This window comes from Malus domestica, chromosome 08 (genome assembly GCF_042453785.1).
Source record: "Malus domestica chromosome 08, GDT2T_hap1".
Taxonomy (NCBI): domain Eukaryota; kingdom Viridiplantae; phylum Streptophyta; class Magnoliopsida; order Rosales; family Rosaceae; genus Malus; species Malus domestica.
The window spans coordinates 30,279,608-30,419,177 of record NC_091668.1 but is presented as its reverse complement, the minus strand read 5'-3'; the positions used below and the strand labels follow the sequence as shown (position 1 = coordinate 30,419,177).

The window sequence follows — 139,570 nt, the reverse complement described above, 5'->3', positions numbered from 1 at the left end:
TTTTTGAATGATAAAGTTACTAAAGCGGTGGTCACTGTGCCTGCTTACTTCAATGATTCTCAAAGAACTGCTACAAAAGATGCTGGCCGCATTGCTGGGTTGGAAGTTCTTAGGATTATAAATGAACCTACTGCTGCTTCTTTAGCATACGGTTTTGACAGGAAGAACAGTGAAACTATCTTGGTATTTGACCTTGGAGGTGGTACTTTTGATGTCTCAGGTACATTGTATGTTATTGGGATATGTTCTCTAGCTATTACTTCCATACTCCATACAGATGTTGGTTTGTGTGTTTTGTTTGATCTATTTTATAAACTTTTTCTAACTTGCCCTCCTTCTATTACAGTACTTGAGGTTGGTGATGGTGTGTTTGAAGTGCTATCTACATCAGGAGATACACATTTGGGTGGTGATGATTTCGATAAGGTTAGGATTTTCTATTTCTTTTAATTTTTATTATGTCATGGCCATTCACTTGAATCCTTTTATATTAAAAAACTGTGTTTCGTTTGGGCTAAGTTTAGAGGCCTAAATAATGAGACGGTTATGATAATGTTGCTATTTTGCAGAGGATTGTTGACTGGCTTGCTGCAGACTTCAAAAGTAATGAAGGAATAGACCTGTTGAAGGATAAACAGGCTCTTCAGCGGCTGACAGAGACAGCCGAGAAAGCCAAGATGGAGTTGTCATCTTTGACTCAAGCTAACATTAGGTATGTATGTTGCCAATATCTGAGAACCTTCATTAGTCCGAAGCATTTTTCAGCCATTGACTATTCTCCATGATCATCTATCTGGGCTGTTTTTTAACAATGCTCTCTTGCTGATGATTGTTTTGTTCCAGTCTGCCTTTCATTACTGCGACTGCTGATGGGCCGAAGCACATTGAGACAACCCTTACAAGAGCAAAGTTTGAGGAGTTGTGCTCAGATCTGCTTGACAGGTGTGAATTTTTGTTTCAACTTGTTATGAGATTGTGGATATATGCATATTTGATTCTAGCTCTTTGTCTTACAATCATCTTGCAAATTTCAAGATATCGTCTTTGATGTCTAGGGTTGTAGAATGTTTTCTTGTTTCTATATTTAGCGGTATAATTTTTGGTTCTATGAAACCAGGGAATATTTGATTCTAAATTAATGTTATCATTTGGTTGATATTTTAGGCTTAGAACACCGGTCGAAAACTCCTTGAGGGATGCAAAGCTTGCCTGGAAAGATATAGATGAGGTGATACTTGTTGGTGGTTCAACACGTATACCAGCTGTACAGGAACTTGTAAGGAAGGTGACAGGGAAGGAACCAAATGTTACAGTTAATCCTGATGAAGTTGTTGCCCTAGGAGCTGCAGTTCAGGTGGGTCTCTATGATTTCTTTCAACAGTGTGCTATGTCCATTGTTACGACATTTTTTGTGAAGTTATTGGTTATTTTTTATGTTTATTATTTTATATGGGACAGTTTCAGTTATTGTTGTACTGACCTTTGATACCTTTTTTTTCCTTGATCCTAGGCTGGTGTATTAGCTGGAGATGTCAGTGACATTGTGCTTTTGGATGTGACACCACTGTCACTGGGTTTGGAGACCCTTGGTGGTGTCATGACTAAGATCATCCCAAGAAACACAACTCTACCTACCTCCAAGTCGGAGGTGTTTTCAACAGCTGCAGATGGGCAGACAAGTGTCGAGATTAATGTCCTTCAAGGGGAAAGAGAATTTGTTAGAGATAACAAGTCTCTTGGGAGCTTCCGGTTGGATGGCATACCTCCTGCTCCACGAGGGGTTCCTCAAATTGAAGTCAAGTTCGACATTGATGCCAGTGGTATTCTATCTGTCGCTGCTGTGGACAAAGGCACAGGAAAGAAGCAAGACATCACCATTACTGGTGCCAGTACCTTACCTAGTGACGAGGTTAGCTGACCAGCAAATTGTAAATTTGTCAGATTTGTGATATTAGATTTGGAACTACTTGTTTGTATTTTGAAGTCTTGAATTATATTGAGGGAAATGTCTGCAAATGTACAGGTGGAAAGGATGGTTAGTGAAGCCGAGAGGTTTGCACAGGAGGACAAGGAGAAGAGAGACGCCATCGACACAAAGAACCAGGCTGATTCTGTTGTCTACCAGACAGAGAAGCAACTGAAAGAGCTGGGAGACAAGGTTCCAGCTGAAGTTAAAGCAAAGGTCGAGGCAAAACTTGGAGAGCTCAAGGAGACAGTCTCAGGGGGTTCAACTCAAGCCATAAAAGATGCCATCGCTGCCCTTAACCAGGAAGTGATGCAGCTTGGCCAGTCACTTTACAACCAGCCCGGCACTCCTGGCGCTGGTGCAGGGCCAGCTCCACCCGGTGCTGAAGCTGGTGGGCCTTCAGAATCATCATCCGGCAAGGGACCTGACGGAGATGTTATTGATGCAGATTTCACCGACAGCAAGTGAGCAGGACTGTTGGACAGAAGTTAAGTGCCATTCTTGCTTATTTTGTTCAGATTGAATGTGCATGTAAGAATGATTTTGCTGGGATGGGATCGTGGTGTCGGGGGTTGCTGTGTCATTTTTGTTTTACGGAGAATGAGAAACAATGTCCTTTAGATGGCAAAGGACTAGTTAGTTGAAATTAATTAGGGGACTTGAGAAGAACGATAACAAAACAATAGGGCGATTAGATCCCTCGCAAATTGTTTAAGCATCGATTGATTTAAATGCAGATGAGCAGTAAACTTCACTGAACCTATCCTATATGTGTCTGTACTTGTTCCAGTATTGATACTTGTTGATAGATGTTTTCTCTTATCTTTGCAATATTTCTTTCATTCGCACGAAAAAAGAACAGGCACCGTATATGCATTCAGCAGTAAAAACCAACACCAATAGTAACAAACCAACAGAGACTATCTGGGACTTAGAGGGAGGCTCTCGTCCCTGCTGATGTTCGTGTTACAAGCATTCAGGGCGGACAATTGTCACAATGTCCACATTTGCTGCTTTATCCTCCTCCGCAGCCGCCACCACTTAGTCTTAGTGATGATCTAGGACTATTGTTTTTGCTGCCAGTAGGGTAGTTGTAAGGAATCGAATTTTGGGCATGCCCAGTAGAAACAGTAGGGCCCATCAACGAGCCCCGTGCGCTCCCGGCCTCAGACCTGACTGGCGACGAAGGAGGTGGTGTCCTAATCCCTAGGTGGTGTGTTCTTGCACCAAGCGAAGACTGGTACGCATGGTGGTGGTGGTTCTGGTGGTAATTAGGGTGATGGTGACGCCCTTGAGCATGGCCTTGATATGCACTGCAAATACTCGGCGAGCTGTGCACTTTATGCATTGGAGGCGTAAGCAAGAACCGGTGACCTCCCATGGTTATGTCACCCACAAGCGCGTGCTGTTCTGGGGATACTGATGTGGGCGATGAACACGCCGAAGATATGCTGAGGCTGCCCATGGGGCTACTTGCGATGATCATCGGGGCAGTCGGAGCATTCTGCTGCTGTTGGGGCTGCATTTTCGGTGGTGATCGAATGATTCCATTGACGGCGTCAATGTAACGCTGCTCCAGCATTTGGTGTTCCGACGACGGGGTTGGACTCTCGATCACCACTGGCTTGGACGGGAACAAGAATGTTCGCAGCTTCGGGCTCCCTTCGCTCTCTTGTCGATCATATTCGTCGAGCATGTGCTTTAGATCCTCGTCGCTTTTGACGGAGACCAAGGCGTCGAGATCTTCCGTGACTAGCTGGTATTTCAGCACCATCTCCCCATCGGACAATGTACTCACCTTTTTCATCAACTCTGTCACGTAGATAATGTAATGTTCTTAAAAAATTCGTAAATTTGTTAAAGCAGAGGAGGTTCCGAATTCAAATCTCATGAAAGTTCGATACACCCTGAAATTCAAGAGGAATAGACTAACAAAATGTGCACCTGCGAACGTAATGCTGCGAGACAATGCGACGACGCGAGTCTCCCCTCCGACGTACTTGAGGTGGCTGTCGGCGGGCCTGGGTAGGATTCTACCACCATGGCTGCACAAGAACTTGACCCTGTTTCTGGGGGAGGACGGCGCGTCACTATCACCACCGCAACTACCGCCACCATTACCGCCAATTTCACCCGCCATTTTTCATGTCAAATTATGTCATGTACGTATTGTTGTATTAACTGATCATATAAATTAGTTATAATGTAATAATCAACTCAGCGTTTCTGCAACTGCAACCCCCTCCCCTCGACCTTGAATCGCCGTCACGAAAAGCCCCCGGAATCTGCAACGACGGCAATCAATCAAAACATCAAAATCCGATTTCGAAAAAAAATACAATTATATTTGTTTGTTTGTTTTTTTTTATTAATTTAGAAATTTATATCATTTTTATTTTAAAAAAAGGTTTCTATATGCTTAATTGGAGCTTACTCTGTACGGAAGAGGGGAGGCCCAGTTGAAAGACAAAAGAGGGAAGAACAAGATTGAATTGGGGAGTGATATTTTTTGAACAATGAAAAGAAGAATCCAAAAATAGCGGGAGAGAGAGAGAAGCATGTTGTTGGGTTTCTCTTGAATGAGAGTTTCTACGGATTTCCCTAAATTTCTCTCTTTTGTACGAGAATAAAAATGACTTACATAGAACGAAAGCATTAATACTTTTAGTTTCATACACACATTTGTTTTCACTCACCGACCCACAAACATTTTGTATGTGGTCCGTTTTATTAGGGATTGGTTGTTCTTCTCGAAAATTATGACTTTTTGAATGTTACTATGCTAGGCCATCCATCCGTCTTATTTTCTCACTCATCTATCTTATTTGTTTATCTATTAGAGCAAGTCCAGCCCTCTCTTTTAGGTTGGCCCAACGCCTACAAAAATAGGCTGGCACCCAAAAAAACCCCTCCACCCCTAAAAATAGGTTAGCTCAAAGTCCAAGTCATTTTGTAGGCCCGTCCAAAATGAGCTGAGGTAGGAACCGGCCTATCTGGCGTCATGTTGACGCCAGCATGACGTCAGTGGACAACACAAATTTTTTTGCGTTAGGCGCGTGGGAAACATGCACCCGAGGCGCACTAAAGGGGCACAGGACATGGGCCATGTGGTTAAGCCTCGGTTGTTGGATTTCCAACAATAAAAAAATTTTGAAAGTCAAACCCAACGGTTAGTGACGTGGCACAATCTGGACCGTTCGATTTTCAAATCAACGGTCTAGATTTTTCGGTCAAAAAACTTCTAAAAATAAATAAATAAAATGTCAGAAATTAATTATATTTTTTATAAATAAAAATGTCAGAAATTAAAAATAAAATTATTATTTTTTAATTATTTTATAATAATATTTTAATAAAATAGACTAGGTTATTTAGGTTTAGGGGTGGAGATGCACTTGGCCAATTACTATTCATTGTAGTCAATTACTATTTAAATGGACTTTGGACCAGCTCATTTTTTAGGGATGGAATTGCTCTTAGATTTTATTGCTAGTTACTTTTTGTGTTTAGGGGCCAACAAAGGACCGTCTACTTGAAGAAAAAGTTAGTCGGACTCTTATGACGATATATTTTGATTAAATTAAATAAAATATATATTAAATGGTTATGCCAATAGACTTGAGCTTAATCAAGTTGGCTAATATATACTCGGGCATTGCGCTCATCTCTCTACACCTAAGTTCGAAACTCCGTCCCAACAATACGGCTGAAGCTTAGCGTAGAACCAACCAAAATAAAATAAAAAAATCACCAAGGGGATGTATGCGTGTCAACTAAATGGCATAAACCCACGAAACAATACGGCATCGTTCCATTTTTTTTTATTGGTCAACATACGGCGTCGTTCTGGTACAAAGAAAAGAAATAGTTTCACATCGTCTTCTTCCTCGCGAAGACCTCTGCACCTCAACCAAGCGCTGCCGCCTTCTGCAATTGCGCACTGCACACGGCGCCAATTGAGGCTATAATCCGACCAAAACTACACCGTTTTGATTATATTTATTTCCTCCTCCTCTTCTTCTTTCATTCTCTCTGGAGCAGAACTCAGTCTCTCAGTTTCCACTGAACCAAAACGACACCGCTGGAGGGAGAGAGAGAATTGTGCCAAGGAAGAAAAGAAGAATGGATATGGAAGCACAGAGGTTTGTATGGGACGGAGCAATTCCTCTGCAGATTCATCTCCATGAATCCGACGTCGCCACTCTTCCTGCTCCCCCACCTGCCCTGGTACTAAACCTTTATGTACACACACGTCGCCAATCTTCCAAATTTCCGATTATGCCCCTGATTCCCCTCCTATTTTACTCTGATTGTTGCTCTTTCTGTAACAGATCTTAGCTCCTCGGATTGGATACCTGCCATTGTTGGCCTCACTTCTAAAACCTTACTTCAGCTCTGCACTCCCTCCTCGCTTAGACACCATTTGGTTCGAGTACAAAGGCTTGCCTTTGAAATGGTATGCACCGATTTCCTCTTTTTCTATACCCGAAAATTCGGTTTTGCTACAATGCTTAATTTGCTGGTTTTTGTATATGGAATAAAGTGATGATCTTGATATGCCATTTGATTTTTTATGTTAGTGACTGTCAGTATAATTTGCACTAAATTTTTGGTTTTTCTCTAATTGTTGATGCCCTTTTGGTTCTTTATATGATCTCACATGCCCGTCTAATGTTCGCAGCGTGCAAGAAGTTTGTGTTTTGAAGTGACTGAGGGAGGAAAGAGTGAATTAATAGCGCTGGATGCTTTCATAAGTTGTTAGATTCGTGTTAGTTTTATTTGTTTTCGTAACGTTGCAAGAGCTTCTTGCAGGTATATACCAACAGGAGTTCTGTTTGATCTTCTATGTGCGGAACCAGAAAGACCTTGGAATCTCACGGTAAATATTTTTTCTTATTGATTTATCTTTTTTCATCGCTATGTTTAAAATTGATGAGCATGTCATTAGTTTCTGGGGAAATGTAGATAGAAACTTAGGAGGCAACTAGTCACAAAACAAAAATGGAGAATTATGAACAAAAATCCTACCCATGCTTGGTTCTCATATATGTAAAAAGGAGATGGCTGGCTATCAGAAATCACATTTGTGCACCAAGTTTATTTTAGAAATTATTCTTGGTAAATGATTTTGGACATGATGGAGCCATTGGTACCGAAATAGAATATATTAAGGCTGAACATTTTGGAGTCATTTATGTATTTTTTTTAACTCAATTCAAAATCGATAGATAAGAATTATCAATTATTCTCTTGTTTTGGTGGCTGTTGGGAAATCTAAAAAATTGGCTAGATGTGTTTTGCGGGACCAGTTTTAAAATTTCATAATGTAGTGGGAATGTGTTTGAACGAATTTGGGACCAAACCAATTGTAAAGCAAACCTGGAAAATTTTCGTTTCCATCACCTTCTTCTGCCAACATCAACACCATCAATGGTGCTACACTGCTACATGTTGCCACCATCATTGCGACTGTACCACTTTAATTTTCCCATTGCCGCCATCTCCATTGCTACACTGTTTCTGCCACTGGTATTTATCGTCACCACCACTAAGCACTGGCACTATTACTGTCATGCAACACCTTGTTGTTGCTGAAATCAGCAAGACTACGACCATGACACAACACTTATCCACCATGTTCTCAAAATTAATTAAACTAGACTCACAAGATGTTATTTATGTGATATGTAATCCTCTGACTTTTTTGTCTCAGTATTGTTCTAAGGGTTATAACTTAGCTTAAAAAAACTAGTATAGCAAACAGCCTATCAGGTTAAATGGTCTAAACTAGATTATAGGATTCACATACTTTCCAACTATTATTTATTTGTTAAGGATAAGTTTGGTTGGACCATGTAAAATGTTTTACTTTTACGACAATATAATGGTGGGTGTCAATGGAACACGTATTTTTAGCATTCATTTTTTGACGTCTAAGTACACAACAACTTGAATAATGTTACGAATATTTTTGGATGATCTACCAATAAGGGTTTAGTCGAGTGGTCATTCCTGTGGTTTGCTCCCATGTGGGTCTACATTGATTTCTCTAGCCATTTGCATCCAAGTCTGTACAGTGGCTGTAGTGAATTTCTGGGTATCGACAAACAATATTTTCTGATGATCTTTTTATTAGTGTCTTGCTCCATCTCCTTTTCATATTATGTTTCACATTTGCAGATTAGAAGTGAATTCTGGATATTTGTGCAGGTGCATTTTAGAGGATATCCGGGGAACATATTGATTCCTTGTGATGATGACGATACTGTAAAGTGGAGCTTTATTAATTCTTTGAAAGAGGTCAGGGACTGTTTTGTTAGTTTCATATTGTCTTTTTATAAAACTGTTTATTTCCCTGCCATATTATTATATTTGACTCAATTTGTTTTTACTGTTTAGTTTGGGATCTAGTGACAAAGTGACAATTTTTCATTGGAAAGTCTTGTATGACAATGTAGATGTCCTTAAAACATTTCTAATGATATTTGTTACATCTGCAGGCTGCATATATAATCAATGGAAACTGTAAGAATGTGATGAACATGTCTCAACCAGATCAGGTGGAGCTCTGGCGTTCAGTCTTAAATGGTATACCTGCTAATTGCTGATGATTAGGATTTAGGAGTTATCTGCGACATTTTTTTGGGTTCCTTCTCCTAAAAAGTACTCCATAGCCAGTGTCAAATTTACCCATATTTTAGTTAAGTTGAACAAGTATAGGTGATTACCCATCTATTAAAATCTTATAAGATCTACATATACTTGTGATAGTATAAGAAAATTTCTATAAAATTTTGTAAAAAATGTTATCTATAATCAAACACTTTATATAGGGATACTCTTTATCACTATCATTTTGTTGAGAATATCCCACATTGGAGATGGAAGTTTTGCAGTAAGTGCCTAATAGATCTGCCACCTCTCCACCCATTGGTTTTGGGATCGATGCTTGCATTCAGACTTTTATATATGCACATAGTTCTTAAGGTCATATTCTGCTAATACGTCTTCTCTCCCTTTTCTTCAACTGATTTGGGTCTTAATTGTCTGATTTCTAATTTTTTGCTGTGGCTGTGCCTTTTATGAATGAGCCTTCTTAGCTTAATGACTTCCTCCAAACATTTTTTGTAGGTAATTTGGAAGCCTACTTCCGGGTATCTTCTAAACTTAAGCTTGGAACAGTTGGGGAAGAATGGGCAGCAAAGAATTTATGCACTCCAAAATCCAGACCAAATATGGGTGAAACTGATGTTTCTGGACAAGTGAAGGCAGGTTAGCGAAGATTTAATGTTCTAGCTTGTCTTCATGATTAGTGTGCTCACATTTTCCAGGGCAATGAGACCCAGGGGAAACTCTATAATCTGGAATTTCTAAACAAACTGCATACAGAGCCTGTTAAGAGAGTATTTGTACTATACTACAACCTAGCATGCTAGCCCTTAATTAATTAAATTACTATTTAATCTTAGCTCTCCAAGATACTAAAAAACTCACATAACTGCCACCTGGACTGTTTAAAAAGACTAAGAGCATAACTATCATCTACTAAACTGAATAAAATATAAATTTCAAACTAGATAGATAAATACAAGGAAATAACCATGACAAAAAAGTAACAAGAACCAAAGCCATGTTGGCTTGCAGGCCCACTTGGCCCTGAAGGCCTCCTAGTTGCTTCTGCATCACTGACCAAGTTTAGTAGATTATCTGGGACTGAGAGCAGTACTGAAACATTGTTCTGGGTTTTGGAGCAATTCTGGCTCCTAGTTGTTGCCTAGAAGGGGTTGCAAATTTGCAGTACATATTAAGAACTGCGAAAAGGGTGTACGTCTTAGTGTTATTCAAGTATAGACCTAAAGTAGATATAGAGGTTGTAACCCTTTACCCTGAATTTATCTGACAGTCCTTGTTAAAATTGAAAGAAAAATCCTTGAAAGAGCTTCCTACATTTGAAATTGAATTGAAATTATATAGGTACACATTTATTGTTGTAATTAATTTTCAAATGATTGAATTCTTAGGTCGAGTTCCAGTTCGCTTACATGTTTGGAGTGTCAGTGAGGATTTTGATGATTTAGAAGATGCACCTCAGATTGATAGCTGGGACAAAGTCTCTTACATTAACCGGCCTGTTGAAATACCAGGAGGAGAAGGAGGTGAGGCGGCTCTTATTTCTCATAAACCTTCCTCAGGAATATGTGCATGTAGTAAATTCAAGTTTCTTTATTTCCCTTTTCATTTTACAGTAAATTTATGGAAAGTATTTTTAGAATCAAGACAAAGTAGACTTGGCTGCCTGTTAATATGGTCAGTGTAGATACAAAGAACGTCTTTCATTTACTTTCTTGTCGAATGCATTAAAATTTGTACTGAAGTTACATGGACCGTAGTTCCTTCCACCATACACCATGACTGTTTCTGGTTTGGAATTGCTTTCCACATCTTATATTCTTAGTTTTCCTGTCTGTACTTTTGGGTAAGCTGGTAGGGTTTATCCGACGTTTGATTGCTATACCTGTCATGATCTGTCATTTAAGCCTTTTACCTCCACCATTATTAAAACAAAAAGAAAGCCTTACCCCACTAAGGCCCCGTTTGGGATTGAGGTGATTTTAAAAAAAGCCACTGTGAAAAAAAGCTGAAGGTCATTTTTGTGTTTGGTAAACTGAAAAAAAAGGCTTATTTTGGAAGCTGCTGTGAGAATAAGCTGAAAATCAAAGGAAAAGCTGAAGCTGCTATTTGCTGCTTTGAAAAAAAGCCAGTTTTTTCAAAGCACACGGAGCTACAGTGCTCCTTTAATGAAAAGACACACTATCATCCTGCTTTTTTTTCCAAAAGCACTTTCACAAAAAAGTTTACCAAACACTCTACTGGCTTTATTTCACAGCCGCTTATTCTCACAGCACAGTCGCTTATTCTCACAGCAGCTTTTTTTCAAAGCACAGCAATACCAAACCAGCCCTAAGTGGGGGCCGATTGTACGAATCTTAGGACGCCATTGCTTTCGGTTTTGCGCCAAGTCTTCCATTAGCTCCAAGTACTCCATGTCTTTTCTTAAAGTCTCTTTCCAAGTCTTCCTAGGTCTTCGTCTACCCATTCAGCCCTAAGCCTCTGTCTCATAATTGTATTTAAAAATAATATCGGAATAACTGATAAAGAAAGGATTTCTCGGCGGTTTTGTAATACTGCTTTTTTTTATTTGAAGGACTTTATATGTGTTTTATGCTTTTTTTTTTTTTTTGGTATAAGATTATATTTTCTAGTTAAGAAACTCCAGGGAGGAAATATATATATTTTTTTTCTGGCACAATCTTCCTGGCTACTGCAGCTGCATAGTTCCTATTTTCGGTTGCTTGCTTAGTTCTTCAATTGAATTAGTTATTTATTTTTGGTTGCTTGCTTAGTTCTTCAATTGAATTAGTTGTTTATTCGAACGAGTGAATGTCGGTCATGTGGCTTATTATTTTGGTGAAATTGATGTTGTCTGTTAGATTTAGGAGTATGAGATCTGAGGACAGTGAAATGCATGTGCGCATGTTAAACAGACAGACAAACATCAGATCTCGTTTTCTATTTTTGTTTTATGCTTGACCCAAAGCTGGTTCTTGAATCCCAACCAGGCCTCTGGAAGTCGGCAGACTTAATGACCAGGATGTCCGAACAGGAACCGTTGTCGTGTCTCACATAAGTGAATGCATTATTATATCAGTTCAAGGTGTAAATGTATTGGCGGCCTTGTCAAGTTATCGATTAAATTAGCACCGCTGAGCATGTCGGATAGATCATGTTAGGGTTTATAATCTCTTAAGTTTTGACTGAGTTCATCGATCTTGCACTACAGGTAGATGCTTCACTCTAAATGATGCAATCAAGAGCCTTTTGCCAGAGTATTTTCCTGACAAATCCTTGATCAATGAAGAATCACCGACGGTAGCTGAAGAGGATGAACAAAAGGTTTCCGCTGAAGATGCGAGGGCCGAAGAGGAAGTAGAAAAGTCAGGTGAACAAACAGAGTCTTGCAACCAGTTTGTTGATGCCGAAATCAAGCTAGTCCGTATCCAAGGTATTGAGCCGAAATTGGAGATACCGTTCTCTTGGGTCGCAAACAACCTGCTGAACCCCGAGCACTTTCTTCATATCTGTGTGTATTTGAAAGTACCACAAGTTAGTACCATGTGATAGGCAGGTTGCGTTTGGAATCATAAAACACAAGGGGAAGGGAGGGATCTTCCATTGGCGACTTTGAAAGGCATTTAACTGTATAGAAGTGTACAGAAGATTAATTGTCAATATATCTTCATCATCCACTTGATTTTTCTACGATTTTATTTTCCATAATAGAAGAAATTAAAAAGCTAGGGGTTTTTTGATCGATGGCGCGTACCATTGAGTGGTTTGGAAAATTAATAGCTAGATCTTGCATATAAGGATCTAATGAATTTTTACGATGGATGGATTTTGCATCTGGTTATTTATTTTATTTAGATTTTAGCTCGTGTTTTTTCCTTCATATTCTCTTGATCTGCGATGCTATCGTTTAGCTAACGGGACTAGTGTGGGGTCGGACGTGACCAACGTACCTGAGTCTCAATCGTTGTGAGAATATCGTGGATGGCGCGATTCAAGTACCCCACCTGGTCCAATAACATCATTACACATTCCTAATATATTTTGACCGAAGGTATTCAATCATCGATTTTTTCTTTTGCATTCATTAACCCAACAATTAAACCTTCATTAAAATATTAAAAAAAATTAGACACGTAATAACATCAATGATTGAAAGGATGAGAAGGTCCAAACAAGGCAAGATGCAAATATTATTATTTCCAATTTCCACGTTGGAAATACATGAATGTCACTTTAACTCAAGGTAGAGTGCTCTACTGCAATTTGCCACCTAACAAAATTTTGAATCACCTTTTCACCTTGACCAAAAAATATAAAAAATTATAATGTGCCAGCTTCATCCTTTTCTTTTTCATCAAAGAATTGTATGTGCTTAATACGTCATTCTTTGAAATGAATATTTATATCAGAAGAAATTAGAGCAATGGTTCTTGAATTTTAAGACAATTGAAGTTTTGGTCTCTGAATTAAGAATTCGTGAGTACATGTCCTTAAACTTGTTATAGTGTGGAGCAATGATCATTTTCGCTAACTACGTTTGAACTTACATCCAACATAAAGGGTTCAAATGGGACAAAAATGGATCGAAGTTTAAACAGAGTTAGCCAAAATAATTGTTGCTCCATACGATTACAAGTTAAAAAATCAACAATCACAAATTTTTAATTCAGTGACTAAACCTCTAATTGAGCAAAAATTCAAGGACCATTGCTCCAGCTATCTCTTGTGTCTCCGACTTTAAAATACTCTTTTTGTTTAAGGAAAAGTAATGCTACACTTGCCACATTTTTCATATTACATTTGTATCATCTCTCAAATAGAGGTAAGAGCTATCAATACATATGAGTATCATCTCTATTAAAAATACGGTACAAATATGATATAAAAAATATGATAAAAGTATCATTTTTGTTTAAATAATCACGTACAACTTTATGAACAAATTTTTAAACGAGGAAATAGACAAAGTCAAGTTGTTAATTGCACAGTTGCAACAAAATATTATATGAATTCACAAATTGACACAATTTATTTTTAAGCTGGCAAATTGCAACATCACTTAAAGTTGACATTGATCTAATGTTTTCCAAACACATAAAGGTGAAAAGGCTGTTGAGTAATGTGATCCCTACCTCATGCTCATGCAATGAATGCATCAGACTATCGGTATTATTTTATTTAATGTGAATGTGAGAGTTTTAGAATCTCATAAACGTCAATACAACAAGATATTATTCATGTTTTTATGTCTTTTACTTTTTGTTTGCATGTTTTCATTCTATCGAAGAAAACATTCAATTTAATGACATGATTATTATCTTCGTATCTCTTGTAGTGAAGAAGTTTAAGGGAGGATATGCTACACCATTTCAAGATCAGGGTATATACCGCAAAGTCTTTTTGAAAACTTATAAAGAGGGTCTTAGCTCTTTCTTTGGTTTTTACAAATTGCTCACTATGAGAGATTTGTCAGCAAGACTCAAACTTAAATCTTAGTCTAGTAAAGATGACAATTCTTACCAACTCAACTAACCCTCGTTGTAAATCTTAAGTTGTAAATCTTTTGAGTGGTCGTTTGCTTTCTCTGTCCTCGCTATACATCTCTCATTATTTTGGGTTTGAGTCAAAAGCCTCAAAGGCCACCTCACTCGTTATGTAATAAGGGAGGGCAATGATTTTCACATATCTATTTTGTCACTTCTTCTATTGCACACCTCTACTCATTTTTAATCGCTTAGTCTCTTTTGATTCTTCAATTCAATAAAAAATAAAAATTAAACGGAGATGTGCAGGAAATAAAAAAGATAAGTGAAAATGACTTTCAAATATGAGATTGTAAATAATTGGAAGCATCATCTCAGATGTTGCTCGAAACAACATTGTGTAGTTCTTTTTCGATGGAAACATTTTGTACATTGGATCTTCTTATATATGGTACAATGAAAGTAAATGGATGAAGTTCATGAGAGTTAAGATAACAAGGTTTGTTTGAAAGTACTTTTAAAATTATTGAAAGTGCTTTTAGAAAAAATATTTTTGGATTTCAAAGTGCTTCCTGGAATAAGCACTAGTTATATACTTCTTCTATGAAGCAATTGTTTTTTATTTCATAATTCACGTTTTTTTCTAAAAATTAATTTCAAATATTTTCACAAAAAATCGTGTTCAATCGTTATAAAAGAACTTCCAAATAAACCATAACATAGATGATAATTTGTGAATATATCTCAATTCTCATTGGTCAACCAAAATTAAGATACAGAATTCAGTGCATAAGTGGGAGTGTATCTGTCTGCTACTACAGGTAGTAAAAAACTGCATATTATATGAAATTTCACTCTTTGACCAAAAAACAAATAAATTTTACACATGGAACAATAAAATCTCCGAGCTAGCTAGCTACATTCCAAAAAAGCGCTTACATACTTTAAGGATCTTGCCTCCCTTGTGCTTTTTCTTGATAGATCTTGTTGCTTGATGATCTTCATCTTCATCTTCCTCATCACCATCAATGGAAGATGTCATGAAAGTTGTAGTTGCAGACTGGTCATGGATCCTGCAATACCTCTCTGACACAGAAGAAGATCTTTTCATGGATGAGAATGCTCCTTTCACTGCTGATTGAAACCCTAACCCTAAACCACCAGATGAAGCAGCAGCAGAAGAAGAAGAGACTGAGCTATTCCTCTTCAGCACCACGTGAGTGCCAAACCTCTCTCCACCATTGCCTTTGATCTGACCATCTTCCTCAGAAGAATCATGGGTTGTGTTGTTTTTCTTCTCCTGCTGCAGATCGAGATTGGTTTTTTCTTGAACTTTTGAGGAGGTGGGGTTTTCTGGGGTAGATATCTGCGTTTCGGCAAATGATTGGAGATCTGAAAAGTCTATGGATCTTGAGTTTTGGGAGCGACGACTACTACTAGTACCCATGGTTTTGATCTTGGAATATCCACCCATTTTTGTGTGTTTGAAAGTGGAGCTAGTGAGGAGTGGAGGAAGATGGTAATTTGCAGCAGGTATATATAAAGACAAAGGAGCGGAAGCATGGAAGGTACAAAGGATGGGGTGTAGAAGGTGAGAAGAAAGTGGTGGAGGGAGACAAGTTGTGGATGAGAGACCATGTAAGTTGAAAATTTAGACTGGTCGGTAGATTTTTAACCAGTTGGAATTTTGGAGTGCAGTGCAGAATGCAGATAAAAAAGTGAAACGTACATTTCAGATTTGGAAACATATGCAGGTAGGGTATGAGTCATGACTGTAGAAAAATGGTTCGATTTTATATTTTTCTTTTTTGAGAAGTTGGTGAGATGATCAGATCTCACCCTTTCTTTTTAAAACTTGTTTTCTTTATTGTTTTAAGCTCATTGACCTTTTGCTTGGCGGATTTGCCAGGCAACACACAAACCATTAAACCAATACAAGTTATGTTAAATTTAGCTCCTGATGTTAACTACTACTACTACTAATAATAATAATAATAATATAATTATATGCACACTATTATTTATGAAAACTACTACGAGCTGATTTGATATTGTTGTACTTTGAAAAAAAACTATTTCTGCTGTGCGGTGAGAATAAGCTCATTTTTGCTGTTTCACGTTTTCAGCTTTTTTTCACCCAAAATTGTGAAGCTGTTTTAAGTGTTTATCAAACACCTTTTTTAGCTCAGTTTTTTTTTATACCCATTTTTTATAAAAACACATCAATACCAAACCAATACTACGTAGCTTATATCATTTGTCACATTATTTATTGTGCACATTTTTAAGGGACTTGATAACCAAGGAATTGGATTCCCTCCGGATTCATATATATTGAGTCTGCTGAGTAGGCGATCTAGGTCATTGAAATTTGATCCAATGGCTACAATTATTATAACTTTTAGAGGGTCCCTGTTTGTAGTCGTTGGATCAATTTTCAAAGGAGGAGGATTCTCTACCCTCTTAATCTCTCTACCCTTCCATGCCCTTCTATTTGAACGGTCACGGTTAAATCACGTCAACATCTTATATTGATTTTTTATAGAGATAATAAGACAAAAAGTAATGTGTGAGCGGAAGGGATGGAAGAGGATGAGGATAGGAGGGTAGAGAATCATCCTCCAATTTCAATAGCCCGGATCGCCTGCTCAATAGACTCAGTTTTATTGGATCCAGGGAAGATCTAGTTCGATAACCAGGGCCGGCCTTGGGGAGCGCGGTGCACCCACTCAGGGCCTATTTTCGAAGGGCCGTGATCTTTCAACAGGTATTGCATAGTAAATGTATGTATATATAATTTTGTACAAGAAACCGATATATTTTGTGGTTCGGCAATGGCATCTTTCTTAGCAACTTTCCCATGTCGTGTTGGATTCGAACCCGCCATGGCTCCCAAAATCTCAGACCGCCCTGTTGATAAACTAAGGCGTCGCTCATGCCATAGGTGAAGAAATTTCTTATGCTAATCTTGAGAACAAGCAATTATACTGTAGCATGTCTACTATAAGAATTTATATGGACGTCACCCTCTATATCTTCTTTAACAATCACTTTGCTGGGTTGGTAGTCTATTTGAACTGGTGGTGCTTTTATTATTACATACTCATTTTTAATCTTGATCGTTATTTTTGTTTGATTTATTAATCCGACGACCAAAAATAAAGAAAAATTTGTGAAAAACTACAAACGATAGTGTAAAAATTATCTCTGTTATTATAAGACATCACTTGGGCAACCCAATCTATGTATTAGTGCAAGAAAGTCGAACAATTACCAATTTTATGGCAGGAGCAGTTGCTTTAAGAGACGCGCCCTAAGGTGGCTTAACATACTATTGAACTCGTATACCCTTCATACTCTGGATGATTTTTAAAAAGTAAAACTAATAAAAAGAGCTTGAAAACTTTGAGTTTTAACAATAAGGACAAAATAAAGGGTAAAGTGAATAGTACTATAATTGACTTTTTAATATAAAAATGTGGTTTTTCGTTAAAATGAACAGTATAAGAAGTTTTTCGTTAAAGTTTCCTTTTTAAAATAGACTATGGAGTTTCACATAAGTATTAAACTAAACATGGTAAATACCAAAAATATATATGACAATATTTGGGAATTTCTTATATATTCATTAATCTCCAAAGTGGAGTATATACAGGAGTTACAATTGGTATTACATATGTATTTCGCCAATGTGGGACAATAAACTACTATTTACACTTTAACTAATATATAACTTGCAATACTCCCCCTCAAGTTGGTGCAAAGATGTCACGCATGCCTAACTTGTCAAATGAGTTGGAAAACATATTATTAGACACAACCTTAGTAAGAGCATCAGCAAGTTGATCTTCAGATCCCACAAACGGAAACATAATAATTCCAGCATCCAATTTTTCCTTAATGAAATGTCGATCAATCTCCACATGTTTTATTCGATCATGTTGCACTGGATTATGAGCAATCTCAATAGCAGCCTTGTTATCACAATGAAGTTTCACAGCACATTTGGGTTTAAACCCAAGATCTCTCAACAATTTTTTCAACCACAACAACTCACATACACCATGAGACATACCACGAAACTCAGCTTCTGCACTTGACCTAGCCACCACTTTTTGTTTCTTGCTTCTCCAAGTAACTAAATTGCCACTCACAAACGTAAAGTATCCAGATGTAGATCGCCGATCAGTGATACAACTTGCCCAATCTGCATCTGTATACCCTTCGACATTCAAATGACCATTCTTAGAGAAAACCAGGCCTCTGCCATGAGCCATCTTTAAGTATCTCAAAATACGGGTTACTGCATCCATATGAGCTTCACTAGGTGAGTGCATAAACTGACTTACCACACTAACAGCATAAGCAATGTCAGGGCGAGTGTGAGACAAATAAATTAATCTTCCCACAAGCATTTGATACCGTTCCTTATGAGTAGGAACTTGATTTGGAAATAAGCCCAGACGATGATTCTGCTCAATTGGAGTATCAACAGGTTTGCAATCTAACATACCTGTTTCAACTAACAAATCAAGAACATACTTCCGTTGAGATAGAAAAATATCATGCTTGGATCGTGCAACCTCAATTCCAAGAAAATACTTCAATTCACCCAATTTTTTTCATCTCAAACTCAGTAGCTAGGTACTTTTGAAGGCATTGTATCTCCTTCTGATCATCACCAGTCACTATCATGTCATCAACATAAATAATCAATGTAGTTAGCTTACCATTTTGTCGCTTTAGAAACAAAGTATGATCTGAATGACTATGGATATACTCAAACTTCTTCATTGAACTTATAAACCTCTCAAACCACGCTCTAGAAGATTGTTTCAAACCATACAAGACATTTCGTAACCTGCATACAACACCTTTTCTAGGAGATGTTCCAATACCAGGTGGGAGATCCATAGACACTTCCTCCTTAAGATCACCATGAAGGAAATCATTCTTAACATCAAACTGCAACAGAGGCCAATCCTGGTTTGCTGCTAAGGACAGAAGAACACGTACAGTATTAAGTTTAGCAACATGAGCAAAGGTCTCCTGATAGTCCACCCCATAGGTTTGAGTATAACCTTTAGCAACTAATCTGGCTTTATACCGGTCAATAGAACCATCTGCTTTGTGCTTAATAGTAAACACCCATCTACATCCAACGGCTTTCTTCCCGTTTGGTAAATGAACCAAATCCCAAGTAGAATTCTTTTCCAAAGCTTCCATCTCAACTTTCATGGCATTAGCCCACTTAGGGTCAGACAAAGTATCTTGCAATTTTGTTGGAATTAATACACTAGATAGCTGACATATGTAAGATGCATATGGTTTGGACAAACGATGAGTAGACACATAATTGTTGATAGGATATTTGGCTTTAGCATGCATATCAGGCTCATATTGTACTTTAGGTTTTCCATGATTAGCTCGTGGAGGCAACTGATAAGTAGAAGAATCATCAGAATTTACCTTATGGATGCCACCATCTTGTACCAAACTGTTACAAGAATCATCATCAGGCAACTCGTTAGACATATAAGCAGTAAGCAACCGATCATCAGAAGGTAATTCATCAAACATACTAACATGCAATTCCCTAGGCACATCTTATCTGTCGTCAGTAGAAATAGTTCCGGGAATGACAGGTGACCGATCACTATCTGTAGCCGACTACGCAACATAATAGGTTCTGTTTCCAACTTTGCTTGTAACACATCATCCATACCATCTCTTCGAATCTGCACTTCACTCCCCCTCTCCCCCTGAAGTGAAGAGTTGAAAGAGGGCTTACAAAATACGAAACTTCCTCATGGAAGGTGACATCCATAGTAATATAAGTTTTTTGAGTCGAAGGATGATAACACTTATAGCCTTTTTGATTGTTAGTATACCCAATAAAGACACTTCGGAGAGCACATGCATCAAGTTTACTCCGCTGATGAGAGTAGACATACACATATGCAATACACCTAAATACTTTCGGAGGAAGCTTTGATACATAAACAAGATAAACATGTTTTTATAGCACATCAAATGGTGTATGAAAATCAAGAACCGTACTTGGAACATGATTGATCAAATACACAGCAGCCAAAACAGCATAACCCCACAAATGATTAGGAACACATTTATCCAACATCAAGGAGCGAGCAACCTCCATTATTTGACAACTATTCCGTTCGGACACACCATTTTGTTGGGGTTTAAACGGAGTAGTCGTCTGGTGAATAATATCATGATCACAAAAAAAACATGCCAAAGTGTGATTCACATATTCTCCTCCGTTATCAGACCTTAAGACCTTAACTTTGGTCTGAAACTGAGTAAACACCATTGTACAAAATTCTTGAAGAAGTAACGGAACATCACTCTTATTCTTCATCAAGAACACTCAAGTTAATCGAGTACAATCATCAATAAAAGTAACAAACCAACAAAATCCATTAGAAGTAACTTTCGTCGGACCCCACACATCAGAATGTATCAAATCAAATGGCAAAGTAGCTTTAGAATCACTTACGGGAAAGGAAGCACAATGACTCTTAGCCATGACACATGTTTCACACTTGAACTCTGAATCACTACAAGTGCGAAACAAAGAAGAAAATAGATGCTTCATATAACTGAATGATGGATGTCCCAATCGTCGATGCCACAACCAAATTTGATGTCTGTCATCCACTTTAGCACTTAAAACTTGATGATTATTTGAACTGGAAACAACAGTATCCTCCATAGTTAAGATGTACAAACCCCCTATTCTTTTACCATGAGCGAACTGCTCTGGTGCCATATTAAAGCACACAGGTCACCAAGAGCGAATTGCTCTGGTGCCATATTAAAGCACACAGGTCACCAAAAGCGAACTGCTCTGGTGCCATATTAAACTAAACATAGTAAATACCAATATTAAACTAAACATGGTAAATACCAAAAATATATATGACAATATTTATGAATTTCTTATATATTCATTAATCTCCAAAGTTGAGTATATATAGGAGTTACAATAGGTATTATATATGTACTTCACCAATGTGGGACAATAAACTACTATTTACACTTTAATTAATATATAACTCAACAATAAGCACCCTAAATGTATGGCAATTGTATGAATTTGTGCATTTTGGTCTAATTGATACTTGATAACTCAATTGGTATTGGCCAAAAAAAATAAAATTCATCAATTGGATGACTAGACATTCAAAAAAATAAAATTTTAAATTGATATAATTTTAAAATTTTAGGAAACAATATATAAAAGCTAAACTTCATAACTCACAAGTGATCATTTATCACAGTGATGGAAATATATTGAGATCTTACATAATGACGTGTGTTCAAATTTCGTCAGTAACTAATCTAACAAAATCTAATATCTGACAAAGAAAAAAAAAAAAAATTGGGAGCTTGATCCTTCCCCGTACTTTCTTTCTCTCTCGTTCTCACTTGTCTTTGACGACGACCGACCGACCGAGACTACGAGTCCATAAATCTTTCAAATTCGGTCAAACCCCAGAACTCTCACTTTTACTCTCTCTCTCTCTCTCTCTCTCTCTCTCTCTCTCTCCCGTGCTTTTCACTCATTCAGTTGACACTTGTCTCACTCTGTGACTAGGGTTTCTCTCTTTCGAAAACCCAGTCAGTCCACTCCCCGACCCAAGTTTTTGTACAATCGAAGCCGAATCTCGCACTGGCATTGCGCAATTCGCAAGAATTCCGACTGCAACGACGGCTTTTCAGCTCGATTCCCTCTCTGTTTCTGCTCAAAAGATGTATTGAATCCTCGTCGATCTGGTTTATCTGTAAAAAATTTCCATTTTTTCTTTATTTTCAGCTGAACTTATGGTCTCTGCAGATAGATCATTTCTAAATTAGAATTTTTGTTTACGTATAGACTCGAATTTTGTATGTAATGCAGACATTTGATCTTGATTTGGTGAATGAGAGCGATGCGCTGAGCAATGGCGCTTAAGGCTCCGGCTACGGAAGCTGCTGAAATTGCAGTTGCATCGATTGGGCGTGGATACGATATATCCATTGATTTACGGCTCAAGTACTGTAAAGGGGAGTCTCACACTGCTCGATTGATTGAAATCGATGACGACGATGGAGGTCGCGAGGTTGTTCTTCCGGGTGGGATTACCATCCCAAATGTTCCCAAATCGATTAAATGCGATAAAGGAGAGCGCACACGATTCAGGTCCGATGTTATCTCTTTCCAACAGGTATCTTCAGTTTTTCTTAATTGCAATTCTCGCATGTTTTTCTTATTGATTGAATTTTTGGTATGCATGTCGTTTCTTGAAGTTTTGTAATCTAAACTCTAATGTTCAAATGCGAGGCTATCACGGCTTGGCTTGTTTTAAAACATTCGTGGAGTTGGATGCAATCTAGAGTAGTAATGGAGGACATTTAAGAGTCACATTGGGATCGGAAGACATAAAGCTAAAAATGTTATTCGTATAAAATGTTTTAGGATTACCTGATCGTTATAGTAATATAAATAGTTCGAAAATGAACACTACAATGATATAGCTCAATGTGTGTTTACCACTCCTCCCACCCCCGAGAAAATAAAAGATGAAAACGAAAATGTCGTAGTGCAAAATCAAGGCTTCATATTGTTCGGTTATGAGGATTGGGTGGAGGGGAGGCCGGATTTTCAGTAAAATATATGTTCTTTTGGTATAATCTTATTTTGTAACTGTGATTTTACTTTAAGCATTTGGAGTGGTAGTAGAGAGAAATTAAATTTTCTATCATTTTTTTCTCTCGCAGATGTCAGAGCAGTTCAACCAGGAAATATCTTTGACTGGAAAAATACCCTCGGGTCTCTTCAATTCTATGTTTGAATTCTCAGGTTGTTGGCAGAAAGATGCAGCCAACACTAAGACCCTTGCTTTTGATGGGGTGTCCATCACTCTCTATTCTGTTGCACTAGAAAAATCTCAGATGGTACTGCGCGAGAATGTTAAAAAAGCAGTCCCATCATTGTGGGACCCTGCTGCATTAGCAAGGTGAGAGGTTTTTGGAGTTTTTAGTCAAATTATAACATTAGCGTTGATCTACATGCTAAGCTCGGTCTTTGAAGTTTCATATAAAGTCTAATAACTTCTGATAGGAAGCTTGTTTTTGTAATGTACTTCATATGCTAGTTGTTTGCCTATGCCATGCACCTATGTTTCTTGTATTGTGGAAATTTCAAAAAGGGGGAAAAAGAAGAAAAGAAATAAGTAAGAACCATGGTTCACAAAGCTTGTCCAAAATATTTATTTACCTTTTTAAATCTGTAGCAAGTGAGTTTTCTATATTTTTGTGAAATTTTCTTGATCTGTCCCTTGGATGCATTCCCCACCCCCCTCGCGGGCATTGTTCCACCTTTTCAGGACACATTCTTCTCGTTCCGTCAACTAATCTTAGTCTTGAATCCCGTTGAAGAAGGGAATTGATTGTTGCATACTTCTTTCAAACGCTGTTTCCATAATTAATTGCCTTAAATTCTGTGGACCTTAAGTATGTTTCATGCTTATGTATCTGCAATACTTGGATGTCATGGTTCTCTAGCGAAATAACTAATTTTCATGTTGATGCTTTTATTGGTTTAATCTGTATGGCATTAGTAAAATGCTGTAATAGATGGGATTGAGTCTTCTGCAAGGCATGTTATGATAAATATATGTATATGTATGTATCCCTTTATGCAAAGGGATCCCCACTTTTTCCAAAAAATGGGGACTAAGTGTGGGGCTCACTCCACATCGAACTTCAACGATCTAAACCGTCTAGTTTGTAAGTCTCGATTCATAGATCATCCTTGCAAAAATTCAATTCAATCCAAAATCATTTGCCTATTTAATTATCAAGATAAAATTTCATTGTTTCTTAAATAACAAAGTATTCGTTAATTTTTTTGAACCCAATTAGATGTCTTAAATATTTCCGATTTGGCTAATATTTTGCAAGGATGATCATGAGGTGGAACTTGAAAAATAGACGGTTTGGATCGTTAAAATTCGATATCGTGTGGACACCACAACTAATCCCCATTTTTATAAAAAAAATGGGGATCCCTTCCCTTAAAGGCTTCCTGTATATATATATATATATATATATATATCCATGTCTACTGTATTAAAATTTTGAAAACTGGAACGTGTTCTCATGTTCATTCTAGGTTTATAGAGACATTTGGAACGCATATTGTTGTTGGTGTGAAGATGGGAGGGAAAGATGTTATATATGTGAAGCAGCAGCATTCTTCAACTCTTCAACCGGCTGATATACAGAAAAAACTAAAGGATATGGCAGATAAAAGGTTTTTAGACGCCAATGGTCAGTCTGGTATGCCTTCGGAACAAGGTTACAAGAATGGCAAGGTTCGTAACATGTCTATGGTATGTCATTTAATAGTTTTAGTTCTTAATTCTTAAAAATGACCTGTTTCTAAAAAAAATGGATTACAAGGTCTTTGAATGTCAAAAGTTAACATCCTTTCCTCAGGGTAATTTTGAATCTTGCTATAGTTTCTAGTAAGTATATGGTGGCTGGATACCAAGGATGTATCCTTTCCTAGATTAGCTAAAATTCATGAGTTGATCATAATGAATGATATGAAAAGAAAAGCTTCAGATGAATCCATAATAGATTATGACGTGCAAACTTTTTTATTTTCTTAAAGTTTTCATTTGGTGTGAAGGATGATAATCATGGAAGTTTCATCGTTGTAAGGGAGTATGACCAACCAATGATTGAATGTTGTTATAGGGAACCATTAGTATGACCAGCATAGGTGGCGAACTAGTTTGGCAGGAATTTGTGAGATTGGACTTTGAATTGCTTATATAATTCTTTTATTCAACAAAGGATTGGCTTTATACATAGTCCATTCCTTGTAATTTAACCCTGGACAATTTCTTATTAGTACTGATAATACAAGAGTTAAGTTAAAAAGTTGTTCTTTTGAATTTATTCTAAGTCTGCTTTTTTTTTTTTTTTTTTCTACTGTATTATAATTTCTACATGCATAATAAGTTACTTATCCTTTTTTCCCGTTGAATAAAAAGTTCCTTATCTAATCACTTGTTTTTCAGTTTGAAATCAGGGAGCAGCGGTTGCAGTTTGCAGATACTAGTCCATCAAGTACTTATTCACACAAGGAGGTGTGTATAATTACTAAACCTTGTTGATTGTCTTACTGAATTCGTTGGTTATCAGATATATAAATCAAAAAATAAATCGCTACTTTTTCAATTCTCTTTTTTGTTTCTAAGTTACTTTAATTGCAGGACATTGTAAGCATTTGCAAGAGGAGAGGTGGAAGTGATACGAGAAATCTATCACATAATGAATGGTTACAAACTGTTCAGTTGGAGCCTGATGTGATCACAATGTCATTTATACCAATTACCACTCTGTTGAATGGAGTCCCTGGGAGTGGATTCTTGAGCCATGCCATAAACCTTTATTTACGATGTAAGTAAAAGATTTTCCTGTTTGCATCACTTTTGCATTTTATTTTCTATTTGCTGCTTTTAAATTCTTGATTCTCCTAAGTGCACTTCATATCTTTAGATATTACTATTAGGCTCCTATGTTGAACAATAGTAAGTGCCTTAATGAAATTTCAACCAAATAGTTTGGTTTGTTAGGTTGCCAAATTGTCAGTCTGGATCATTGATCAAGTGGAATCTTGTTTGGATGCACGGTCTAATTTCACAGTTTGGCAGCGTGTGTTTGTGAGCACATGCCTTTGAAAGCTGCTTATTTGTATTTACTCTAGTTACTTCGGGAGCTGCTTATTCTTCACCATATTTTCTTCTCTTATGGGAGAAGAAAATATCAACTTAGACAACATGATTTTTTCATAAACATTATATATATATTAACATGGCAGGAGTTAACATGCGGAAATTTTAATTCTGCTCCTATTCTTACAGATAAACCACCAATTGAAGAACTCCATCAGTTTTTGGAGTTTCAGCTGCCGAGGCAATGGGCACCAGTTTTTAGCGACCTTCCCCTTGGTCCACAGCGGAAGCAACAAAGCAATGTATCTCTACAGTTTAGTTTAATGGGGCCCAAACTTTACGTGAACACCAGTCTGGTAAGGTGTCTCCTTTGCCTTTTATTTAGCAGAAGTAAAATTTGTTGCATGAGTGTTTTAATTGTAAATGTTCTATGTTTATGACTTTTTTTTTCGTTTTTTATCATGTGGAACTTTGAACCAAATGAGACATTCATCCATTAACATGGGAAAAATTAACATGCTGTATGGACGGCATCTGTTCGAATGGTCATTTACTGCTTTCCTATTCATTCTCTTATGATGCGCCAATAATTCCATTGCATTAACTAAACCGCTTGATTATTGAGCAGAAAAAAGAGAGGAGGAATTCCATGAGTACTTGTCGTGCTTAAAAATAGTTTCCTTACCGGCAGAAATCTTATTTGTTATATGTTGATATCAGGTTGATGTGGGAAAGAGGCCAGTGACTGGCCTGCGACTGTATCTAGAGGGCAAAAGAAGCAACCGTTTGGCCATTCACTTACAACACCTCTCCTCTCTTCCAAAAATCTTCCAACTCGAAGATGATCCAAATGGAAACTTTCGTCGCGATCCCTATGATCGTAAATACTATGAGAAAGTCCAGTGGAAGAACTTCTCCCATGTCTGCACTGCCCCTGTGGAGTCCGATGAGGATCATTCAATAGTAACTGGAGCCCAGTTACAGGTTGAGAATTATGGAATAAAGAATATTCTCTTCTTGAGACTCCGCTTCTCTACTGTTTTCAGCGCAGCAATTGTAAAGCGTCCTGAGTGGGATGGATCACCAGGTTTGGCACATAAGTCCGGACTCATATCAACACTAATCAGCCATCATTTTACAACAGTTCAGAAGCCACCTCCACGGCCAGCAGATGTGAACATAAACTCTGCCGTTTACCCTGGAGGTCCTCCGGTTCCTATCCAAGCCTCAAAGCTTCGGAAATTCGTTGACACAACAGAGATGGTAAGAGGGCCACAGGAGACTCCAGGTTATTGGGTTGTCTCTGGGGCAAGGCTAGTGGTTGAGAAGGGCAGGATATCACTCCGTGTGAAATATTCTTTATTGACTGTAATTTTACCTGACGAAGAAGAGTTGGAGGGACAGTAGCGGATTCCGCTGCTTGTCAAAGAAAATTGGTAAAAAAAAAGTAGAGATGGTATAGATGTTTGGTGCTGGGAGGATGAACGGAGGAGATGCGAGGATACAGACGGGGGCATCCGGTTCTGGAGAGTTGCCGTGGCTGTTGTATATTTCATTTCTCACCTCTCATGTCATTTGTTTTTGCAATGTGGTTTTTTTTTACCTTGACAAGTTTACAACAGGGCAGGGTTCTGCCATTTGGTAATTGTATGGTGTAAAATTTTGGACTGGGTGAGCTAAGCGTTGGCTTTCGGTAGTGACCAGGCTTGCCGGGCATGGCGGCCGGATTTGGATGAATTTACCGGAACAGAAAAACGAGGCGGTATCGTCGTCTTCCTTGTAAACAAATAGGGAAGGGAATCCATTTTTCGCATTGCATTCCTTGAAAATAATTTGATTTCACAAATTAAGCTTCAAGACCGATCGATTTTACAAATTGCAGATCATAATTTGTCATAAGTTTATTCCTAAACTGAAGGATGAAAAATCTGAAGTAAAAAAAAAAGGCACCCAAAAGCATGTAAAGAGTTGGAATGAATCCACTTCGATTCTGTGTTTGGAGCACGTGGATTAAGAGATTCAGACCGTTCAAGAGAGAGAGAGATCTGAGCCATTCAAGTTTTTGGGTTTTTGTGAAGTAGACCAGTAAAATCGGTAAATAAGGAGCGTATGATTGAAATTGAGTGGTTTGAAACTCTTAGTCCCCGTGCTCCATACACATATCCATAGTGGATCTTGGTCCCCAAGAGGGACCAACTTTCAAATAGAGGACTTATATGACACGGGGTACACTACGATGGTGATGTCTTGTGTCAATGCAATAAAGACGTGTCAGTTTTGTCCATTGTCATTATTTCATAAGTAAATTGTAGCAATGAACCCTTAACTTTAATCAAATTGGAGCAACCTCAACTAAAATCCATTATCATTGGCCCCTCAACTCATAAAAATGTGTAGCTATGGTCCTTTTTGTCAATTCCGTCAGAATTTTATCAAAATAAGTTATGTTGGAAGGACCATTGCTACAATTGGGGTCCCTTGACTAATCAAAACGTGTAGTTATGATTATTTTCGTCAACTTCATCAAAATTTTGTCAAAATGAGTTATGTTGGAAGGACCATTGCTGCAATTGGGTTAAAGTTTGAGGGACCATTGCTTCAATTGAGTTAAAGTTGAGGGATCATTTCTCCAGTTGAATTAAAGTTGAGGGACCAATAGTAATAGATTTTTAGTTAATGGACCATTACTCTAATTGAGTTAAAGTTAAGAGACCATTGCTATAATTTACTCTTATTTCATTGACACGAGACATCACATGACAATGTACTACATATATAATTTGTTCGCTTTTAGATAAGGAAAACAAAACACAGCATGAAATATTTGATTTTTGACAATTTTAAACCCCAAGTAGTCAATTGTTGATTATTATATGGTGAAGAAACATCATGATTTGGTAAAACTAATATACAAACACCCTCTCTCAGTACCATAATTCAATGCCTCGGTGAAAGTATCATCCTCTACAATCATCCTAAGGAGGAAGTACAAATTTATTATGTTCATGGGAAGGCCAATGCACCCCTTCCCTGGAGCACGTCGGGAGAGGAGCCCGTTGCGCAATGTAGGTCGGACACTGCTCTCCCGGCATCACTACTGAGAAATCCGGCGCACACAATGTCGAAACCTGCAACATCGACGAACAAACTATGATCAGCGAACTCAAACTAGTACATGTAATCGCTTTCTTTCGAGAGCAAATGCATACGAAGTAGAAACAAATTACTTACAGTTTGTCGATTAATTCTTCCATGCTTGTCGAAATGTGCAGACTCTAGAGAAGCACGAGGGAGAGATTGAGGTGTGGAGAAGGGATTAGGACTTGGCCTAAACAAATGTTCAAAGATGGCCATGATAAGAAACATGGAAACCAAGATAGCCGTGGCTACAAAACCATAAGAAATCGCGCTCATGGATGATGTTCCGTAGCTTTGCCATTGCACTTGTCGATCGATCCCTCCTGCTTGAGACGGGCTAGGGTCTGTACTTGTAGTATATCCGTTCCATGGCTTCGGCCTTTCCGAACCAGTCTTGTTCATAGTCTCCGGTCACTAGGTTTTCGCTTTCCTCTCCCCTCTACAAAGCTGATTTCGGGAATTTGGTATGGATACGCTACGAACTAATTAACGAGAGTAATCAAAACATATGATTGTTGCTGCTAATTCAGACGCAGCTAATATTTCTTCTTGTGTAAGTTTGTCTTTGCACATACATTTTGAATGCTTGAAACCTCAAGCTGAAAAGGAAGACATGAAAGTAACTTTTAACATTCTGGTGTTGGTTGTAAGGATGTTTCAAAACCAACACTCTGCTGAAATCAACAAGAACAAACGAAAACCCGAAAAATGGGGTGTGACTAAAATAGTAGAAGCCTTACTCTCTAAACCCACACAAGGCGGAAAGAAAAAACCAAGATCCCAGAATTAGCCATCAACTACAAGTAGCTACTTCCTTCCCGCTCAGACGATTAGAAAGGGCTAACTCTCCAATAGAACGCCCCCCTCTTCCCCTATCTCTAAATTTTACACAGGAAGAAGGATTTCCTCTGTCGAAATTCCAAAATCAATTTGTGCAAGTGTTTGGCAAGAATCAGACTCGGTCCAAAAACTTCCTTGTTTTCTAATTCGAGCGATAGTCTACACTAAATTTATCTGAACTTATGAGTGGGGAATTCGAACTTGAATGCATAGGGGGTAAATTGCTCAAGCCAACTTAGTTACGCTCAAGTCTGCGGCTGGAAACCTAATCCAAAACTATAAGAAAAAACAAAATAGAAAAACAGATTTTTGTGCCTGAAACCAAAAGAAACAGCCTACTCCATTAAAATTGGGGCCGCACCTCCTTGCGCCTCTGTAGCTTCGCCACTGACCAAAAGAGCAAGATTTTCCGGACGCTATCAGGAACATAATTAGCACTGTAATGACATAAAAGCTTGATGTTTAACGACTAACCTGGTCTTAAAAGCAGTAATTCCATGAATTCTGCTCCATAGCTATAGCAGCAACCGTAAATCTTCGTCTCCGATTCGACAGCTTAACTAGCTGCCACAGAAGAACAAGTTACCCACACACGCGCGCGCGCACACACACACACACTTGTGATTGCATTATTTAGAAGAAAGCAGCTCTCACCCCACAGAAAATGTAAAGACAAAGTTATATGACAATCCGATTGACAATGGCATTGGTAGCACAGCAAAGTCTTCTGTTCATGTTTTTTTCATGATCTTTTGATGCCTAGCTTGATGGATACTATACCTTGTCCGAAGAAGCAAGCTTAAAGAAATCAAAAGAGTGGGGCTCCTTGTCTGTCCGTCTTGCCAAAAAAACCAAGACTGCCCTATTTGCATTTGGTGCTTTTTAAAAGTTATCTTTATTTAAGGGATACGCTTCATTTTCGTATTAGCAGATTCGAGCGTAGTCAAATTAGCTACATCACCACTGCATTAAGTTTAATTTCGTTTTCTTTTAATTTAGATTAGACTAGAATATTGCTCGAATAAAAAAAAAAAGACAATATTTATCTCCTTATAGGTAAAAAATCGTTCATCTTTCAATAACAACACAACATCATTCTGCCGTATAAATGTTATGGTGAGAATTATTTATTCTCTTTATCATCATTTAAAGATTTTATACTAAAAAAAAAAAAATCATTCCTTTTGAAGTCTGTTTAGCTATCCATATGTGTCGATGAGAAAGTGAGGACAAAGTCCCACAGCGGTCAAGGACCAACCCATGCAATCGCTTATAAGGAGTTGGGCAACTCCCCCATATTTCCAATTGTTTTTATGGAAGAACTCCAACTTTCTTCACGTGTGAAGCCCATCGGCTAAAAGTGCTCAACGTTGGTTTTAAGGTGGAACCCAAACTTACTTAAGTGTCGAACGGATCAACGGTTATGATAAACAAGGAACATTCTCATGACCAACCATCAATTTGTTTTATTCATATAGATGACTAAAGAGTCTCTAAATCAAACGAATTTTCTAGAAATAAATTTAAAACCAAGACGAAGGAAATATTAAATAGTTCTGATTATGACGTTAATGTAAGGAATCAATCATTGTTAAAAAAATAAAAATAAACTTCATTTAAGTCCCAATTTGTAATTCTAAACCTACTTATTAACCCACATGACTCCATCTGCCTCTGGTGGAAATTAACTACATTTCTCCAATAATTACCCACTAAAATAAAGAAGGACAAAAAACTAGAGACAAAAAAGAAAAAGCTGCTAAAGATTATAAAAACTAATTAAAGGCTGCTGCCGGTGCAAAATGTGTATTATATTTGTTTTAAAGCCCAAATAAATGGAAGAGAATACTCTCCTGAGCTCATGATGGGAATCCTTCTGATCAGTTTATCTTGACCGTTCAAATTTAATACAACGGTTGCAATTATTATAACTTTTAAAGGGTTTCTTATTTGAAGTTTTTGAATTAAATTTGAACGGTCCAGATAGGCTGGTCAGGAGAGTCCCCATCCTGAGCTCAGGAGAGGATCCTCTTCCCAAATAAATAACAGCCAGAGGTTATGAAAATACCAAAAAAATAAAAATTTACATAAGGTGGGAAATCTAGAGAGAGAGAGAGAGAGAGAGAGTCGATCATAGCTGTGTTGTACCAGCAGACGAGGAATGTGGATTGTCTGCCCTCCCATTTCCATACTATTTTTCATCCCTTTTTGTTTGTGTGATCACGATTAAGCCACGTCAATATTTTATATTGATTTTTTTTATAAAAATAATAAAATAAAAAGTAATAAGAATATAAATGTTAACATGGTTTAACTGTGACCACACAAAACAAGAGAGGATAAAAAGAATATGGAAATGGAAAGGCAAACAACCCACCTCCGCATATGAGGAATGAATGATTCAAGAGATGAAAGGAAAGGGGCCACATCTTATTGAATAGGATAATGTGTTTTTACATATGCATTCGAAATTCGAAACTCTTTATTTTTTTAAATTGTTCAAATAGTTTTGAACCTCTTTCTTCTTTTAATAATAATAAATTTAAAAAAATGAAGAAAAAAAGGAAATCGGACAATAGGGGTAGCATAGCATTGCAAGTAACATGCATAAAGAAACAGAGCTAAAAAAAGGAGGAGGTGACATATAGATATATAGACCACATTAATTTGTTCCTCATAAAGATTTTTTTTTTTATAAATATAACCTTTTGAGGTTTTTGTAAGAACACTGGAGCCAATACCTGAATTCTTTACAAAGAAAAACCCGCCAAAACTCAAAACAAAGTTTTTGAAGTAAGGACTGAGATCTTCTTCGGATCTCGCATTTAGGAATTTACAAATTGGGCAAGAAGCGTTCAAGAGAGAGAGAATGTGCGTGTGATGAGCTAATGAAATGAGTTAATGAAAACTGCATTATTTAAGTTAAACAGTTCAGATTGCTCGGTCTGCAAACTCCGGAGTGTGAAATTCGAATCTCAATCATTAAAACTCAAAATGATAGTAAATGATTATATTGGCTCACTCATGTAATTAGTCGTGAGCCAATGTCGAACCTAGTATTGTGGTCTTATAAGTAAAAAAAAAAAAAAGTAATTTTCGCATGCAATTTTCTCATTTTTACACACTTCCTTTATGAGCAAGCCAAGCCAATTGAACAAAAAAAAAAGGGAAAAATTTAGACAAAGAATCACGCAAGAATTATATTAAAATAAAATGGTGAGAAAAATAGGAAGAGTGGGGTTGCCTTGGCATTGAGTGCAACCCTTTTGTCAACAAGGCCATCACCATGTCTGAGACTGATGTGAAAGCCTATCTCGACTAATTGGAAAAGTATCCTTGCCGGATCATTTTTCTAGAGTTCTCGGAAATTTCGTGATCATGATCGTTCATCGTACATCGTGAGGTCAGTTTTAATTAGGTACTATTTATATTCAATTTTAAATTTTAAATTTCAAATAATTTATGACCGCACAATGTACGATGAACGATCACAGGATTCCCAAAAAAATGATCCGGCGAGGATCCTTTTCTGGACTAATATACTCTCTCATTTTCTTAACATCTTTACACTTTTTAATTTTAAAACAAGCATATGTTACAACACACCAACATAAATTATGCCAATAACTTAACTATGGTTGTCAAACAAAGAATTAATTTGACATCCTATCTTTCTTGCCACTTTAAACACAGAGCATTCTTACTTGACCTTTCGGCCACAAATATTTTTGCTTTATTTGAGGCATGCCTTCACTTGAGAAACAAAGAATTTGGACCGTAATTTGACATCCTATATCGCTTGATCTTTCGGCCACAAATATTTTCGCTTTATATGAGGCATGCCTTCACTTGAGAACAGCACGTAGTAAACCATATGTGTAACTAATTCTACATCCGTTATTAAGTGCGCAAACAAGATACGATAAGATCAATACTCAGTTCAGGTTAGCGACCTCTTAACAACATCAATATTATCTTCTAGTTTACATCATACTAGTTGCACAACACTGATCACATAAGCAGTCCTTGATAATATTAAAAGTGTAACTATTTATTTTATTTATTTTTTTACTTTCTAATGTGAGATTCTTGTATTCATTAACATCCTTAACCTCTTAAACAAAAAGAATCGCATATCCAAATCAATAGTAAGATAAAGTAAGATAAAATTATGAATCAAATAAATAAGCCAATGTGCCATGTCAAATCAGAAAAACAAAAAAGAAATGATTCCCCTTTCCTTTTAATCTTCAATATGAATAAAAATATACTTTTATGGGAAAAATATCTGATGAGAAATACAAAGCTGCCCATTTCATTATTTCCATTGGGCTTTTCACATAAAAGTCAGTAATATATATTAAAAACACAAAGTACAAATATAAGCGCTTTTAAAATAATTAAAATAATTTTTGATGAAATTGATTATGAATTTCAAAATCACTTCAAGTGTTTTTTTTAGGATCCATTTGAATTTGTATTAAGGAATGGTTTAAAAAATATGTTCATAAAAAACGCTTTCGGTCATTTTAAAAACACTTCTAAATGAGTTTTACATTAGAAATTAAGAAAAAAAACACCAGCTTTCTTTATAATTGGTAAGTAAATTAAAAAAAAATCACAATTAATAATCAATTATACAAAAATCGCCTCACAAAAAGACAATTACATTTCATTGTCCATGTAAGACATTTTCAACAAAGGTTATCCATATCTATTGGAGATTTGGCAAGCAACTTTTTTGATCAACTTTACTAATGTCTTTGTTCTCATACTATATTAAAGAGGAAAGGCAAGAACATAGAACATGCATGGGAAAAGAGTACTTGAACTTAATCATTTTACTTTTTCTCATTATTAGGGACCGTCTGATTACCATTTTTATAAAGTATTACATCACATCAAATATATGCTCAGTGTGGGACACCATACAATATGCATTCAATGGTAATAATACACACCATCCTTAGTAATGCTTACCACATTACGTATTATCATTGAATAAGTTTAGAGTTAAAAACTTGTATCTAACCACTATACAGATCTCGAAACTTAAACTCATCCAACTGTCTTAAATTCGATAACGAACATCACCATCACTTTAAGATACTTTAAGATGAAGGACAAGGATTGTCTAACCATACAAAACAGAAGGGCACCGGAAGTAGAACAGCAAACAATCCTTGTCCTAAGATGATAAGCATGGCACAGGTATACCCCACAAGACATCCCGTCCCAATACAGTATAAGGACATTTTTTTTCCACGTATCCTTGCATTATATGCACCGGATGCTGTTACAACATTATGCCCCTGCCATACAAATTAGAGGTGTGCTATCCACACACCCCTTTTTACTTCTCACACACCCTTGTTAATTTCTATCCGTTAGATCTTTTTCATTTCATCCGATCCGATGGCCGAAAATTAAAAGGGTGTGTGAGAAGTAAAAAGGGGTGTGTGGATATCACACCCCTACAAATTACTCTCCATATAGAATCAACTCCAACAAAAATGGAATGAAACATGTCTGTTGAGCGAAAGCAACAACAGCAGCAAATTTGTTTCTCATAGTTTAGAATCCCAAACATATATTCTGTCGCAAAACTGGAAGCAATCAAAACTTCGAATCCAAACCAGAAGCAAAAGATGTCTGAACTTATAAAGGCTCCATGAAAATTGGAATCGATCAATATTGTCAGATTAAGCCTTGAGCCGGCCGTAGTACCTAGCCTTCTCTTGGGTAGTCTGGAAGCGGCCATGGCCAAATTTTGACGATGTATCGATGAACTTGAGCTTAATGTCCTCCAACGCAACCCTAGATGTCTGCTTCAGAAGCGTCTGCCTCAGGGTAACAACGCGCTTTTTAGGACCCACGCAGCAGCCTTTCATTAGAAGGTAATCCTGTTTCACTTCACCATAGTGCGGGAAACCTCCCATTGGGGTAATATCCTTCTCAGTCCTGAACATAAAAACGTAAAAATATCATTAATAGAAGTTCAAAGTTGAACTCACACTAGCCTTACCGCGAAAAACCAAATACATCGTGCCAATTTCCAACACGTATGAGTAAACCAATACAAATTCAATCACAGTGGAATCAAACAAAGAAAAAATTACAAAGGAAGAGTCACAAACCTGTCGAACTCGGTCATTGCAGTGTGCGACTCTTGGTCAGCCTTCCCAAGCTTGTAAATCTTCTTGTTCATCTCAGTACGATGGTGGTAACCATTCTGCCCAGCCCTGGCAACAGTAAATGACACCCTAGCTGGATGCCAGGCACCAATACAGGCTACTTTACGTAGACCACGATGGGTCTTACGTGGAAGACGGGTGACACCCCATCGAGTCACCACACCCTCATAACCCTTCCCCTTGGTAACCCCAATAATGTCAATCATCTCATCTTTCTGGAAAACAGCATCAACAGGAACCTGCTTCTCAAACAAGCTATAAGCGTAGTCAACCTTCTTTGCAACTTCCCCACCATTCACTTGAATCTCCATCAGATGGGCTTTCTTCTGCTTCAACCCCTTCATTTTCCTAATCTGCAAAAGATAAGCCAAAAAAGATTATTCTAGGTAAAAGTAAATATTTTCAGCAATGGAACATCAGAATGGCAGCAAACTGGGTAACTGTTTTACTGGGCACGTTCAGTAATCACATATTTTATTTTGTTCATCAAACAATTCAATATAATTTACCTGAGTGTGGGCTAAAACACGAATAACAGAGCAGTATTTCTTCATTTTCTCCAACTGAGCCTGGATGTCCTTTTTCCCATCTTCGCTCTCATACCTTTTTGAGTACTTGGTGAATGCTTTCTTTTTTGACTTGCACCAGTTCTTGTAGAATCTCCTCTTCACCTCCTCACTCAAATGCTGGGCCCAAACTGTGTCCAAAGAACGGAGACCACGGGGTGTCTTCACATAACCAACAACACCAACCACCACCATTGGTGGTGTTTCAATAACTGTAACTGCTTCACATGTTTCTTTCTTGTGTAGCTCTGCAGGGAAATATTGGTTTCAGGACACAATATGGAGTACAGATGATATATCATTGGACCAAGCACAAAGAACAAGCCACAAAGCAAAAGCAATACTACTATGCTTCAGTAACCCAAAGAACTAGTTAAAAGTTCCAAATCAAGAACTAGTTAAAAGTTCCAAATCTCTTTTAAGCCTAGTGAATAACTCAATATCATGATACTACAATTCAATATACAATGGAACTGAGGTAAAATAATAGAAAATAGATCGCTCGTATTTTACTTCCGATTTCAAAAACTTCAGAACACTGATCAATAAAAACAGCTAAAACCTTAATTCAAGAAAACATATAGAAATTCACGAAAAACATTATTCTGGTACATGCGAAACATCATATTATTCTTTAGAATTTACAATGCAAATGCAGAAAAATTACTTGTGAAAATGTTAGTAATATATTTCTACTAATTTTTATCTTATATTTCCATTAATACTTTTATCACAAAGTTTTCCTCAAAGTAACAGTTTTTAAGTTCTCATTCAACTAAAGAACAAGCGTAAAACAATAGACCAACTCACTTGACCCGGGTTTTTCAACATCTCTCACAATATGGGTCATTCCAGCTTTGTATCCCAGGAAAGCAGTCAATCTGGGAGTTTTCATTGGATCGTCTTTGGGGAAGGCCTTCACTGCATACACAAAACCAAGTAAGCCAAATTTTCCAAGGAGAGAACAACCAAAAAGTTTAACAGTTCGGTAAAGAACAGTAACAGAAATAAGATGCAATCACAAACAACAATAGAGTCTTCAGATATAAATACGAAATGGTAAGTGGATAAAATATATTATATATAGCATTCCAATGTGTGGATATACACTGAGAAACTAATAACTTGTATGAGAAATATTAGATATGATATAAAGTGAGATGCAACAAGCACATTGATACCAACTATGCATTATCATCCCTATATAACTGAACCAATGATACAAGTCCTCAAGTTAGGTGTAACTTATAAAGCTGCTTAACCATATACCAAAAGCACGGAAAAAAACCTATGCACAATATGAAAGTTATAACTTCAACAAAAAAATATGAAAAAGATCCAGTGCATTTCACTCAAGAAAACCCAGAGCCAGTTCAAACAAACATGAGTCATCATTTCATTGCAACTTTTCAAGGAAACACAAACTATTGAATATCACGTTGAAACTGAAAAGAAGAATAAACCTTTTCCTCTATGGCGGGCTGCTCTTTTCCTTGGAAGAAATCCCAAAGAGCCATGTCTTGGGTGTTCAAACTTACGATGAGACATGCTTCCTTCTCAAACTAGGTCTACAAAACTCCAAAACCTCAGATTTTCTTACAATTACACAAATAAATTCAGCCATGTATCTCAAACAATAATAACATCTTCAGGTAAAAAGAATTAATCAAATTACTTTGACACAATGATAAAGAAAATCACATAATTATAGTATCCACATAAAATTAACCTACAAAAATAATTTCATGTATGAAATTTTAAGTAACATGTGCAGCATCAAACGCAAAAAATCTAATCATTGTAGTACTATTAGAAACTCCAAAAACTGATGACAAAGGATCTTAGAAGTTAGAACTGTAAAAGAATTATAAATCCTTTAAGATAAAACCACTTGAAACAAATCCAAATCCCCAAATGTGTGAAAATTCCAAAATTTCCTGACAAGAAACCATTGCACTGTTATTATATCAAACTCCAAAAATTGGTTACAAAGACCTTAAAAATGTAATATTTTAAATTCTTTACAAGATAAAACCTTTAAATAAATTTGCAATCTACTCAAAACATACAAAAGCAATCGAAAAATCCAAGGACACGCCCTTGAGCCAAAAAAAAGGTAGAATACAACCACCTTCTCCAATAGGTGACACGAAATGCTCCCAAAAACCAAAGGCCTATGGCACCAAAATATAGTGCCAATTCTCGGGCTCCTCGGTATTTCTTTCCAAAACCCCAATCAGGGTTTTGGCAAAAATAGAGCCCTTTTGAGACTCCAGCCTTGATTACTCACAATGTTCTTATGGGAAGCAATTCGGTATCGCCAACGGAGAAAGTTTGTAGTATCTAACATGTCCACAGTGATCGGGGCAACAAGTACAAATACATACGAAAACTCCTTGAAACCCCCCCCCCCCAAATTCTAACAATTTTCTACTAAAAAATGGAAAATTCATAAAGCGATTTCATATAATTTATTCATAATTTAGGTTGCGATTCAAATTTCCATGAATTAGGGCATTGATAAAATTATAAATTTAAAAAAAAATCCATGAATTACATGAAAGTGAATAGGTTTAACCTAAAAATTTCAGAGAAATTGAACGATGTTACCTGTGAAACGAGACGAAGAGAGGGAAAAATGTAAGAAGCAAGCGGCGCAACCAGCAATAGATTGGTTTCGACGAGACTGACTGAGCAAACCCTAGCATGATTTAGGGTTGCGGATCTTACAGTGCTTTTAAAGCGGAACCTACGGCTACGATTAACTTGTCTAAATGATTACATGGATTGTTGTCCGTTAGATTTAGGGCACAATTGAGTTGGGGTTAAGTTGGGCTTTTGTACGAGGCCTGTAACTATTGGATTCGGTCCAACATGCATATTTCTGCATACATATATTTTGTCAATTTTCGATAATATATAATACTTTGATTCTCACCAGTGAGTCACTCGCCTTTTAGTTTTGTTCAACGATATTCAACACATATTTTGTAGTGTAAGAAAATAATGGACATATTATTTAATTTTTCTTGGATTTTAAAAATTAAGAAACACATGTAATTTTTTAATTCGGCCAAATCAGAAAGTAAAGATACAAAGTACTCAGTAATAAATACCTAAGTATTATCTTTAAATACTTACTCCTCTTTAGGGCCTTAAGTAATATTGGGTACTCATTGATAAGTACCCAAAGTACTGACTTGTGTATGTGACCCAATGGTTTTGAGACATCTATTAATTCCAACACTTTGCTATCTTTGTAACCAGACGCAAACCAACCCATTAAACCCGATACCAAACATAAGTCTTCTTCTTCAAGTCTACAAATCTCCCATGGCATGGCTAGCATGGATTCTTCTTCAGACACCTACCATTTTCTAACTGCTCTCTTCCATTGACTGGTAGTAACTAGTGATGATTGTGAGGAGCGAAGAGCATTGCGAAGTTATTTAGCGTGAGAATTTGTGATGAAGGAACTTGGTTTATTGAAGTATTGGGTATTGAAATGGCTCGTTCGAATGATGGTATCTTTATATCACAGAGCAATTATGCTCTTGATTTATTACATGAGATTGGAATGTTAGTGTATCAACCGATTGATATGTCATTGGAAGAATATTTAAAATTGTGGTCTAATTTGGATCAATCATCGTGTGATAAGAAGAGATATCAACAGCTGGTAGGAAGATTGATATATTTGGCTCATTAGCGGCTAGGCTTGGCTTATGCTTTAAGTGTGGTAAGCCAGTTTATGCATAATCCTACGAAGCAACATGGATGCATTGATGACAATTTTATGATAAGTCAAGTCAGCTCCAGGAGTGTTGTCCTCAAAGAATGGTTGTTTGGAGCTTGAACCATACATGTGCCAATTGAGCAAGTTCGATTTATTACAATTGATCAACATCAGGTAACTTCACATTTGTGGGAGATAATCTTGTTGCTTGGTGGACAAAGAGACATAATATTGTTGCTCACTCGAGTGCCGAAGCATAATATAGAGGAGTTGCTTTGGGAACTATTGAAATGCTTTGGGTACGAAATATCTTCAGGGGCTTGGGATATGGTCCGAAAAAGATCAAGAAGTTGTATTGTGACAGTAAAATTGAATATGAGATTGCAGTTAATCCAATTATCATGATCGAACAGAGCATGTGGAAGTAGATCGATTCTTTATCAAGGAGACGATAAACCGAAAAATTAGTGAGATAGCAAGAGTCAAGTCGAAGGATCAGCTTGCAAATGTCTTAACAACAACAGTATCAAATAGAATATTTGCAAACTTGGGGCAAGTTGGGCATGTTCGATATTTATGCACCAATTTGAAGGTGAGCGTTAGAAACTGAAATGTAATTACTATAATTGATTATACTGAGAATTTATTTCCTTAATATTTCTCCTTCATTAATTGTGATTAAGGATGTGTGTGTGTGTGTGTATGTATATATTTCTTCCGAGTGAGAAGAATGATATTCAACCATTCACGAATTCTATATGTATAATCTGAGTTGTACATATGTAATGTAGAATTCAATATTTTTGAAATGGCAGCGGTACAATGTCTGTGTGAGACTTTCTTATATAATTAAGAATCTGTGAGATGAACCTGGGTCGACCAGCCCATGAAGAAAAAGCTTATATTAGGTTTGGAGAATTTAGGAGGCAGGTTTAGTCCATGCGAACCTGGGTCGACCAGCCCATGAAGCATTTAGAACTGGGAAAAAAAATACGAGTATAATGTTATTTTAGACAATGGTAGAGTACAATGTAAATATATATACTTTAGACTATAGTATAATGATATTTTTCTTCATTTGTAAGTAAATAACTTAAGTTTAAATTTATAAAATATGACTTCGATACCAATCCCCTTAATATAGTTGTATTAAAACATTTAAGCATGTTCTAAATCATGAGCATATTTGTCATTGTGGTTCCAATATTTTCAATTTTCGCCAAATTGCTCTTTTGCATGAAAGCAAAATGACGAACATAACCTTTTTCTCCTTTAATCCTCTTTTGAAGATCACTCATACAAAAGATCATTCGATTAAGAGATCACAGTCGTTCATCTAAATGTATTAAATAAATAGACGGCTCATCATAAATATATCATTTGGTACCTATATCATCAATTAATTCTATGCATTTGTGACTAAAATGATCAAATCAAGGCAAACTCTGAATACTAGATATGACCTCAAAATAATAGAGGTCAAGGTCGGCCAGTGATTACCTAGACATCAATTTATTCTATGTATTTGAATGATTAAATTATCTCTGATTAAAATATTTTTTTTAAATGATCTTTAAATGGTAATAAGGAAAGTGAACAATTCTTGTACAATCAAAATACGTTAATCGTAAAAATAAAAAAAAATAAAAAAAAGCTCGTACTCTAAAGAAAGAATGCACGTAAACCAGATGACATTGACTAAATTAGGGTATCTATACTTTGTAGTAAACTTTAGGTACGATGCCCCTTGAGATGCATTAAGGACGTAATACTAAAGGTAAGTGTTGAAGATATGCTTTCAACGTAGAGCTGTGTAGGGATCGATAGATAACATATTGATAAATATACGACGTTGCATTAGAGAGCATGAGTGGCAATCATATATTTTAGACTACAAAGATGACAAGCCCATTTCAACGTGACTTGGAATTCCACCATGGTCAATTTGCTAGCAGGGTCAACACAATCCCTGTATCTCCAATGCTATGATGTCATATAATTATAAAATCACACGATCCACAGCGCAGACATTGGATGACGTGTTCCTATTATAACAATTATATTTCTTGAAAGATTAGGGTTTTTGCTGAGTCATAGATCAGACATTCGGAGTCTGAGATCTCCTTTTTTTTTTCTTTTTTTTTTTTTGATTTTTGTGTTCGGAGTTTAAAGATTTAAAATTTTGAATTGTTAAAGAGATTAAAAGAAATGTGAAATTTTAATTTATGTAAAATGAATCAGTAAAATGAGCTAATAAAAATCACAAGACTTAAAATGAATCTTACGAAACTTCTAATCCATTGGCTCATATGCAAAGAGTCGGAAAGGATCTCAGTTTAGATATTCATACGTCATACTTGCACCATGTATCTGTTCTTATTCTTTTAGGTCAAATCTTAATTATGTCACGAGACTCTTTTTCGTACCCTTAATTAGGTCAAATCTTAATTATTCACTGTACTCTTTTTCGTACCCTTAATTGGGTCAAATCTTAATTATGTCACTATACTCTTTTTCGTACCCTTAATTAGGTCAAATCTTAATTATGTCACTATACTCTTTTTCGTACCCTTAATTAGGTCAAATCTTAATTACGTCACTAGATTCTCTTTTGGTACCCTTAATTATTCCTGATAAGAGATATTCTACACATATGATTAACAATTGATATGACACGAATAGCACTTGTTGGAGCCACTAAAATGATAAAAATATCAATTAAAAAAATAAAGGAAAACTAATTAAAATGATTTGAAAACTTTGAGTTTTAATGATAAGGATAAAATAAAGGGTAAAGTGAATAATATCAAGTTTGACTTTTTAGTGTAAAAATGTAATTTTTCGTTAAAATGAACAGTACCGTAAATTTTTCGTTAAAACTTCCAAAAAATAATTAAATAGCCATCAAAATAGGAAGCTTCATGGCTCGTACGATATATACTATGGCAATTGGAATTATGCTGCTAATCCGTAAGTGGTCAACGTCACGGATACACTATATTGTGTTGGACAATTAGGTATAAAATCATTTCGGAAAGGTTAATTTTATTTGAACCCATATAACCTCTTTCTACACCCAACTTACTCTTTACACCCATATTATTTTTAATGAAATTGTTAATATCTCTATAAACCCAAATTTACTACCTAAACCACCCCCACAAGCTTAGTTCAACAGGTTTACATTTATCTTTACACCCATTCAAAAAAAAATTATAAATTAAAAACCACATAAATTCATTAAACTTTGAAACTTAGCAAGCTAACAATATGTAATTGCCGACAAAGATTCATCTGCCAAATAGATTAAAAGAACAAAACTAGAAAGTACATGAAATTTCTTGCCAAGAGTGAACAATTTCATTAAAATGAAAACAGAACTATTTCAAGAAAAAAAAAATTGATTATATCAGCCTATCCCCAAACTTTGACAAATGCTTTGTCCATCACTTTGGAATCGTCGATATGATTCTTGAGCACACATCAAGAACTTTCTACAATCACAAGATGCCACCACAGCTACCTTGAGGACTTTAAATCTTGCATCATGCATTGCGGCTCTCAGACTGAAAAAATGAGTGTTCTTGCAAAATGTATCACGAGTTTGTCCAACTCCCTTGTGAATATGAGCTTGGGAAGGGAGATTGAATAAGTCAATTCTTACTGCATTAAATTTGTTATCTTTCACCACAAAATATGTGTTATGGGATATAGTTCATAACAACTCGACTGTTGAGATCGAACTAAAGTTATCTGCATTTGCTGGTAACCAGCTTACGTCGAATGACATAAAAAAAAGTCTATGTTGCTACTTACCTTTCCCTTCAATTCTTCATCTATTCTTTTGGTACCTTTCCCTTCAGTTCTTCAGCTGTTCTTTTGGTCTTGATACAGGAATATAGGCAACCATTGCAATTCCAAGTTTGTTGGGTATGTTGGTGGAGAGGGGTGCGGACAATACCTTTATTTATGAGAGCGTCTTAGGGTTTAGCCGTCATGAATACCCTTAGCGTCTTAGAATTCTATACATCCATATTTTCTCAAGGCATTTCTTTAGACAAAGACCTCGTTTTTTCCTCTTTTCGGATAGTAAATATTTCTCAAAACATGGAGTGTGAATCAAACTCATGTGCCTAGGATAAGGATTGTGTGATGGGTGTGAGTTTATTGATAAATTTTAGATTTATTATTAATTTCATCTTGTACTTGGTAGTAATTATGCAATGGGGTAAAAAAGACAATTCATATTTAAAGTTTAAGTTGGGTGTAGAGAGAGGTTATATGGGTTCAAATAAAATTTCCCTTTCGGAAATTCATGAAATAAATCATGTAATAATGTATAGAAATAGTTGCTTAATCATACATCATACATAGATAAGGGTTAGAAAAACTTGACAATTTTAGTGGGGCAAGCATTTTACACTCTGATACTTATACACTGCCCTTAAAACGATATTACACCCCACATGGATTTTCATGATTTATCGGTTCTTGTTTCCTAAGATTCAATGACATTCCATTGTGAACCAAGAATATGTAGAAACCTAGATGAGAAGAAAATTTAAAATTTAATATAAAAAGTAGTAACAAATATAATGTAGAAAAATACCGTTAAATCGTAATATTAAGTGGCTAGTTACTATTATACAATTAAATTATGTTTGAAATTTAGACATTTGATACGTCACAAGCCTTAAGTCATGACATAATCTTAAATTCGTCTTGCCAAAAGACTTAGCTATGGGAGGTTTTTTTTTTTCCTTAAAAAGGGGACCAACTGGTTGCTTTGCAACGGCAGCCCACCCTTTCGGAAGGCAGGAACTCACAAAGGCATTTCAACTTCCCTAGCCACCATCGTGTAATTCGCGAACGTCAGAAATTGAGCCTATTATGTGTCGTGTGGAATACGAGCCTGAAATTCATTCGAAATCACTGGTTCACCTTGTGGTAATTGTAGCTATGGGAATTCAGAGCCTCATATGTGCCGTCGTTACAACTCTCATGCTTTGCCACCCTCTAGTCTCCATCACACCTCCTCATCCTCCATTGGTGTTGCACCTTGAAAGGAAGAAGCGATATCGATACTCTAGGGGAGGACGCCACTGATAACTGGATTTCCCACTGTTACCCAAGTATATATACGTAATCTATATCTCCATCAAATGGAACAGGGACTCGAATGGAGTGTGTGTTGCTGCTGTGAGTAGGAGATGCGAAGATGTGTTCACTCCTATTCAAATTGAGGCTTTAGCAGCTAGAGAAGGGTTTGTGTTGGCGGTTCATAGGGGTTTTCATGGTATTTCTCTGGAGAGTGATTCGCTTCAGATCGTGTGTAGCTTTACATGGGTCTTCTATGGATGTGTCCCCCATTGGACCTAGCATAGAGGATGCTAATTAAGTTTTTGCTGCATTCGATCGCTGAAGCTACTGCGTCCCACATCCGTCGCCAAACCAATTTCGTAGCCCAAAGGTTAGCCCGTTTTGCCCTCCATTCTGGAGGAGATAGTAGGGGTGGGTTCAAAAAATCGAAAACTGAAAAAAAAACCAAAAACCGCACCGAATCGAAGCCGAAAAAAATCAAACCGAACCGAACCGAATATGGCCAGTTCGGTTTCGGTTTTTGAGGTCCGAAAACCGAACCGGACCGAACCTAACCGAAAAAAAATCATATATAAATAATAAAAAAATATGTTGGCATCAGGGTTTGAACCCCTAACCTCAAGTTGGGTAGTCGTTTCAAGTCAACTTGACTGTCAGCTTTGTTTTGTTATAATTGTACCGGTAATTGATTTATAGGTTTCTAATAGTTAATGCTTTATAAAATTTCTTAACTTACAAACCCTAGCCGTCATTCACATTCCCATTTCAGTTTTTCACGTTTTCTCAAACTCTCTCTCTCCCTCCTTTGCTTCCTCCCTGAGTCTCTGCCTTTGCTTCCTCAATCTCTCTCTCTCTCTCCGCTTCATCTCTTCCTCCAAATCACTCTCTCCAGTATTCTCCTGTCCTCCTCGCGGATTCCTTCTTCCAAACCATGATTGTTGTTGCAAATTTCCTTTTAATTATTTTGTTGTTGTTGCAAATTTCCTTTTAATTATTTTGTTGTTGTTTCTGTGTGTTTTTAGGGTTTTTTCTTTTAATTATTTTGTTGGGGTTTTGCATGTTGGCAGCAGATGCATAAGTTTTTCTTTTAATCTTCCAATTTGGCAACAGATGCATAAGTGTTCCATGGCTGGCGAGAGCTTTGGGACTAAAAATAAACCCCCAAGGTATAAAACTCTCATGGTTGCTATTTAGTTCTATTGGGTTTATTTTCATGGAAAAATCAAAAGATTTAACACATGCATGCATTTTCTCTGCGAGAGCTCTCAGATCCACAATAAGAAATACGCATCGACACCCAATAATGTCAGATCCATGGCCGATCGTCCCAGTTCGTATTCATTTGATGCAGAAGTTTCTGCATCTCCATTGCTCAATCGTTGCAGATTTCTTCCAGATTAAAAAAAAAATCATGGAAAAAAACCGAAACCGAGCCGAAAAAAATCAAAACAAAAAAAAACCGAACTGAACCGAAAATTCGGTTCGGTTTCGGTTTTGGCAAAAAACCGAACCGTTTCAAACCGAACCCAACCCTAGGAGATAGTGTATGGGATGAAGAAACTCCCTCTTTGATTAGTGATTTAGTTGAGGAGGACAACTCCACCCCTTGTACTTCTTAGCCTATTCTTGGCTCTTTTGAAATTTATATATATCGATTTCCAAAAAAAAAAATATAAAAAAAAAATTGCCGGCTATTATCTTGTGTTCAATTGTTTGCTCTCTTTTTGTATTTCAGTTTGGTTTCGTTTTTATATATATATTTTTTCCTGTTAACTGAAGGGGACAAAATTGTAGTACCACCTTTCTTCAATAGTATCAGGAGGATCCAGATACTCCTGATGTTTCTATGCGGAGCCTGCGGACCATGCCATTGTGGCCAGTGGCGGATCTAGGAAATAATGTTTGGGGGGTCAACAAGGATAGCGCGCAGCGCAAAATTTTTTTTTAACAAAAACAGCATATCGTCATTTCATCAGGTCTTGATAGGATAGCGTGATCAGCCTCTCGCCGATAGTTACCATACTGAAAGGTGCCTTTACTTTCCCTGACAACCAAAAATAAACATAAAATTGGGTTGGATGGTTCATAATAAACATAAAATTCTGATGTCAATATGGTGGTTCATAATAATATTTTTTAGAGATTATATTAATTTATGTTGAATATAAAGAGAAATAAAGTTGTTAAATATGTGGATGTGGAAAGGGCACACACATCATTACCATTAATTTATGTCAAATATGTGGATGTGGACGCATGGAACTTTGCAATCTGCACCAAGACTTAATGGTGAACTGACAGCCTATGGCTTTTTACACAAAGCAAGCAATTTGATGCTAGCTGTACAAATCTGATTGGAGAGAAACTAAGAAAAAAAATTAAATAAGGAGTGTGTGGTCACGTGGTGTGAAAGGAAGAGAGAGAGTCTTCGTCTTCGTCTTCCTCTTCCGCCAAACCGAACGAAAACCAGAAGAAACCCAGAAAAATGCAGCAGCTCCAAGAGGTCGCATCCGCAGTTTTAAGGGGTCGCACCAGCAGCTCCAAGGGACCTCTAAGGTTATTTCCATGGCTTCCAAGGGGTCGTGCGACCCCATTGACCCCATTGTGGCTCCGCCTCTGATTGTGGCCGTTTGATTCAAAGTGGATGCAAGTCGGTTAAGATGAATTAAACTCGACGGGATTCGCATAGAAAGATCAGGAGATGGTCCTATTCTGTATCAGGACTAGCTAGTAGAAACCATGTGTACATATGTGTATAGGCCTAATTGGATAAATGGTCTCCGTGGTCATAAGGTATTCGGATGATAGCCCCTGTGATAAAAAAATTCGGATTTAAACCCCTATGGTCTAAGTCTGTTAGGATTTAAACCCCTGTGGTATAAGTCTGTTAGGATTTATGCCCTTCTGTTAAATAATGCTGATGTGGCTGCCACATATATGCTACGTGGCTGCCAAATGTCTGCCACGGGGCAAAAATAATAATTTTTGATTTTTTTTTTAAAACCTGAATTTTTACAAAAAAAAAAAAAAAAAAACCTAGATCTGCAAGAAGAAGAAGAAGGAAGAGGGAGAGGGAGAGGGAGAGGGAGGAGGGCGCGGGGAGAGGGATCCGGCGGGAAGAAGAAGAAGAAGAAGAAGAAGAATAAGAAGGAAGAGGGAGAGGGAGGAGTCGCGCGGGGAGACCGGCGGGAAGAAGAAGAAGAAGGAAGAAGGAGAGGGAGGAGGGTCGCGCGGCCGGGGGGGGGGGAGCTGGCCTCCGGTGGGAAGAAGAAGGAGAAGAAGTCCGCCGGGGGGGGGGGGGCGGGGACGGGCGGAGGGTGGGGGGAGTTTCTGGGGTTTTTTTTTTTTTTTGTAAAAATTCAGGTTTAAAAAAAAAAATTTAAAAATTATTATTTTTGCCACGTGGCAGACATTTGGCAGCCACGTCAGCATTATTTAACAGAAGGGCATAAATCCTAACAGACTTAGACCACAGGGGTTTAAATCCGAATTTTTTTACCACAGGGGCTATCATCCGAATACCTTATCACCACGGGGACCATTTATCCGATTAGGCCTATGTGTATATATATACACACACATACATACACAGCACAATCAAATAAGTTTATTTGAAAAATTCTTCAGAAAAGCATATATACATGTGTGTGTACTGTAATTACACATGGAGTCATACATGCTTTAGCTAGTCAAAGCGAAAAACCCTCCAAGTAATGTTGGTCCTGATGTACTGTTCTCGATAAAAACACAAACTAAAGGTTTTAAACACAAACTAAAGCAAAACCTTTGTAAAGAAAATAAAGAAATCAGATAAAGACAAGAATTTGAGATTTAAGGGGCTTTTGTGTGTTGCTTTGCATGCGTACGTATGTCATTCAAATAGGTTAAGAAGCTTTTTCATGGTATGGACAAAACAAAACCTGAACAAAGTCTTGCATAAAGAATCTTAGCTACACAATCTTAGTTGCTAACCATGGGTCAGGGCCTTGATATTGTTGTCTGACATTTGATTAATTAGTTAATAAATCATCAAACATCAAGGGCTAATCTAATTAAACAATTGCAAGAAAATATGTAGGACAAAGGTTTTGAAGAATTATGTGTATGTGAAATGCATATTGTTGCTTGCATGTGCTCGAGATGGTTATTCAAAATTTCGAAAGATCTAGCTTTCCCCACGTACATGAATTGTTTGATCTTGTTATATATGTTTATGTTGTGCTTCTTCTTTTGAGGTTACGTTGGATTATTCTATTATATGCACTGTTGGATATAATTTAAGGAAAAATTATATATACACGATATTCTTGTTGGATATAATCAAACACTTGGTGGACTTGTTATCACCATCCGAACTTTATTGCATTATGTCAAAGGATATTGACATATGTCGAAGCAATCTGAGTGCTATCGAGAGAATTTCTCGAGTGCTCTCAACACAACATGCCCGGTGCTGCCGATATATGCCTATGAAGTATTACATCAAACGCTTGATGGCACAAAAGAGACGCATACCAAACATTTGAAGGGTCATCGGAAGACCTTTACATGTGTATTTCTCGGAAAAATGGTTCTAGGACCACCTTGGTCCCAATGTACATCCGCAACTGGTTGAGAGTGACGGGAAGCATTCATATGCTTTCTTTTAGTGCTCCTAGCATCAATATGCTCAATTTGTTTGCCGGAATTTGTTGTTTGATTTTTGATTGGTTGTTCGTTGTCATCCGTTTGTTCGCCTTACGAAATCCATCTATTTGCTCGCTTTGTTGATTCGTCGTTGATTGTTGTATTGTCCGACTTCCTACAACTATCCATTTGTCTATTGTATGGAATTAGCTTCCTCTCTTGTGGGTTGATGTTAGGAGTGCGCACAGTGCGGTTTGGGATAGGGGTGTAATCGAAACCGAAACAAAATTTTGGTATCGGTATGGTATGGTATGGGGGTGGAACTGAAGGTGTGCCGAACTGTTCAATACTAGTTCGGTTTCGGTATAATATGAGAAAGTTTCGGTGGGCAATCTCGACACCTAACTCAAAACGCAAGAATCTGACCCATAAGCCAACACACCAAAAGGAAGACAAACACAGTACTATCCAAGCTCATCAGCACATCCAATCCGAACCCGTCTTTCAGATTAAAGATCCTCTCCAACAAATCCGGAAAAATCATCGGCCGACTTTGGATTGAGGATAAGGGAGAAAAGAAGGGGAGGAGGTTTATCTCCCCTCCTACTTAAACGGTTATATTTAAGTCTCGTCGACATCTTATATTGATTTTTTTTTGTAGAGATAATAAGACAAAAAACAATGGGTGAGAGGAGGGGAGAGAAGATGATGGAAATATGAGGGGAGAGAATCCTACTCCAAAAGAAAGAGGGGTGAGATGAGAGAGATTCACACTGGTGGTGGAGGAAAGAAGAATGTAAGACGCGGTTTAGGGGGTGGGGGGGGGGGGGGGGGGGGGGCTGTTGTGCTAGGTTTGAGAATTGAGAGTTTGAAAGTGAGAGAAAATAGGGGTGAGATGATCCACATGCATATGTCTATTGGCAAACTCATATGGTTATGAGTTGGACCTCGGATTTGGGGGGTTGTGCGTTGGAAAATTAGCTTTTTTAGTTTATATTATCTTTATGGTTTTTCTTGTTGGAAAATGATTAGTTTTCTTGTAGGTTAAGGATTTGCATTTGTTGCCTATTGGATTAAGGTTAGTTCTCTCTAAATAGAATGTTTTGTAATTATGTAGTCGTAAATCTATCAAGACGTAGTCTCTTCAGGTTATGTAGTTTTATTGACAAATTCTTTGTTTACAGTTAAGTTAATAAAGTAAAGTAGTTTCGTAATCTGTTTATCCATTTGTTCTGCCTACTCTAGTTTTCAACTCTTTCTACGTACAAATATGTATTATATTCATATTGCATTGATTTCCTTTCATGGTCAATGCGTTCAAAAATTATGAGCAACAATTCATATCCATACGATATGCGTTCATTCTCGTCATTCATGTGAAGCATAATGTTTTCATCCTTTAAAATGCTCATAATTAACGTTGACATAGAGGTATAGCACAATGTCTTTCTCTTTTCTCTTTATTCTCTTTATACTTTAAACGTTTGTTTCTTTTTGTTTTTCCTTCATTGAGGGATGCTTACATACAAGGACAAACCTTTTATTTGCCACCTTACTTACAAGGATGATTCTTTTGCCCTTTGAGACGGTCAAAACCCCTATCTTTAGAGGAATAAAGCTCTTTGGGGCGTCGCCAAAGGCATTCCTAATCCAACTAAAGGGCGTGAGATGTTGATGACTTTCATAAATTGGGTTCCGCCTATTCAAAGGGGCGATAATGTTCTTTCCGTCTCAGCATTGGTTTCATATGTGAGATATGTAATCATGTTGTCTATTTTATACAACCTTGTTTAATTAGTTCCATCTGGCACCAATTTGTATGGTTGTCCTCCTTTTGTTTCTCTCATTCATAAATCTGAAAATATTTTTACTCACCGTCCTAAAATAATGGTGATGTTCACCACTCTATTGATTGCCGTTGAATAAGTTTGATTTAATCTATCTACTATACTAATCTTGAAACTTAAAATAATCGAACGGTAATTAATAGGGTGAGCATACCACCACCTTAGGGTAGTAAGCAAACTACACTCTAAATCGGCACCATTAACCCATTTACTGTTCATATTTAATTTCGTTTTTAGATTGTTTGTTGATTTTTTTTGAAATATGAGTATAATTGGGTTTCAAAACAAGAAAATAAGATACATATATGTTGAAATAATAATGTGTTAAGTTATGAGTATTATATTTACAAATTACAGTGACATGATTTTTTACACATTTTTTTATACTTTCATAAAATGATGACATATATTAGAGACTGTACCAGCAATAATATGAAACATTATTATTGATCTTTTTAATCTCATTTTCTTTACTAATTAATTATTTCGAAGTAGATCACTTGGTTCTATAAATTGTTTATAATTATTTTAAGATTGTGAGATTGAGATTGCAGAAAGTACTTGCAACTAATGCTTGTTTGTGGCATATTTTAAATCTTCCCTTCCCATGAACATGGATACAAGTGACGATGTCAACTCTCTCTGTCTTAACCTATCTCTTGGATACAGTCAGATTTGGTTTTAGAGTCTTAGACACTTTGGCTATCTTGTTTGCTTATTTTTGAGTCTTTTTACAATATATTTTTTTTACACATTTTACAATATATTCGAAGGAATCGCTTTGCTTGAACTTTGATTTTGTAATCCAAAACTTAGGCCAAAAAAAAAAAAATTAGCAATTTATTTAATTTTTAAAGCCAGCACATTAAAGAGCATATGTACATCCTTTTAGCTCGAATCAGTATTGAGCTTTTTTTTTTTTTTTTTGCCTCAATTGGCAAAAGGAGAGGCGAATATGGTTCTCTCTTTTGGCCAATTTGGTAGTGCCATGTGAAGTCAATTATCAAAAACTTTGCAGTCCCACATTGTTTGTCAATTATCGTCATGTGTCGAGAGAGAAAATTATGATCGTATATAATTTGTCACACCTATTAGGAGAAATAAAAATGTATACATAATTGACCACACTTAAGAAATAAACACGTGATTATAGATAGTTATATTTTAGTATTTCTCATTTATATAGCTTTTGTCTCTTCTTTTTATACAAGTGACTTGTGGGAGAGGGGAACTGAACTTGAGACTTCAGGTGCAAGGGTGAGTTAATGTTCTTATCAACTAAGTTACAAACCTCTTTGACGGAAGTTGATGATCCACCCAAAAACCAATTAGTAACAGAGAAGTGACCCAACTCCTTATAGGTCCTTGTAAATTTTTTATGTGTGACATTTATTCACATCCTTACACACTCAGTCACGAGTGACGAATTTGTGAGGCTAACACACAAACAATTTTAACTGGGTAACTTTGAGCACATTTAGAAAAATGCCTGCATCTTTCTAGGCTATAATTTACTTGTATCATGCAAATTATTGTCACTTCGGTGCTTTCTAAGATTATCTGGCCATTGAATTCAACATGTAAGTAAACATGCTTTAATATTATAATTTAAGTTGAGATTCCAAAAAAGAAAACTAATTGAAAATACGGAAAATGACCTAATTCCTTGTAAGGCTTTATAAATTCCTGACGTCTCCAAAATAGTACCTCATACCATATATGACAAAATTAAATAAATGTGATGCACCCAATACGATACCTAATGGTCCCGTGGACTAGAACTTGATGCATACAAAGGCACGATTGATCACAAAATAGTATCTCAATATTTTGTAAATCTTTGATTTTCAATCCAATCCTTCTCTTGGCTGTTTGCATGATTCACACTGATCAGTGACCACATTAGGGTTTTCATAAACTTAAGGCCAACAAGGGCACAAAGACAGTGACCCTTCCAAAGGGCAGGCCTGCCCTTCAATAAGTTAGATTGAGACACCTCAAAAAGAGCACACTCTTCCACCCAATTACTCCTTCCTTGCCATGAGAGTATCATAGTGGAGCCAAGCCAGCCATGCGCTATAGTATTTGCATTTGCATGACAAAACCCTACCCTACCACTTGTACATATATTTGTGTGTGTGTGTGTGTGTGAGAGAGAGAGAGAGAGAGTTCATGTTTTGTTAGAAGAGCACTCTTTCCCATGTACGAGGGGCCATGGATTTTTCTTTGAGTGAGAGAGAGAGTGAGTGAGTCTTTTCAAGTTAATACAAGAGCACTCTTTTCCATGTGAAATTTGGAGGAGAAGGGTGGGCGGGCGAGTCATGGATTTTGTTGTTTAAGAAACCAAAAGAAAAAAAGAAAGTAAATTAGTCTTTTCTTTTCTTCTTTAATTAATTTGCTTTTCTTTTGAAGTGGAAGATCAAAAGCAGATGATGCATGTCTATATATCTGCTTTTACTTTTGAGCCCTCTCTTTAAGACTATTCCATCTTCTAAAAAAGCCCTTAAATATACCACCACCATCGATCTTACGATATTACATACTACATAGAGAGTTGGTCCCGGCTGGCCGGCTGTGTATGGCAAGGAAGGAGATCGAAGGGAATAAAGCTGCTGCTGCTGCATTGCACAAGAAAAGCTTCCACTGCACTGGTTCCTTATTCCATGCAACCTATTCAAACAACAAACATAATTATATATTGATCATTTAAACAAGCATGGTAATCATATATTAATAATCACCATCTTTTACTTCTTACAACCCATTGCACATGTTGCAGCAGACATGTTTCCAGCTCAAGAACGATCAATTAAAAGACTCGACTTATTACTCTACATGGGAAATTACCCCTCCTTTTTTTTTTTAGTTTAGTTTTTATTTTATTTTAATAAACTGACTTTCTAAGGCTCAACTTATAGTTGTGGTGTTTTTTCTAATTTATTTTGTTTATTTTGGATTATTATTATTAGAGAGAGAGTTTTAAAATTATTACAATAATTTAGAAAATAAGAAAGTTTCGAACCCAAAATGCATAGACAGTGGCGGATGCATTACCAGACCCGGGAGGTTTGGGGACTACTGGAAGGTACATAACCAGTGGCTATGAGGATCTTGGAGGACCACCCAAGTTTGGGCATATGGTGGAGAAGAAGAGTGCAGCGGCACACCAGCAGGTGGAGGTTCTACAAATGATTAACGAAGGAGAAAAAGATTATGAAATTACCATGACATGTTTTCAGAGTATAAAATCTCATTGTGGACAACTATATAGTCTTTGTAGCTTGTAATGTTTGTGTAAAGATTATGAATGAAATTTGGTTGTTTATCGTTCAACTTTTTAATGTTATTTTCATCTAATTTTTTTTAGAACTGTTATTAGCACTCAAAAAATCTCATTCTACACTTCTCACAAGTGTATTTTTCTTTCAAATTATAGAATGTTTTGAGTGCAAAATGAGATTTTTAGAGTGCCAATAACAATTCCTTTTTTTTCTTTCTGAAAATATAACTTTAGCCCTTAAAACTTAATTTTCTCTACATAAAACCCGACATAGGTTTTTTACATGAATAAAACTCATTGACTAGATTCCACATCAACAAATTCATTGCTGATGTTTGACTTTACACATTTAAAAATTCCGAATGCCTAAAGTACCCTTATTTGAATATTTTTTTTATATTGATAAACCCTATTTGGATGTTTGATGTACATAATTAATGTCATGCAGATTGTAAGGAAGAATTAATGATTTTACAAAAAAAAAAAACACTAACGTTATAAATTCATTGCCTAATATATAATAACATAAAACATGTCTAATATATGTTATTATACATGCTTAATTAAGTCAATAAAATTATATTTTACATATTAATGTAGATAAATTATTTCACATACACATATATACATACATACATATATATATATGTAAAATTCATGTAAAATAATTGACCTACAAAAAATAAAAACATTTGATTCAAATAGTGCACCTACTATTAAAATTTTAAAATGTTAGATTGCTTAAAAAAAAAAATTTACCCAAGAATACATGAAAAATAATTTACCTACATATAACAAACCCAATATATGCAAAATACAACCAAAATAATTTACCTACATGATCAAATGTGTCAAATATATATATGATATTGATACATACAAAATAAAATACCTACATAACAAAAGAATGCTATTTGATTCAAAATTAAATTACTTACAAAATAATGCAAGGTTATTTGATTCGAAAGTTAATTTACCTATTATTTGTACATATCTTATAATAATAAAATGTGTCAAATATATGTAATAATATATGAACAATAAGTTACCTACAAAAAAAAAAGAATGTTATTTGATTCATTAATTTACCTACAAAATATATATTATTTGCTAATCATAAATTTACATATATAGGTAAGATGTATAGTAGTACATATTGGTAAATTATATATATATTGAACTTATAGTAGTACTATATACTTTTGACGTATGTGTGTCCATATATATATATGTTAGGGGTAATAGTATGTGAAATAATTATTTGTTCATTATAATTAAGGTGAGTAATAACATTTATTAATTTGATTTGAATATTGTGACACAAGTTGTAAATATTTTGTAATAATAGGTCAATTACTTTTTTACTTGGTAATCTTTTACAAATTTGGGTTTTATTTGGATGTTTATAATTAGGTGGGTTTTTATCTAGGGAATAAGCGTTGCAATGGTCTATATCTAAATAACCCTTTTTTTTTAGCTTTTATATTTGGACCACCAAATATTAGAATCCTAGATTCATCACTGCGCATAAATAGAAATTCAACACCATATCCATTAGAATATTAAACCACATGCAATTATTAAAGAACATTATCCATATGCATACAGATTGATGAAGCATATGCACACTGCGATGCTTACAGATTGTCATAACATGATGAGGCAAGAATGCATGGCTGCTATCATGTATATATATATATATATGTTATTACTATTTGATGGGTCCTCCATGCATGATCGATCTAATAAGTGTTTATATGCTTTCTTTACAATTTCTGTAAACGTGAATTTTATGAAATGAATCATGAAGAACAATTAAAACATGCTAGCTAGCGGTACTCTAATATTGCTTCCTGGAAATCATTACCGAAGTTATTTATTATCCAAACATTCTTTCTAATTTTAGACTGACAATAATTTGAATATAAATCATGATAGTGTTCTTTCAGTTTCACTGTCGATTAAAAGTTTGCAATCGGTTTAATTTGTGCATATGTCTTGACTGCTATAACCTCGGATTTCAGTCATAGATTGCAGCGCTTTGAGGATACCAGCTGATGGTCATTTAACAAAAGCTTGAAGACAATGGAACCAATTTCAATGATTGAATTTGAAAGTGCAGCTCCATCACCACTGCCTCTCATTCAAAGCAATAAAGAGCTAGCACATCCATCCCCTTTGATTAAAGCTAAAGGACATTTTTGTCATGTGAATAAAGAAAGAGAGAGCATCATCTCATGAACTTTACCTCTCCTCCCCAAATCTTAACTTTAAATTTGTTATCCAACGGCTCTTATTTTTCAATTGTTCTCAACAAACCTTCTTCTCTCCTTTCCTGCTTTTTACATCTTAGCTTTGTCTAAAGAAGTTTCATAGCTTAGCAGAATTTAAATCTTCTTCCTCTCTTCTCTGAGAGAAGAGAAAAGATCAAAGAAAATGAAGAGAGAAAAAGGAGAAAAGCAAAGGCTTAGCTTCTTCCTTGTATTTGAAGACTCTTCGTGAAAGAAGATGTTTGATTCCTTAACCCCATGCTCACTTCATTTTTCTCAGATTCCTCCTACTTTCCCTTCCTTTCCCGGAAAATCTCAAATGCTTAAATCCCTCCATCTTCTCTTTGAATACTTCCAAAAATAATTTTCTTGAATATTTTCCAGGAAACAAAAACACACGTACATGATGGTCTTCCCTTTCATTGTCTTGACATTTTTCTCTTTTGTTGGCACATCTTGTTTTGCTTCTTCCTTGGTCAGTGATTTTCATGTTTTAGTCACTCTCAAGCAAGGCTTCCAATTCCCCGAACTGGCCTTAAGCACTTGGAATTCTTCGTCTCCACGGTCAGTTTGTTCGTGGGCCGGAATTCGGTGCTATAGAGGAAGAGTTGTTGCAGTGGACTTGACAGATTTCAGTCTATCCGGCTCTGTGTCTCCACTGAATTCAGGCCTCGACCGCCTCACCTACCTTTCTCTTGCAGGAAACAACTTCACAGGCAGCATTGCAATTGCCAATCTCACAAGCCTTCAGTTCCTCAACATATCCAACAACCAATTCAGTGGAGGACTGGATTGGGACTACTCGGGCATTGCCAATTTGGAAGTTTTTGATGCTTACAACAACAACTTCAGTGCTTCTCTTCCACTTGGTATTTTGAGCTTGAACAAGCTCAGGTTTTTGGAGCTTGGAGGCAATTATTTCAGTGGGAAAATCCCAAAATCTTATGGGAATTTAGTCAGCTTGGAGTACTTGTCACTTGCCGGCAATGATCTCAGTGGCGAAATTCCGGGTGAGTTGGGCAACCTCACTAACTTGAGAAAGCTTTACTTGGGATATTACAATGTTTTTGAAGGTGGGATTCCAAAGGAGTTTGGAAAATTGGTCAATGTGGTTCACATGGATCTCTCGAGCTGCGAATTGGATGGGCCAATTCCCCGCGAGCTGGGGAATTTGAAGGAGCTCAACACACTTTACTTGCACATCAATCTTCTCTCAGGCACAATTCCAAGGCAGCTAGGCAACTTAACAAACTTGGTCAATCTTGATCTCTCCAACAATGCACTTACTGGGGAAATCCCATTTGAGTTTTCCAATCTCAAACAGCTCAAGCTTTTCAACCTCTTCATGAACAGATTGCATGGCTCGATTCCAGACTACGTCGCGGACTTGCCTAATTTGGAAACACTGGGGCTGTGGATGAACAACTTCACCGGGATCATCCCGCAGAAACTTGGCCAGAATGGGAAGCTTCAGTTGCTCGATTTGTCCTCGAACAAGCTCACTGGTAAAATCCCACCAAACTTGTGTTCATCCAATCAGCTGAGAATACTAATTCTCTTGAAAAACTTTCTTTTCGGTCCAATCCCTCAAGGCTTGGGGACATGTTTTAGTCTCACTAGAGTGAGGCTGGGGCAGAATTACCTGAATGGTAGCATACCAAATGGCCTAATTTATTTGCCTCTGCTGAGTTTAGCAGAGTTGCAAAACAATTACCTATCTGGCATGCTGTTGGAGAATGCTAATAGCTCGTCGCAGCCAGTGAAATTAGGCCAGCTTAATCTGTCGAACAATCTCCTATCCGGTCCTTTACCTTCCTCGCTTTCAAATTTCTCTTCCCTCCAAATCCTCCTACTCAGTGGAAATCAATTCTCCGGTCCAATCCCACCTTCAATAGGCCAACTCCATCAAGCACTAAAGCTTGATCTTAGCAGAAATTCACTCTCTGGCGAAATCCCACCGGAAATCGGAAACTGTTTTCATCTCACTTACCTTGACATGAGCCAGAACAACCTCTCCGGCTCCATCCCACCCGAAATTTCCAAGGTTCACATACTGAATTACTTGAACATATCGAGAAACCACTTGAACCAAAATATTCCCAAATCAATAGGAACCATGAAGAGCCTCACAATTGCTGATTTTTCCTTCAATGATTTCTCCGGAAAACTACCCGAATCAGGGCAATTTTCCTTCTTTAATGCCTCTGCTTTCGCGGGCAATCCCCATCTCTGTGGCTCCCTCCTGAACAACCCTTGCAACTTCACCACAATCACAAGCACACCGCGAAAACCTCCGGGGGATTTCAAGCTAATCTTCGCATTAGGCCTGCTAATATGTTCGTTGGTGTTTGCTGCGGCTGCTATCCTCAAGGCCAAATCATTCAAAAGGAACGGTACCGATTCATGGAAAATGACTGCATTCCAGAGGCTGGAATTCACAATTGCTGACATCCTTGAATGCGTCAAAGACGGTAACGTGATTGGAAGAGGGGGAGCAGGGATTGTTTACCACGGAAAAATGCCGAATGGGGTTGAAATTGCTGTGAAAAAGCTACTTGGTTTTGGACCGAACAGCCACGATCATGGCTTCAGAGCCGAAATCCAGACGTTAGGCAACATTCGACATAGAAACATTGTGAGACTGCTGGCATTTTGTTCAAACAAGGAGACCAATCTGCTTGTTTACGAGTACATGAGAAACGGAAGCTTGGGAGAAGCACTGCATGGGAAGAAGGGAGGTTTCTTGGGGTGGAATTTGAGGTACAAAATTGCCATCGAAGCTGCCAAAGGCTTGTGCTACCTTCACCATGATTGTTCTCCATGGATTCTTCACCGGGACGTGAAATCCAACAACATTTTGCTCAATTCGAGCTTCGAAGCGCACGTTGCAGATTTCGGGCTCGCCAAGTTCTTGATGGATGGGGGAACTTCTGAATGCATGTCTGCAATTGCAGGCTCATACGGCTACATTGCACCAGGTATGTTAATTGTTTCTTCTTCCCTATCAATTTGACAATAGTTTTGAATTTATTCCAAGCTTTGTGTAGTTTGTGTATAACGAACGCCTTTCAAAATCCAGCTATGCAAATTCAGTGTATCGGTGTATTTCATATATTGATGCGTTGATCAAAGTTGGTACTTGGCAGTTAAGTTAGTCAATATGTGAATTTCTGCTACTGTCAAAATTGTGGGTCACATCATTAGACAATCATTGCCCTCAGTTTTCAACGCTAATGGATCGATCTGAGGAAAAAAATGTAAGAAATTTCTAGAATTATGCTTGATTTTGCGTCAAAAATATAATTTTTTTTTTAATTTATAAAATCATTTTGTTAAATTTAACACTTCCTTTAATTGAACATGATTTGTTAGGCGACAAACTTTTCTTTTCCTTTATGCTTTGGACTTCATCATGAGCATAAGGAATATACATACCTGTGTAATCATGTAAGCCATTAGGTTTGTGTTCTTGGTTGAGAATTTAAGGTATGAATTAGTTTTTGGGTCCATTAAATTAAAGTGTTAGGAATGTTTTTATAAATTTGCAATTTCCACAACATGAAGCAAAATATATTCTGTTTGTTTTCCAAAAAAATATATTCTGTTCTTGAAGAAGACCATAAAGTCTTAAGCTTACCTTTTTTAATTAATTAAAGAGGGAGGAGAGTTGCATCGTAAGACCTCTTCTAACGTCAGAAAGAAAATTTAGTTCGTTTACTGTATTTATATGCATATGATTTTTACACATTCCCTTGAGTTTCATACACACCATTTCTTTACTTCTAGTAATCAAGTTGAATAAACTAATTAAAAATAACGATTATGATTAAACAATAGTATGTAGAAGAAAAAAATGAGTAATGTTTATTATTTTCTTATTGCTCTTTTATATATTGATATTTTGAGTTGTGTGATTCGTTTTCCCATACCTTTACTTGGTAATTGAGTTCCTAATGCCTTTCTTGAAGTCCCTCCCATAAGCCATGCACCAAGATCTACTATGCATGCAGTATCAGTTCACACGAAACCCTAGAAAATACCATGACACACACATCTCCTTGCACTTGACCACAAAAGAAAAAGAAGAGAACTTGCTAAAAATTGACATGTCTGAAGACCACCGTGATCTGTGTCCACTGTCTACAGTTAGAGAGAGAGAAGAAACAAACAATATCATTATACTTGGAATTTTCTTGGTAACCACAAAACACACAAACTGCCTCTCTCCTCTCCTCTCCCAAATTCTGTGCCAGACCACTCAGATTATTGTGGGGGTCCATTTCTTATATAATTATTTTAGTGAATCAAAACGCTACGGGATAGTAAATTAATTACTATCTTCTCTCTCGATTTGATTTCAGAATCGGTATTCTGTGAGGTCAATTTGACAGTGACACAACACAGGAGAGAAGTCTGACAGTGATGCCTAACACAACAGGCCTTGACTGTCGTGAAAGCCAACCCGACATGCACGTCCATTTTAATTATATACACACACACTTATGGATACATGTTTTTTTATACATATAGGCCACCATCCCCGCCACCACCCCCGCCACTTGTTTTGTTTTGTTTTAGAGCACCAAAAGTGGGTTTCTTCTGACGTGGAAAGTCTTGGCTGCTTTGCTTTCTTCTCGGTTCTTCCTCTTGCAACTTGCATCAATCCATTCACTTTTTTTTTTCTTTTTTTCTTTTTTTTGTCTTTAAACTAATTTTTGCTTTGCTTTCGATTTATTGGGCTTCTTTAGAACAAAAGAAAACATATTGAGCTTCAAATCGAAAACCCAAAAACCAATTAAAATTGGGCCTTGCCCTTCTTTTGTAGGGTTATTTCTTTCTGAGTTTTGGTACTGATGTTTTTGTATATATGAATGCATGTGTTGCAGAGTATGCATACACGCTGAGGGTGGACGAGAAAAGCGATGTATATAGCTTCGGGGTGGTTCTGTTAGAGCTTCTGACGGGGCGGCGGCCGGTAGGCGAGTTTGGAGAAGGCGTAGACATAGTGCAATGGTCGAAGAAAGCAACGAATTGTCGGAAAGAGGATGTTGCAAATATTGTTGATCATAGGCTTACTATATCTGTGCCCAAAGATGAAGCAATGCACATGTTCTTCATTGCAATGCTTTGCATCCAAGAAAACAGTGTTGAGAGGCCGACGATGAGAGAAGTCGTTCAAATGCTATCGGAGTTTCCTCGTCACTCTCCAGAATCCTTTCGGTCCTCTTCGTCTTTAGCCAATTCCCAGAAATCGAAGAACGTCGAAAAAGACGGAAAATGTCCCAAGTTCAAACAGGATATTTTGGTTTAATAAACAACCATGATTTTTTTCCTTCATTTTTTGGAGCTTAATTAGTATATGGTCTTAATGTGGCTTGATTTTGTTGTAGCTAGCCGTGCTATATATGAAAAGTAAAATCTTCTTTTGATTATTCAATAGATTTATGAAGGGCATATATAAATAGATCAAGAGTGCTACTACATTCACCTCATTGTCCTATTTCTACACCCCACATTATAATCTCACCCATCATAAAAAATTAAAAAACTAAAATCCTACTAATCCACCCCAATTATTCTTAAAATTATCTAAATCCATTTTTTTTTCATCCGAACTGCATCATCAGTCGAACGGCCTCGATTTGAAGCTAATTAACGTTGGGATGTGCAGTCGCCATTGGACATGAGAGGCTCTCTCCTCGAAATTCCATCTACATCTACAACATTCAAATCAAAAGATGATAGGTTTATCGAACCCCTAATACCAACTTTATGACAAATCTGAACGAAACAATAAACAACCATGGAACGATCTTGAGACTAGGCCACTGCGTGAGAGACTCAACCTGGAATAACTAGACCATCAGCCGTCGTCGTCAACATTGTGGAGGAAGACGGTGGGTCCGAGAACTCGATTTTCTTGGAGCAGTTTGAGATTGACGAAGGGACCCGACGAGGTGTTGGGGTTGTTGGTGACCGAGAGCGTATGGGTTTGACGGTGGTGGTTTGTGATCTCTCTCTCTTTCCCTCTTTGGGGTAGGACATTCGGGCGATGTCACCCTGGGATCAGATGTCAGCGGGGACGCTCTTGAGAGCCATGACGGCGTAGGCCTCCTCGGCGATGCGAGCATGGATAGGGATAGGGATGGGCAAATACCCATTGGTTATGGGTAACCGCGGTTACCCGCCCATTTAAATTAAACGGTTACGGTTATGGGTAACCGTTTAGATAAATAAACGGTTATGGGTATAACCGTTTACCCGCTAAATTTAAATGGGCGGTTATGGGTATTAACCACGGTTATAAACGGATAACCGTTTACCTATTTATTTTATATATGTAAAACTAACACAAACCATATTCTCGATCCAATAAATTAGCAAGGAATTCATCGGTCATTCTCTCAATAACACTACTACATGAATGATGATTCTCATCATCAAGGAATTGGCCAAATTAATTTAAATTCCTTACGGGTAACCGTGAAATTGACATAAATGCTTTGACAGAAATGTCTTCTAAACAATTTTTGTAACCCAATAATACTTAGCAAATATTATATTTACCTTCATTGGTAACAATTAAAAATATCATCCGTAAACTATTATTTCAATTATTGGAATGGTATAAGGACTTAAAAACTTAAAATATGGAAATATATGATGAATGTAACTATAACGGTGTTTAATTGCCAAAAAAATAAATTATGACAATTTTTTTTTAATTTTCAAGTTGTTAAAAAACATGTAGACGGGTGAAAAAAAGGTAATGGTAAAAAAACAGAAGATAAACGGGTTAAAAAGGATAAATGGGTAAACGGGTATTAAACGGTTATGGTTAAATGGGTATGGTTAACCGTTTATAAATGGTTATGGGTATGGGTATAACCGTTTAGGCAATTACCCAACGAGTAAACGGTTATGCGGGTATGAGCATAAACGGTTATGGGTAAATTAACCGCAGTTACCCGCCTGCATAACCATTGCCCATCCCTAGGTAGGGAGATATTTCTAGGTCTTTTGATGTAATTTTACAAAAGGGTAAAAATGGTAGTAAAATTTTTATAAACTAGTGGGGTCGGAAGATAAGACAACGAGGTGGGTTTATCAGCACTCTAGATGAAATGAGAGAAAATCTTTACTAGAGATCGAAGTGGAAAAGGAGTGATGAATCTCTCCATTTATTTTCTATCCTAATATCAACCGAATAAAAAGTTAGGAAAGGAGGGATAATAACACTAAGAAAGTTGTGATATTCCTTAATTTTGCTTTTCTTCTTATACTGATACGAGGGCTGGTTTAAAGATTTTTGAGGCCCGAGGCGACGCTAAAAAATGTGCTCTCATTTTATATAAGAAAATTATTTGTTTTCACATATAAGACATCGATAAAATTATACTTAGAAAAACACTTCAAACTTAATAATTTAGAAACATAGAAAAACTAATTTATTTTGTATCGTGATGTTGACCCTAAAAACTACCAAGCCTACATGACGCGCAGGTCGAGTAACTAATAAGCTAACTACGTTCTTCGGTTGTATGCAGGGGGTGCCAACTCGTCGGCTGAGGAGTAAAATATGTTGATGTTGCGTTGAGCGCGTGGCTGACTTCTCGATCTTGCGACTGCGGCTGAGGAAGGAACACTCTCGGCCTTCGGGTTCTAGAGCCTGAAGACAAGGCTACTAGTTCTGCGAAGTTCACAAATCGTCGATGCCGGACTCGGTCACAGTGATTATATTCGTTAAAGTATAAACACACCGAATCGACACCAGACTATATGGGCACAAGTACTCAAAACAAATGTACGTCTTGATTGTGAAGTGGTTCGGCCGTCAAAATGCTGAACTCTAAAACCTCTTTGTGAATAACCAATCATAAACAACTCTGCGTTCAATGTGCCAAGCCTAGTAATTCGTGACACCTCACTTCGCCGAGAAGGCTTATGAGATGACCTCTGCCAATAAGGATTCGAAAATCCTTCTCGACCGAGACTTGGATAGATAACCAGTCGGCCTCGACTCAATGCTGTTTATCCAAACTGAAGGTGTTCCACGGTTGCCTAATTCTACAGCTCCAGTGCTATTTATCCAAACTGAAGATGTCACCAGTTGCCTTCACAGTGCTGTTTATCCAAACTGAAGATGTGTTAGTGGAAAAGGAAAATAAAAATCTCAAGGTTGTTGAGAGGTTTCGCGAAAGCGAGGGTTTGCGCATGGCAGTTTGTGTGTTGAATTGAAAGGAGTTTTAATGATGTCTTCATCCCTCTATTTATAGTAGTCAACCTGCTTCCAACCGAATCACAACATACTCGAATTAGAACTCATTCCCCCGATCTAACCTTATCTCGGCCACTCCTACTTCTACTAGGACTTTGAACTCAACCCCCTTATCAAGCTGTATTCAATCCCAAACTTCTACATCCTTATCTTGTCGAAACTTCTTCTCGTATCAGGATTCAACCACCTATGGATTCCTAATAGGACACGGCCGGCCTTGGCTATATGGCCCATAAACTGGATGACCCCCATTAACTCCTAAACACGACCTCTGGGCCGAGAACAATTCTAAACTCGGCTCAATCCAATATTTTGGGCCTAAACACGTGAGAAGGAAACCAAAAAAAAAAAACTCTGGGTTTACAAATAGATAGATATGAGTTTTTTGTTTTCCATATGAGCTTTTAAATTGTTTTTGTATAAATCGTGAGGTGTTTTTTCCTTTTTACTAACCTTGTCAATATGGGACTAAAAAAATAGTGATGTTTTTTTAGTCTTTAATTGATATGTATAAGTAATAAATTGGTACTAACTTAAACTTTTTTATATTTGGTCTAAAATTTGGTCAACACATTACTCTTTGTTGAAGATTAAATATGACAACCCGTCCTTAATTTTACATTTTTATTAATTTTAAAAGCGTGAATTTATGAAAATGCCCCTAGAGGGGAGAATTTTGACTTTCGTTGACCATCGGTTTGAGAGATGTAGGACTGATTCTTTTAGCGTATCCTCGTAGTACTCATGGGTAAAAACGCATAGGCGAAAGCCGTTTGCGAGTCCAGATTATAACGGTATAGTTACAGACGTTTGAATTTGGTTATTTATATTCTCATTGTACTCATGGGTAAAAACGCATAGGCGAAAGCCGTTTGTGAGTCCATATTATAACAATATAGTTACAGACGTTTGAATTTAGTTATTTATATTTTAGTTTGTAAATTAATTTAACTTTTTCAAGGAAGAAGCCCAATCAGATTTTGAACACAAATAAGGGGGACCAATCAGTTACAAGGACAAGAGACCAATCAATTAAAAGAAAGGAGGACCAATCAGAAATCCAAAAAAAAAAAAAAAAAAAAAAAGGGAAGCTCCTAGCCTTCCCATCGACCCACACCTCCGCGACCTCCCATTTTCCAAGGCCGATTCCGGCCAACTCCGGTGGAGGTTTTCAACGCCACCACCTCCATCTTGAAGCTCTCATTTCCTCCTACAAAATCCAACCAAGAACCACCTTTATAAACCACCACATGTGGCGGGGCGAAGCCACGAAATCCGACGCATCAAAACAATTCTACAACCACTATTTTCAATTTTTCGATAAATCGGCAAAGCGATGGCCGATGCCACCACTTAGGCTTTGTAGCCCATCATCCCAGGAGAAAATCCCAACCAACCTTGACCCCGTTGGACCACCGTAAACGACGAATCGACGTTGGGAAGTTTTAGGCACCCTTCAGCTTTGTGGGCAAAATTGACCATCTTTCGTCCACTTTTGGACTTCATGGTAGGTATGAAAGTTGTTCCTTTCTTTGAAATCTTCATTTATGTGAAGTTTGAGAATTTTTAGAAATAATGAAATTTTCCGGTCAGTCGTGGCGGCCAGCCACCACGAGCAGCGGCGCGTGTGGCGGTGCGTGGGCCGAGACCCCACCTGACCATCTTAGACTAATTTTGAAGCCCCGATTCCATATTTGACATCCGTTTAGTGAAATTACAATGTTTTAATGTAGTTTCATAGTTGACCACCTAGTTGGCTGCCACATAGTCCTTGCATGAATTGACGATCCAACCGTTGGATTGTCACTAAACTTTAATATTTTGTAGTATGTAATATTTGAGGACCATAGGAAGTTATGGATTGGCCGGGGTACGGATTTGCCCGAATTGAATTTATTAGTTCATAAAATAGAGCTTCAGCCGCCATTTAATTTTAGCAATTGGCGGAGATCCGACCGTTGGATCGTTCTGAAACCTTAGGATGTTGTTCTCAAAGCTTAATATGGATCTTTGGAAGTTACGGATCAGAAATCCAAGGTATGGATCTTCCGGATTGAATTACGTAGGGTTATGGACCCTACATCCGACTTTTGACCGACTTTTGACCGACGGTTGACTTTTGGTCAACGAGTTTCAAATCATTCTAGAACGTCCTTAGGGATGTATTTTATGTAATTTACATGTTATATTGATAGGAATTCTGAGATGTTATTTGATAATTGTTCTAGGCGAAGATGGTTCGTGACGCATCGATATTCGTGATAGAGAATTGCAGCGCGGACTTCAGGTGAGTGGGTCTTTTCCTTTATCATATATATATAATTGATAGTTCCACAAACGATTTTAAATTGATTTGTGCATTTTATGCCATGTCATATATATATTTATATATTCTAAAATACTATGAAATGGTTAAGTTTTAGATTGCATCATGGCATAACCATATGCATATTACCTACATATAATTGTTGTGAATGCCTTGAAGTGCTAAGGTGAATACGGGACGTACATGTAAGTTCAGGTGAGTTTATGGTGTTATTTGAAATGATTGAGTTATGACATGGCTATATTAGTGTTTTATGCAATTCCGACACTGTCGTACAAGTTGCAATAATAGGCAACTCTGACATTATCGTACATGTTGCCTATGAGTCGTACGGGTTGCATTAGGCAACTCCGACTCATGTGTTATCATATATTGCTTTATGAGTCGTACAGGTTGCATTAGGCAACTCTGACTCATGTGTTATCATAGATTGATTTATGAGTCATATAGGTTGCATTAGGCTTGCGTTAGGCAACTCCGACTCGTGGGTTATCATAGATTGATTAGCACCTGATTTTATTATGTTGTTGCCGATATGTAGTGATTTGGAATATTTCTGGATTTACTAGTTGATTTACATTTGATTTCATATTTATACATAGTATGATTTCCTGGAAACTATACAGGTATTACAGCGATGGGTTATATCGTTTAGAATGCCTTTATTAAAACTTTATTGTTAGGCCAACTCACTTTTGTTTTTTTTCCTATATATTCTAGTAGCAGAGTTTTCGTATCGACAAGGATTTATGTCAAGTCTTGGTATTGGAGATTGCCTTTGATGGTATGATTTTCAATCCACTCTACTGTACTTTACTTATGCTCTGACGTCACATGTGAAATGGGTTCATTTTCGCTCATAGCGCACTCTCGTATTTAGGCACTTTTAGGTTTAAATGTATTCACATATTCCAGATCACTACACTTTATGGCTTTGTCACCTTCCAGGTGTCGCCTAGCATAACCCGATTCGGAGTCCTAGTGGACAATCCAGGTCGAGATGTGTCATTAAACCTGAATTAGAACAAATGTTTAAAAATAACAACCCACATAGCTACTAGCTACTAATTAAAAATAAATTAACAACCAAACAAAAATTCATAAAAATTGAAAAGAATAAACATGCACTTAGCATTTAGAACTTAGGATCTCTCGTTAATTTTAAACAACAAAAACCATTAATTCTAATTAAACTTCTTGATCATTTAGCCAAATTTTATATATTTATACTCTTATGAAAAGAAATTGTAAAAATTGAAAAGTAAATAAGCACACATGATGTTTTGAACCCAAGACCTACTTATTAATTTCAAACAACAAAGCCACTAGTTCTAGTTAAATTTCTCTGTCTTTGAACCAAATTTTATAAATTTATACTCTTATGAAAATATATATAAATATACTACCCTAATAATTTTGGTGCCCCCAATTATTTTGGGCCCCGGACGGTCGCCCTACCAGCACTGGGCCTGGGCCTGCCCTGATTGATACATACCCCTTTATATCGAGGTTCACAATGTTAATATTGCAGTCTATTTACATCTATTTAATTTTATGAGTAATGCTAGGGGGATTGAATTTGTAAACTAAATGACATGAAAGTTAGTGATTAGATTATTACTTAATTGTTGATAATTGTGCTCATTTTTTATTGGTGACACCTCATTTAGTTTACTAATTTAATCTACAAATTTAGTCATCATAGCATTACTCTAATTTTATTGCGTGTTGTTTTTAGTACTTGAAAAAAGTCATTGTACACTTCAAACTCTCTAAATTTAGAAATTCAAATACACTTACGAAGAATGCACATACTTTTTTGGATTATCAATGTTGTTTGTACCATACTTGACTAATCGCGAAACTACCAAGCACCGGTCAACTTCGTAACTTCAAGGACCCACTAGGGATTCATGCTGAGGCACCCTTGTCAAAGCACAAGAGTTTCTCTCCACCTAGGAGGCCAATCACATCACAACACGTGTCAACATCAAAGTAAAGCTCTTAAAGTCCCACATTGACTGCAAACGAAAGCTGGATACTTTCCTCAACTTTAAAAGAAGACCATTCTCTTACAATTAAGGAGGAATGTCATTATTGTACTTAAACTAGTCATTAGAACTCACTAATGATGATTACGCTTAAACTTATGTATTTGAGTAAACCTTTCACTATCAATGAGAACTTCTCTACTCCGTGAAAGTAGCCAGATTAGGGTGAACCACATACATCTTGTGTTTGCTTCCATATCTCTATCTCTTTACATATTATCATCACTAGGTGACCAAAACAATCGAGCGAATGTCATAAACTTGACACTTTACATTGTTCCGAAATCTTCATTGCTTTTGTGCATCAACAAATGTCATCTCCAATTTTATTAAAGCTAGCCTTTTTATGTGAGGATGAAACAAAGATATAATTACACTAAGGGGGTGAGAGAATAAATTGCTATCGAACTTGTGATTCACGAGATTCGAACATAAAACCTCTCACTAACAAGTGAAGAGGATTACCACTAGGCCATAGTACTAAGTGACACCCTTATATTTTATGGTTAAGTGAAGGAATATGTGTTCATCAATTAGACAGGAGACATATATGAAATAAGCATAATAAACACTGGAAATAAAGATAAAACTATTGAGAATGTGTCCCACATTGATGGGAGAAGAGATATTGCATGGGCTTATAAAAAGTTGGGCTACTCATATTGCCAATTGGTTTTATGGTGGAACCCCAACTTTCTTCATGGTATCAAAGCAGGTTGTCCCACATGTGGCCATACGCGCTCCACGTCACCCTGTTGTGTTGTTCACGTGTTAGGCTCGAAAATTCGCCATACGTAGGGGTGTGCTGAGAATGAGTCCTACATTGATGATGGGAGGAAAGACCTTGCATGGGCTTATAAGAGGTTGGATTACTCCTCATATTGTCAATTAGTTTTATAATAAACGCCTCATTCTCTCTAAACCTCCCACCTTCTTGTGCTCCATCTACAAACATTGTTTTTCGTTGTCGTTTTGAGAGTTAGTGGCATACTTTTCCGGTATTTATCGTCGTTTTATATTGTCTTCATTTCCTTACATTTCCACTCTCCCTACCTTCATGCCATTCTTTTTCAAACCCAAACAACCACCCTCCCTCATCCCATCCCTCTACCTCATACTCACAATCCATTCCCACCACAACCTTCGCTACCCACCCCCCAACTGGAGTGCTAAAATTCCCTCGAGGCCTAGTGTGATGCGGCTTTAGCCAAAGCAAGGGTACTTCACGTACCCTCTTAACTTCACTCCCTTTCAAATAGTCTGGATCCTGTGGCTCTCTGTCAGTGTAGCGTGCCACTTATGGTGACCAATCCAATTGTAGTATACTTCTTGTTGCGGATTTGTAATTTTTGTGCAACGGTGCGTTGGTCAAATTGACCACTCCGTTGCTTTCTTCGTTGTAGTTGCCAAAGTAGCCGCCGGCAAGACGTTTGCTCTGGGCCTCTGGCCAGGGTGAAAAGTCATGTCCTTGCTAAAAATGGGGCGGAGTAGAATCCCTCCAAGTGAATTCATAAAACCGACCCGAAAAAACAAATTTTCAAATCCCTCCAAACAATCACCAAACGGGAAATTAATTAGAAAGCCCAATTCCCAAAACGTCGGCACCCGCTACTTTGACCTCACTAATCCAACGGCCCCAAAACCTTCTTCAAAAAACTAGGAACTAATCCTGACCCTCCGATCCTTCCTTTGTTTCTTAAGGGCTTACACCACACAGTACGTCAGTGCCGGTTCCCCTCCCACTCCTTCTGCAGTCGACTCACACACTAGTCTCACTTAATTCCGTCTCTCTCCTCTCTCTCTCTCTCTCTCTCTCTCTAGAATTCCAATTGCAGAAGCGGTTCTGCCTTTTATTGCAGCAGATCGGCCTCACTCGTTTCGATCCGCGTTTCTTAGGTTCGTTTCTCTTCTCAGCTTTATCCTTTTTTGTTCATTTAAATCAAAATTTTGTTCTTCGAAACGCTTCGCTCGTTGTTTTGATTGGTAGAAGCGGCTTGTTTTTGTGTGAAAATTAAATTAAAATTTCAACTTTTAATCTTTCAGTTCTTGCGTTTTTACATGAAATTCGACTATGAACCCCCTTTGATTTTCTTTTCTTTTTTTTTTGTCCGGAAATTATTGTTTGTTTGGATTTTTCTGCTTGTAATATCGTTGAAACCAGAGAGATTTTCTTGGGAAAAAGGGAAATTTCCTGGAAAATATCTTAAATCCTGAGATATTTTCCTTTGAAAATTCTTATTTATTTGTCCTCGTATTTTTCCGCTGAATTTTTTTCTTTTGAAAGAAAAAGGGAAGACGAAGACGACCCGCATGTCCATATCAGAAGGGAAAAGGGAATCTAATGCCAAAATCGAATCTTTTTTAGGCGTACCTAATTTCATGGCTTTGCTAATGTACGCCTGTTGCATACATTGCCCCCTCTTATTTTATGAATCTCATTTGAAATATAATCCCTAGTGTACTGGTAAAATTTTGTTATAAAAAGAAAAGAAACGGGTTAATTTCGTAGTGAAATTTTAATTAGAATTAATTAATTAATTTAATTGGAGAGTTTATTCAGTTGGGGTCACACACAGCTAAGGCTGATAAACCCTAGGAAGATAGTAGTGGTATTACTTTTTACTAACCCTAATTCTTTTTTCCTTCTCTGTTTTTTTTTTCGTCTTTGTTGTTCGGTTTTAGGCTGAATTGGGTTTTAAAGATTGGTAATGGCGGGCGAAAAGAAAATTGAGAAAGGTAATTATTGACCAACTCTTAGCCTTTAGTGGAATTTGTTTGAAGTTTTAGTAGACAATCATATTTGCAGGGTTTTATAGGTTTAAAGAATTTCTGGGTTTGTTTTAAATTATCCAATTAAGTGTTGGGAGCAAATTATTTTCGAAAAGCCTTAGGTATGTGCTGTCATGGAAGAAAATTTCATGAATTGTTTGTGTTGGATTGAAATTATATTTTGACACTGTTGTTGTATTTGATTCGCATAGCCGTTATGAAATTATTTTCTGTTTAGTCCCTTGTTTTTCCCTCGTCTTGAGCTTGTCTTTGCAAGTCTATGATGATTTGCTTGAAGTTCTATTCAATATGATTGACCGGTTGATTTCAATTTTTGCCTACCTAATTGAAAATTTTCTTTTGGGTTAATAGGTTTATCTTTTTTTTTATACTTGCATGGGCAAAGATCTTATGTTTTTCTTGACAATCTGTTTCCAGGAGAGCCTGTATCCACTGTACTGAAGGCAGATCCTGTTACTGGATTGAGTGATCAAGAAGTGGTATGTAAAACCTTTCTTTTCATGATGTTTCAATTTTTAACGATTTCTCTTTCTGTCCCTACTTCTTCCCCCCCCCCCCCCCCCACAAAAAAAAAAAAACCCAAACATCAAATGTCTTGATTGGATTTTTCCAATACCAATGTAGCATGTGTGTTTTTAATTGTATCCTTAAAGTTTGAATTTGCCGGTTGTGATGATTATATGTTTGGTGCTGAAAACACTAAAACATTCTCTGTTGTATAGAGAAGTGCATAACTTCAGTGGGAAAGGTTTGGTTCTAAAAGTTTGATGTATTGTTGGCTTAAATGGACTAGTCAGGTTGTTTCTTCATGATTCTGTGGTGCATCTCTGGTATGCCTTATGTGAATTTTCTAAACAATTTTTGTTGGCTGTCCATCTTCTCGAAGTGTTCTAGTAAGCTTTTTATTGGATTGCTTTATCTCATTCAAAAAAGTACTTTTGTTTTCTACATTTTATTTGTTTGTTTGCTTATTTATTTGGTCATGGGTCATGTTTTAGGTAATGTGTTGAGGTTCGGTCTTGACTATAATATTCTCAGTTCTGTTCTTCTCTATGTATCTCTCTTCCAGGTTTCTGGGAAAGGCGAAATACCATCCGATTCAAAGTCCATGTCTGCTTTATTGGATGCCACCTCTAGCATCAAAGGTGAGACCGATCAAGTCTCGGTTGGAGAGCATGGTGTTTACTATCCACCTACTAGCTGTTACAATTATTATTACCCAGGTTAGATGTCAAAATGGTTCTTTGTAATTGATCTGAATTTATTAGTGTAATAGAGTTCTACTAAAGCTGTGAATTTAGTGGAATTTTTAGTGGCGAATTGTATTAGTTTTGATCAATTAACTTCAATAGAGTGCTTAACTTGAGGTTCTAATTATATTACAATTGTAACTTCTTACTTGGGAAGAAAGAATTTCTTCTTTATGCATGTAAGCAACTTAAGATCTTTGTTGTTATCATCTTTTGCACGTATAGTTTTATTGCATTCTGATTATTTTACAGTGGCGATAACCATTGAAGAATACAATCTGTTTTTAAGGAAACCTTTGCTGCTGTACTAAAACTTACGTGTTCTGCAATCCATCTGTCTATTCTTGTCACTAAAATAAACAAATTTGTAGGAAGAGCGGTAAATGTCTATTCTTTAAGTGAGCTTGATTCCTGAATCTTTGTTTTGGATGTTTTGTTATTTGTAATGGTTGCAACTAGGCAATTAGCATAAGTATACAGTTCAAACATGAAACCCACAATAAAGTTTATGTTGTTGAAGAAGTGAAGCTTTATATTTTATCAAAACATGCAACCCTGTTATCAAATCGTGGAATAAAAAACGTGAACACTTTCAGAATTGTGTTTAATAGTCTGGTTTGTCTAAATTGTGCTTCAGTGAAAGTACCTGTTATTTCTTCAACTTAGATCCATTTTGGTACTCAAATTTTGAATTTCTTGCAGGTGCAGGATATACTGGATCATTTACGCAGATGGATGATCATGGTTATATGCACGCTAATAGTTCGCATACGGTATGGCTGTTTCAATCAGGTCTTGGGTGCTTGAATTTATTCATCAATGTGACCACTTCTAATTGAGCATGCAGTAATTTTATTATTTTCCTTGATGATGATCCAGGGTGCTCAGTCAGACAATGGTTCAATGCTGTATTACCTTCCCAGCTATAACCCATATGCCCCGGGAACTCTAATGGGAATGGACGGGCAAGGTGTTGGCCAACAGCAGTATTATCCTTCCTCGGGATATATGCAACCACCTGTTTCATATGGATCAGAAGCTGCGCCTTATTCTTGGGACTCAACATTTGGTGGAGACGTCTCGACTGCAGCAAATGCTGGTTCTGGAAATGTTAAGGCTGGACCTGGGTCAACTGCTTTATCTAGGTCAAATGGTTTTACATCGACTAAAGCCAATGGCCCTCTTACAAGCAAGTTTTCCAAGCCTCTCCCTCAGACACAACCTGGCAAGTCATTAAACAAGGTTCGGAAAAGAATTTCTGCAACTTTGGTTCAGGAATTTCTAAGTGTTAGAAAAGATTCCGGCATTTGCTTGAGCCATCAAATGGATGTTATGTGTTGCACGTCATTATAACTTTCCATATTTATTTGCTGATGTATAACAAGAACCTTCTAATTGTTAGTATAAATTTTATTCTATAGGTTCCTCATCTGGGCAATGATTTTTCAGCGGGTCTTTTGAAGGGCTACCCACCAGCAGGAAGATTCTCATCATATACTAACCAGAAATATGGTTTGTTTCCTCCTACTGGTCAAACATACTACCAATCAAATGGTAGAATTCTGAATGGAAATGATAGATTCAAGTCAAGGGAAAAATATAACAGGAATGAAGATTTTGAATCTTCAGCTGAGTTGACACGTGGTCCAAGGTCCCGCAACAAGAGTTCTCCATTAGACTCACCAATTGAGAAGGAAGAACTAGGAATCACTGTTCGTAGGGATAAATATAACCTACCAGATTTTCAGACAGATTATGAAAAAGCGAAGTTTTATGTCATCAAGTCTTACAGTGAAGATGATGTCCATAAGTCCATTAAATATGATGTTTGGGCCAGCACTCCCAACGGCAATAAGAAATTGGATGCAGCATTTCATGATTCTGAGTTGAAATTGAGAGAGACAAACACTCAGTATCCCATCTTTCTCTTCTTCTCGGTGAGTTTTGGTATATGCAATTTCTCTTGATTTTTGGGGTATAGAGTTTCATTATGTAGTATGCCCGGTCATGCACTGAGAATAAACTTTTATTATTGTTCTCAGGTAAACGGAAGTGGACAGTTTGTTGGTGTAGCTGAGATGATTGGACAGGTAGATTTTAATAAAGATATGGATTTCTGGCAAGTTGACAAGTGGAGTGGATTCTTTCCAGTAAAGTGGCATGTAATAAAGGACATACCGAACCCTCAGTTGCGGCACATTATCCTGGAAAACAATGACAACAGACCAGTAACTTTTACCCGGGACACTCAGGAGGTACTATTCTATTTTTGATCTCATGGGCAGCTGCATTTTTTCGTGACACATTATAGCTTCATTTTCCTTGTTTGCTCTATTGGATGTTCTCTGTTTCATTGTTATGACATGATTGTAATTAAGACTCTTTCACATGTATTATAATGTTCAGATTGGACACAAGCAAGGTTTGGAAATGCTGAACATTTTTAAAAGTTACACAGCTAAAACATCTTTGCTAGATGACTTTACGTTCTATGAAAATCGGGAGAAGTCTCTGCAAGCCAAAAGGAGCAATAAACCCGCAACTTTGAAGATGGAAAATTACGATAATGGTGATATAACTGTAAGTTTTATTTTCTTTGATTAATGCATTGTACTTTTAGATACGGCTTCCCTGAACTTTTCTAATTCCATTAACCTCGTTTTGCAGAAGCATATGAATGCTGGAGGGAGAAACATTGATGTTGAGTCAGGTGGGATGAGGATGGGTTCTCTCATCTCGCTCACGAAAAATATGAATCTCAACGCCTGCCCGTGACGAGAGCGGTGCTACTATTAGGCATTTTACGAGTTAGCCTCAATCTTCAGGTCTAGAAGGTTTTGATTCTTAGGATCTTTTTTTTACCCTTTAATTCTAAGCTATATTTTTGTTTTCAATCTTTCATTCTAAAGCTGGTTTGTGAGTTTAGTTTTTGTGGTTGGCTTATTTTGCTGTTTGAGTTTTAAGTTGAATTTCTTGTGAGCAAGTTGTCCTAGAAATCCATGTTTTTCTGTTCGTTCTATCATGAAAGTTTGATTTTTTTCAATAGAGTTTGTGTTGTTCCTTGCTTTTACTTTTGGAAGCAGCATAGGCCGACTCGACTTATTTAAGATTGCCCCAGTCATGCTTTGTCTCTTGCTCGGGTTTTTGGTTAAAGTGAACGGTACCAGAAGTTTTTCGTTAAAGTTCCCATGGTTAAATGGTGGGCAGCAAACGACCAAGGTGTATTTATACATTCAAAACGCAAAACCAAACCCTAATAGGACTTAATGTTCAAATAGAAAAGGAATTAAACAATTAACAAAGTTGCAAAGTATTCCTAAAACCGAAAACGTTGCCTTGGGATGGTACGATGTTTTTTGGCAAAAATTGCCCTTATGTCACGAGCGAAGCTGGTGTGTTTTGATCCTTGCGTCGTTTTCTTCAAAAGACAAATTATAAGCCTTATTCCGACACAGGTGACCCGACCCGCGTACCAGCAGCCTTGCTGCCAGTTTTGCGTCTTCCGAGCTACTTTTCAATCCACTCTGCCATCTGTTCTACGTTATCTTATTTGAATTTGTTCCTCCTAGGTCTCTCCATACACAATGGTTTACTAGTTTGACTCTCGTTCGGATGATGAATTTAAATTGTTTTGACATTCACTGGGAAGGGGATGTGGCTGCGGATCATTTCACTGACATCAGTTTATCTTCTTCATCATTGGTTGTGGCTCTCCGTCAGTGGTTCTTGCTTCTTTGCATTCGGATTTTCTTGGCTTGCCTAGTTTTTTATTTTTGAATTAGTGTGGATCATACAAGTTAGGCACGCTCTGATGTGATTTTCCAACTTTTTCCAAAACCATTCATTATTATAATCATGTTGCAATTAATTACAATTACTCCATAGTCTTCCAACTTTTTGATACTAGCTACGACCCTCAGGGCCTCAGTAAATTGGCAACGGTTTATAGTCTTCCGACTTTCCTTGCCTGACGGCTGCGCCAAGTCGCTTGTATGGAAGAAGCTGCTAAGAGCTCCCATTGCTCCGGCCTAGGATCCTCCGAGTTGGACATCTCCTTGCTGAAATGCCACCAGAGTCTAGAGACTACACACTTCACGTCGACGGCAATGAGAGCAAAGGCTTCAACTTTGGTGTGGGACTTAACAGTTCTGGTCGAGATGGGAATATCAGAAAACGAGGAGGATTTTATTGCCCAACTTAGAAGTTGTTCGCCATAGAAGTCGCTTTTCTGAAGACATCCATTGCCTCCAGTGTTGCTAGACGACGATGAGTAGATCCATGCAATGCCTTGTGTGATGAATAACATCTTATCAAGTGGCTCCCCTTCTCGGACAATAAAACTATCCTCGGCATACATTACTTGCTTAAGGTTCCCACATACTGCTTGCAATACTTGTTCATCCAAATTATGAAGCAAAGGAACCTAATCAAGATTAAGATACAATTCATATCATGCATATGTTTAAGAAAACTTAAAAGAGAGGAATTAATTCAGTAGGAGCATCAATATTAAACGCTTTTTCTTCTTCGATCATTTCCAAATTACAATTGAATTTCTTAAATGATCAAATTCTCATCATGGATATCTGATCTGATCATTATTTCTTTTGGTAAAACTGTGTGTCAAAAGACCCTTATTAGAAAAACAACTGTTAACAAAATGGGTCTAAGGAAACCCCATCATCCTAAAAAATCAACCTATCCACAAAAGCAGGAGGCTCATCAAAAACATGGAGACCATTATTTCCTTGATAAATATTCAATATATCATAGATAATTGATTTTGATCACCTTAGCAATTGTTATTTGTTTTTCAATGATTTTTGCTGATTTCCCTCTTTATTTGATTCTTTTGATAATGATCTAGTAAGTTTTCCAGTAAAATAAATCTTTATACTCAATTTCTTATCTAAACAAAAATAACGTACTTTCTTAATCGTATCCATGCAGAGATGGTGCTTTATGGATTTTCTGACACGCCATTGTAGCATAGAGAATAAGTGCTCCATATCAACATCTTTGTTTCCTTTCAATATTTGTTCTATGTTTTTCATGATTCCTGTCTTCATATGCTTATCACGGATACCATTTTTGTCCATCCACATATGTATATCTACCCTTTTCCTTTGCGTCTTCATAGATAACACTGAATTTAGTCTTTTTTCCTCTGATTTCATAGTTGCCAACTGAATGAATGTCTGCAATTCTTACACGAAAACAAGTTCTTTTGTTATTCACAAAATGTTGGACTATTAGGGATATGCATGCATGCATCAATGGGATTTAGGGTTGGTTTAGAAGTGCTTTCAAAATGACTAAAAGTGTTTTTGATGAAAATATTTTTGGAGTCAATTCTGGAAAAACACTTGAATTGCTCATACAAGAAACATATAACTGGTGCGTTGCAGGAAGCACTTCTAGTGACTTTGAAACCCAAAAACACATTTTTTTTTCTAAAAGCGCTTTCAATTATTTTAAACACACTTCCAAATAAGCTCTTAATGAAATTGAGTTTTATGTTGAAAGGCAAACAACACAAAATTAATAAAGTTCATATGAGTAGTTTGGCAATGGTTAGACAATAACCATGGGCTTTTTTTTCTTCTAAATATAACGATATAATTATATTGTAACGATATACTCATATTAAGGGGTCGGAATTTGGACTAAGCAACACAATATATAGGTCTTCCACGATAATTTGGTTCGAACTCGTTATCGATAAAAGTCAAACTTAAAACCTTTTCTTACACTTTAAAATAATATCACTAGTCTATATTATTGAATGAAAGATCATGTACTCACTCAATTAAACATTGAACACCGGTTGTTCAGTGTGACCCTAATACAATCAAGTAATGTGACTTAGTCCACTTGTTAGTTGTTATAATATAGATGTACTATCCAATATGTTTTTGTCATTTTAGGCATAACGCATAAATAAAGAGAAGACATATTTTAATATGAGTAGATTAATAACACATATGCTAATGAAACTGAGAAGTCTCAAGTATGGGAGTCGGATCCTGCTCGTGTTATAACTTGAAATTAATTACCTTTTTTCTAACTAGCCAATGAGCACACTCTGTGTGTGTGAACAATTTCATTTTATTTTTTGTTTTTAGGAGTGTGATTAGTTTTTAAAATTTTAAAGAGCATGAAAAAAATATGATGGTGGGACAATTTCTCTTAATAAGTGCATATTTTATCTTAGGGTAAAAGACTGTTTACTACCCTCATGTTTCGTGGTTTTCAACATTTAGTACATCAAGTTTTTTTCGTCTCAAAGTCATACTTAATGTGTAAATTTTGGAACAGTCTCACACATCCGTTAGTCAAACTGTTAAGTCTCCCATTAACTGTGACGTGACGCCTATGTGGACACTAACTGAGCGCCACGTGTCATCCACATGGAAATTAAAAATAAATTATTTATAAAATAAATAAATAAAGTTATATATATATATATATATATATATATATAACCTTCATCTTCCCTAGATTCGGAGGAAGAAGAAGAAGAAGAAGAAGAAGAAGGAGAAGGAAGAAGGAGAAGAAGGAGGAAAAAAAAAAAAAGTTGCAGTTGGAGGAAGAAGAGGAAGAAGAGGAAGAAGAAGGAAGGATAAGGAGGAAGAAGAAGCAGAAGAAGAAGGAGAAGGAGAATGAGAAGGAAAAGAAGGAGAAGGAGGAAGGGAAAAAAAAGTGAAAAAAAAAAGTTGCAGTAAGAAGAAGAAGAAGAAGAAGAAACATGGATGACACGTGGCACCCAGTCGGTATCCACTTGGGCGCCATGTCACAGTTAACGGGAGACTTAACAGTTTGACTAACGGATGTATGAGAATGTAAAAAAAAAAAACATGGATGACACGTGGCACCCAGTCGGTGTCCACATGGGCGCCACATCACAGTTAACGAGAGACTTAACAATTTGACTAACAGATGTATGAGACTGTCCCAAAATTTACACTTTAGGTATGACTCTGAGACAAAAAAAACTTGATGTACTAAATGTTGAAAACCACGAAACATTAGGGTAGTAAACAGTCTTAATATTACATAATTACTGTTTTATCCTCCTTATGTAAATATTGTATATCAAAAGTGAGGGTAAAATAAGAAAAATAGAGATATGATTGTCATTTTATCAAAAGATACAAAATTACTATTTTGTCCTCCTTATGTAAGTATTGTGTATCAAAAGTGAGGACAAAATAGGGAAAAGGGGCAAAAGATACAAAATAATTATTTTGCCCTCCTTATGTAAGTATTATGTATCAAAAGTGATGGTAAAATTAGAAAAAAAGTGGCAAAAAGTTGATAAGGAGGGTTCTCTTAATAATAGTATTGTGTATCAAAAGTGAGGGTAAAATAGGAAAAATAGGGATATGATTGTCATTTTATCAAAAGATACAAAATTACTATCTTGCCCTCCTTATGTAAGTATTGTGTATCAAAAGTGAGGGCAAAATAGGAAAAAGGTGGCAAAAGATACAAAATTACTATTTGGCCTCCTTATGTAAGTATTGTGTATCAAAAGTGAGGGCAAAATTAGAAAAAAAAAAAAGTGGTAAAAAGTTGACAAGGAGGGTTTTCTTAATAATAGTATTGATAACACCATTATAGTAAGCACATCTTTTAACTTGAAAATTTTCATAAATCCCTATTACGGTGTTCCTAAAACCCTACAATAAGTACCTAATACCATATACAATAAGAAAAAGATACGAAAAACAAACGTTGGACGGATTAATTTGTTACCAACCTGCACATTCCCAAGAAGGTGTAGAAACAGTAGCAAACCCATGACACAAATAAGAATTGCAAGTCCGTTTTCCCACGCATAAGTACTCGTTTGAAGATTCTGACCAAAAGAACTGCAAAATTTCAGAAGCAATGTTTGAAATACTAATGTCAAAAGCTTACCATAAATACATATATATAATAAGTATAAATCCCGTTCTCTCGGTCACCAAGCATCAAGAATTCGTATTCATTCACTTTGTATTTAATAACAAAAGTTAAGATTAAAACATAAAAAACACATCGATTTATTGCCCACCTTTAATATCAAATTCAAAAATGTGTAGTCAGGCTTCTATTAGTTACTTGATGAAAAAAAAAAAAATTTATATAGTAAGTAAATCTACGAACCTTAAATTTCGCAGAGCCCACCAAATAGAGTAAATGATCTTTGGTGGAATGTTCATTGACCGCGTGGTACCAGACTCGAGGGCACTACTAAACATTCCAAAATCAAATAGGGTTGCATTTGTTGGATTGGTAGGACACTTTTCACCAAGGAAGGAGATATTTCTTGAAGTTGTAGTAGTGGCACCATCACATAAATATGTAGACATGCATGCTGGAGTTGTAGGATGATGCATACAAGCACGATGCCAACATGATATCTCTCGTTGAATAGAATAGAAGTACCAAAAGGCTCCTGTTATCTAAAACACCAGCAAGTTACGTAGTTAGTAATTAAAACAAGTACAAGAAGGCTAAGTTCTTGAAAAATGAAGGATTAATCACATTTTGCGCTTGTGTGATTTTGGACCGATAACAATTTGGTTCTCATTCATTAAAATTGGCAAAATGAATTAAAAACATATTAGACTAGCTATTGGTTTCTTGGTCCACTAAAACTATCAAGTTGACTACTATTTTTTTTCTCTGATTGGTGTCATGTGTTGCCATATTTATGGGGTTAACTAGGGTTTTCTTTAGAAAGTTTCTTATATATTGTTCATAGGTTTTTTTTAAAGATTATTTTTCTGATACAACGATATTGGAGTTTGATTAAGCTACATAGTGGACCAAAATTTGTTGTTGTTTATGAAAGTCGAATATAAGACTTCTCATTTACAAATTGAAGATGAATGTTACTAGACAACATTTTTAAGAGAAAACTTTGAGCAAAGCAAAAAAAATACTAAAATAAAAGGAAAGATTAAAGAAATTATATATGAGAATTAATGTAATTGAAACTTACATGACTAGCAAGAATGTAGAGAAAGAAATTGAATGCCCCTTTAGCCCATTTTCCAGTGTTTGGCTTAAGTTTCTTAGAGGTCAAGTGAATCCGATACACCTTTGGTAGATATTGAAGGAGAAGAAACGCATTCAAAATCTTACTCCTTTTGTAAAAATACTCAAAGCCATTCAGATCTAGAAAGAACAACAATATTGCCACCTACACAAATTGAAAGGTTTAAATTAGAGTCAAGAGTGTTATATATCGAAGAGAAATCATCTAGTTACACATTGGATAATATGATTTGTTTGTATCCTATATACTTTATCAATTCCGAAATTACCGAGTACCTGTGAACTTTGGTACCGGTTGGTATGCAGACATGACGGGACAGAACGGAATGGAATGGGACGGAACGGAACGGAGAGAGAGCAAAGATGCCCTCGGATGGAAACGAGGAGGAAGAAGAAGGAGACGGAGATGTTATAATTTTGTGTTCTACGGATGTGGAACGAGTCGTTCCAGGGGGTGAGGTGGAACGAAAATTTATCCAAAACTCGTCCCGTGGAATAGCGCGTTCCACCCGTTTTAGGCGCACCAAACGTGAGACAAAACGCCTCGTCCCACTTCGTTCCATCCCGTCTCACGTACCAAACGGTACCTTTATACCTTTAGAGATCTATGGAATGATTCGTGTTGAGGCACCCCTGCCAAAGCACATGAGTTTTGCTCCAACCGGGAAACCAATCATAACACGGCACCTGTCAACATCAGAATAAAGCTCCTAAAGTCCTACATCAACCACGAACGAGAGTAAGCGACTCTCCTCAACTATAAAAGGAGACCATTCTCCTAGAATTACTCCCTAGTGCTATTATTCCACTTAATCCATTATTAGAACTTACTACTAATGATTGTGCTTAAACCTTTGTGTTACGTAAATTTTACATTATTAATGAGAACTCTACCCTCGTGGACGTAGCCCAACTTGGGGTGAACCATGTATATCTTGTGTTGGTTTCCAAATCTCTATCTCAATCATGTATATATTGTGTAATTGTTTCTTTATCTCTATATCTTTACATATTTACCTACACTTAGTGACCGAAGCAACCTTGCGAAAGTCATAACTTGACACTTTACGTTGTTCCAAAGTTCATCAGTTTTGTGCATCACAATGAGTTAGAAATAATGTGGTTCAAAAGTTATAAAGAAAATTATGACAATATTAACGAAAAAAAAAAAGTTTTTCGTCCTAATGTAGAGTGACATAAACAGTTAAAAGCGGTGTGTCATTAAATGGGCACACGTCATCTAAACTGCATGTTTTAGCCACTCACCGTCATATAGCAGAAACAGCCAATCGATAAAAATTTTCTGGGCAAACATTTTACGTACCAAAATGTTTAGGTTTACCTGTGGGATGGGAAGAATGGCGAGAAAGTCAACTAAGATGGAGATGGCCACAGCAGTAGTGTTGGTACTAGTAACACGAACTTCATGTAAAATATGTATCATGAAAGTCATATCCGTGAGTGAACGTAAGAGGAGAGCTACAGTCCTCAAACTCGTGTCCTTCCGTATGCATTTCTTCTCCTCAACAACGACCGGAATGTAAAAGAAGAAAGGATCGAGCGAGACTGCAATCGCACATGAAATCACAAACATCTTAGACCATATTACGCCGAAGCGCCCCCGTGGATCAAGAATTTCCTTCACGGTTGCCCCTTTTCCCGTCTTGGTTGATGAACGTGAACGTCCTCCATCTGTTCTAAAGTAATTAGTTAATTGTCTCCCGATGCTGTTATTTTGAGAACCTGCAGTGCTGCATAAACAATAGAAAGATAAATAAAAGTATAAAAATATGTTTATCGCAAAAACAATTGCAGTCTCATCGAATTGGATAAAAAAGAATGCACGAACGAATTAATCCGTCGTAGAACTGTGCTAGGAACCAACAAAAGTGAGCTTAAGTTGAAAAAATAATAAAAGATGAAAAAAAAAAGCATATTAATTATTCGTCGACTGACCTCTCAGTTCCCCGTGTCCAGTTCTCAATATCTAAAGCCACTGTGGGGGCAGCCATAAGCTCAAGCTGCTACACCGAATTAACGAGCTTAATAATTCTTAAAAGGATAATATTTCTTGGGGTCTCAGGATCCCATATACTAACTTCTGAAACGGATAAGGTCAACTGGTCAACCACGTTTCATTTCGAAACCCTTTAAACGACATAAAACCAAACAACCATTAAGTATTTTTACTATATCCAAACACCCCTCTTCTCTCACACCAGAAAATGACCAAACAAAACAGACCTCTCCCATCATGACCAGCCACAGTACTCGTCCTTCCCGAAAATGCAAAATAAATGTATTATATAACGAACAACTTGCCTGTACAAAAATTCGATTCCTTCCAATGTAATCATATGAAACCAAGTATTTCATTGTTTACTTATTTCTGACTATTTCATAGGCTTGTAAAAAAAATTTACTTGTATATATATTTGATATATATGAATAAATGTATTTCGTTGTTTGACCTATTCATTACAAATTGGAGACTCTAAGAAAAGAATTAGAGTACTTGGATTTAACGGAAGACGTGACACATAACAGAGCATAATGACGTTATAAGATTCATATAACCGACCTCATTTAATGAGAAAAGACTTTGTTGTTGTTGTATATAACAAACTCAAAGTATGTGATGTAATATAGCATCTGGAAGATCTGTAATAAATTTGTATACTCCAAGACCAAGACTCCAATTTGTATAGCATCCGGAAGATCTGTAATAAATTTTTGTATGTATAATCCCAAGACCAAGACTCCAATTTGTATATGCACCATGCTAATTAATTAGTAATTAACCTGACAAGTTGGATATAATAAATACATTTTACCTATTCATGCCAGCAGGGCAAGTTGTTTTTGACACGCCCCGACCCTGATATTCCCCGAATACCAGGATAGACACGTGCTGGCCGACACCCGAGGGTGACGAAAGCCATTAATTGATACAAAAGCTAAGAATAAGAAGTAAATAAGGGTTATGAATTTAAAATACCCTGAATTAATAATTTAGGAACGTGTTCAGAACATACAACTAAACTTAATCACTAAAAAGAATTAAGATAAAATTTAAGGGAACTTTAACGAAAAGCACCCGGTACTGTTCACTTTAACAAAAAACCACATTTTTACACTAAAAAGTCAATCCTGGTACTATTCACTTTACCCTTTATTTTGTCCTTATCATTAAAACTCAAAGTTTTCAAGCCATTTTCATTAGTTTTCCTAAAATTTAATGAATAAAGGAGTGAGTCCTACATTCGAGAAGATCCGAAGATGCTGCTGCGGAAGTGTATTGACGCCGGGATTATGTGCCTTGATTCTAAGTCCTGAATGGGGACGCAAAACAAAGGTGAGTGGACCAAGTTCATATATATAATAATAATAAAATAGTTATCAAGATACTAACCCCCACAGTTTATATAATGAAAACTACTAGCATAATAAATGATGGATTTAATAAAAATCCTAGCATGCCAAAAATATCTCAAAAGCTATATCGCGGAATATCATCGCGTAAAACCAAAGCATGAATCGTCTCACAGATCGTCTCGTAAACGTAGTGTGCTGCTAGTAAGATCACTGAATAAACATAACTCCCGGCCCAATGCCTGCACCTAAGTCTCTGTGCCCGTAGCCAGAGATAACTCCCCCCCGGCCCAATGCCTGTCACCGTGTCCCTCAGCCTTTCGCTAGGGATTATTTCTCCCGGCCTAAATGCCAACACCAGATCCTCGCCCCAGGCGGCATAGTGTCCACTAGGTACGCACAAATAGTTACGTCTCTCTTAAATAACCACTTCATAGCATAGGTTACCGATCATCGTCTACACTATAAAGAGGGGTTCAAAAATATGTTCTAGCATCCTATCGTCATCTATCAGATAGTCTACCAGTTCATGGTTTTAATAGAAAATACGATATATTAAAATATAGCTCAATATAGGCTAACAATTAATTCCTCACCAAAACACGAGACGATAATCAATATATTAAATCACATAAATCAAATCATAAATCCGTAGGCATGCTAATCATTTATGCAATTAAATTATCAAATCATGTAATTTTAGAAGGGGTTCACTCACAGTATTTAGTTGCCAAAAGCTGCGCCACTAGCGAAGACGGAAACGTCACAATAATTGCCCTTAAGCACATAAAGAGTCCAATAAATAAAACTATATAATAGCAATTGAATTTGGGAAAACAGACATTGGAAACAGATTCAGAACGTCGAATTACCCTAAGAAGGGTCCCGGACGAAAACCCGAAAAGTCAACCCTAAAGTCAACGTTGACCGGAGGTAAACGGTCAATTTAGGTCTAACGGGTTTTAGGCTTGAAATCCGGATTATGGTTTAGGTTAAATAGGATTAGGATTTATTGGGTTTTAGAAACCTAGGGTTTTTGGGTTAAAAGGGTTTCAGGGTGAAAAGGCTTTAGGGTGAAGAAATGGGGTTTGGGCTTAAACTCAAACACACACACACACCACAAACACACACACACACACACGGGCTGCACACACACACAAGGCAGCTGGCCTTAAGGCCTCACAAAAACAAACAGGGCTTTAAGCCCTTTGAATTAAACCGGCCCAAGGCCAAAATATATATGAGGCCCGAGGCCTTTAGGGGTTTTAAAAACAAAACGAACAAAATTAAAAACTAAAAGGGGCTGGGGGTTTTGGGCTAAGACAACACGGGCCTAAGGCCCGAGGGGTTTTCTAAAGGGCCTGAGAGGCCTAGTTTTGCCGAAGAAGAAGGCCGGAGATTCGGCCTGAAAACCACCCAACTTTAAACGGCTATAACTTTGTCACTACTCAACGAAATCAAGCGAGACAAAAACAAAAGTTGTAATCCTCGAAGAGACGAAGAGAATGGTACCTCACACGACGTCTAACTCGCCGTGGTCTGGCCGGAAAATGCCTCGAAAGCTTCGGAGGTCGCCGGAAACTGGGTAAAATTCAAATGAGTATAACTTCTTCAATACTCAACGAAATTGAGTGAAACAAAAAGGAAAGTTGTAGTACTCAGAGAGACGAAGAGATTGATACCTTGCACGCCGGCCAACTTGCCGTGGTTTGGCCGGAAATGACCTCGAAAGTCGCCGGAGTCGTCGGGGGGAACTTGGGTGTTCTCTGGGCGTCCCGGAGCTTCGCCGAGACGGGGGAGAGAGAAGAAAGTTCCTGAGATGATGGTGGTGTCGTCTTCGTTGATGTGGTGTGGAAGTGAGGGTGTGTGGTTTTGGTTCACGGGGAGAAGGAGAGAGTGCTGAGAAAGAGCACGGGAGAGATGGAGAAAAGAAGAGAGAGACCAGGAAAACACACAAAAAATAAAATAAAATAAAACAAGGTGGGCCCCACGGGCTCACCAATTAAGAATTACAACTATTTTTAAAATAAAATGGGGTTGGAGCGTTTCAGTTTTAATTCTGGAGCAGCTGGTCAATAATGTACAAAGAATATTGACAATTTGAGCAGTGGCCCTCTTGTCCCCCAAGGCTCCCTCTAGTATATTCCCCCTTCACCAACCAAAACAATTAGTTTGGTCCTTACCAACAGGAAAAAGAAATTAGTTTGGCCAAATTGAAAAGATTAATGCTTGGGAGATCCAATAATTATATCATATTACTATATTAGTGTATCATTATATGTGACAAGAGATTCATACAATTAATATATTTATTTAAATAAATTCATTAATTGATGTGACATGTATAAATCACTTGCCACATGTGATGATGCACCAATGTGGTCTCCCTAACATTTTTTCAATTGAATATCATTTAACCAATTGATTGTTGACCCGATCGTTTCATTGTTTTCCAACGAATTGGTCTTGTCTATTTTTTCTATGTCACAATTAGATACTAAAACGCTTTTTTGATTTGGATGAATTTATGTAAGGATGATCTTTAAATGAAGATCTACAAAGTGAACGGTTCAAATCATGCGAAAATATTGTAGAGTCAACCCAAATGCGTGATCAACATCGTATTAAATTTGTTTATGCTCAAAACTACTGGGTGGCCAACAAAAACTAGTACGGTTAACCCTTTGTGGGCTTGGAATATAAAGCTACATTATGAACAAAATAATTTAAATGGTTCACCCAGAAAAATGGGTTATGTCAATTGTAGTGATTTGATATACATTTGTTGTGGATTAGAATAACACTTTACCATCTTGTATAGGCCCTAAGTGAGCCACAAAGGTCTTGGGTCTTTAATTTTCTCACTGCCCTATCATTTAATGGGTTAAAGACGTAGATACGACCTACAAGCTATTTCTCCATTATTCATATAACACGTGGAGAGAAGTGATATTTGCTCAGAGCTAACTGCATGGTTTCCCAGGTCGACTTGTACTGAGTGGTGTGCGCACCGCTCGCCCAAGAGTGGTTGGAAAGTACTTTAGCCGATAGTTGTGCCTGACAACATTTACATCTCTTCATAGACTTTTTTTCCTGTCGACAAACCTATCCATTGAGCTGGTTGGCTAGGAGTTGTGTATAGACAAACCTATCCATGGAGCTTCATGCTAGATAGTTGTCAAGTTTGCCAACCAGCTCGAACGGTCGGAAAGTACATTTAGTTTCAGTGCTCATCTCTCTTTAGTGGATTTTTTTTAGGGAACTTTAACAAAAAGCATCCGGTACTGTTCACTTTAACGAAAAACCACATTTTTACACTTTTTCATTAGTTTTCTTTTTTTTTTTACTTTGGTTTTTTGGCATTTATAATTTTTTTACAATGCGGGTCGGGTTTGGTACAACCCTGCATTCAAACGGTAAGGTAAAGCCCTTAAACCCTGATTTCCCAACGTTCGAAACTTTGCAATCCCAAAACCCTAGAGCCCAATTCACTGTTTGGGGCCGAAGAAATTACGAAGATAAAATCAATGTCAGAAAATCTTAAGCACCCACTCGAACTAGATAGCATCAGTAGCTCCCAATCTCCCCAAAGGCCTCCAAAGGTCTCCAAAACCGCCGACGATCTCAGCGACGGGGATCAGGAATCACAGCAACCTCAACGGATGAGCCAACAGGCTCGAATCCAGCGGTATCTACTGGCAATCGAGTACATTGGTACTCGCTTTTCGGGCTCGCAGCAGCAGTCCAATTGCCGCACAGTTGTTGGAGTCCTTGAGGTGATTTCTGTGAAATTTGAGATTTTAGTGATAAATGCTACGTCTTTTTTTCGTTACCAATGAAAATTTCATTGCTTTTGAATTGTATTGTCCTTTCATTTCCTCCGTCATGGGATCGTTGAGTTGCGGTGTACGAATTTTTCGAAATGTTCATTTTGTTGCAAATCAAGTGGTTGGTTGGTTGATTTTTTGAATTTTGTAGGAGGCATTTCGTAAATTTATTGGCCAGCCGGTTTCAATTTTCTGTTCCAGTCGAACTGTAAGTCTACTTGTGACTTTGTTGTATTTGGAATTTGCTACACTAGTTTTCTTCGACTTGTTATTTCGTAACTCGGAAGAAGTATAAGAGTGACAGTATTAAGTGTTACTTTGTCGTCTTTAATTTCTAGCAAGCATTATATTAACTGGGAGATGGGGTGGATGTATTCCTTTTTGTTGTTGTAGGATGCAGGAGTTCATGCCTTGTCGAATGTTTGTCATGTAGATGTCAATCGCATAAGCAAAAGGAAGCCTGCTGAAGTGGTATGTCATTTAAAAATAAAATGTTATAACAGTGATGCACTGCATATAATATGGGACAAGAGAAGTGAAGTAGTGCAGTTAAATTAGCATTCTTGGTTGTTCTGTTATGGAAGCTGTTTCATTCCCATGAGGTTGCCCTCAAATTTCAAGGACCTTTTAGTTAAAGAAAGTGTGTCGGTGATAATTGTTGTCTTTTAATAGCCCTATGTTGGTATTCAGCGTGGGTAGACAAACATTTGTTGCTTGCATACACAGAGGCACCTACACTCAACCAATTCAAATTTCCTTTGTACTTTGTGGTAAAAGAATTATAAAGATATCATATTTGAACGGTTCTGGTTGCTATAAAAGTTACTTTTGTTTGTGTTTAAATGCAGTTAGAACCCCATGAACCTTCAGTTGTCAAAAGAGCTGTGAATCATTTCTTACAGGTGTGCTTTCTTTTAATTGTTCGAATCACAAAAATATCATTTTGGAGACTTAGTTTGACTGTATATGTGGATTGCGGATTTGAAACCAGAGCCAATTGATACTTTATAGTTTTGGTCTAATGAGGAGATCCTGACACTTTGTTTTTGTTCCATCAGAAGAATGAAGGTGATGTAATGGTGATAGATGTTCAAAGTGTTCCAGCTGATTTTCATGCTCGATATAAAGCCCAAGAGCGCACGTAGGTACTCATGAATCTCAATTATGTAGAAAACAAATGCAGTCTTATGTCTGGGGACTCATATATATGTTAGTAACAGTATGCATGTAGATTTTTCCATGCTTATTTGACTAGATGGTAGAACATTCAAATTAGTCTGGCAAATGTAAACTAGATTGCAGCTATCTGTCATTTCACATAGTACGGTGGTATCCACCAATGAAACTTCTGTAGAATTGATCATAACCTTCCAATGGTTGGGTTACTGTACGCTAATTGCGGTTAGAATGTTTAACATAGCAGTATTGTTTTGGATTGTGTCAGAATAATGTAGTTAGGCCACCTAAGAGTGTTTAGTCTAATGGTCAGGCCCTTGGTTAGTTACCAAGAGGTCTGGGGTTCGACACCTCTCAAGGTACCCACCTAGCAATTGCTAGAGTTTCTTGTCTACCAAATGTTGTGGGGTCAGGCGGGTGGCCTAGTGAGTAGTCGGGTCAAAGACCCGGAGACACTAGATTCAAAAAAAAAAAAAAAAAAAATGTAGTTAGGCCTGATTCATGTATAATTAAATTCAGTGACTATAACTATACATGATTTATTGTTTTACTGGCTTCGTTTAAATTTCTTCAGGTATTTCTACCGTCTTCTGTTTGGACCAGAGCCTTTGCCAACCTTTGAAAAAGACCGCGCATGGCATGTACCCAACGAGCTGGATCTTTGTGCTATGCAGGTTCCTTAGCAGTTTTCCAAATATTATGTTTGCTCTAAATATATCTGGTCATTAATTTTCGGTCTAATGCAATTTCTTTGATTCAAATTGATGCAGGAAGCATGCAAAGTTTTGGTTGGACATCATGATTTTAGTTCCTTTAGGGCAGCGGGTTGTCAGGTTGTTCCTCACCTCCTAATTAGCTTGGATTTAATGTTCTTCCCCTTGCCTTGTTTGCTTTTGACACTGATATTATATTATGAGGGTTTTGTTTCTTTTCAACCCAAAAAAAAAGTGTGTACTATGAGATGTATCTTTATTGGTTGAGGAAGCATCTGGTTGATGAAGCATCTTATATTCCCATCTCTTTATGGTCTTTGGTATCCACTGTCTCTTGAGATATTCCTTTTCTTAATCTTCATTGAGATTGAGGAAGCGTCTGTGAGTTAAAGTTCACCAAAAGATTGGCAAGAACTTATCTGCGAGTTTAAGTTGTTTTTGGTTCCTGCTATCGTAGCCAAGACTGGAATAGAAACAGTCCTAAATGTCCGTACTCCACGGTTAAACTCATTGAAGACTTGATTAGGTGATACGGATTTCTATTTCTAATTTAATGTTTTCAAATTATGTTATCTATAGGCAAAATCGCCGATCAGAACGTTGGATGAACTTAATGTTTCTGAGGTAGTGTCAAGTCCTTATTTTCCATCAATAATGGAGAGGAAACAAAACAATTTAGTGGAGGAAGATCCTCATGCCCACGCTAACAAATCTGAGACCGATACATCCTCTAGTTTCAATGGAGGACTAGGATTTGGCGTGAGAAAAAAGCACCGTTGCTTTGTGGTAACTGCACGAGCACGTTCTTTTCTGTACCACCAGGTTGAGCTCTTCTTCCTAAACCTCTTGCATATTATTTCCTTTTATTTCCTGTATGTGTTGGATGCTCTGTAAATACACGCACACACACACACATATATATATATTTTAAGGACAAATGACTAATGCTCTAAAATTATGTAACTATACACAATGTTAACTTGCTGTTTAAATACAAATGTTCCTTCTTCCTAAACGTCTTTTTCTAATTTGTTTTTATTAACACCTGCTGTTTATGTGATCTTGATTTCTGTTCACAGGGAGAGGGTAATGTTTCTCGAGTTTGCACTGTTTTTGTTACTTTTTGAGTGTGTACTTTGCTAGTTTAAAAGTATTTTGGTGTTCAGGTCCCTAATGACTATACCACCATCCCCCGTAAAATAACTTAACAAATATATCATTAGGAACTTCGGTGAAAATTAACAGGGATTCAGTTGCAGTATACATATTAATACTGTTTTTGTTTACATTGACTTGAAATTTTTTCTTCTCGTTTCTGAGTTTTCAAAATTTTCACATTGTAAACCTCTCGTGTAAATGCGTTGTGCCCTCTTTAATTAGCACTCTGTCATGAGTTCTATAGAACCGTTTATAGTCTATCTACCTCCAGTTCAAACGGTTACAATCTGTTCACTGAGATTGTCGAGATTTATGCAGGTTAGACTGCTTGTTGGTGTACTCAAATGCGTTGGCACCGGAGATTTAAGAATACCTGATGGTGGGCAGCATCGATTCTTCCATGTTTTTTATTCTTTGCAGTTTGATCCTTCTCTTGTAATGATCTAACCCCTTGTTCTGTCCTAATGAAATGGAATTTACAGTTGAGAGGATCTTGAATGCAAAGACGGTGACTGCTGCTAGTCCCATGGCGCCTGCTTGTGGTCTGTACCTTGGACAAGTGAAGTACGATTTGCCATGAGATGAAGACGGCAAGTCTGTCTGATGCTTGCGGTGGACTTCTGTGGACTCTTAAGAGAAGACGTGTCTTCGGGGTTTGCATTAAGGGTAAACGTTCCATGTTTGCACCAGTTCATGGGACTCTCGCCCGCGACTGCACCAAAGCCGACGGTAATCCTACAGTGGATGTTTGTTGATTCAACTTTCCGGGTTAACACCGGGCGCCAATTTACACACTCCCACGGTGCAGTAATTGTCGATCCAAATATCTCAAAAAGTTCATGAACACGCAAGCATTTTTTAAGCAGTAGATGTCAAGTTAATGGTTGTAAATCGATGACCATGTAAACGATGTTTTATTTTCCAAACTAAGGATTGCCTCATTGCCAATACTAATGCCGCCATTTTTTCGGAGCACCGAAGGCAAGAGTACACTTCAAAACGGACTAAACCAAAAACACCATCTCCATCGGCTTGGATCTGATGACCGTAAGCGAAACTAAGTTGACTATAGCAGTGCACTCTGCACGTAATTCGTTTAAATTAACCTAGTGAGAATTCAGACTATGTTATTATGAAAATCGTACACAACATTAGTCATCGAAAGAGATCCGGAATTTGAATCTCCCCTCCCTGCAAAGTAAAATAAAAAGAATTCTGGTACTACTTCAAGTACTTTACTAGCACCACTCGCCACAATTACACGGGATTAAACAACCGCAAGCACGAGCTTTCCCTCACCGTCCTAGAGTGCCAAAACGATGTCAGGTAAGTATATATACAATGGATACAAGATTTCGAGATGCTCCTTAACACGGCCAATTTAGCACCTCTTGCTGCTGCTGCATTATTGGCAAATTAACAGGTCTCTGGCTTGCTATTGGGTCACCCTCATAGGCAAGAACCACAATCCTTTTCCTTTCGGTCAACGAAGAATATGCAATCGAAAAATCTCGAGCTATTACTTCACAAACATAACTGGAAAGAAAGTAGAGAATGACTGGAACTGGAAGACAACTATCTAGAACATTTGTCACCATAGCTGAGTTTCCATCCTTTGCTCGATTTTTCATTACGCATCAGTAACAACTAAAACTGCACTGCCCAAGCATGCGTGCACAGGGATATTTCAGTTACCTCATATGCCCAAAAGACAGGGACTTACTTCATGAGCATGTTAATAGCCGCATGAAGAGGAATACCACCAAACCGTACTATTGAGTGGCAGATAGACTTACTATTGTTAGGGAAGAGAGTCCCACATAGATCCAAAAGCTTGGGATTTTCAAACTGCAGGCTTTCATATGCTTTAACTTTCTTTTGCCTTTCTTGCGATTCCTGCAACTGAATCCGGCCAATAAATGAGTAAATTTTTATATACAGCTTCGAAATTGACTAAATTTCAGATGCAAATTTCAAACCTCCTGAAAAACAAGAGTTAGAATGCTCTCCTTTTGCAGAAGCAAGTTTTGTTAAACTCAACAGTTAGACTCCTCTTTTTTCTTTTGTATATATTGTAAATAAATTAAACCTTAAGTAAAATCAACACATGGTTGATGCCAAAGAAACAAAAATGTTATACCTTAGGTTGTATCGACTACAATTCCTTCCTCATGCTGCACCAATGTATTCTCTTTGTATCAGTTTGGACTCCGGCGGAAGCATCAGCTGTTATTGGTAGCAATTGCTTATTCGGCTCTTCTCTTGCCTTCTCAAACTGCTCTAGTGCTTCACCATCATCTTCGTCTTTCATCTCTGTGTCACTATCTTCCTCCTCATTCCCCTCATCATCCTCTTGCTTATCCCCTGACGGACCATACTGCTGCTTGGATACCACCATTTTCGTATCCTCTCCTTTTTCTTCTACCTCCGCATCTATATTGGGCTCCAATGATCCATCCATATCCGAAGATGAATTCCCACCAGGACTTTCCGCAAGTGAAGATTCCTAATGAGAGATCAATTTTATTAACCAAAAGGAGATTCAAAAGTAATAAAGTAAGAATCATCGAACAATAATAGTAGCATTAGCAGCAGCAGCAGCTTCGTAATAATGAAAATAAATACATAAATAATAGGTAATAAGAATTCCTGTTATCATGTTACTCTTCCTAATTTCGAATTCCTGTTACTCTTCCTAATTTCAATACTGTATGCAAATGAAAACACCCTCCATTGAATTTGAGTACATTGGATCTGTAAACTTCAACGCTGAATCAAAATTGCAATTTTTTTTTTTAACGAAGATTTTACTAGTTCATGACATCTCTTAAAATTTCTATCAAAGTCTTTATGTATTTATTAATTTACTTGATTACGTTCTTAGCAATGCATCTGATTGCAGGATTTCAAGGGGAAAACCCACTTTAAAACTTCCAGTTTACCTCTTGCTTGAGTTCTTGAGCAAGACTATTATCACTAGCTCCATGGCTCTTCGCAATTCGATCATTCTCCTCACGCTCCCTTCTATGGCTTTTTAAAACACAGATAGCACATAAGCAATCCGCTTTATGATGCCTTCTGAAAACGGAAGAAATCTCAAAACATAAGAAAAGCTTTTCTAGCATCGCGCTATAAAAGTGAAGATTAAAATGTATCAACAAGGGGAAAAGGCGAAGCTGTAAAACACTCACCATTAGTTCCTCTTGGTTGTCCATTACACAACCCAGCTGCAGTCCAATACTTGGTGAAATTCTTCTTCACCCGCCTCATAAGATCCAAACTGTAGTCACCTTTACTGTTATAACAATTGTTCCTCCACATCTCTGAAAACATCCTCGGAATTATTATACTTGCGACCCTGTTCAAGATTACTGCATATTGTTCCAAAATCCATTGGTGTATCTATCACATCAAAGTAATCCTGATTCCAGACAAACCCCACGCCCGCAAAACAAAACACAATGTCATTAATAAAAGCATGAACAAAGGAAATTAGTTATGATGCAGTATTCATAGCATAACAGTCGGAAATCGAACCTCAGAGACATGAAATGGAGCACACAAAAAAAAAAAAATACCAAGAAAAAGAAAAGGCATTGTTCAAGACTTCAGTTCAAATTTTTGTGCAATGTGTATCTGACAAGAGTCGCATGAAACAAACATAAACAAACAACTATTGAATAATCTTATCAATAGAGTTCCTAATTCTTGCTTGTTATAACGAGAATCTTGACCAGCCATCTCTGATTCTCTTTTATGTGGACTCTCAGTCCGTGCAGGAACAGGATCAGTACTGTGGTTGACACTAGACCCCAACTCCTTTGATGTTTTAATCTTTATACTCCCAGTTTTCTTCGACGCATTCCCAGAAGCACCAACGTTTATTTCATGCAATGAATTGGCACCATCCTCCATTTTCTCAGAAACCACACCTTGTCTTTCCAAACCAACTTGTTGGCCACTCTTACCTGTATCACTTTGTGTGTATGCATCAGAAGAAGTAGGCTGAGAATCCATTGTTCTCGAAGTCTTAAGCTTCACTTTAACTCTTCCCACCGATTTCCCAATTCCCCTATCAATTGAGCCGTCAGGATTTAAGCAAAAAATAATTTAAAAAAAAAAAAAAAGTCTCCTTTTATACAGACTAACAAAAACAAATCCAAGAAATTAAACTGCAATTGGAGAAACCAAAACATAAAAAAAATTCAACCTTTTCGGTCAATTAAAACTTTCAAATTACATGTAAAACGTCTCCAATTAAACCGATCATAAACCATTGCTATAAACAACCCAAACAATTTTCAATAACTTAAGAAAAAAAGTGCTTTTTTCCAGCAATTCTCTAACCCAAATTCAGTCAAGGCAACGCAAAACCCTAAAAACAAGTAAATTAAACAATTGCAGAAATCCCTAGATTCATCAACAACCAAGGAACTGATAAAAATTCAAACTTTAGTCGAAAGAGGGAGAGAAAGATACTGTACCACTGCAGGAGCAGCTGATTATTTGAAGAAGTAAACCGTTTCGCAACTTTTCAAAAAACGGGTACAGCGCGAGCGTTTTCTGTTCCCGCGAGATCGAGGAGTGAGGCGGAGCGACAAGTGTATTGATACTGTTGGGCCCTCCAATTGGGCTAAAATGAGCCCATTTAATGGTTTACTCCCAAGCCGAACCGGACTGATTGGTCAATACTCTTAAGTTTTGATGTAAACGTTTATATTCGAATTTAATAATATTTACTTAAAAAAAAAAATGGTTCACTCCCAGAGAGGGTCGTCGCCGGATCCTCTTTGTGAGAATCCGGGGATCCTTTAATCACATTCGTTAATCGTATATCGTACAGTCAGTTTTCGTCAAGTACTGTTTATATTCAACTTTTAAAAAAAAATTACAATAATTTCTTACCATACGATGTACGATGAACGGATGTGATTTGAGAATCCCCGAGACCTCACAGAGAGGATCCGGCGAGAATCCTCACTCTTCACTCCAAAGCCTGTTAAATTTGGAAACATTTATGACTCTTAAAGCAACTTTTATAAAAGTACTTTCGTTAGAAGTTGGCCGAAATTTTTAATAAACTTACGAGGGATTTCTGAAAATAAATAAATAAATAAATAAAATAAAACATCTTTATACCTCACTTAGAAAAAATGTTTGAATTGGCCACGGAGATTTTAATTTTGGTCCTAATGTGCCACGTCCAATTCTGTTAGTTTTTTGTCAAAAATTTTCTAAGCACACCCAAAATTGATTGTCTAGCAACCCATTCTTCAATTTTTTTTCAACAAATATTTAATAAAGAATATAAAAAAGATAGAAAAGAAAATAGACAAACCGCCCCACTCACGCTTCCCCTTCTCTCCCCGCCGCTCCAAGGTTGGAAATATGTTGAGGTGCTGAAGTTAGAATTGTAGCACATGGGTGATTATGTAAATTCAAAAATAAATATTTTGTAAGAATTCTCAAGGATTTAGAAGATTGTTTGTATTAATAGAATTTCTCTTCTTTTATAGAATAAATAATCCAGGTGTCTAATTCCTATTGGCGGGGAACACCACTGACATAAGTGAGTTGGAGTTCGGGAACCCCGAAAAACCTCTCTTAACTTTTTTTGTTTTACCTTCTTCCTCCCGTCGCTGCAACCTTTTTCCCAGCCGCCGTCGCTTCAACCTTTTTCCAAGCCGCTCCTCAGCCGTTTCCAAGCCGGGAACAGTGTTTGTCTGGGCTTCTGGCGGCCGAGTTGGCTGGTGAGTTGGTAAATTTGGATTTTCTAGAACAATTTTTCCGTTGCTAGTTCTGGTATTCCCTGTATTTCATACTGAATAAGCTCATACTTGTTCTGTCAATTTGAGTGTTAAATTTGGAATCTTTCTTTTTTCTTGATTGGTATTAAGGAAAATTATTATTATTATTATTTTTGTGTGTGTGGATAGTTTTGCAGTTTTTGCAGAAAAAAAAATATGAATTTGAATCCTAGAGAGTGAAAAAAATGGTACTTGGATTTGATGGGAGTGATTTTTTTTGCATTGGGTGTGAATTTTGAAATGGGTTTGTAGTGGGTGAACTGAAGTTGAACAAGCTCTCAGAGCCTAACTCCAACCTTCTATGTAATCCTTAATGATAGCATAATTTTGGTGGGGATGAAGTTGGAGGACTGAGAAAATGCTACCAATGTTTCTTACTTTTTTTCATTTGACATGGCATACTGTGCACAATTATTCGTTAAACGGTTATAGAGTATGTTAAATGTTGAGATTGGCTTCTCTCTCTTTTTTTCCTACCCTTTTTCCGGATGTGCTTTACTTTCATAGTTATAACTTGGGATATCCTTTAGGGTCAGTCGATCGAGTGCCTTCTAGTTTGGGACGAGAGGGTGGTCAAAAAGTCTAATTGATATACAAAAGTTCTCATTTTTTGTGTCCATACATGATATTATGAATGTGTTGGAATAAATGTCCTCCGCATGAAGGATGAAGTTCTTCACGTTGGTTTAGTTTAGAAATCTGACAATGACGATCTGTAAGGTCTCAATATTTGATTTCGTTTATTTTAGGGTGAATCGAGAAAATGAAAAAACAGTTATCTCTAAGATATCAATGTTTATTTCATGATTGTAATTATTCTTGTGCTACCTTGCTAGCTAGGAAACCGTGCTGACATCTACTTTGGCCTAATGTGGGCAGCTGTACTCTTGATGTTAACTGTCATCTTTTCTGCCATCCCCTTCTTTTGTTTATATGGTCCACTATTATATCATAATCAATCACAAGTGAAACTAGAGATGGTTTGTTGTGTTGTTGGTTTTATGTTGGGTTATTATTGAAGCTAGTGGTGCCTGAGTTTTGATTGAACAAGGTAACTGAAAGATATATAAAGCTGTCCTTTTCTTTTAAGGTAGCTTGTCAGTTTTATTCAAGCATTAGGGCTTTTGGATTGATCCAGAGCTGCAGTAGCAATAGCAGTTTTAAGTAGTGCATATAAAACCAAAAGAATTGGACAATCATGTTAATACTTCAGTTAGGGCTGAATTTCTGATATTATGTGCTTTAAATAGGATAGAGAATGTAAAGTATCATGCATCAGAGCTCAGAATTATAGCTACCTCTTTTGAGTTTTAATCTAGGAATTTATTTTTTATTTCGTATAAAATTTCCTATTATTGTTCTCTCATTTGTACTTTTTTTTTGTTATTAGTTGTGTAGAGCGGGTGGAAGAGTTATAATGGAGGAACTTTTAGGGTTTACGGAAGAATCAAGAGATAATGAGGAGCTGGGTATATCATCGTTGTCATCATCATCATCGTACAGCTACAAATTGGTTCCCTGGTTGAGCTGGGATGAATGGCTTTTTGTTGAAGAATCTCTCTTTTCTAATTCACCTGATATTGTGGCCTCCGCTTTGAGAAGAGTAAGAGAAACCCAACTTCATGTTTTCATTTTGCTTACCATGGAATGTTTTTCAAAGATAATGTTATGTTAGAAATTTCATGTGGATTTGCCTTGTTGTTTTGTTTGTCTCTCTAGTAGTAAAGGAAATAATTGTTTTGGCGGGCTCATAATGAAATTCTTAGTTATTGTTGAATCTGTTTGAATCTTGTGAATCATTGCTATGATTTTGAAAATAATGAACACAATTATTTTTTTGAAGAGGTTTTTCCTTCTTATTGAATTTTTTTGGAGGTTTCTGGCATTGACATAAATTATTTTGATGTTTGAATTGTTGTTTGCAGATATCAACATGGAGAAGCAGAGGCTGTCTTCCTATTGTGATTGAAGTTACAGCATCAATTATTGAAATTCAGCAAAAAGATCCTCACTTTAGGTACCTTTTACTCCCAACTCCTCTGCGCCTGTTTGGATCAACTTCTTATATCCTTTTTTACCCAGTGGGGGTAGGGATGGGGGAGGAGATACTTCATGCTAAATGCTGTTTGCTTTGTCGTTTTGTTTGTATATCTATCTCATATATTGTTTTGAATTTCTTCAAAAGATTGTCCTACTTTGCCAACTTCGTGTATGTGTTTTTGACTTATAGAAAGGACCAGTCAAATGATGCTTTAGATAATTGCAGAACAGCTCAATCAAATGATGTTTCGCTCTCAGAGGAAATGCTGGCTATGTTATACTGTATGGCAATCATGAGGTGAGGTTCCTTTAATTTTGTGCTATTAAATCTCTCCATTCTTTTCTTTAATCCTTATCATTTTCTGATGTATGAATGCATAGCTTAGTACGGTCCTAATAAGCACAGTGCAATAATTAGTAAAAACATGATCCTTGATCAGCTATACTGCTGAATAAACACACACACACACTCTTTCGCTCTCTCTTTGGGAGGTAGGTTGTAGTAGGTTTAACTGAGAGGTAGACTACTTTGTTCCATGTATGGGCAGCAAGCATGTTAAACATGTAACTGAGCAAAAAATTAGTAAGATACATAAGCTAGTTGCATCAAGTGTTGTCTTTTTTCATGTTTCTACAAATATTGCATAGCCTTTGACTTATCCCAGCTACAATACAGTTTAAGCTATACCTGGAACCGTGTCACTCAATAAGTCTTTAGCAGAAAACTTTTGACTAAATTCTTGTAGATGTATATATTCTTAGTACCAGTCATCTGTCAGAGTCCTTAAGCATCCGGAATTTGGTTAGGAATTTTTCTTGATACGTATTCACTGCTTGTTATCTTCAATTTAAAATATCTTGTGCTATGGGTTCTTGTAAGTATAGCATGCAGATTTTTTTAAAGTTTTTTCCATCACAAAACTGATATATCAACACAGTTTTTGAGGTTTTCATGGTTAGACAGAACGGAGAAATTCAGTCATAGGGGAATAATGTTTAAGCTCATATTTATTTCTGCCTCCTTTTTTCTGTTTATCATTGTTGCATGTGATGCTACATAAATAAATCACCTTCACACGTGTTGTCTTGTTTCTGAAGGCTTGTGAATGGTGTGGTTGAGAAGACACGGAAAAAAACTGAGGTTTCAATTGCTGTGGCTGCGGATGCAATCGGCATTCCACGTACACTGATTGATATTCGTCATGGTGAGCAGCTCCAACTTTTATTTTGCAATCTTTTGTTAGTTGGTTAAGCCTGTAGGCCGTTCTGTTGGATAACCAACCATGCCCATTCGACTTATGCCTACCTTGCGCACAGGGCTTTTGCTATTTAAAGTAATTTTTAAACACTCATGATACTGCACATTGATCTTTTTTATTTTTATTTTTTACTTTTTTATTGCTTTAATTTTCAGAGGGATCTCACCGCGAACTTCCCACACTTGTCGTTGTTCGTACTGGTTCACTTAAGGTACATATCATGCTTGGTATATTAAAAAAATTCCACCTTCGAATTCTTCAAATGCTTAATCATAATCTTTAGATTTTATGTTCCACTAATCTTGTTTATTTGTTGATGAATAATTGTAAAGGAATCCTAGTAAGACTTCCTTTGATGGTTGATTTAACTACTTGTGGGTGCTGCACAGAATGTTGGTTTTATTGATAATATTTCTGAATTCTATTAAGTTGTGAAAACCGGCATTCTTTTTCCATATAAACTTAGGGGAAATATTTTCTGATGAGACTAGATTCTTATTTCAGGTTTTCTGCACTTGACGTTATTCCAGCCTATTTTGGCTGGAAAAACATCATATTCTGCATTTCGATCGTACCAAAATGATATTATTATCTCTCTATGTTTCTAGTCACTTTCGTGGGCTAGAACCTTCAGATCTTGAATAGGGAAAGATTAATTGACCCAAAAAGAGAAGAAAAGAATAGGGAAGATTAAACTTGTTTCTGAAAACAAACCCTTTATGGTTAGTCTCTTAATCACCAGATATTACTAAGTTATTTTTTATGATAAAAAGGTTACAAGTTCATTTTAGTTTATGACAATTTGTTCCTTTTACCTTTTTTTTCCTACTGAAATACTTCAATGATTATATACGAGTTATGAAGAGGATGACTTGCTTTAAATTTGAGAAGTTAAACATTATCCATGGTTGGTGTTTTTAGGCCCTTGATTGGTTAAAGTGTTATTACTGGGAGCCTCAGAAGAAGAAAATTCCATTTCATGGTAATGAAACTGCTGAGATCAGAAATGAAATTAGGTCTAAATTCCATGATTTGGCCTTCTGCTTAAGAGTTAAGGAGACTCCTCAGCCCCATTCTTCAAAAGTCAAGAAAAAGCGTGGTATGGAAATTTCTTTTCTTCAAGTTATATTGATAATAGTGCCTAAATCTCTGGTATATATATAGGATACAATATTTTCCAATGCTTTTGGATTGAGAGCAAATACGCGTTGCACCATATATATCTTTTCATGTTACTTGCAGCTACATTTTGTAGGGATTGTGATGTTTTTGTCTCTTGGGGATATTTCCTGTTTGTCTGGTTAGAATATAAAATGTACGTAAAATTACGAATCTGTATTTTTCTCCAATGCTGAAATGCATATTCAGAGTTTTTTTTACTGTTATTTTTATTGTTTTGTTTGTTTTGGAAAATATACATTATGATGGAATGGGAATGGATTATCATGGTTTGTATTTCAATCAGCAAGCTATCTCGCAATCACATGGGAAGGTCAGAAAACCATTGATTGTTACGTTGTGTTCCTAGGAAATGGAATTTACATAGCTAAGCTGTTGTAAAGAAGTCATTATCGGCATGTATCATGTGTACGATGTATACTCTCTACTGAGACATCTCCATGTAGTCCATCTGTATGTCATGTTTTGGGTTTGATTTAACATTTTTTATTTGTAGTGCTACACCTGCATATTTCTCTTTTTATACTTGCATGTCTTATTCGTATTGTTGATTAAAATGTTCAGAAAATGTTCCTCACTTGCTCTCTCTTATAGCATGCTCACAGCCATCTTAATTCTGATCCGATGCCCATGATTAATGAACATTATTTCTCCATCGATTGGGCAAGTTGAGAGCAATCCCAATCTGTCATCTTATTTTTGAAGGATGTCTTTTGAACACATTGATGTTTTGTAAGTATGGTTATTAATTGAGGTACTTCATATCCAGGTTCAAAAAAAGACCTTACAAGGATATTGAAAAGTCTTATTGGGATGTATTCCTCCTTCTCCTCAGAGGTGGTTTCTGTACTGTTGGAGTTCTTGTTGGAGGCTATAAATTCCCCAGACTCCCCAGACCTTCCAGTAAACACCCAAACTGGCCCAAGACTACTTATTTCGATGAATGAGTGGGAGCTTGTGATAACAAAAATTTTAAACAAGGAACCGGAGTTGCTTCTGGCTCTTCTGAATGCAGTTCTTGATAAGATTGAGACTCAGGAAGCAGTGATATATGAGACGGGTAATACTGTGACCTATTCTTATGCTGAGGTTGTGTATAGATTCAAAATATATTTCACAGGGTAACAAGGTTGCTTTTTTATCCAAATGCTCTTATCTTGGTTGCTAAGTTTATGAATTTGTCCAGGACGGTTTCACGCATCATCAGACCGTGGGGCAGAGATACTCCAAGTTGAACACCTCTCTTCTCTGTTTACTTGGCTCGTTGGAAATTTCGAAGGATTAAAGCCTCGCCAAGAAAAAGACTCTGCAGTCGTAATCAAAGTTTCTTCAGCAGAAAAAACTATCTCAAAAGCAATTCTGATGGAACTCCTACGTAAATGTCTTATTGTATCAGCTTCTGCTAATAAAAAGCTCATGGATTCTGCCGCCCATCTTGCACAGCTGACAGGGGACAGCTTCCTAGTGGGAAAACTGCACAAACTCTCTTCGTTTGTTTCATCAAATTCGGATGGTACTGAAGAAGAAGCTGTTCGTATAAACTCAACTGATCAATTTAAGAAGCAAGAAGAATCTATAAGTCATGCGGCAGAGAAGCTAGAGCTGATTAAGCGTCGCATAAGGAAGAGCAAAGCAGTTAAGACCGCAGATGATGATGTCGGAAACACTAACAGATGGGTTCTGGCAAAATCATGGAACCCGTGTCCAATAGGAATGTTGCCTCGAGCTGTAGGGCCTTCCGGCTGCCTTCCTGTTCTGGACGTTAACAATGTCCCGGAAAAGGTTCCTGAAGTACTAGGAAGAAAAGAGTTGTGGGAGTTGAACCAATGCAGCGTCAAGAGACCTAGTTCCGAAATGCAGCTACTAGATAACCCATGTGTTAAGAAGATGAGGGCGACATCGGAAGGTGAGGATGTTCTATCACCAGAAGATGTCGACGGACATCTCATGATAGGCGGGGCGTGGAAGAAAGTCGGGGAAGAGGAGCTACTTGCCATCAAGTCTGCTGTGAGGATGTTAATCTAGTCGCCTACTTTTTTCATGCTAGGAATAGAAGGATAGTTAAATTTAGTGGGATTGGCCACTACATCAGTTTTGGTTTATATTTTCCAGTGATTTATGTTTTGTCTGAAGACGTGGCGCAAAACCGAGCGTAGTGGCGTTTTACGATTCATGCAGCGGATCACACTTGTGAGGCTTTATTGTTTGTAATTTAATTCAGAGGCTGTGAGGTGATTATTTATCACTCTTAATCTTATGCTATTCAGGTGACAGTAATTACTCGAATCTATGATTTATATTTTTCTTATGGGTAAATATCAGTTTATTACCCTCATGTTTGATGGTTTTCAACATTTAGTACATCATGATGTTTTTTTTCGTACCAGAGGGTGTTAATTTTGGAACAATCTCATACATCTGTTAGTCAAACTGTTAAGTTTGTCGTTAACTGATGATGTGGCGTCTATGTGTACAATGACTGAACGTCACGTGTCATTAAAAGGTTCATGTGCACAATGGCGTTCTAAGATTCATATAGCCGATCCCACTCAGTGACTTGGATTTTCCAAGTCTCCAACCGAGAAGTTTTCGTCACTCGGGAAATTAAGGGAACACTACCCCAACCTACATGCTCCACTCAGAAAGCTTCAACATACAAGCTTTAACAAAAGAAAATTCAAAGAACTTAGCGAAGAAGGCTTTGGTGTATTTAACACAATACGTTGAAATGAAGGAAAACTTATTTATTGATATCCCCGATAAGCTACAAATATGTACATATACATGAGTCAAAATAAGCACACAAGAGGGAGCCTTCACAAAGGTTGCTTAGGAGAAGTCTCAGCAGTCGGTAGAGCCCCAGAAAGAGAAGGCACCGGAGGGGGATCATTTGGAGCCTCAGTACTGGACAGAACCCTAGAAGGAGGAGGCATCAGAGGTTGATCATTTGGAGCTTCATTACGCGGTACAGCCCCAGAAGACGAAGGCAATAAATGCCTTTGGAACAAACCCACAAATCTCTGATGATCAAGTAAAACCTGACCATCAGTTTCCTTCATCTGGTCAAGCTTCCTCTTCATGTTTGTAGCATAGTCATGTGCGAGCCGGTGCAACTGTTTATTCTCATGCTTGAGCCCTCTAATCTCCTGTTTGAGACTCATCACTTCAGCCGCCAATGATTCAACTTGGCGGGTTCGAGCAAATAGGCGTTGGGCCATATTAGACACAGAACCTGCACACTGAACACTGAGAGCCAGCGAATCCTTAACAGCTAACTCATCAGACCGTTTGGAAAGTAGTCTGTTATCTTTGGGAGTGAGAAGGTTCCTGGCCACCACCGCAGCGGTCATATCATTCTTCATCACGGAATCCCCAACGGTAAGAGGACCAGTAGGGGAGACGAAGGATGGGCGCCATATGTTGTCTGGAGAAGGCGGGGCTGCCTCTTCAACAAGGTTCAAGTCAAAACGACGGTCGGAGGGGCCAGACATTTTCAAAGGTGTTGAAGAGAGAAGAGGTCGGACAAATCAAGATCTTAGAAGTGCAAGAATGAAGCTTCTACTGGTGGAGATTCAAGTGTGCTTTGGAACTTAATGTCAGCCCTTATAAAAATCTGCACTCGACGAAGCTTCAGAAATCGAAGAGGCGCCTGCTCAGAAATCGAAGAGGCGTTTGCTTTCTCAAAAGCTGGGCTGCTTAGAGATCACGAGGGTTGATCTCAGAAATCGAAGAGGCGTTTGCTTTCTCAAAAGTTGGGCTGCTCAAAGACCACGAAGGCCGATCTCAAAAATCGAAGATGCGCTCGCTTTCTCAAAAGCTGGGCTCCCCAGAGACCACGAGGGCCGATCTCAGAAATCGAAGAGGCACCTACTTTTCCAGCCTTTTCCAGCCTTGTCAGCACCTGTCACACGCACACTCAGTTTTGCGGAAATTATGGGCATTCTGTCAAAGACTTCTGGGGAAGTAGAAAACACATGAATCTTACTGTTCAATCACCCACTTCCCACACGCAACAATAGCTCATGGGTACCACAGATAACTTTGCCAAAGTTCTCTGCCAAAGTTGAGCACGTGAAGCTTGCAGCTCCCACTACATCGCTCTGACCAAGAAGGGTAAAAGAATAGCAAAGAAACAGCACTAACAAAGTTTAGACCCATAAATTTTGAAGGTCTAGCTACCATATTATTACCCACAAGGGTAAAGGAACAGTACCACTGCTGGATAATTGGAAAGTCCCTGTGTGTTAACCTCTGTGCTTCGTGGCAAGGTAGACTAGCAAACATGCCCAACCTTTACTCACATTCGAGGAAACACTCCCAATAAGATTGCTTGCTCCAAAATCGAAGAGGCACCGTCCTCCGAATCTCGAGAGCCAGACTCCCAACATGACTACTTTCTTAAAAATCGAAGAGAGGGTAAATGAACAGTACCATTGCTGGATAATTGGAAAGTCCCTGTGTGTCAACCTCTGTGCTTCGTGGCAAGGTAGACTAGCAAACATGCCCAACCTTTACTCACATTCGAGAAAACACTCCCAACAAGATTGCTTGCTCCAAAATCGAAGAGGCACCGTCCTCCGAATCTCGAGAGCCAGACTCCCAACATGATTACTTTCTCAAAAATCGAAGAGACACTGCTCCCCGAATCTCGAGAGCCAGACCCCCAGCATGATTGCTTTCTCAAAAATCGATGAGGCATCGTTCTCCGAATCAATCGAAGAGGCGCTCGCTTTCTCAAAAGCTGGGCTGCTCAGAGACCACGAGGGCCGATCTCAGAAATCGAAGAGGCACCTACTTTTCTAGCCTTGTCAGCACCTGTCACACGCACACTCAGCTTTGCAGAAATTATGGGCATTCTGTCGAAGACTTCTGGTGAAGTAGAAAGCACATGAATCTTACTGTTCAATCACCCACTTCCCACACGCAACAATAGCTCATGGGTACCACAAATAACTTTGTCAAAGTTCTCTGCCAAAGTTGAGCACGTGAAACTTGCAGCTCCCACTACATCGCTCTGACCAAGAAAGGTAAAAGAATAGCAAAGAAACAGCACTAACAAAAGTTTAGACACATAAATTTTGAAGGTCTAGCTACCATATTATTACCCACAACTGTAAAGGAACAGTACCACTGCTGGATAATTGGAAAGTCCATGTGTGTCAACCTCTGTGCTTCGTGGCAAGGTAGACTAGCAAACATGCCCAACCTTTACTCACATTCGAGAAAACACTCCCAATAAGATTGCTTGCTCCAAAATCGAAGAGGCACCGTCCTCCGAATCTCGAGAGCCAGACTCCCAACATGACTACTTTCTCAAAATCGAAGAGAGGGTAAAGGAACAGTACCATTGCTGGATAATTGGAAAGTCCCTGTGTGTCAACCTTTGTGCTTCGTGGCAAGGTAGACTAGCAAACATGCCCAACCTTTACTCACATTCGAGACAACACTCCCAACAAGATTGCTTGCTCCAAAATCGAAGAGGCACCGCCCTCCGAATCTCGAGAGCCAGACTCCCAACATGATTACTTCCTCAAAAATCGAAGAGACATTGCTCTCCGAATCTCGAGAGTCATACCCCCAGCATGATTGCTTTCTCAAAAATCGAAGAGGCATCGTTCTCCGAATCTCGAGAGCCAGATACCACAGACCACTTTTTCAAAGTGCTCTGACAGAGTTAAAACATGTGAAACTGGCAGCTCCCACTACCGTGCTATGACCAAGCAGGGTAAAGGAATAGCATTACTACTTGTTGTTAGGGAGACTCCTATATATGTCGACCTCCATCCCCAACGGACAGGCAGACCTGCAAAAATGCTCAACCCTTCATCATATCTGAGAGGGCACTCCCAACGAAGCCTTTCGAAATATTCAGCTTTCTTTCCCCCCGATAATACCTCTGCAAACAAGCTATACTAGAGCAAGAATATCTCATATCATCAGGGTTAAAAGCAAGAGTATCCCATATCATGCTTTTTCCCTGTCTTTTCTTTTGGCCTTGTTTTTACCTGCAAGACAAGGAGAAAGAGAGCAATCAGTCAGCACTTGGAATCAAGCTTCCAGCCAGAAACTGACTGCCTGGAACCCCTTACCTGATCACTTACCTGGCATTGCTCTCGAGTACTCATCTTCAACATCTTATGTTTCCAGGGAAGATTCCGCATCTGCTTGAGGAACAGATAGGGCAAGTGCGAAGGATACAAGGAAGCATGTGGAGACAAGCGTAACAGCACACGTGCCGATACATTCATTACTCTGTCAAAAGCAAAAGTATCCCATATCAGCAGGGTGGAACGTACTCTAGATTTGATGGACTTGTTTTGACCCTCAAATTCTTCAGTCGGCCTTATACTCTGGAGGAAACCAGAAAACCCTCCAGCTCAGTTCAAGAATAAGCCTGTGGAAAGTTACTTCTTCAAAAGCAAAAGTATCTCATATTATCTCTTCTCATTTTTCTTCTCTTTATCCTTCATGCTGCTGCAAGATGGGGAGAAGGTGAACAATCAGTCGGAGCTCTGATTGCTTACCTTGTCTGTCACCTCTTTCAGCAGACCCCCTAGCTCGGCGACTTGGGGGACTCCTACTACATGGTTTGTATCGCGCTTGACCAAGCCTGAAACTACAAGTAAGCTTCAAGTGAAATTGATACATTACCTTGTGCATCTCCACCAGTTAAAGATACCACCCCTGGATGGAGGAAGAGTACTTCCAGAGAAGATGCCACATCTACCTATGAGACAGATAAGGCAAGTCAAGACGACACCACACTCCGATACTTAGAAGTTTCGTGATTACGAGATCATTCTCCCACAATATTTCCTAATGTCATTTGTACTAAATCATTCACTTATACTCACTAAATGAGAGCTTGAACCTATGTACTTGTGTAAACCCTTCACAATTAATGAGAACTCTTCTATTCCGTGGACGTAGCCAATCTGGGTGAACCACGTACATCTTGTGTTTGCTTTCCTATCTCTATCCATTTATATACTTATCCACACTAATGACCGGAGCAATCTAGCGAAGATCACAAAAAGCGATCGTTTTCGCTACCTAGGATCTATCTTGCAAGAGAACGGAGAATTAGATGGAGATCTCAACCATAGAATACGAGCTGGATGGAAAGAGTGCATCCGGCGTGTTGTGTGACCGTCGTAGGCCACTGAAGCTCAAGGGAAAATTTTATAGGACGACAATAAGGCTAGCGATGTTGTATGGCACAAAATGTTGGGTGGTGAAGCATCAACACGTACACAAAATGGGTGTAGCGGAGATGAGGATGCTTCGTGGGATGTGTGGGCACACGAGAAAGGATAAGATTGGGAATGAGGATATCCGAGGTAAAGTAGGAGTAGCCGAAATTGTAGGAAATATGAGAGAAAATCGGCTCCGGTGATTTTGAACATGTGCAAAGAAGGCCGACTGACGCTCCGGTTCGAAGATGTGACTACGGGACAGAGGTTCAGGGCCGAAGGGGTAGAGGAAGACCTAGGACAACTTTGGAAGAGACTCTAAGAAAAAACTTAGAGTACTTGGATCTAACGGAGGACATGACACAAAACCGAGCGCAATGACGTTCTAGGATTCATATAGCCGACCCCACTTAGTGGGAAAAGGCTTTGTTGTTGTTGTTGTTGTTGTTGGAGAATGAGTAAAAAAAAAATTTCAAAATTCAAAAAAAAAAAAAAACAAAAAACCCGTCTTCTACCTCCCCGAGCACCCTCTCCCTCCCTTCTCTCTTCTGCAACCCGTACCCCTTCCCTCCCTTCTCTCTTGTACAACCTGCACCACTCTCCCTTCTCTCCTCCTTCCTCCCTTATCCCTCCATTCTCTCCCCTGCACCAACCCACCAAGCCCTAGAAAATTAATTTGCAGACCCTCCCATCCGGTTCCATGCCAGCTGGCTGCAGAGTCGGTGGAAACATGTACAATGATTAAAATGATTAACTAATGCGACTTTAGAGTATTCACATGTTTTGAACATGTCCAAGAACAGCAAAAAGGGCATTTGAATGCGAATCACATTTTGATCAAATAATATAATATTTTATTAATTATTTAGTGATAGAATTATAATAATACCGGTTACAAGTGTATACGATTTATATAAGTGTTTTTTTTGTCTCGATGACAGACAAGGATTGTCTACCCTTCATTTTCAGTGATCTTCCTGTATTTTTCTGTTTGTGTGGTCACGGTTAAGCCACGTCAACATTTTATATTACTATACATTTTTATCTTATTATATCTATAAAAAAAATAATACAAAATGTTGATGTGCCTTAACCGTGACTACACAAAACAAGAAAGCACGAAGAGGGCACTGGAAATGGAGGGCAGACAATCATTGTCCCTCGATGACGGAGGAGGGGCTGTGCGTGGGTATCAAGCCTAGTGCCCATCGTTCTTCATTTTATGGAAAAATAACATATATGTAAATATTTTATGGTATTCTTTTTTTTTTATTATTTTAATTTTGATGATTCTAAAATATAGAAATAAATAAGTATTATATTATTTAACTTGATAAAATTTGATGATTATTTTAGATCATTGATTAAGTTCAACGACTGAGTTTAATGAATTATTTTAATTGTTATTTTTACTTTTTATATATATATATATATATATTTTTGGACAAACGACATATCTATACGAAGAAGAAAGAGTGGCATTTCATAATAGACTGGCAATAATGTGGTTCAAATTTGTTTTTGATGAAAATCGAACATAGAGTTTCTCAGTTATAAGTGAATAAAAATATCACTATACCGTTACTAAATAGCTTACTTTTTATATTAATTTTTTTTTTTTTGCTTGCCCTATAGCCAGCTCCATATCTACAACGTTTATCATGTTTCAGCTTTTATCCATATAACTTTTTTATATCTCCACCTTGTAGACATCGATGAAGTCCAATTTAATCTGCTGGGCCTATTCAACCACCACACCACGTGGATTTAATTTGTTGTACCATTTTAGTACGAGTAAGGGAGGACGAGGTACACCACATTTAGGTATATTTGACAAACAAAATTTTCATTATTTATATGATTATATATAGCGTACTATTTTTTATCCATATTTTGAGCACACTGAACAAATATCTTACATTTCAAACTCAATGAATAGAAGGAAAAAGGTTCTACCACTTAATGTTGTTTAGTACAGAAGATTAGACTAAATTGGATAAGAGTCGAAGCCATTATTTCCCATCCTCCCCAACAATAGTAGGATTAGAAGTTTCATTATGCCTAATTAATACTCTTCTAATCTCTTCACAACAAAAAACAATTCGAATCTATTTTCAATACAAAAGTATTATTTTTACCATTTATTTGTATCATCTCTCTAATAGATAGATGGTACAAATGACGGTACAACAGATGATAAGTGTAGCACTACTCTTTTTAAGATGATTTGAATTATAAAGTTATTCAATTCCATCTAGTAATCAAAGAAAACCTATGTATACTATCGAGTATAATTCTTTTCCTCCTAATCTCCTGCTCTTCTCTCACACTTTTTTTTTTCTTTATAAAGAATGAATATAAAATGTTGACATAACTCAATCGTAACTGTTTAAAAAAATTAAAAAAATTAAAAAAATTAAAAAATTAAGAGAAAAAGAGAATTCTACTCTGTATATTAGTCCATGGATAGCTTTGCATGGCAGCAACTAGAGGTATGATACGAGTAAAGTATTGATTCGCCTAGCTGGCGGGCTTGATATCTGGAGGAGAGGAGGTGGCGCCACGTCATGCTAGCTGTAGGGCTTTGTGGCCTTGCTTCGGCTATACATGAGGGATATATCTTATATATAACATTTACTAATTTATGATATATGTATATATATGTGTGAATATATATACACACATACTAATTTATGATATTAAGATATTTGATTATGAATTCAATGAGAAAATTTATATTTCGTGATATTTAAGTATTCGAGTAAATTGTAGTTATAGTTCCTTAACTTTAACTCAATTGGAGCAATGGTCCCTTTACTAAAAATTCATTATCATTGGTCCCTCAACTCATCAAAACGTGCAGTTATGGTCCCTCAACTAAAAATTCATTAATATTGGTTCCTCAACTTTAATTCAACTAGAGAAATAGTCCCTTAACTTTAATCCAATTGTAGCAATGATCCTTCCAACATAACTCGTTTTAACAAAAAATTTGACGTAGTTGACGAAAATGACCATAATTACACACTTTGATGAGTTGAGGGACCCTAGTTGTATAAATGGTCATTCCAACATAACTTATTTTGACAAAATTTTGATGAAACTAATGAAAATGACTATAGCTACACATTTTGATAAGTTGAGCCTCAACTGTTGAGGAATCGATAATAATGGATTTTTAGTTGCAGGATCATTGCTCAAATTTGATTAAAATTGAAGGATCATTGCTACAATTTACTCTTAATTTAATGAGAAAATTTATATTTTTTTAATTTCACATGCTAGTAACTTTACAGACATGTGAATGTTAAGAGGTAAAATAATTTTCATATTCATATTTTAATAAATGCAAGAAAATCAATAATCACGATGAATCTTATTCTTATTACGTGTAAGTAAACATGGCCCAAGTTTGAAGGACATACTAATATTCTAAAGAGTTAAATTAATGACAAAACAAAAGTGGTCACATAGTATTATTGTCTAGTAATTTTTTTTTTCAAGTTTAATTCTCATAAAAAACAAATTTAAACTACATTATTATTAACTTATTATAAGATTAAGCACATCACTTCTACATAGTGTAGATAATGTCATAGTTGAAAAAAATGACAGAACAAAAGTGAATGGAGATGCAGACACACTTCGATTTTTTTTTTTCAAAACTTTGAACACTTTCTGGAATCTTCTTTCTTACTTTGAATGATATATGTGGACCCGATATATCTACCTGCTTGTCTGCCTTTCTTTATATACGCGCGTTATTCTTTCATCAGTCATCACCACATACACCAATAACTTAGAGAGAGAGAGAGAGAGAGAGAGAGAGATGAGGAATGCAGGAAGTGATGAGTATGCTGGTGATGGGGAAATACAGGAGCAGCAGAAGCAGAGGTGGTATTCATCATCTGCATCAAAGTTGGTGCTGCCTCAACTGTGTTTAAATCACGTGTCATTTGTTTGCAAGTCGGTGAGCAAATCAGTGAGGTTCTACGAGGATGTCTTAGGTTTTGTGCTCATCCAACGCCCTTCTTCCTTCAAATTTGAGGGAGCTTGGTACGTATTCTTTCGTACTTCCATGCCCATCCTTTTTCCCAATTTAACACCCACACGCTATGTCGATCACTCACCATTTGACCTACATATATAAAGGGTAGTGCTGATCAAACACCCACTTTTACTTCTCATACACTCATCTTAATTTTTAACTGACGGATTTAATGAAATGAAAGAGATAAATGGTAAAAATTAACAAGGGTGTATGAGTAGTAAAAGTTAATGAGTAAATAACAGTACGTTGATATATATTTCAAAAGGAAAAGGCTTGAACACACGGTAACTAGGAACTTTGGATGCATTTTTCAAGGGTTGGTCTAGGAGAAAGTGATCGAGTTAAGGTTTAGGTACTGTAATTTGAGTTCTAACTCTCACAAATGTATCACAAATGTATTTCTTGTTGTCACTGCCAGCTCTGTTTTGACCTACAATTTGACCGAAGGATCTAAATATAATATTGGTTTATAATATAATACTGGTTTATGTGATACTAGAGCTCTATAGAAATAAGATTAATTAGTCAAATTCAATACCTTTTTTAACAATCATAATTTAAGAATGTATTTTAGACCGGATCATTTTCCTAAGGATTTTAAAAATTTTGTGATCGTGATCATTTATCATATATTATGATTAATTTTTATTAAATACTATTTATATTTAATTTTAAATTTTAAAATATTTTTTTTTCACGATCACAATCATAAAATTCTTCTTAGGATTCTTAAGAAAATGATCCGATGTTTTCTTTTATTTTAATTGTGCGTCATGTTTCATGCATAACACACATCACACCGACACCCTCCATCAATAACTCGCCGGACACATTGACTACGTGTCTATGCGTGTGACCACATGACAATTTGACCCACATGAAAAGAACACAGAGAGGAGAGATTTTTCATCCGTACATGAGGTTACATTACGTGTAATAATATGAATGATAGAATGTGTGTGTTAAAAAGTTAATAACTTAAAAAATAAAAAATTTCAGCATTTTTATAAAAATATATGATGTACCACCCATATTTCGTTACAATGAAAATTTTTTCCACAAAAAGAGCATTCTAAGGCCGATAAACTTTTCAATGTACTCAAAATACGAACTAATTATTTTTATATAAATGTGGGAAAGTTTTTTCTTGAAGTGTCTTCAACTGTAAAATAACATGTTGCGTGACATCTGAAAAACCTCTCTTAAGGCCCAACAAATAATGTCTATCGCACTAAATGTGCCAAAAATAATTATGTATAACTCGAATTCAATTACGGTGTAGCTAATTAAATCATAACTAAGATTAATGTTAATTAAATCATGATCAGGCTGTTCAACCATGGAGTGGGAATTCATCTGCTGGAGTCGGATACCATCAATGCCTCGGAAAAGAAATGCAGAAAGATAAACCCAAAGGACAACCACATCTCGTTCCAGTGCTCAGACATGGCGGTGGTGGTGCAGAAACTGGAGGAGATGAAGATAGAGTACGTGACGGCGCAGGTCGAAGAAGGCGGAGTTACGGTTGATCAGCTCTTCTTCCACGACCCTGATGGCTACATGCTTGAAATTTGCAACTGTCATAATCTTCCAGTCCTTCCCATCTCCTCCTCATGCCCTCTCAACCTAATCACCAACACCAACCCAAACCATGCATCGTCGTCTTCCTCATTGTCGTCATCGTCGTCATCATCGTCGTCCTTCTACGGTACTTTCTTAATTCATTTTTTTGCCTTGCTCTTAGTTAACGAAAATTCTATCATGCATTGGTGCATTGAACGACTGGATATGCATTTTTAATATGTCTCAATTTAACCTTTCAAAGACCGATATATCTCATAACGCATTTGATATGCCAGTATATTGCAAAAAAACCCTTTAAATAATTAATTCGTGTTCTTTCGGAGTGACAAGTTGGATATGTAGTGAATCCAAATCAGTATGAACATACCTAGATTTGCTTTGAGATTTTTTAGTCTTTCGATCCGGTGACCATTTGCGCGAAGATCTGTGGTGACGTTCGTCGGACATGTATAAAATGCAGGGAAGCGAAGGTCAGAGAAACCGTGTTCTGGAGAAGCAGCAACGCTGATGATGGAGAGTTTGGTGATGGATGTGATGAACATTTCCATGTGATCGAGATTTTTGTTTCCGAATTGATGCGACTTTATACCGCGCATATTGCCAAATTGTTGAACGTAGTGTGTGAACAGGGTGGCTCAAATTGGTTAGAACAGTGTCAACCTTCTCCGGTACCCAAGTTCGATAGTTTAGATGAATTAATGTCAGATATTGGCCAATTATACGATGTGATGATTATGCTTTTACTATAAATAAATTAGTTGAGTTCAACAACAAAAATGTGAATTATATATGAGGTACCAGTCGATTCTCTCTACTAATTTCCTTATAAATTTTAATTTTAATCAATTACTTCCGGAAGGTTTATAATTGACGAATTTCCACTTGAACTCTAATTTTAAACAATTACATCTTTAACTTTCATAATTAGCTAATTTCTTTCGTAAAGTTTAATTTTATAATTGTAGAAATATAATTTTATCTCTAATGTAGACAACAAAGTGTTTCTCTCTCTTCCCAATTTACTCCATACACCTTTTGTTTGAATTTTAGGGTTTATGAGAAACTAAAGTTCAGGAAGAAAATTAATCACTACAAAAGTTCACGGAGGTGATCGGCTAAAATTAAAATTCAAGAGGAAAATTGATGCCACCAATTATAAAAATTCAGAAAGTAATCGACTAAAATAAAAGTCTAAGAAGAAATTTGCAGCTCCAAACAAATTTAAGGGAAAAATCGACAAATACCTCATTTACATATCATCCTCTTGTCTCTAATCTCAACTTATTTTGGGCATTACAAATAGATTACAAACAGAAGAATATCATGAAGAACATGACAGTAAGGTTTCCAACACGAAGATTAACATAAAATCGTAATTAATCGAATTTTAGTTTCAAACCAAAAGCTAACCTAATTTACGAAATCAAGAGTTCGACGAGCTTTTCTGAATAAGTAATCCACTGTTGTTCAGGAATGTTTCCATACAACATTTTGTTCATAACAATACAAATCTACAAATTTCTTAAGAAAACCTTCCTTCGAATAGTACAACATAAATGCGCTTTTAATCCCGTCATCGACTCAACTAAGTTGCATATTCTGATTTAAGTTACCAACTTACCATCAACCCATTGATACTACTACTCCCTTTCAGGGACAAACATCAATCGTCAATACAACAACCAAGCTTTATCCCACTAAGTGAGGTCGGCTGTATGAATCCTAAACATCAGTTGTATATACCAACAATTTTCAAGCGGAAGGGGATGTCATAAACTCCAGTAAGAACCGCCATTTAAAAAACTATGACGGAATTCTCTTCAAGTATTACAGTAGACAGTAACTAATGCCGTGAACAGGTTAAATCAGTAGGGTTGGGAGTGGAGACCATTTTAGCACATCGGTAAACTGAGGTTTCATTCACTTACAGAGATAACAACGAAAACGTCATCATGGGACCATTTCCTTCGCTCTGACTTCGGTGCTGGATTAATTATGGCTCGCTCTGTGTTTACAAGACGATATCCAATCACAACTTCCTGTCTTTGACGACCCCTGAGCATAATATCGTAAAAGCTGAGTTCTTCCTGGTCATATAAATAGAGTTCTGCTGGTTTAATGCACATCTCATTTCCCTGTTCCAGCACAAAATAATTCAAAGCTCTAGTCATTTAGTTTTGAAGTTCGATCGCTAATTAAAACAGAAGCTTATATCACCGATTTATAATTAAAAGTGCTGAAGACTATAGCTCACACGAAAATAAGTAAAGAAATATCCATGATCATATATAGTGGAAATAATAAAAAATAAATAAATGACGGGAGATACAATGGATACCACTATATTCATGATAGCTTCGATGCTATGTGCACAGGTTGAGATTTGTCCGAAATCAGTGTGTTTTTGAAATTGTATGTGGTGAGGAGCGGAGGGAGACTGACTGAGGAATAACTTTTAAAAATACAGAGCAATTTATACTTCGGAAGTGGCACTTCTTCTACCGAAGCTGGCACAAATATTTCTGTCCTTACAAGCTCAGATTTCCATATGACAGAAACTTCATAAGAATTAGCATTGCAGAGTTGAAAATGATAGTGCCCGGGACGAGAGGTTATTTATATGACATAATATGGATGAAACTTCTACAGAGGGATAGAATATCTACATTTTTCCGAGCTCAAGATAATGATTAACTAAATACAATTATAAACCATTTTATCATACGTTTATATAAAATAGAAGCATGAAACAGGGCACCGAGAGTACCTCTTCAGCAAATAGCTCCTCAAGGACACGATTAATTTGCTTGTCTTCAGCCACCATTGCCAGCGCCATACTAACCAGTTCATTTGATAGCACATAATCACTGATTCTAGAAACTGAGACCAAGTTTCTAGTCCTAGAATCCAGAATTTCACTAATTATGATCGACTTGTCCGAAGCTTGCTGCATTTCACGGATCCAAGAGCTGTGCGAAAATGCTGATAATCGCAAAGAAGTTGGCTTTGTATCTTTGTCAGGGAGACGCTTTGACTGCAATCCAAAAGTAAAGAGGTAGCTTATATTAGTAGTCTAGTCACAACTCCAGAAATTCACACTATGAAATTTGTGATTCTGCTTTGGATAGCTTTAGTGATACAACAAGCAGAATAGTGATAGACTTGAAATACACACAAGAGTAGAAGTGAAAATGGTGTAACATGAAGTGAACTAGTTTTATTATAACCACAACACAAAATTTACAAAACCGATTTGAGTCCCAACATCTTCAATGATGTTGGATGGATGTATATCACTGATCACAGATAGCACTATTACATGCCTGTGGTAGGACGAAGCGATTGAAGTTACCTGTATATCTCGAATGAGGAGAAGAGTGGCAAGTGATCTTGAGTCAGAATGAACAACAGAGTCCTCTAGTGATTCATCTGCAAGAATTAATATCTGTGCACTTAAAGAGTTAGCAAATCAGCTAAAGAATAAATTGTACACAAGAAAATTTCAAAGATACTCATTTATGTCCAACAAAAATAGCATTCTATTGTATTTGAAGTTTGTGCAGCCGAAGTAGCTCCTTGGGACATTTAATTAACTTGGAAGGTAGCTGTGTCTTAATTCCAGTTAAGATACTCCGTATTGCTTCTTTTCAGGTGAATTTTGGGTGCAGCCCCACCCTTTATACATTATTATTCTTAATAAAATGTGTGTTTCTTATTAAAAAAATCATGTAAAATAGTTAAAATAAGTTTGCAATGTGGCTCTGGGGAAAGAAGTTTTTCATGAAGCCCTTCATGTTAGATTACTAGGTTTAAGGGATTAGAAGTTCCCAATAAATTTTAACAGTTAAGCCCCTTGGATTTTCTGCTGGAAAGAAAAACTTAAACTAAAGAAAGGAGTAAAGATATACAGAAAAGGTAAACATACGCCTATCATAGAGAGAGAATCAAACTTACAGAATCAAAAGTCTCCAAAGGAAGATTCTCTAAATGTCGTTTGATCACAGCATTTCCTTCTCTGTGGACAAGCTTAATGTTCTCCAATCTAGAAACATCCAGTCCACCATCTGTAAGTTTCTTATCTCTTTCTTTTTCAGGAACTTCATTGAACATCCAAAGTTCTGAACCTGGAGGCAGGAATGCCTCTAGAACCTGAGAAACGGATATTCAACAACACATCAAGTTGGAGCTCAACCTGAGTTCTATGCTTCAACCCAACTTACTAGTTTAAAATTACCAATTCATTTTCACAATTGTTTCCCTTTACTGTTCCATGACAAAAAAATTGGTAAAGGCAAAAGTAACTTTCTTAATCAAAAATCAGGAAGCAGTAGTCCACCAAAGGTACATCCAGTTAAGAGAGAGAGAGAGAGAGAGAGAATGTGATTGTCTTAGCCAGCCTGTCCAATCCAGCTAGGTTGTAGACTTGTAGATAATATTGATGACACAATATTAACTGATTACCATAATCATATCGTCTATATCCCGACGCCAGCCGCAAAACAATATCTTCTCGGGGTACTTGGGAGGTTCAACTGTCTTTGGACAGCAGCCTGCACAAACCTGCACAAAGGACACAACATGTGCTCAGGAATGTTAGATGTAATCATTTCTGATTTGGCATGCATCATAGGAAAATATAATGTCGATTGCATGCCCTAGACTTAACAGAATTCTATATTCATTTTTATAAAGCTGTGCTGGTCTCAGGACAAAAGAAAAGAATGATAATGAGAATACAGTGACTGTGTTCAGACCTAGTTAACAATCTGCTTTCCTGTTAATTCTAAAAAAAATCTTGTTCAGTTGTAATCCTGTATAATGGGGATTCATCAACCGGGAGTCCAAAATATTTTCTTCTACAATGGAGTTACTTGAGTTACTGCTGGGGCATCCATACTTCACTAACCTCTGGAAAGGGACAAGGAGCATAAGTGTCATCATCTTCCGCTATAACAAGAACTTCATCCCCTTCTTTCATAACATAATTATCATCCGGATTTAAGATTATCTTTCCACCATCTGCAGCAACCTTAATTCCACAAGGAATTGCATCAGGAAATGAAATAAGCACATTCTGAAAACGAAGACCATCCAGTTGAGGCCACCTTTTGATGTAAAACTCAGCATTCTCAAAACCCAATATGTCCTCCCATATCTGACCAAAGAAAAAATGATAAATTAGTAAAAATATATTTTCTAAAACAAATTCTGAAGCATGTATGGTTATTAGTTTTGCTAAAGAGATACTTTACAATCTGATGTTTTGAATAATGTATTTCTCTATTCTTTAATAAAATTGTTTCTTCTCAAAAAAAAAAAGTACTTCATAAGGTTCGTTAAAATAGTTTTAATTGATTAAGTTAACCCCATCACATTCAAAATGATTTATATAACAAGAAAGGCTACAAACCTAGATGACTACACTAATACCCCCAGTCCAGCATAAGGCAACGCAGCAATTTCAACAACTCTAACAAGTTTAAATATAACTAAATACATAGTGTCAGCCTCAAGCTAGGGCTCGGGCCAGGTCATGTCGTTTCATGGCCATAAAATGGGTCACATTGGCTGGCTCATCAGGCCTCTGTCCATTTTTCCAGCCCTAATCGCCCCAGTGAACTTTTTCTCCTAGGCTATACTCAAATAGGAATAGAAATACATTTATTGAACTCAGAAATATAAATAGAGAAGAAAAGATCTAGTCTTTATGTACATGTTTTAAAAGGTGTAGCTTATTATCCGAGAAACATATAGGTGGACTAAATCTCTATTAGAGTTACCTGTGCAAGACCAGGTTGCAGAGCACACTGTATCATCAACCGTCCAATCACATCATGTGCTACAACTGTTTCAATGAGTTCTCCTCCAACAAGCTTCACCAGAGGCTCATTGTCAAGGTCACTCATCTCTACGACAACATGACCCCTCAAGCCCTCTTTCACCCCTGTAAGGCTGAGCACAACCCTCAAAGCACGTGCATCACTCTGGAAACATATTACAGCCAATGTAACTAAAGTCTGACGTGCATGTAAACATTTGAGAACCGTAAGAGGAGATCTGATATAGGAAATAACCTGATCTGCGTTTTCATCAGATGCCAATACAATGATAGCACGTGCTTTTGAAACTGAGACCTGCATATGAAAAAATATAACTTAATCTGAAGATTCTGAACTGCAACCATATGAGAGAGAGAGATAGGAAATTAATATTGAACCTTCCAATGAAACAAAAGCTAAATCGGTAGTAGTAGTAGGGTAAAAGAGAAAAGTGTCAAAGATACCTTCTTCAGGTCGGCCAGTATAAGAGGGCTGCCACTTCTGCATATAACCGAAGTCCCCATGAAGTCAAATTCAAGCTTTGCTATATCCAGCTCCATTTCCTCCTTGTCTCTTTCAGCAAGTACAACGACAACTCCACCACCAACACTCTTGTTTGCTATTGCTAGCTGCTTTAGAAGTGAACCCTGCAGCATAAAATACATCAACTTTGATTTCCCCTTCTTTCTTTGCTGTTTGACTCCTTAACTACAAAACTCCTACTGACGACCTCTTTTATAAGATCAAATGAGCTTAATTTCATACAGGATAAGGATGGGGAGGTTCAGGGGCCTTCAAAGATCACATTTCAATTGTAAGAAAAACATGTACTTACAAAGAAGCTATCTGTTAAGTCAGTTAAAATGAAGTCCCTATTGACAACTATAATTACCCATACAGTAGTCTGTACTAACTACCAAAAGTACAAATCTAAAAACATATTAAAGCAGCAAGATGGAGAAGACACTTGAAGACTACCAACTATAGTCATGCAAACTGCTAAGTTCCTTTTTCCTTTTGGTCTGTGCAGAAAACTAAGTTGGTGTTCTCATATCATTATAATTTTGAAGACATTTAAGTCGAATGAAATCCCGTAACATTTGAATCACATCACAAATCTGAAACTAAAGTTGATACCTCAAAAAGACAAAAGTTTAAAGGTAATGCAGGTTTGAGATATCACTTTGAAGTTTGAAGGCAGCCCATGAAATTTAGATGGAGGGTGTATCCAATATAAAGATGCTCGAGAGCCTACCAATTTGTCACTCCATCCAAGAATGAGGATGTGGTCCCTTTCAATGACTTCACTCTTCCCTTTCCGCAGTGAATCAACCTTCTCTGATATAGCATCAGAAACAAGCCCAAGCATCATTGCAAATATTAGCATGCCTCCTGAACTAATAGAGACAGAAACTATCCTTGGCCCGATGCCTTCTGTGTCAGCATGGTTTCCAGAATCAGCAACAAAAGTCCATGAGAGCCAAAGAGCTTCAGCGAAGCTGTTTGTATTGACTGCATATAATGCCAATCCACCAAACCCTATAAGAAACATCGTTGCAAAGAGAAGAGCAAGCAGTTTGGCATATGGATAGACGGAGAAACACACATCAACCATATATGCAATCCTCTTCTTTATGGGAACCTCCTCGTTGTTATTCTTGATCCGTTTTGAGAGACTCCTTAGTTGGGAAAGAGAATCAAGATGTTTGTACAATACAAATGGGATAGTAATCGAAAAGACCACAGTATACAAAGCAACAGTTCTCCTTTCAGCACTAAAATGAAACAGTGGTGGATTCTTCTCCACCAGAAAATCCTTAATGCTGCTATTTGAATCCATATTTTTAGGGTTACACCATTCCTGAAAAAGCAGCATAATCAACTATTAAGATGTGAAACAAAGAATCAAAGGTCTACTTAAAAGTTGTTGAAACCATGAAACGTACCTCAAGTTCTGAAACTCTCTGCCGGAGATAAACTGCATAAGGTACAGATAATATACAAGTGAAAGTGAGCTGCAACAGAAGTTAATACAAAATTGTCAAAATCATAATTTCAACAATCCAAAAGGACACCACCAGGAGCTCTTGTTTAATAAAGATCTATTACAAAGGAGGCGCAAAATAATTGAACATAATTTTCTGTTCTTTTTTTTGTCTAATACAACAATATATTTACACAAAGGCGTGGAGGGATTTGAGCTAAGCCACATGATGGGACAGTCATAATAATTTTTGGTATCGAACTCCCCATCTATGGCAATCAAACCTAAGACCTCTCAACAAGTGAAGAGGAATACCACTAGACTATAGTACAAGTAAACATAACCTAATTTTCTGTTTACATCTTGAACTTTAGAAGATTCGCTCATATTTGACGAAGTTAAACAACTTGAAAGTGTGACGTAGACATAGGGAAACTGCTTCTCCCCCTAGAAAAACCAAGTGTTTTTGCATTTTCAGTTATCTCAATAGAGAAACTGCTGCCTGAACAACAGTTGAAACGAAGCATACAACTGCAGCAAGCACACAGACAAATGTTCAAGAAATAAAAGATCAAGAATGTTTTATTTAAATTTTTGATAGAAAATGCGACTAGACATAGGGAAAGGTTGCTCCTCTATGACCAAAATGTCACGGGTTCAAGCCGTGGAAAAGCCTCTTTGCAAAGCAAGGGTAAGGCTGTGTAGATAGCCGTTCCCTCGATTTTTGCAGGAGGCTTGTTGACTCGGGGTCACCCTTTTTTTTTTATAGAAAATTTTAAATGATTTTTAGATTTTAGTTTAAATTTCCAATAACAAAAAATCCCCAAATGAGTGGTGAAAACCTAAACAAGTAGTAAATTTCAATCTTTATTCTCATTATTTTTTCTTAATTCTATTCACCAGGGTGTCTAAATGGAACATTTACTAAAATCTAGGGGGCATAGGAAAATAGCTTTGACCTAGAATATTTGTTTGATCTTTATTTCCTAAAATCTAGGGGAGGAATCTATAAATTTGGAAAATAGTATCAGAAAATTAAGTAGTTGAGCTGAGAATTTACTGACAGTTTTGGAGTAAAATGGTTTACCACAACTAGTAACAAAGAACGCTTGGACTCCGCAGTCCGCCTCGAACTCGGCCGAGTCGACTCACTAGCAGAAGAGGCAGAGGTTAGATTCGGCACCACCTTCAATTTCTTCCTCTCAGCCTCCGGCTTCGGGACCGAGGCCGCAGGAGGAGGCTGAGAGGCGATCCGTTGCGGCGCGTCCACCAGCTTATTAGCATGCGCGGCACGGGAATCAGTGGAGGAGGAGGAGGGGAGCTTCTTGCCGCGTTTGGAAGTGTTCTGAGGGACAACGAGGGAAGGGAAGACCCAATCGCGGTCGGAGAAGTCTCGGTGGTCGGCGGGCGCATTGAAGGAGGAGGAGGAGGAGGAGAAGGAGGCGGGGCGATCGGGCGGCGGCCACTGGCGGGAGGTGGGAGGGAGGGTGGAGACGCGTCGGACGGCGGGGAAGAGTGGGCCCGGGAAGATTGGGGTCGTGGGCTCCGCGTCGTCGGATTCGGTGGTGGTGATGACGGTTCGTGATTTCTTCAGCTGCGGAGGGCTCTCCGACTTTTTCGGCTTCGACGACGGGTCGTCATTCCCATCCACCATTTTTCTCCTTCACTTTCAGAATTGCAGCGACGGAATTGTGCTGGTTATATGATGGACTGGTGATGTGATTAGCGACGCCGACACCTCAACTTGGAATCGTCCGCGTCAGAATTTAATTTAACAATATTTTCAAAAATAATAAAATATTTAACTTTACTGAACCAGAAAAGTTTCTAAATCTAATTTAAAACCAGTTTACATGCCATCATACCAACTCTTATACATTCGAACTCCGATATTAAGTGGATTTGTACGTGATAAGTACTAGAATAAGTGACCTCTCGTGTTGTATCTCCAAAAAATAATCACCAAAATAAATAAATAAACTAGTTTGGTTAAACTGTAACTTTTAACTTGATTTTATTCAACGGCATTTCAACAGTGTTTCAGGTAGTTCTTCTTTAATGTTGAACCATGGTTAATCGACAAGATTAGGAAATAGTGTCGAAATAAGCTTCGCGACAACATAGGCGACCAAAGTAGTTTCGGGGCAATCCTTATCACTACGTACGAAATTTATAGCCGCCTCAAAGCTAAAGTTGTAGTGTAACATCCACATCGGTCAATAGAAAGGAGGTAATGTGTTTTATATGTATATGCCTACTTACATATAGCACAAGGTTTTTTGAGAATTCATTGGCTTTGGATTCTATCGGAACTTCGAAGTTAAACGAGTTCAAGCGAAAACAATTCTAGGATGGGTGACCCATGGGAAGTTCTCGTCTCGAGATTGGGATGTGAGTGTGACATGTAGAATCGTGAGACATGAGAAAGAAAATGAATTGTCTTCATGAAGAAGTTGAATCGATATTATGTCTTATAGTTTTTTTTAATAATTTTGTTTGTTTTGTCTTTGTGATTTGATGACACTCGAAATGGGCTTTTAAAATCGAGTTTAATGTTATGCGTAAAGCAACCTAATCAACTATTATTTGCAACCCTTCTCTTTACTCTCGTTTTATTGTCAAACGATTCAAACCAGATTCATTTGTATTTTCTTCCTATAATTTCAAACTTTTTTACTAGTTACCCTACTCTCTACCTCCCATTTAGTTGCATTATACGGTTCTTTTGATTCTCTCTATTAAATTTATCCCACGTGACTGGAGCAGCAACATCCTGTAGGCGCGAGTGTTTGGATGCGCATCCTTCAAATGATGAAGCTTTTCTTACTAAGACCAACTCCGATGGTTGGATTAAAACTTAAATTTTAATCCAGAAAATTAAAGTTTTATTGATTTATCCCGAAAACAGTTTTTCTGCTCCAACTATTCACTTTTCGGTAAAGAAATACCTTCGTAAGAGTTTATGCAGAAATGAACTTAGGTACAACTCCTGAAAACCCGCAAAGACGAGGTAACAACAGTGGCTTCGGAAAATGTCGACAAAGAAATGCTGGGGAGTTCCGGCAGCATTGAATTTTGGTACAGATTCAAAACCTACTCATGTTGTAACGTTAGAGTCGAACAAATTCAGACAGTTACAGTACAAGGCCGCGACGGGGCGGAACCAAAACTTATGGCGGGCATGACTCGGCTAAGGTACCATGAGATGTTAAAACGAAGATGATGAGGAAAGAAATGACGAGTAGTATCATGAACTAGCTAGCACGGGTCATTTTTACTTTCGGCATTGCCTTCTTCATCTGTCGAGCACGCTCTTTTGCTTCTCTCTTGCGAATACTATCTGCACTGAGCTTAGCCTCGGCCTCCTCCATCATCTTTTTCCGATCTGCCTTCTTTCTTTGCAATGCTTCTTGCCTAGCGTTTTGGAGTTCTTTGTAAGCCTCTTGAGCCGCCTTTGATCTGATTGCTTCAGTTTTGGATCGAACCTGCAACAATCAGAAACAGAAAAAATAAGGCCAAATGGACATTTTGTCGAAACTTGATTCCACAATATTACTGGAAGCTGACCCACCTGACTGCTTAGCTTGTAGCGCCCAATCAAATCAATATAATAAGGTACCAAGGCCACCAGACGAGTCATATCAGCCATGTTACCGGCATCTGGTAGGGCAAACTTGAACAACAGCATCTTCTTTCGCGAGCCTGGATGTTGATCTGAAAAATGCATGTAGATGAAACCCTTTCCAAATTTCTGAAAAGCCTTTTCACCAAAAACCTGCAAATGCCAGACATATTAATGGGGAACTAAGCGTAAACGATTAATAAAAGGATGTACGGAATCAAGAAACAGGATGGATAATTCAGGCAGAATGGGACCTAAGAGGAATAATGTAAAAGGGCAGAAGCACAATGAAGTTGAATGTTCTGGTATGGTAACGTAAGGTTTTAAATATCCCAAGCAATTCGATCAAGTGATACATTGAACAGAAGAGAGAACTTACGATAAAAAGGACCAAAGAAACATGCAAGACCCTTTATTAACTGGAACAAATTTGATGAAGAGCAAGACTTTGCTATGGCGACCATGATAGTGAAAACACAAGGGAAGTACCCAACATTAGAAATCAAATTTAGATTAAAAATAAGAACGAGGTTTTACAAAATCATCAGGTCACAATGAAACAAGCACCCAGTTTGTGCCCCATTACACTGAAAGGTTGGCTGATATTATTGAGTTCGGCCAACCTTTCATTTAACAATGTGTGAGAGTGATGCAAAAGTAATACAAATTTCTCAACCACCATAATCGATTCAGCAAAAAATAAAAAATCGACCTTTATTAACATTAATTGCGCTATCTAACCGTAAAAGATAAAACAATACCATCTATATATCTTCAGTGGTAGTTATGCACTCCCACATATAAAGTACAAAATTTAGTACTAACACCTTAGTGGTAAAAAATGTATGAACGAACAGGAAAGCGTGTCTTAAGCGCGGTTTAATCAGTATTGGTCAAACAGATAAAGCCCAAACAGATGAAGAAAAAAGGTCGAAAACCCTTAGACAATTAAAAAAAAGCAATACCAAATTGATAATGTAATGTAATTCCACATTTACAGTACTAAATTACTGGTCCTTTCCCTGCTTTCGCCTAACAAATTGAGACTTGGAACCTCTATTTGGCCATCCTCATGGAATCAAAACAACTGTTATGAAAAGCATAAGTTGTTTGGCTTTTCACTTTTGTAGTTTATATGGTGTTCGGCATTATCATCGCAGAAAAATACTCTTATTCTACTGATGAATATGTGCATATACAGCCTATCTACTACTACATTCAAACACAAATTAAATTACACAATCAAATACATTGCATATGATCACGAAAATTACGAAACACTAGAAAGAAAACTCATTTCAAGTGCAAACTAATACGTAAACACACAAATCAAATACCATTTAAATGCAATCATAAAACAGATTAATCAACGAAAAGGAAAACCGGATTTTGTACCAATACGAAAATGCACTGACCTGTTCGAGCACAGCCTCAGTGATCAAATCACCAGCCACTTCCTTCGATTCGGAGATAACCGCCAGGTCCTCAGAAACCCACTTCCTTCCGGTAGGCGGAGACACTATCCCGGCAAACTTCTGCAAGTCCCCAACCTCCTTCTGCATTGCCTTGGCCGACTTCTTCCTCGCCAAGGCGAAGACCACGTGGTCCATCGCATCATCGTTCATATAAACCTCGATACTGATCTCGTCCCTACTGGGGACCACCAAGTTGAAAATCGAGGAGATCAAATCGTGGCGGCTTTTGAGCTCCATCGTCGCCAGAAGCCCCTGGCAGCACCTCCGCCCACTCGCGTAGAACTTGAACACGTTCTGACCTTCCTTCAACAGCAAGGGCGAGTCGTCGCCGTCTCCGACGCCCATAAGACTGAAGTTCTTCTCGAAAATCGAGTCCTTGGTGGCGAATTTCGCCGCCCAGGCTAGGGCGATATCCTCGTTGACCCGCTTCCCGGTGAAGTAGTTGATGATGAAGACGATAAGGAACCCTCCGCACGCGATCTCCACAACAAAGGATCTCGGAGCTGCCGGGGGCTTGGGATCGGCGGAGGGTTTGGGATCGGAATCGGAGGAGGGAGTGGCATTTTCGGTAATTGCAGCGTCGTCGAGGGGCGGTGTCTGCTGCGGTTGGACGGGGAGGCCTTCGAACTCGTCTTCGTCCCAATAATCGAAGCTGGTGGAGGAAGGTTTGGGAAGATCGGTGGACGGAGAATCCGAATCGGGAATCGGGTTGGGACCCGTGTCGGGTACGGAGGGTTCAGGGGAGCGAGGCGGGTCGGGTTGGGAGGTGGTGGTGAGGGAAGGGCGGATGCGAGTGGGAAGAGGGAGTGAGGAGTCGTCGTCGTCGGCGTCATCGATTTCGTCGCCATCGTCGAATCCTTCGAATTGGGAGTCGGCGGCGAGGACGGAGGAGGGAGAGAAGGACAGGTGGGAGAAGAGGAACAGGAGGATGAAGAGGGAGAGGAGAGAGAGGAGGCGCGTGTAAGAGAGTGACGCCATGCTTGCTTCTCCTGATACAGCTTCTGTTGCAGAGAGCATACAGGAATGAAGGAAAGAAGAAGGAAAGAAGCGTGTGTGTACTGAAAAAACCACGCTTTCGCCGATATTATCGGTTTTTCGTGGTCCAATTAGTTTTCGTCAAAATATCGCGATATTATCGATAATATCGGTCTCTCTTTTCGTCATCGGAACGGAAGTCCGTCATCGCAGCTGCCAAGATTTGCGCCTCTTACATGTGGTGATGGTGCTCACCGGAGTGTGCGCCACTGTGGTGGAGGTCACGGTGGGGTGGGTGTGGTGTGTCTCCCCTCCGCTCGCTCGCTCCCTGTCTGTTCTTTCTGCGGTGGTGAATGAAGGACTTCTGCTGCTGTGCAGTGCAGCAGATCGAACTAATTTGAGCTTCACACTAACACGGAGAGAGAGATCCGAGACTTACATAACCAGAAAATCAAAGAAGACTCGCCGGAGAATTTATGGGCTTCGCCATTCTCACAGAGGCGGGAGAGAGAAGACTGATGATGTGTGATGATGGTGGTGTCCTCAAGCTGCTCGAGTCGAGCAGATGGTGCTGCTGCGTGTGTGTGTGTGGGGTCACGACAAGAAAGGGATAGAGGTAAGAAGGTTTCGAGAGAGAGAGAGACAATGCAGAGAAAAGAGAAAGAGAGTCAAAGTGAGTGAGAGAAGGAAATGGGGTCTCGGGGTAGGGGAGAGAGAGAGAAATGTGAGGGGTGCTGGGGGCTGCCAGCCTGAGAGGGTTTCGAAATCTAGATATAGAGTTCATATTTAATTAGGATAAAGGACTAATTTGATAGTTTCAAATACACTCACAATGTTTGCCAGCTCGTTATATAATCAACTTAAATCAGTTAAATCCATCATGCAATGCATTTCCTTCCAATTTTTTGTGATAAACTAATAGATAATTGACTAAATAAACATCCTACAAAGTTTCAATAAAAATTTCCAAGTTTTTCTTACAATTTTCGTGGTTTCCATATTGTTTTTATCAATATCGATAATATCCCGATATTTCCATCGATATTTCCGTGTTTTTGGATTACCGATATTTCCGATATCATCGATATTTAATACATTAGTCATAACTCATACTTTTACATGAAAATAAAAAAATTAGATAGTCAAAAATGCCCTTGGCTTTTACATCTTGTATTAGGGTAGAAAAGACATTATGTATTTTTGAATATTTTCAATTCGACCCCGAAGTCGTTTTTCTTATCTGACTACTTGATAATAATCTCCAATGTGTCTTTTTGCAATTGAGGACAACATTCGGTTTAATTTCTTCTTCAGCTCCTAAGCTGAAACCGACATGTGAGCACCAGTGGTCTAGTGGTAGAATAGTACCCTGCCACGATACAGACCCGTTTCGATTCCCGGCTGGTGCCTTGCAAGAGTAGAATTTCAATGTATATATAATTGATCAAAATTCAAATAACTATACTCAACCTCACATAAATAGTTTGCGCGTAAAATCATATCTCATATGCACGTGAGTAACTGTAAATGTATGAGTCTCGTAATGAAAACCAGTATCATTAGTTTATTAGGTTATATCTAGATGAATGAGTAATGTTAGGTAGATCAATTTTTTAGACCAAATTTGCAATTTATATGATGTGTCATCAATATGAAATAAGTACGTTAATCAACACTTAAGGAATAATTCAGTTATCAAAAACAACGTCTTATAATTTTGTAAACACGAAATTTTCCTGAAACGAAAGAGACAAGAACAACGTGCACAAAATAATATTTGTATTTGATGATTTTGGGTTACAATCTCTCTCAAATTTGATCATCTGATTCGATCTCCGTAAGGTGTTGATTTGTGGATGTGTGATTGATCCAAAGGGCCGTTAGGCTTGATCTAGGGATGAACGTTCTTCAAGGGCCGTGGTCTTGATCTTGAAGGTGGATTTGAGCAGATCTTCAAGGAGCCGTTGGGGCTTGATCTTGAGGATGAGCGTTTCTTCAAGGGCTGTTGAGGCTTGATCTTGAATAACGGTGATGAAAGGATCTTCAAGGGGCTTTTGGGCTTGATCTTGAAGAACAGTGATGAACGGATCTTCAAGGGCTTTTGGGCTTGATCTTGAATAACGGTGATGAACGGACCTTCAAGGGCTTTTGGGCTTTGATCTTGAAGGACGGTTGGATGTGTGGATTTGTCGACATTGTTGATCCAAATGGTCGTTGGAGCTTGATCTTAGGATGAACGGATGATGAACGATGAACACTTTCTTCAAGGCCCGTCGGGGCTTGATCTTGAATTGGTAGAAGTTCTTCAAGGACCTTTGGGGCTTGATCTTGAATTGGTGGAAGTTCTTCAAAAGGGTCGTCGGGGCTTGATCTTGGAAGAACGATGAACGAAGAACGAAGAAGGCTTTCTTGATTCTTCGGGAACCTGGATGCTTGAGAGCTTCGGAGTTTCAGAGCTTCAGAGCTTCAAGGTGTAATATGAACTTGTCCCTTTAAATGAATGAAATTGGCTTCTATTTATAGAATTTTCCAAGGCCTAATTTTTTGAATATAATATTAAGATGAAATAAATCGTTTATGCCAGGTGTTGACACGTGTCCTGCTTGATGACTTTTCTAATTTATTTTGATTTTTCATTTAGTTACACGCTACGTGTAAAATTTATATGACACGTGAGTATTGAAATTGTAACTATTGGTCAACATTTATTTCACCGAAATTTCGATGTCTACAAATTTATAAATATATTTTAAATATATGACCTTGCTAGCATTATCCGTAGATGAATATCAACGTCTTATAATTAGGACTCAAAATTCAAATAACTATACTCAACCTCACATAAATAGTTTGAGCGTAAAATCATATCTCATATGCACGTGAGTAACTATCAACTGTAAATGTATGAGTCTCGTAATGAAAACCAGTATCATTAGTTTATTAGGTTATATCTAGATGAATGAGTATAATGCTAGGTAGATCAACTTTTTAGACCAAATTTGCAATTTATGTGATGTGTCACTAGTAGAAAATAAGTACGTTAATCAACACTTAAGGAATACTTCAGTTATCAAAAACAAAACAACGTCTTATAATTTATAAATATATTTTAAATATATGACCTTGGTAGCATTATCCGTAGATGAATATCAACGTCTTATAATTAGGACTCAATCCGACGGTGGAGGATTTGATATTGAGTTGTTCCAATTTGGAGGTTTTGGAGCATTGACCAAAATTTGGATCAGGAGAAGAAGATAAAAGTTATGTTTAGGTTTTAATCTCAATTCTATATTCTTCTCACTCTCAGAGGAAACATATAAATACATGCGCCGCACATCTTGCAGCACAAAGAAAGTAAATGAATACTGGACTAACTAGGAAACACAATCAAATAATTATATTTATATTCACATTCCTATTTGAATAGGGACTCAAGTCAACATTACAAAGTTGAGTTCCTTAATGACGCACTCAGTGATCTTAAAGATACACTGATGTAAGCAATGACCACATGAAGTTTAGTGCTTAAAACGCCTTTAAATTCGCTCTCCCTTCACCAAAATTCCAAGAGCGCAGAAAGATTGAAGAAGAAGAAGCAGAATGGCGGAGGAGCAGAAAGTTCAAATTCCAAGAGTGCAACTCGGAACTCAGGGACTCGAGGTGAAACGATTTCACATTTTTTACTCTAGCTTATCGTTTCTGCAATTCGGTTATGTTTTTTGTTTCCTTCCGAATAAAAAGTAGCACTATTTCACATTGATTTGTTGCAAAATGCAAATTGTGAATTCATTTGTTATGCAGGTTTCCAAGTTGGGATTTGGGTGTATGGGGCTTACCGGAATCTTCAATGATCCAGTCCCCGAAGAGCTTGGCATATCGATCATCAAGCACGCATACGATAAGGGAGTTACATTCTTCGATACAGCAGATCTTTATGGACCTCATATTAATGAAGTTTTGGTTGGAAAGGTAAACTTTGCTCCCAAATTAGTCTTTCCATAATTCCAGGTTTTGATTTGCCTTGTACGGCAAGCAATGGCTCCTTGCATAATCTGGATTGTTCGTATGCTTTTATTGTTGGTCATTTACGTTGCCTTCAATCGGTTTAACTTCAGGCATTAAAGCAGTTGCCACGAGACAAAGTTCAGTTGGCTACGAAGTTTGGTATCGTAAAATTTCAACCAAATCAGGTGTTTGTAAATGGCACTCCTGAATATGTCCGCTCCTGCTGTGAGGCTAGCCTGAAGCGCCTCGGCGTGGACTACATTGATCTTTACTATCAACACCGTATTGATACAACAGTCCCCATAGAGGACACTGTAAGTGTTACAAATTTTCCCCCCACTTTTGAAGTTTAATGTGAAGCATCTTTTCCATTTTTTTGTTTCTCGCTTGCTTACTATTTTTGTAAGGGCAGATGGAGGAGCTAAAGAAGTTGGTTGAAGAGGGAAAAATAAAGTACATTGGATTATCGGAAGCTAGCCCGGACACAATAAGGAGGGCTCATGCAGTTCATCCCATCACAGCTATACAAATGGAGTGGTCGCTTTGGACTCGCGATATTGAGGAAGAAATTGTCCCGCTTTGCAGGTAACTACGTTTTGTCTGGTTGATTGTTAGCGTATCATAGTCCATTGATAGCAAGATCCATAAAAAAAAAACGTTTTCCCAACAAATACTGCTTTTTCAATTAGTTAACCTTTGCTCTTTTATGTCTTGTATGAGTTAATAATGATCAATGTGATAAAATTTTGTCGTGTTTGTTGGAACCACAGGGAACTTGGAATCGGGATAGTGCCATACAGCCCGCTTGGTCAGGGATTTTTCGGTGGCAGGGGAGCTGTCGAAGGTCTGCCTACAAGTGGTTTTCTGGTAAGGGAGTTGTGATTTGATAATTTATGAGGCTAAACATGGTTATTTGATGGCTAATCAATTTGTTATCAGGCGTCAGGTTACTATCCTCGTTTAACAGGAGACAACTTAGAGAAAAACAAGGTCATTTTTGGCAACGTACAAAAGTTATCCGAAAAGCACAGATGCAGCCCTGCACAAGTTGCCCTAGCTTGGATTCTTAGCCAAGGTGATGGTGTGGTACCAATCCCTGGTACGTTCGTATTAACTTACTAACTGGATGGACCATTTTCAATCAACTTAAAAACTAAGCATGCTTACATCTCATTGTATTCTTTTAGGGACGACAAAGATAAAAAATCTCGATAGTAATATCGGATCACTGAGATTGACACTCACTGAAGATGATGTGAAAGAGATTTCTGATGCGGTACCTGTCAACGCGGCGGCAGGGGAAAGAACTAGTGACAGTTTCATTAGCTGCTCATGGAAGTTTGCAAATACACCTGCAAAAATACCAACTTGAATGTTTGTTTATGCATTCGATTCAAACAAATTTTGTATGTGTGTATTAATAAGATTCTGATGTGTTGACTTCAATGCCAATGTGTCTGTTTCATTCCTTGTATTCACGGTACCTATAATAGTAATTCAGCACAAAACTTCTGTGCTTTGTTAAATAACGGATTTTGTATCGATAATAAAATAATGCATTCTACTATTGACATGTTATATACTAACCTTGTTGATATATATAATATACTATATCGACAACTTGTTAATGGACTGAATCTTTAACAAAGGAAGGACGTCCGATCTCTAAAGAAAACTCGTACCTATAGTACCTAAGGCAAAAGCTCTAATGCTCTATCCATGGCCTCCCAACTCCACTTGGAGGCTTGAAATTGGAAACGTCCATGTAATTACTTGCTATAACTATTCACACACCTATTTTTATCTCTTACACACTTTTGTTAATTTTTTGTCATTGATCTTCTTCTTCTATTCATTCAATTTGATAGTCGAAAACAAAGAATATATGGTGTGTGAAAAGTAAAAATTGGTGTGTGAATAGTACTACCCTAAATTTACACATACAATCACAACTATCGGGTTTAATCGCTAACCCAAGTCGAAAAGTACAAAAAAAAAAAAAAACCACTCAAAGAAAATGCATAAGATAACTTAAAATGTTTAATTCATTACTCAAACGTAAATATCAAAAATAAAATATATCTAGTTTTAGTTAGAAACATGGAAGAAAATGCCGATATTATCGGTTTTTCGCGCAATGGATATTTAAATAGGTATCCAAATGGTTTTCGTCAAAATATCACGATATTTTTTGAACTGCTACTCGGAGAAGAACGCCGGAGCTTCTACAGCTCCGGCCGACTATAAAACAGGACCCTAGACTCCGATCTAGGGGGTCCGAGACTTGTCGGAGGAGGAAGACGAGGAGGCGGAGCAGTCGACACGGACGACTAGGGCTGGGTTCGGTTTGAAACGGTTCGGTTTTTTGCCAAAACCGAAACCGAACCGAATTTTCGGTTCAGTTCGGTTCGGTTCAAAAAAATTTCGGTTTTTTTCGGTTCGGTTTTTTTCGGTTTTGATTTTTTTCGGCTTGGTTTCGGTTTATTTTCGGTTTTTTTCCATGATTTTTTTTTTAATCTGGAAGAAATCTGCAACAATTGAGCAATGGAGATGCAGAAACTTCTGCATCAAATGAATACAAACTGGGACGATCGGCCATGGATCTGACATTATTGGGTGTCGGTGCGTATTTCTTGTTGTGGATCTGAGAGCTCTCGCAGATAAAATGCATGCATGTGTTAAATCTTTTGATTTTTCCATGAAAATAAACCCAATAGAACTAAATAGCAACCATGAGAGTTTCTTACCTTGGGGGTTTATTTTTAGTCCCAAAGCTCTCGCCAGCCATGGAACACTTATGCATCTGCTACCAAATTGGAAGATTAAAAGAAAAACTTATGCATCTACTGCCAACATGCAAAACCCCAACAAAATAATTAAAAGAAAAAACCCCAAAAACACACAGAAACAACAACAAAATAATTAAAAAGAAATCTGCAACAACAACAAAATAATTAAAAGGAAATCTGCAACAACAATCATGGTTTGGAAGAAAGAATCCACGAGGAGGACAGGAGAATATTGGAGAGAGTGATTTGGAGGAAGAGATGAAGAGGAGAGAGAGAGAGAGAGATAGAGGAAGCAAAGGCAGAGACTCAGGAGGAGCGGAGGGAGAGAGAGAGTTTGAGAAAATGTGAAAACTGAAATGGGAATGTGAATGACGGCTAGGGTTTGTAAGTTAAGAAATTTTATAAAGTGTAAACTATTAGAAACCTATAAATTAATTACCGGTACAATTATAACAAACCAAAGCTGACAGTCAAGTTGGCTTGAAACGATTACCCAACCTGAGGTCAGGGGTTCAAACCCTGATGCTAACATATTTTTTTATTTTTTATATATGATTTTTTTTTTCGGTTTGGTTCGGTCCGGTTCGGTTTCCGGACCTCAAAAACCGAAACCGAACTGGCCATATTCGGTTCGGTTCGGTTTTGGCAGTTTCGGTTCGGTTTTTTTTCGGTTCGGTTTTTTTCGGCTTCGGTTCGGTGCGGTTTTCGGTTTTTTTCGGTTTTCGGTTTTTTGAACCCACCCCTACGGACGACAACGTTTTCGACTTAGGGGACGAGGGAGTGGAAGCGGCGGGAAACGACGCAGCAGCGGCCGAGGGCGGCGGTTGCTGCTACGGGGGCGGATTTTGATTCCCGGTGGAAGCCATGGGAGGAGGAGCAGCAGATCTATAAATATGTGTGTGGGTTTTGTATGTGAATGAAAAAGATGGGATTTTGATTCCCTGACGGAATGGATTTTAGAGAGAGAGAGAGAGAGAGGGGCGATCAGGAATTTGGGATTTGCAGAGAGAGTGGGATCTGAAGAGAGTGACGAGCAGGGAGGAGAGAGAGAGAGACAGCGAAAAATAATTAAAAGTTGTGGGAATGAGGAAGGACTTTGGAGTGAAGAAGTGGGGACTTGGAAGAGACCACTATAAGAGAGAAGGAGGTGATTATTATTTGAGATTTTACGAAACGACGAAGTATGTCATTTCGTGTTTTTGACATAATATTTTATAATATTAATATAAAAATTGACGTTAAACTGTAAATTGTCAGTAATGTTTAAATTATGTCTCCGTGAAAATATCAATATGCAAATTGTCAGTAGTGTTTTAACTTCTTTCATTAATTACTACATATTTTCTACACTCACAGTGTTTGCCAGCTCGATGTATAATCAACTTAAATCAGTTAAATCCATCATGTAATGCATTTACTTCTAATTTTTTTTGATAAACTAATAGATAATTGACTAAATAAACATTCTCCAAAGTTTCAATAAAAATTTCCAAGTTTTTCTTACAATTTCCGTGGTTTTTATTCAATTTTTATCGATATCGATAATATCCCGATATTTCCATCGATATTTCCGTATTTTTGGACTACCGATATTTCCGATATTATCGATATTTTATACCTTGCGCAACTGATCAGTGAATGAGGGAGTTGGATACAACATTGTGGCCAACTAGGTAATTTTCATTTTTTTTTAATAAAAGAATGAGTTCGCCACAATATTCTATTTTTTCGGAGATCGATAAACATTTCAATCTATTTTTTACCACCATTTGCAATTCACTAGCACTATAAAAACATCTCTAAAGGAGATGTCAAAATGTCCATATAAGGTATAACAGTAAAATAAAGATCACACTAATGTTCTCCAACAGAAATATCAAATCATATGTGGCGATGACATGAATTGGCAGCAAGAGAATTGCTGTCAAATTTGAAAATAAATGGTTTAATCGAGGTAAGTGTACGGTGACCTTTTGTTCGATCATCATTGCAATTAATGTTGTTGTTGACCCATTTCCCTTTTGTTCAATCAAGGTAAGTGAACGGTGTCTCTTGTTAAAAAGAAATGATGAACGGTCTGAATTTCATAATTATTAAATGTCTTTTATTAAGTTTTTATTAATTTAATCATTTATTTTATAATATAATAAAATAATAATTTAATTTGATATATCGGGTTGACAATAAAACTTTAAAATATGTCAAAATACCACATAGGTTGTCAAATTTAAATTTTATGTTTAAAATTTGACATCTCCTTTAGAGATACTCTAAATCGAACTCAAGACGTGACGTGTGAAATACGGTTTGTCCCAACCACTGAGTCACCATGTGATGGTTATGACCAGATGAGTAATTATTATTTTC

At 37.4% G+C, this 139,570-nt stretch overlaps 14 protein-coding genes and 2 long non-coding RNA genes across 43 annotated transcripts in view; 9 read left to right on the top strand and 7 right to left on the bottom strand.

Moving 5' to 3' along the window:
* LOC103421399 (stromal 70 kDa heat shock-related protein, chloroplastic) overlaps positions 1–2,725 on the top strand; it is a 4,071-nt gene extending 1,346 nt beyond the window's left edge. The window contains exons 2-8 of the mRNA XM_029107422.2: positions 1–220; positions 347–426; positions 570–712; positions 844–942; positions 1,165–1,354; positions 1,511–1,909; positions 2,024–2,725. The exon at positions 1–220 is cut by the window's left edge and continues 33 nt beyond it. Of these exons, the coding sequence (XP_028963255.2) occupies positions 1–220; positions 347–426; positions 570–712; positions 844–942; positions 1,165–1,354; positions 1,511–1,909; positions 2,024–2,434 (1,542 nt within the window). The 3' untranslated portion in view covers positions 2,435–2,725. The remainder of the gene's footprint in view (positions 221–346; positions 427–569; positions 713–843; positions 943–1,164; positions 1,355–1,510; positions 1,910–2,023) is intronic.
* A 53-nt stretch (positions 2,726–2,778) lies between these two features.
* On the bottom strand, positions 2,779–4,245 carry LOC103421398 (RAF-like serine/threonine-protein kinase PRAF). The gene is made up of 2 exons (XM_029106434.2): positions 3,911–4,245; positions 2,779–3,778 (listed from the first exon to the last, which is right to left on the bottom strand). The coding sequence occupies exons 1-2, from the start codon at positions 4,104–4,106 to the stop codon at positions 2,982–2,984; spliced, it is 993 nt and encodes a 330-aa protein (XP_028962267.2). The 5' UTR covers positions 4,107–4,245; the 3' UTR covers positions 2,779–2,981.
* A 1,475-nt stretch (positions 4,246–5,720) lies between these two features.
* LOC103421424 (autophagy protein 5) lies at positions 5,721–12,273 on the top strand. 2 transcript variants are annotated; one of them, XM_029107421.2, is made up of 8 exons: positions 5,721–6,193; positions 6,298–6,422; positions 6,779–6,845; positions 8,177–8,266; positions 8,467–8,554; positions 9,098–9,238; positions 9,988–10,122; positions 11,808–12,273. In XM_029107421.2, exons 1-8 carry the CDS (start codon positions 6,089–6,091, stop codon positions 12,143–12,145), a joined length of 1,089 nt encoding a protein of 362 aa, XP_028963254.2. In that variant the 5' UTR covers positions 5,721–6,088; the 3' UTR covers positions 12,146–12,273. The 2 variants fall into 2 exon arrangements, with proteins under 2 accessions (XP_028963254.2, XP_028963253.2); XM_029107420.2 differs by having other exon boundaries at positions 5,781–6,208.
* A 9,286-nt stretch (positions 12,274–21,559) lies between these two features.
* Positions 21,560–27,477, top strand: LOC103411052 (MACPF domain-containing protein At4g24290-like). Of its 5 annotated transcripts, none has more exons than XM_008349701.4 (8): positions 21,560–21,857; positions 22,004–22,310; positions 22,864–23,102; positions 24,260–24,461; positions 25,176–25,244; positions 25,371–25,557; positions 26,022–26,188; positions 26,553–27,477. In XM_008349701.4, exons 2-8 carry the CDS (start codon positions 22,047–22,049, stop codon positions 27,237–27,239), a joined length of 1,815 nt encoding a protein of 604 aa, XP_008347923.3. In that variant the 5' UTR covers positions 21,560–21,857; positions 22,004–22,046; the 3' UTR covers positions 27,240–27,477. The 5 variants fall into 5 exon arrangements, with proteins under 5 accessions (XP_008347923.3, XP_008347922.3, XP_070682704.1 ...); XM_008349700.4 differs by having other exon boundaries at positions 21,600–21,857; positions 24,260–24,479; XM_070826603.1 differs by having other exon boundaries at positions 21,601–21,857; positions 22,004–22,285.
* Positions 27,478–28,670: 1,193 nt separating this feature from the next.
* Positions 28,671–30,692, bottom strand: LOC103441960 (uncharacterized). 8 transcript variants are annotated; one of them, XR_011583408.1, is made up of 5 exons: positions 30,591–30,692; positions 30,285–30,374; positions 30,150–30,197; positions 29,064–29,569; positions 28,671–28,960 (listed from the first exon to the last, which is right to left on the bottom strand). It is a non-coding gene; the product is annotated as an uncharacterized lncRNA (long non-coding RNA). The 8 variants fall into 8 exon arrangements; XR_011583407.1 differs by having other exon boundaries at positions 30,126–30,197; positions 30,465–30,605; XR_011583406.1 differs by having other exon boundaries at positions 30,465–30,605.
* A 4,084-nt stretch (positions 30,693–34,776) lies between these two features.
* Positions 34,777–39,345, bottom strand: LOC103441961 (large ribosomal subunit protein uL3y-like). Its single transcript, XM_070826601.1, has 7 exons — positions 39,181–39,345; positions 38,034–38,138; positions 37,381–37,491; positions 36,514–36,818; positions 35,948–36,357; positions 35,283–35,771; positions 34,777–35,122 (listed from the first exon to the last, which is right to left on the bottom strand). The coding sequence occupies exons 2-6, from the start codon at positions 38,116–38,118 to the stop codon at positions 35,513–35,515; spliced, it is 1,170 nt and encodes a 389-aa protein (XP_070682702.1). The 5' UTR covers positions 38,119–38,138; positions 39,181–39,345; the 3' UTR covers positions 34,777–35,122; positions 35,283–35,512.
* A 17,998-nt stretch (positions 39,346–57,343) lies between these two features.
* Positions 57,344–62,861, top strand: LOC103411051 (leucine-rich repeat receptor-like serine/threonine-protein kinase BAM3). 2 transcript variants are annotated; one of them, XM_008349699.4, is made up of 2 exons: positions 57,344–60,407; positions 62,316–62,861. In XM_008349699.4, exons 1-2 carry the CDS (start codon positions 57,833–57,835, stop codon positions 62,738–62,740), a joined length of 3,000 nt encoding a protein of 999 aa, XP_008347921.3. In that variant the 5' UTR covers positions 57,344–57,832; the 3' UTR covers positions 62,741–62,861. The 2 variants fall into 2 exon arrangements, with proteins under 2 accessions (XP_008347921.3, XP_028963250.2); XM_029107417.2 differs by lacking the exon at positions 62,316–62,861 and adding an exon at positions 61,791–61,988 and having other exon boundaries at positions 57,538–60,407.
* An 8,446-nt stretch (positions 62,862–71,307) lies between these two features.
* On the top strand, positions 71,308–77,167 carry LOC103411049 (YTH domain-containing family protein 1-like). Of its 6 annotated transcripts, none has more exons than XM_029106279.2 (10): positions 71,517–71,980; positions 72,767–72,820; positions 73,292–73,353; positions 73,944–74,097; positions 74,833–74,897; positions 75,004–75,366; positions 75,546–76,061; positions 76,167–76,379; positions 76,531–76,704; positions 76,792–77,167. In XM_029106279.2, the coding sequence occupies exons 2-10, from the start codon at positions 72,793–72,795 to the stop codon at positions 76,897–76,899; spliced, it is 1,683 nt and encodes a 560-aa protein (XP_028962112.2). In that variant the 5' UTR covers positions 71,517–71,980; positions 72,767–72,792; the 3' UTR covers positions 76,900–77,167.
* Positions 77,168–77,950: 783 nt separating this feature from the next.
* Positions 77,951–88,533, bottom strand: LOC103421395 (cyclic nucleotide-gated ion channel 1-like). Of its 9 annotated transcripts, XM_029107410.2 has the most exons (11): positions 88,227–88,533; positions 88,057–88,125; positions 87,263–87,321; positions 86,434–86,504; positions 85,129–85,273; positions 84,515–84,923; positions 83,117–83,317; positions 82,276–82,574; positions 81,887–81,998; positions 79,053–79,322; positions 77,951–78,547 (listed from the first exon to the last, which is right to left on the bottom strand). In XM_029107410.2, exons 5-11 carry the CDS (start codon positions 85,182–85,184, stop codon positions 78,068–78,070), a joined length of 1,827 nt encoding a protein of 608 aa, XP_028963243.2. In that variant the 5' UTR covers positions 85,185–85,273; positions 86,434–86,504; positions 87,263–87,321; positions 88,057–88,125; positions 88,227–88,533; the 3' UTR covers positions 77,951–78,067. The 9 variants fall into 9 exon arrangements, with proteins under 9 accessions (XP_028963243.2, XP_070682700.1, XP_070682699.1 ...); XM_070826599.1 differs by lacking the exon at positions 79,053–79,322; XM_070826598.1 differs by lacking the exon at positions 85,129–85,273.
* A 1,448-nt stretch (positions 88,534–89,981) lies between these two features.
* On the top strand, positions 89,982–94,372 carry LOC103411048 (uncharacterized). The gene is made up of 10 exons (XM_008349695.4): positions 89,982–90,320; positions 90,523–90,579; positions 90,765–90,842; positions 91,220–91,273; positions 91,430–91,512; positions 92,122–92,221; positions 92,318–92,380; positions 92,840–93,082; positions 93,737–93,797; positions 93,901–94,372. The coding sequence occupies exons 1-10, from the start codon at positions 90,072–90,074 to the stop codon at positions 93,996–93,998; spliced, it is 1,086 nt and encodes a 361-aa protein (XP_008347917.3). The 5' UTR covers positions 89,982–90,071; the 3' UTR covers positions 93,999–94,372.
* Positions 94,373–95,558: 1,186 nt separating this feature from the next.
* LOC103411084 (uncharacterized) lies at positions 95,559–96,731 on the bottom strand. Its single transcript, XR_011583404.1, has 3 exons — positions 96,610–96,731; positions 96,361–96,496; positions 95,559–95,924 (listed from the first exon to the last, which is right to left on the bottom strand). It is a non-coding gene; the product is annotated as an uncharacterized lncRNA (long non-coding RNA).
* Positions 96,732–98,964: 2,233 nt separating this feature from the next.
* Positions 98,965–106,038, top strand: LOC103421394 (uncharacterized). 2 transcript variants are annotated; one of them, XM_029107408.2, is made up of 9 exons: positions 98,965–99,168; positions 100,616–100,828; positions 101,151–101,242; positions 101,456–101,563; positions 102,364–102,470; positions 102,680–102,735; positions 103,446–103,623; positions 104,473–104,763; positions 104,890–106,038. In XM_029107408.2, exons 2-9 carry the CDS (start codon positions 100,643–100,645, stop codon positions 105,726–105,728), a joined length of 1,857 nt encoding a protein of 618 aa, XP_028963241.2. In that variant the 5' UTR covers positions 98,965–99,168; positions 100,616–100,642; the 3' UTR covers positions 105,729–106,038. The 2 variants fall into 2 exon arrangements, with proteins under 2 accessions (XP_028963241.2, XP_028963240.2); XM_029107407.2 differs by having other exon boundaries at positions 98,981–99,168; positions 101,492–101,563.
* Positions 106,039–114,481: 8,443 nt separating this feature from the next.
* LOC103421393 (uncharacterized) lies at positions 114,482–117,308 on the top strand. Its single transcript, XM_008359418.4, has 3 exons — positions 114,482–114,952; positions 116,276–116,655; positions 116,992–117,308. The coding sequence occupies exons 1-3, from the start codon at positions 114,606–114,608 to the stop codon at positions 117,081–117,083; spliced, it is 819 nt and encodes a 272-aa protein (XP_008357640.4). The 5' UTR covers positions 114,482–114,605; the 3' UTR covers positions 117,084–117,308.
* Positions 117,309–117,971: 663 nt separating this feature from the next.
* LOC103411047 (ion channel DMI1) lies at positions 117,972–126,536 on the bottom strand. The gene is made up of 12 exons (XM_008349693.4): positions 125,422–126,536; positions 124,297–124,365; positions 123,606–124,211; positions 122,815–122,997; positions 122,606–122,665; positions 122,312–122,515; positions 121,438–121,686; positions 120,993–121,091; positions 120,486–120,680; positions 119,884–119,976; positions 119,299–119,565; positions 117,972–118,666 (listed from the first exon to the last, which is right to left on the bottom strand). Exons 1-12 carry the CDS (start codon positions 125,986–125,988, stop codon positions 118,448–118,450), a joined length of 2,811 nt encoding a protein of 936 aa, XP_008347915.3. The 5' UTR covers positions 125,989–126,536; the 3' UTR covers positions 117,972–118,447.
* A 660-nt stretch (positions 126,537–127,196) lies between these two features.
* Positions 127,197–130,508, bottom strand: LOC103411082 (uncharacterized protein At5g49945-like). The gene is made up of 3 exons (XM_008349737.4): positions 129,372–130,508; positions 127,906–128,109; positions 127,197–127,819 (listed from the first exon to the last, which is right to left on the bottom strand). The coding sequence occupies exons 1-3, from the start codon at positions 130,446–130,448 to the stop codon at positions 127,589–127,591; spliced, it is 1,512 nt and encodes a 503-aa protein (XP_008347959.3). The 5' UTR covers positions 130,449–130,508; the 3' UTR covers positions 127,197–127,588.
* Positions 130,509–133,913: 3,405 nt separating this feature from the next.
* LOC103421388 (probable aldo-keto reductase 1) lies at positions 133,914–135,981 on the top strand. The gene is made up of 7 exons (XM_008359412.4): positions 133,914–134,069; positions 134,211–134,378; positions 134,525–134,728; positions 134,827–134,999; positions 135,185–135,281; positions 135,354–135,513; positions 135,602–135,981. Exons 1-7 carry the CDS (start codon positions 134,010–134,012, stop codon positions 135,784–135,786), a joined length of 1,047 nt encoding a protein of 348 aa, XP_008357634.1. The 5' UTR covers positions 133,914–134,009; the 3' UTR covers positions 135,787–135,981.
* The last annotated feature ends 3,589 nt before the right edge of the window (positions 135,982–139,570 follow it).

Bases quoted from the DNA above. Each gene is read 5' to 3' on its own strand.
- LOC103421398 (XM_029106434.2), bottom strand. From the start codon at position 4,106: ATGGCGGGTGAAATTGGCGGTAATGGTGGCGGTAGTTGCGGTGGTGAT. The intron at 3,779-3,910 runs GTGCACATTTTG...TCTACGTGACAG, and splicing joins TCGCAGCATTACGTTCGCAG to AGTTGATGAAAAAGGTGAGT.
- LOC103421424 (XM_029107420.2), top strand. From the start codon at position 6,089: ATGGATATGGAAGCACAGAGGTTTGTATGGGACGGAGCAATTCCTCTG. The intron at 6,423-6,778 runs GTATGCACCGAT...AGCTTCTTGCAG, and splicing joins AAAGGCTTGCCTTTGAAATG to GTATATACCAACAGGAGTTC. The intron at 8,267-8,466 runs GTCAGGGACTGT...TTACATCTGCAG, and splicing joins TTATTAATTCTTTGAAAGAG to GCTGCATATATAATCAATGG.
- LOC103411052 (XM_008349700.4), top strand. From the start codon at position 22,047: ATGGCGCTTAAGGCTCCGGCTACGGAAGCTGCTGAAATTGCAGTTGCA. The intron at 23,103-24,259 runs GTGAGAGGTTTT...TGTTCATTCTAG, and splicing joins GACCCTGCTGCATTAGCAAG to GTTTATAGAGACATTTGGAA. The intron at 25,558-26,021 runs GTAAGTAAAAGA...CTATTCTTACAG, and splicing joins CATAAACCTTTATTTACGAT to ATAAACCACCAATTGAAGAA.
- LOC103441961 (XM_070826601.1), bottom strand. From the start codon at position 38,118: ATGTCTCATCGTAAGTTTGAACACCCAAGACATGGCTCTTTGGGATTT. The intron at 37,492-38,033 runs GTTTATTCTTCT...TTGTGTATGCAG, and splicing joins AGCCCGCCATAGAGGAAAAG to TGAAGGCCTTCCCCAAAGAC. The intron at 36,358-36,513 runs GTAAATTATATT...TATCTTTTGCAG, and splicing joins GTGTTTTAGCCCACACTCAG to ATTAGGAAAATGAAGGGGTT.
- LOC103411051 (XM_008349699.4), top strand. From the start codon at position 57,833: ATGATGGTCTTCCCTTTCATTGTCTTGACATTTTTCTCTTTTGTTGGC. The intron at 60,408-62,315 runs GTATGTTAATTG...CATGTGTTGCAG, and splicing joins ATACGGCTACATTGCACCAG to AGTATGCATACACGCTGAGG.
- LOC103411049 (XM_029106278.2), top strand. From the start codon at position 72,793: ATGGCGGGCGAAAAGAAAATTGAGAAAG. The intron at 74,898-75,003 runs GTATGGCTGTTT...ATGATGATCCAG, and splicing joins ACGCTAATAGTTCGCATACG to GGTGCTCAGTCAGACAATGG. The intron at 76,062-76,166 runs GTGAGTTTTGGT...TATTGTTCTCAG, and splicing joins CCATCTTTCTCTTCTTCTCG to GTAAACGGAAGTGGACAGTT.
- LOC103421395 (XM_029107409.2), bottom strand. From the start codon at position 86,546: ATGAACTTGGTCCACTCACCTTTGTTTTGCGTCCCCATTCAGGACTTA. The intron at 84,924-86,433 runs GTAGGACTCACT...TTGTTTATGCAG, and splicing joins ATCTTCGGATCTTCTCGAAT to CACTGCAGGTTCTCAAAATA. The intron at 79,323-81,886 runs GTTGGTAACAAA...TAAGAATTGCAG, and splicing joins ACCTTCTTGGGAATGTGCAG to ACATTCATTCAGTTGGCAAC.
- LOC103411048 (XM_008349695.4), top strand. From the start codon at position 90,072: ATGTCAGAAAATCTTAAGCACCCACTCGAACTAGATAGCATCAGTAGC. The intron at 90,580-90,764 runs GTAAGTCTACTT...TTGTTGTTGTAG, and splicing joins TTTTCTGTTCCAGTCGAACT to GATGCAGGAGTTCATGCCTT. The intron at 91,274-91,429 runs GTGTGCTTTCTT...TTGTTCCATCAG, and splicing joins CTGTGAATCATTTCTTACAG to AAGAATGAAGGTGATGTAAT.
- LOC103421394 (XM_029107408.2), top strand. From the start codon at position 100,643: ATGGAGGAACTTTTAGGGTTTACGGAAGAATCAAGAGATAATGAGGAG. The intron at 101,243-101,455 runs GTACCTTTTACT...TTTGACTTATAG, and splicing joins CAAAAAGATCCTCACTTTAG to AAAGGACCAGTCAAATGATG. The intron at 103,624-104,472 runs GTATGGAAATTT...CTTCATATCCAG, and splicing joins AAAAGTCAAGAAAAAGCGTG to GTTCAAAAAAAGACCTTACA.
- LOC103421393 (XM_008359418.4), top strand. From the start codon at position 114,606: ATGTGGACCCGATATATCTACCTGCTTGTCTGCCTTTCTTTATATACG. The intron at 114,953-116,275 runs GTACGTATTCTT...AATCATGATCAG, and splicing joins TTCAAATTTGAGGGAGCTTG to GCTGTTCAACCATGGAGTGG. The intron at 116,656-116,991 runs GTACTTTCTTAA...TATAAAATGCAG, and splicing joins ATCATCGTCGTCCTTCTACG to GGAAGCGAAGGTCAGAGAAA.
- LOC103411047 (XM_008349693.4), bottom strand. From the start codon at position 125,988: ATGGTGGATGGGAATGACGACCCGTCGTCGAAGCCGAAAAAGTCGGAG. The intron at 124,366-125,421 runs GTAAACCATTTT...CTTCTGTTGCAG, and splicing joins GTTCTTTGTTACTAGTTGTG to CTCACTTTCACTTGTATATT. The intron at 122,998-123,605 runs GTAGGCTCTCGA...TTTATGCTGCAG, and splicing joins TTGGATGGAGTGACAAATTG to GGTTCACTTCTAAAGCAGCT.
- LOC103411082 (XM_008349737.4), bottom strand. From the start codon at position 130,448: ATGCTCTCTGCAACAGAAGCTGTATCAGGAGAAGCAAGCATGGCGTCA. The intron at 128,110-129,371 runs GTCAGTGCATTT...TGGCATTTGCAG, and splicing joins CTGAGGCTGTGCTCGAACAG to GTTTTTGGTGAAAAGGCTTT. The intron at 127,820-127,905 runs GTGGGTCAGCTT...TGATTGTTGCAG, and splicing joins GCTACAAGCTAAGCAGTCAG to GTTCGATCCAAAACTGAAGC.
- LOC103421388 (XM_008359412.4), top strand. From the start codon at position 134,010: ATGGCGGAGGAGCAGAAAGTTCAAATTCCAAGAGTGCAACTCGGAACT. The intron at 134,070-134,210 runs GTGAAACGATTT...TTTGTTATGCAG, and splicing joins TCGGAACTCAGGGACTCGAG to GTTTCCAAGTTGGGATTTGG. The intron at 135,000-135,184 runs GTAACTACGTTT...TTGGAACCACAG, and splicing joins GAAATTGTCCCGCTTTGCAG to GGAACTTGGAATCGGGATAG.